Source organism: Camarhynchus parvulus, chromosome 3 (genome assembly GCF_901933205.1).
Source record: "Camarhynchus parvulus chromosome 3, STF_HiC, whole genome shotgun sequence".
Lineage (NCBI taxonomy): Eukaryota > Metazoa > Chordata > Aves > Passeriformes > Thraupidae > Camarhynchus > Camarhynchus parvulus.
This window is the reverse complement of record NC_044573.1, coordinates 77,994,353-78,138,089: the sequence shown is the minus strand read 5'-3', so window position 1 is coordinate 78,138,089 and position 143,737 is coordinate 77,994,353. Positions and strand designations below refer to the sequence as shown.

The 143,737-nt window shown below is 42.2% G+C and overlaps 2 protein-coding genes across 3 annotated transcripts; both read left to right on the top strand.

Annotated features, from left to right (window-relative positions):
- The first annotated feature begins 40,793 nt into the window (after positions 1 to 40,793).
- On the top strand, positions 40,794 to 85,614 carry TAF1B (TATA-box binding protein associated factor, RNA polymerase I subunit B). Its single transcript, XM_030946235.1, has 15 exons — positions 40,794 to 40,825; positions 41,595 to 41,693; positions 42,167 to 42,254; positions 44,017 to 44,114; positions 44,414 to 44,509; positions 45,117 to 45,249; positions 48,582 to 48,738; positions 54,920 to 55,019; positions 73,611 to 73,758; positions 75,794 to 75,971; positions 76,276 to 76,322; positions 79,072 to 79,162; positions 79,616 to 79,686; positions 81,600 to 81,825; positions 84,865 to 85,614. Exons 1-15 carry the CDS (start codon positions 40,808 to 40,810, stop codon positions 85,091 to 85,093), a joined length of 1,779 nt encoding a protein of 592 aa, XP_030802095.1. The 5' UTR covers positions 40,794 to 40,807; the 3' UTR covers positions 85,094 to 85,614.
- Positions 85,615 to 92,959: 7,345 nt separating this feature from the next.
- On the top strand, positions 92,960 to 134,038 carry GRHL1 (grainyhead like transcription factor 1). Of its 2 annotated transcripts, none has more exons than XM_030946442.1 (16): positions 92,960 to 93,067; positions 96,530 to 96,716; positions 99,666 to 99,736; positions 101,228 to 101,618; positions 102,376 to 102,452; positions 103,269 to 103,425; positions 103,878 to 103,989; positions 104,930 to 105,024; positions 117,210 to 117,368; positions 122,834 to 122,921; positions 125,106 to 125,245; positions 126,116 to 126,153; positions 126,253 to 126,341; positions 128,096 to 128,181; positions 129,757 to 129,821; positions 130,980 to 131,094. In XM_030946442.1, the coding sequence occupies exons 1-16, from the start codon at positions 93,048 to 93,050 to the stop codon at positions 131,092 to 131,094; spliced, it is 1,890 nt and encodes a 629-aa protein (XP_030802302.1). In that variant the 5' UTR covers positions 92,960 to 93,047. The 2 variants fall into 2 exon arrangements, with proteins under 2 accessions (XP_030802302.1, XP_030802301.1); XM_030946441.1 differs by lacking the exon at positions 92,960 to 93,067 and adding an exon at positions 93,461 to 93,573 and having other exon boundaries at positions 130,980 to 134,038.
- The last annotated feature ends 9,699 nt before the right edge of the window (positions 134,039 to 143,737 follow it).

Genomic DNA, 143,737 nt, shown 5'->3' with positions numbered 1-143,737 from the left:
AAAAGCTTATTTTGTTGCTAGAATTGACAAAACCAAAACCAAACCTAACCCCTCCACACTTGCACACTGATGGAAGAGAAGTAACTTAGTCCTGGCATGAGATATAACATACGAGGTGTTTCTGTTGTTAGAAACAGGCATCCACGCTGGGAATAAGCGGTGCAGACTGATAAAGCAGATCGCAGGTCAGCCGGGATGGCACGGCAGAGGGAGGATGGTTTCCATGGCGATGGAGAACAGCCGCGATGGGCGGGATCCTGTGCGGGCGGCAGGAGCGGCACCGCGCTCCCGCAGAAGGGCTTGGTTGCTTTGGAGACAGGTGCGTGCTTCGGGAAAAGGCACCTCCGAGGGAGTGGGACAGGGACAAAAGGGACTGCAGGACAGCGGCCGTGCCGTGGGCTAGCCAGGGGGTGAACAAATGAGGCGATACCAAACTGATGCATTTCCTCGTTACAAATTCTCTTTTGTTCTTAAAAACCGCAGCCGTGAGCACACAGTCTGGAAACAGCACACCTCTGGAGGCACAGCATCCAGCTGACAGTGGAGAGAGCAGCAAAGGTGTCTACAAATTAAACAGTAAATAAAAGCACATCTGGTGGGAGGAATAAAAATGACATTTCAGAGTGGATGTGCATCCCTCACTGCAGTCACCACTGCAGTGGATCTTAGCACATGAGCTGATCAAGGCCCCAGGAACTGCTTCTTGGTCTCCCACAGCACCAGGAGAGACCCACAGGAAGATACCAGCAGGGACATGGTTGGTGGGATGGTCTTTCTCCTCTTCCCTACAGTCCCAGGCTGGGAAGACACACGATTGAATATTCAACCTAGAGTTTTCCCCTCTAGCCAAAGAGAGTAACTTCACACGGTGGAAACCATTAAAGGTAAATACAATGACATAGCTCAGAAAGTGGAGGAGTCTTGCTTGGTGGGCAGCACATATACAGGTGATGTTTGGGTACGTGCTGGAACCATCTCTCTTGAAGAGGATGCTCTACTTTTCCCCCAACCTGTCCAAACCTGAAGACATCCTGCCTTGTCTTTGTTCCTGGCTGGGTTGAGACTAAAGAACAGACTTTGCCAGGTCCAGAGCTGTAAGACACACCTGAACCGCAGAGTATGAAGACTCACATTTATGGATCCTCTTATTAATGTCTGTATGGCCCTTGTGACAGCTTCAGGTGTTACGGTGTCCTCATGGCACTCACACAAAGTGACAACTCTTGCAGTTTGCAGAGGCACAGACATGGACAGGAGTGAGGAAGGAGGGCACCTCTGTGTTGGCACTGCCTGGCTGGCCATGGGTGCTGGGCTCACGTCAGGCTGGTGTGAGGGACAGAGTCAGGGGCTGCTCCCTGCCAGCGTGGGACAGGCTGGAGGACAACCTGAAGGCACCCAAGTGGAGCAGATCCTGAGCTGCCCCCGTGCTCCTCAGGGAAGCAGGAAGGGACTGTGGGAGCTGTTCTCTGCCCATTCCCAGGCAAGGAAGTACTGGCATCCATCAGCAGTGACAATGCCAACACTAATCCAGAGCTGTCCCATTTCACATTCATATCGTGTTGCACTCTACCACCATTAGCATCACGGCATTAGGGATAAATGAGTAACCTCAGCTCCTCTCCCAACCCACAGGCCTGAACAGCAAGACCAAAGATAAAGGATTATTAGCTACCACAATGGGACCAAAAGAAGTTCTTCATCCATACTGGAATATGGGATGTTGATCATTTATCTACACTGACCCATTAGTAGCAGGGCTTTTAGAAGCTGAAAATGGCTTTAAAAAGTAATTATATTTCGAGAATTACAACCACAAAGTTTATTGTGATCATGAGGATTTAATTCATATCCTTCCATATATTGACTAATATAATGTATTTTGCAAAGAGAATTGATAATTTCTTACTGGAAAAGTGGTTGCTTAATAGAAAAATGCAGATTTATATAGATTCTGGATTTAACAAATTTAAACAACTTAGTAAATTTTTGACCGGTTCCTTGTATATACAAAGTTATGCTCCTTTTTTTTTGCCCCCAGAATCATACCCTTTTGCTGCTCAACACCATTTTTATTGGAAAGGATTTATCAACTCTCCAATAGTGAGACTGAAATGGTGTGTTTGGTCCCCTCCCAGAGCTGCTTCTGGCCCTGCAAAGGACATGAACTTCACTGTGCCAGAGTGTCCTCCTTGCAGGTCCTTGTCCTGAAGAGTAACAAGAAATAAAATCTTTGAGAATGAAGGCAAATCCTAAATATGTCTCCTTTCCCATCATTTCAGCCACTTTCACTTCATTTTGGAGCCATTTTCTCAGCAAAATCCCCCCCAGATATGTTGTTGAAGATAGTGTATCTCTGTAAAGCTGCTAACCTTTGTTTTTCTCCTTCAGTTACATTGTGATGGAGAGGATTTTTACAGTAGCTAGGCCCTCTGTCTTGGCCATTTTCCTCGAAGTTTTTTATGTAGCCATTGCGAATGAGCCCTTTCTACAGCAAATTCTCTCAGGGAGCTGAAATGTAATCGGCTGTGTGTGATACAATCCAGGTGAATTTGTTACAGCATTTACAGGGCAACTTCTTGCCCAACCCCAACAAGAAGCTTCCTTGGAAAATAAGTGTCAAATAATATTACTCATGCCCCTGAAGAAGTATTCAAGGGGAAATTAAAGATAAATTCAGCGTTATGAACAGTCATGGCTATTAGTCATAAGTCGTCACTGTTTGGGAGTGAGAGTGACCCTGTTTCTGCTTTATTTTGTGTTTTGTGTTCACAACACCTTTCCATTCTCCCTTACAGAAGAGCATGGATTTTTAAACTGAGAATGTGTCTTTGATATTTCTGAATCTCAAGACTGAAGTTTTTTTAAACTTCAGTTTAAAACGGAATTTAATGCTGTACAACCCTGCCTAACTCTCATTGCAAATGACTTAAGCCATGCTTATTGTTGGGAGCTACAGGACATGGTCTGCAGGTGAAATACTGAGATCAGCCCTGGCTACATGCAATATAAACCCAGAGTTGGCCTTTTCTGGGGGTAGCACAGCAGTAGCAGCAAATAATTACACCAAAGGGATTCTCAATAAGAAGCAAACATTAAGTTTCAGGGTTTTACCCAAAGGAAGATACTTGTCATTGCACTGGAGTGGGAATAATTAAAGGCTATTTAAAAACTAATTTTCTCTGAGATTTATGGACGTTATTATCCATCAGAGCAAAATGTGCTTCATGAGCACCATAAACACATGCCTGAAGTCAACTGGAGACCATGAGCTATTTGTGGGAGAGTGCAAACACTTGAGACAGCTCCCGGGCAGCAAAAGGTTCCCCCTGGGAAAAAAAAAGAGAGATCCTCCTGCTGTGGGGCCCAGATAAACTCTCCTTCTCACTTCGAGGGTTCCTTGAAAGCCTCCCAGCCACACACTGACATCCATGCATCCCACTCTGCTCTTCTCCTCTGACATGTAACAGGGTCGCAGAATGAAGGGATTGATAAAAAGCTCCTTGTTCTGGCCCAGTAACAAGTGCATACTAGTTTAGAGCATGTTTCCTCTTGGCTATGCCAAAGTCTTCTAAAAAATGCACGTGCAGGCAGGTCATCCTATAAATCCTGTTTGCACCATGGATGGTTGGCTGAATTCAAATGTGCACGGCATATACATTGAGAAATGTTATATTCAAATGGAGAAAACTTTCTAGAAATATTATTATTCACCCCCTGCTATCAGATCATAGCAATCCAACAAGACCTGACTGCTTTGAATTATTATTCATGTACCATAGAATATGTATTTTTAAGTAGCATTGTAAATTAATGTTAGCAAAACATAATTTGTAATTTAAATGTAAATCAAAACTGACTAAGAATATAATTAAGCTTTGAATGCCTAGGTAGTATGTGCAGACTATTTTGTGGCAAGTTTCTAACTATGATTTTAAAGCATATTATTTGCCCAGAATACCTCAATGCATATTATCTGTATATGTGTGCTGTAAAAATGTAAATAATAATAATAAGACACTAGGTTACACACTGTAGAATTCTAGGTTGATATATTTATGTGAAACTGAAAACTGCTTCATGCAGAGTTTTAAGGGAGCAGTGCATGGAGGCTGACTCAGGAATGTTAAGAAGAAACAGTCCCCTCATAACTGGTGCTTCTGCTGCTTGAATTCAATATTTTAATAGAAGTAAAAACCACAATGTCTGCTATTTTATCAAACAACACAGTCATGTAGCTCTAAGTAGTACATATATTTATATTAATATTTGCTTCAGTGCAAGGCAATCGCAAGAGTATAGAGAACATATCTATCAGTCTATCCTCTTACTGAAATCACTGTGTGTTTGCATAAACATTTTGGCACTGGCCAAGCTGGTGGGCAGAGCTGTCACCACTTGCCTGGCCCACTGCCCCCTCAGCACAGGTATTTCCCCACTGATGCAACCCCCTCTAGGCTGTGCTGTAATGTTGGACCACAGGTATTAGTGAAATTATCTCAGCTGAAAAAAGACACAAACCCATCTAACTACACTAGCAGAGACAACTACCTGTGAGGTTGAAATGTAATTCAAATTTTAAAGTAATAAAAATATTTTCTTGCAGAAACAGGGGCTTTGTAGCAATAAGTAATTGTCAAGACTATCTGCTTGACCAATTCAGGGCATTATCTTTAAAACAAAGTTGAAGGTCTGATCAAAATGAAATAAATTAGTTGAAAAGGGCAGGACATATCTAAATTTTTTAAAACAGATGAGACTATTTAAAAATTACTTTCTTGATCTCTGCACTTGGGGCAGCTGTCAAATTGCTGCCATTCTCTTCCAGAAGGTGATGGCACTTCTTTGTTTGCTGTTGGCACAAGCACCCAGTAACTGGTGCTCCTGAGGGTGTCCAGCATTAAATGTCAGCTGTGCTGCCTCACACTGCCTTGGCATTGCTGTGCAAGGGTCTGGATCCCCAGGAGGCAGTGGCTGCTGGACTGCCTGCTCCTGAATATCAAAAACATTGATCTCTTCTTGTTCTTCAGTGGCCAACTATACAGATTTTGAAAGGAGAAGAGCACAAAGAGAAGGCACACAGGAAGGACGGGGAAAGGCTTTGAGGATCAAGTGTAGACTGCATGTGGCAGGTTGATCCCAGCTGGATGCCAGGTGCCCACCAAAGCTGCTCTATCACTGCCCTCCTCAGCTGGGCAGGAGGGCAAAAAGAAAACAAAAGTCTCATGAGTCAAGGGCAGGGAGAAATCACTTGCTAATGACTGCCATGGGCAAAAGACACTCCACTTGGGGAAATTAGTTTAATTTACTATCAATCAAATCAGAGCAGAGTAACAAGAAATGAAAGCAGGTCCTAAAAAACCTTCCCCTCTGCCCCCCACTTCTTTCTGGGCTCAGCTTTACTCCCTAACTCCCTCCTATCCTCCCCCCATGCTGCAGGGGGATGGGGAATGGGGGCTACAGTTAGTTCATCACACCTTGTCTCTGCTACTCCTTGTTCCTCAGGGGGAGGACTCCTCACTCTTCCCCTGCTCCAGCGTGGGGTCCAACCCTCTTTGACAGGCAGAAGTGAAATTATTACTGACAGCTAAAATTAAGATTTTAATAATTACCTGAGCTCTTCTTTGCTTAGACCCAGCAGGAGAACATCCTACGATGTGCAGTGTGTCAACCACTTATCTTGAAGTAAATGAAAGCTGAGGCTTTGCAGCATTGGAAATATGTTCAGTAACTTTCAGCATTAGGCTCAAGAGTATTTTTTTAGTATGAAGAGTTCAGCAGGAATTTCACCTTGTATGAGATGAGGACAGACAAATAGTATTCAGAGTGTAAATGATGTTAAAGACTGCCGAAATGGTAGAGGGGGCGAAGACAGAAAGGGAACAAAATATTATAGAAGATTAAGAGGTAAATTAAGATGATGGCTTCTCTCTTCCTACACATAGGTACTGATTTCACACCCTTTCAGAGTTTGTATTTCACTGCTCACAGAGCCTTTCAGCATCACTTTGATTGGTCTATTCAGCAGAGAAATGGTCGAACCTTTGCACATGGACAAGCCCTGAGTATGGCTCTTGTGTTCTGTAAGAGTTATCCAGGCACAATTTTGATTGTCTGATCCTTCATGTAAAGAAATCAACTCCTATTCCAAGGGAAATGCCATCTGCTTTGAGAATTACAAAACAATTCTTTTGTTAGGAAATTCAGATGCTGCAGGGGTGACCAAAGTTTGAGTGAGGATGTAGAGCCAAGGGATACTGCAGAGATGGTCTGCCATGTTGACTACCATTTCTTCTTGCTTGAGAAAGGGCTGTGAGGTGTCTCTAGACCAAGACCCATCTGCCACTTCATGGCACCTGCTTGTCTTGTCAGATATCCTGGCTGAACAGCCATCTAAGATCGTCTGCTTCTGTGAGCTGACCTGGTAATTTTGGAGTTATGAGCCTCAAACTTTAGTTTATTTCTGCAGTTGCTTCAAGAAAACTTTGCTTGGACTGATGTGGGATTTCCTAAAGATGTTCCCTAAACTCTGTGATTTTGCAGAATTAGTGTCTTGTGGAAAGGTGGGTTAGTTTTAGAGAGAGAGAGAGAGAGGGAGTGTGTGTGTGTGCGTGTGTATGTGTGTGTGTGTGTGTGTGTGTGTGTCTACTCCACGATGCTGCTTAAAACAGTAAAGCAAGTCACCCATCACTTCCCTAGCTGATCTAGAAACCTCCATGTACAGACTCCTCCCTGAGAGATGCCTGTCCCAGCTCTGTGCTACCCTCCTGGAAAAAGAGGTTTCCTCCTGTGTAGCCCAAACCTCTCCAATAGTGGGGGGGCAGCTGCCATGGCTTCAGGAAAGTTTAATGCCACTGGCCTCTCTGAGATGGATGTCTCTTGCCTGGTGTGCAATCTGCTCCAGCCATCATTGAGAAAGAGGAGTTCTCAGAATTGCAGAATGGGTTGGGTTTGAAGGGACCTTAAAGATCATCCAGTTCCCATCCCCTTGCCATAGGCAGGGATACCTTCCATGAGATCAGGTTGCTCAGAGCCCCATCTGGTCTGGCCTTGACCACTTCCAGGGATGAGGAACCTGTTGCAGTGCCTCATCATCCTCACAGGGAAGAATTTCCTCCTAATTTGTAACTTAAATCTACCCTCTTTCAGTTTAAAGGCATTCCCCCTCATCCTATCACTTCATGCCCTTGCAAACAGTCCCTCTACAGTTTTCTGTAGCCCTCTTTCAGGTAATGGAATATCACTCTGGAGCCTTCTCTTCCCCTGGCTGGACAGCCCCAGCTCTTTGGCCTGTCTTCATATGAAAGGTTCTCTGGCCCTCAGAGCATCCTTCTGGCCTCCTCTGGACTCCCTCCCAGAGGTCAATGTCCCTCTTATGCTGGGAATCCCACAGCTGGATCCAGTATGCCAGGTGGGGTCTTACAAGAGCGGAGTAGAGGGGGAGAATCACCTCCCCTGACCTGCGGGTTGACCCTCCTGCAAGATAACCCATCTGTGGCCCCTCATCACCTCATCAGGTACAAGGGGTCTTCTTCAAGTCTGCTGGTTATAAATTGCTTTCCCACAGGTTTCAACTCGTTGCAGCTCATCTTGTAATTTCTAAAAGGTTGTGGCTTTGTGATCTTCCCTGCTCAGAAAAACTGGTGATTAGTTACATTTCTCCAGATAACTCAGAATGTAGGTGGATGCTCATCCAAATAGGAGAGGGTATTGAAGAAAGGGTAGCTCACTATAAGCCTGAGTTTTGTTTTCAGTGAAAATTTTAAAGAAACCTACATAGTACACAGTATCTAAATCTAGAAGTCATGTATTTGAATGCATAAAGTGCTATTGTTTATATGCAGGAATGTTTATATGCAAATTCATCACCATAACAATCTCATCAGCTTATCTTAAACTCTTAATTTAGGCCTACATGCATTCAAATAGTTTGTTTTCCTGCTGAAACTATCCTCCACACTTTGCTACTCATAGTCCTCTCCCAGCCCTGACTTTTGAGCACTCAGCTTCCTGCAGGGAGTGGAAATGCTGTTGCTGCTTTTCTGTAGCTTCAAGAAACACAGCGGCTGAGAGGCACTGGCCACACCACTGACTCTGTCAGGTAACCCAGGCACATCCAGCTCATTGGCTGAGATCAGGAAAAAGCCGGCAAGCTTTCAGCTAACAGGGCATGAGCAAGGAGAGGAGAGAACACCAGAACACTTCAAATGCTTTTCCAACTAAAACTTCTTCTTCTTTCCCTTGGCGTGTGCTTGGTTATTTTGTTTTCCCCTTTCAAGTGTCACTGACTTGAGGAAGATGGGGGAGAGGCAGAAAGAACAATTTTTTTTCACCTCAGTGAAACATGTGACAAGAACTTTCCATCTCCATTCAATACAATCACCATGGTGCTGGTCCTTCCACAGCAAAAAAGGGTAGGGGGGTAATCCAAAGGTTTCCTCATACAGCAGACAGTGTCAGAACAAAACACACCTTCAGTGTACCTCCTGAAACTCTTCTAGAGAAGAATCCAGCCCTGGAAGGGAGAGAGGCAGTGTGCTGCAAGGCACTGTATCATATCTGTGCTTTATCACAGCCATTTATTTACTTATTTGGAGACAAGTAAAAAGGACTCATCCTAACAAAACAGGCACAAAGAAGGAAGAGGGGAGTACTTGGGATAAGTAAAATGACACTCAGCAACACCCACACACCTTTTTCTCTCTGATTCTGAGGGAATTAAACTGTAGATGCACTGAACTAGTTTGTAATTGAATTGTGTCTTGAGGGTGAAAGTGCTCTTGTGCATGGGCCCCTTCTCACAGAACATGGGCTGTAGGCTGGAGATCCTGGGCATCCACATATGTGGCTCTTCTGGCTTGCAGTGCACCAGCAAATTGGAGTATTTCAATTTTGTTAACTGGTTTCACCTGTGAATAGTATTTTTCTCCCTGGTAAGGTGACCTGTCTGACCCATCCAGTCTTTTCAAGTTTGAGCACCACCTGGTGCAGAAATACAAGGAGAAGAAAAAAGGCTGAATGGACAGGAAAAGCTATTAGCACACAGAGTTTTGGCACAGAAAAACATCTTCACTCAAGCACAGTATCTTCCTCCTCTCCATTACTGTGTCATCTTTTACAGCCTTATTTCTAATGAAGTCATGGTTTCTGCTCTTCAGCTGGCATGGGTTAGCAGATCCTCAGTGTGGTCAGATGCCCAGCAAAATCCAGCCTTGAACCCATTGCTTTGCTGAAATGTGCTCCAGTCAGACACACCAGGGATGAGAAGGTGGAACTGTAGGGTAACTGTTATCTGTGAGAGCTTCTCCATTTGGGGCCACTCTTCTGGCAAGGGGAAACTGCCCAGAGGGAAAACCAGCCACTCTACTACTTTATCAGTCATCTCTAGCTCAGTTTTTAAGTGCTAAAAGTGTTCTTGATGCAGTAGAAGAACACAAACTGAATTGTTCCACAAGCTACAGAGAGGAAAGAGAGAGGAGGAATCACAACTAATTAAGAAATGCAATTTATCCAAGTGGTGCACACAACAATCCCATGGAAGGAATGGTTCTCAGCAAGGTGTGAGTGAAGGCAGAGATGCCCCACAGCTCTCTGAAGGACTCTGGCCCTATTGCTCTTAGGCTGCAGTGGGAGAGGATTCATGTGGAGCATCTTGGGATGAGCTCAGTAAGAGTGGGCTGACATCAGATTGGATACTGTATAAACAAGATCAAAGACATCACAGTGTGGGGGATACAAAATCTTCAAGTTTTGTCTCTACTAGAATGACATTAGATACAAGATTTTATAATAAGTTGAGACAATTTGCATTTACTCTGTTTATACCAGTCATAAATAAATTGCTAACGAATATTTATAATATTATTGTATGGTTCATAATCATAAATAATAATTCACAAATACTGAAAACAATATTTCACAATGATCCCAAATCAGTTAACCTCTTTCATACACCATGTGAAAGAAGACTGAGTATTCCGTGGAAAACGGTGCACATTTTGGGAAACCTTTTTTGGTCTGTTCTGCTTCAACTCTAAGTGGTAGAAAAATAGTGAAAGGTGAAAATATTGAGGGGGAAGAGAATTTCTGCATCTAGAAAGAGACTGTGGTGCTTAGGCTCAGTTTGCCTAATAGCCAGAAGGAAGAGAGGGAGAGTTAAATAGATTTCAAAATTATGCTGATCAGAGAGAAAGGAAATTTCACATTGCTATCACTGAAGGCAATGTGAAGAAGCCAGGTGGTTTTCAAACAGACTGAAGCCACCAAACCCATTTTCTGCAAGTTTTATCCATAGTGGTGGTACTTTGTGAGCAAACTCATTTGGTTAATGATAACTGCACTTTTATTTCCCTTTTTCTTCTTCTTTTTGTTTTTAATCCCAAAGATGCTGTGAGGATAAGTATATTGAAATTCCAAACCCTGCACCAAGTCCCGAGCCCCTCTGGGAAATAACTCTATTTCATGCAGAGATTAGCACCTATGTGGCCACACAGACAGCTGGATTAAGAAACTAATACAACTGAAAGTTAAAACTAACAGATTTTGGCTGAAAGTTATTACTGTTTTAGCAGCTGCAGCCACAGTAGTTATAAAGCCATAAAGCTAATGGAAATATTAAATTCTTAATTATACCTTTTCTTAGAAGTTTGCAAATGGATATCTGATAACTTCACAGCAAATCATTAGGGCCCTGAGAAAGGTATTTAAATGGAACATCACATTGAGATGGGCACAGAACTGTGCTTAGAAGTACACATTGCTCAGGCTCCCTGAGGATGTTCCTGGTTTCTTTTTCCTCTCCAATTGCACAATATTAAATAGTCCCTAATCCTGCTGTGCATACAGTGTGCAATAATATACCTCCCTAACAAGCAGCATTTACAGTGCTTGACATCTTCAAAGGTCTCTACAAATCTTAGCTAATTAATCTGTTTCAACACCCCTGTGGGCTAAGCATAATTATCCTGAAGAAGCTGAAACAGAGAGGTTGAGTGAGTTCCTGCAGGCCACAGAAAAAACTGAGGGGCAGAGGAGGGCTGGGAGTGCTGCTGCTGGCGCACCCTGACCCCATGCCTCTCCTCCTCATGCCCTTACATGCCACAGACACTCAAATATGTGTAAGGGTGACAAAAAAAAAGAGCAAAATTCATACTGTTAAGGTTTCTATATGGCATTGATTTGGAGTGACCTGCCACTAATGATAGTTCTGTCTCCTGGAAGCAAGGTGACCCTAAAGTCCCACAAAGTCACACACTGCAGAAAGCACATCCCACTGCTCAATACCATCAGTAACATTGCACATGGGAAGCAGCAGATTATGGCTCAGAGTTAAAACCAGACTTAAAATCCAGTATCCTGATTCGGGTTTGGTGCATGAGTTTGCAGTATTAGATAAAGTGGGAGTCTATTTCCACAGCTTGCCAGGGGCAGTTTTGCAGCATCTCTCTTTGTGGAAGCTTGTCCATGACTCTACTGATATATATCTGTTGTGTTTATAAGAAACTGCTGTTTGATGATTTTAGCCCAAATTTTTTGATTAATGTAGATATAAAAATTCAAGATCATATTCTGTAGCACATGGCTTTTTGTTTTGATGAATTTCTTATTTTAGAAGAATAAGATATAAGATTTATTACCTGTATGTTTTTAACAGAATGTTTGGAATTTTCCAATCTGAATTATTTTATCTACATTTTCTCTTCATATTTATGTTTAAATAAATGCTTCAAAGAACTACTTTGCACTGAGATTTTTTCATAGCCATGAATGTATTTAGAGGGGCATTTCTGAACTGCCTGAAGCAGCCCTCCCTTTGCAGAAGGCAGATCTGCCCTGGTGACCTCAGCAATGCAGATGAGATCCACATGTCACAGCTCAAGCATGTTTTCAAGCCCGTGCTTATACATCATCCAGTACCCTGATTTTCAAGAGTGCTTCATGCCTTGCCATCAGAAAGTCAAGGGTGCTCAGCTCCCGCAGCAAATAAGCACAAAACTGTACAACAAAAGTGTAATTAGTGAATGAGTCATTAATTCTCATTATTCTGCAGCAGAATCAGAGCTGCTCCATCAGGGGGGAGCAGGTAGCTCTAACTGGCTGCTAGCAATGTAAAACACATCCATCACAGTCACTTCACTCCCTCGGGGCAGCATCAAGGAAAGAAAGATGAGGATGCTGGAGCAGATAAGCACTGTAAGACCCTCACTCTGCAAAGCACTGAAAATGGGCAGGTGGTCAGGCTGACCTCAGCAGGCAGGGAAAAAAGCCTTAGACACTCAGCATCAGCAAAATGACATTTTATAAACATAACCAGGCCTAAGGGGTAAAAAAACCCAAATTCTTTTAACTTATACATGTATAATCCCCTGCTGCCTTTTGGTTGTGACTGTGGTCCCACACCAGGCCCACAGTGTCATTATCCTGTGGGATTTTATGGAGTTGGTCCTCATCCACCAGGGTGAGGCGAGGCTAGCCCATGGATGGAACTCTGTGCCAACACCAGAACTTTTGCATATGGTTTCATAATCAGCTCTTTATTAATTCCTTCTTCAAGGTGCTTAGTTTAAAATAAAATGATTTTTTACTTTCCAGCCCAGCACATTGAATATCAGAAGGACAAGAGGTGGTTTTCTGCTAATGCCTGGCACTAAGAGCTGATCCAGCCAACATGCTGGCTCTGGGCATCTTCAAAGGCTTCAAAAATTTTTAGAAAATATTGTACCAAAATCACTCCTGTTGTTTAAGATACACACTGACTGTGGGAAATCAAATTAATCCCTGGGTTTACTTTGGCCCTGTCAGTGGATTAATTCCCGGAATTACTTTAAACTATTACCCCGCTTTCATTTTCTATTTGTAAAAAAAGATCAATAGGGGGAAAAATGATGCACAGATAAAGCAGACACAGAAGCAGAACTAAGAATAACCCAGTGAACTGCTCTGAGTGGACAGTATAAATATTCCTTTCAGGTTAAAAATATTTCTTTGAGGATACAGAGCCCTTAAACACCAGAATAGATTTCGGACAATGACACTTCCTCACAACCAAGGGAGTAACATGTTTTTGCCAGTAAAGGATATGCTTTGCTTTGCAAAGGAAACTCCTGTTGGCTAATTTCACCATGGAAACTCCAGGTCTGACTATAAAAAGACCACCTTATCTCCTGATAAATATCCTTATGCTGGGAATAGCAAAAAACTAAGAGCAACTGCTGTGAACCCCAAGCACAGGGGTGGCAGCTGATGTGGAGCAACCATGGGGACATCCTGGATTAGGCTGGTCCACCTGCAAACCAGCACTGAGCCCCAGACATCTCCAAGTCAGGATTAACCCCAGACTAAAACCAGCCTGAGTGTCCTTCTGCCCAAATCCCCCATCCCAAAAGCGGCTGATGCATTTCCCTTTCACTTTTGGGACAAACATGAATTGGCCAGATGTGGAAAAAGGCCCAGAGTTTTCAGCTTTGTCACAGACATCCTTTTCACAAAAATCCTTTCTTTAGGATTTTTTCCTTCTGGGAAGCTGAGGCCCCAGAAACAAAAGGTAAACAATATGTTATCTGCTTCTGTGGAATGCAGCAGGTCAGTTCTGGATTGGCCCAGATTGAGTGTTTGGAAATAATGGCCAATCCAGAACTGAGCTCTCTCGGACACAGTCCGAGAGAGCAAGGTTTGTTGATCATTCTTTACTTTCTATTCTTAGGTAGTTAGCAGCTTCTGGAAACTCTCCTTTTCTTTTCTTTTTAGTATAGTATAATAGATGTATATATCATAACATAATAAATCAAGCCTTCTGATCATGGAGCCCATCTCGTTTCTTCCTTCACCCCGAAAACCTTGTGACCAACCGACGACACAGCTTCACTGGGACCTCTGACCAAGAGGTTTCTCACGTTGCTCCCTTGGTCAGCTACTGTCTGAGGCTGCTTTGTGTGGGGTGGTGGCAGAGCAGTTGTGGGAGGGGATGAGCTGTGTGCTGGGGGAGCTCTGATTCCCTTGGATCCATTTGCAGAGACTGAGGTTTCTGTTTGCCTCTGGCACAGCTGCCTGCTTTGACAGAGACATTTTCAATTCCCCCAAAGGAGCAAATATAGAATTATATAACATAAATACTATAATATTAATCATAACACAATAATAACCAATAATACATACATACACACCATAAATTATCAAATACACTTGATGATGGTGGTTGAAGGGGACCAATGAGGTCACTAGAACTTACAGTGAATTCTTTTACAGATGCAGTGGCCTCCAGGTTTAATTATGAGCTCTGCCCTGCTGTCTCTGTGAGACTGAGCACTATTGAGGCCCTGTGGGTGACAGACTGATGGCTGATGGCTGAACACACAGCTAAAATGAGTATAGGTTAGGGAAAGGCTGGTGCAAATAATCAGAAAGCAGACAAGCTTGTTATAAGAGTAACAAAAATGATTTACCATTTTTCCTGTGTAATCACGACCACCAGTGACTTACAGCAACCAAAGGCAGTTTTACACAGGTTTTATCTTCTCTGCCAGTAGAGAATTTACATTGTAAATAGCCATGATTTTACATTCTATTGCACTAGATGCTGCCACAACATCTTTGAATGACCTGAACAGTGCCAGGATGACCAGCAGGGCTCCTTGGTCTCCACCACCCCTCAGTGAAAGAAGAGGCACCATTTAGGAAGAAGGAGCCCTGTAGCCCACAGTACTCTGCACTACTAAGCAGACAGATATATTGTACCTCTTGTTCTTATATTTCAGAAAATCCAGAAGAAAAGATGCATTTTTTTCTCTAAAATAAAAACCCCAAACAATCCCAAACCAAAGGAAAAAAAATTATTTGCAATGTTCAGGAGTGTTGAAAATTATTTTGGAAAGTCCTTTAGGCTAATTTTGTAAACCACAACAGAGCTACAGTGGTTAGAAACACACTTTCATCTTATTTATTTCCCTCCATCTTTAAATGCTGGGTTTGTTAGGGTAAGTTTCTCTTTCAGATCTGCTCAGCATGACATATACTTTCTTGGTTATGAAGTGTCTGGCCACACAAGTACAGACACAGACATGCCCAATGAGCTTATGAGCTTTCTGTCCCATATTAACATTGTGCCAAATTTGGCTTCACTTTTCTGCCAAGCTTTTCCCTTCCAGCAGTGCAAAAATCAACAGGGCTGATTTTCCCTACACCTGGGACTGAATTTTTCTGTGTGCCTGTAGCAAGACCAGTAAATTCATGTCAAAGTGAGGAGGGATGTGCTGGGCAGATGGAATGATACAGCTGTGCTTGACTGGGCTGAAGATCCCATGGGTCATCAGCATCTTTGAAAGCAGGTGAAACCCCACTTCATGCTGCTGTGGACTCTAATCTCAGCAGCCCCCTCTGTTGTGACCACCTCCAATGTCCCCTGTGCGTCCTCCTATGCCAGAGAAGTACAAGCAGGGACTTGTACACCTCTGAGGTCTCAGTCATTGTACTTTTTTGTGACAGAAAGCAGCCAGCAGGTTTAGAAACCTTTTCCCTCCTCTCCTGATCATCCTCCCAGCTTAGAGAACTGCTGGGAATTTCTCTTGGCCGCTGCCTGCAGCAGGGTGTGCGTGCCCCGGCTGCCTCTGTGCTGGCTGCAGAGACGAGCACCTCCAGAGGGAGCATTCGCCCCGTCTTACAGCACCATCCTCACAAGGGCAGCAATCCCCACTCACAGTTTTAGCTGGTGGAAAACTCCTGAAATGCTCTCACCAGAGCTTCTAAGTGCCAATGCTCTGGTTGACTTTTATTGGGGGTGAGAAATTGCTCTTTCCACATTGCCAGAAGGTAAAGCAGTCCAGAAGGGACTGTAGACACCTGGATGCATTTACAGGAGAGTGACAAGAGTCCAGTCCCTGCTCACCAGTGACAGATTTCTCACTGTATAACACATGTGGGGAGTTTTGAGCAGTAACTGAGTCCTGAGGCAGAGTGTGAAACGCCTGATATTCGGTTGTGTTGAGTAGGTGCTGAAGCACACACAGATTGAGAAGACTTTCAGGTCCAAGAGGCAAAGGAATCCCTCCACAGGAGGCACAGAGCTGCTCCACATAATTTCTTGGCATGTTGGGGTGACCTGCAGCTGGGTTGCAGATAACCAGAACCCTGAGAGGTACCAGCAGGAGGGCAGAGCAGTTCTGCCAGATGTGAAATGAGTTCCTCCTCAGCTGGCAGGAACTTGTTGTGTGCGGTGCTCACTTAGTCCCTCATACCAGTGACACACTGTTATGTTTACAACGATGCCTTACAGTGCTGTAAAACATGAACTTCAGCTTCTCACTTCAGATTGATTTATGTTCCAGGCATTTTGTGCTTTATGGCAAGTACATCAGGAAATTGTGATTCATCATTTTACTGTTTGGTCTCCAGTTGATATCTTATTTTTGTACCTTTATATAGGGGAAAAAAAGGAAGACAAGCCTGAGATTGAATTCTTCTGCAGCAGGTGAGCTGGAATTCTGCAATTGTCTTTGTAGCAAATTTCTTCTTTCAGCAAATTAAATAAAACTAGTGCAGTTGCAGGAGCATTCACTTCAAAAAGAGGAGAAAGTTCAATGTTATGCAGTAAATAATCTTTTGCTTTTAAATAATTGGGATCATATGTCCAAAAGAACAAAACACCCTGAAACTTTTATTGGTTTTCCCAAATTCATAAGGAAACTGTGCTATGCTTTAAAATGTAACAAGGAAAATATAATATTTTTGGACTGTTTTGTTTCAAAAAAAGAGGAAAGACTTAATAAAACCTGAAGACCTACAATTTTGGTGATACACAACTAGTTCTACATCACTGAACTCCTTGATTAAACAAGACAGACAGAAGATCCAAATTGTGTGGCATTTATATCTCTGCTCAACATTCACTCTTAAGGGATGTCTACAAAATGTGAGACCATGCTAACTGTCAAACAGATATGAAAAAAAGTGTAAAATCTTCTGGAAGTACACAGGCTAAAACTGAGTAATTGCAACCTTCTAGTCTTCCCCAGCTTTGTCCCTTCCCTGTTGTCCATCACTCTTTGGGTCAGGCCAGAAGTTACCCTGTGGTGGTTTCTCTGTCTGCTTGCTGAAGAACTGAATATTTCTGAATAGAAAAGCTTGCTGAGATGCAGGCCTGGGAATGTCAGATCTCTGGCTGCATTTATTTGCAAAGTAGCTAAAATGAACAAAGTAGTCAGATTCTGATGAATTCTTCTCCAACCCAACAAGAATTTTCAGGCTGGGTCCTGCAGCCCCCATCCAGGGTCCAAAAAAGATAAATCCAAACAGAAGATTTCACAAATAGTTTTCTTCTGGAGTAAGAAGTTGACTTCCTGCAAACTGAGGGTGATGGTGGCTGCTAAAGGTCTCATTTTGGACGGAAATTCTGGGGCAATGAGAGGCAGAGGAGCTGGGCAGCGAGTGTTCGGGGGACCTTGATTCCTTGTAGGAAGAGAGAGGGAGGAGGAGGGTGATTAGGGATACAAAGACCAGGTCCCCCAGGGTGAGGAGGGGAAGAAGGGAGCAACCAAAACCAAGGATGTCTCCAGGTACAGAGGAAAGAGGCAGAGCTGCAGGGCTGGGGTCTGTACGGTGAGCTCCAGCTCCCACAAGGGCAAAGGAGGAGTGGGAGCTCACGGGGCATCCCTGTCACTCAGAGCTTCTACTGAAAAGGACTTGGGGGCAATGGGGGCATCTTGCTTGCTGGCTTGCTTTCCTTTGGGACCCATCTCTTCCCTGTAAAAGACAGAACCACAAGGTGCTTTACTGGGCTCAGTGCTTGCTCAGGAATCCCTGGAACATTAATCCCCTCTTTGTCAGACCACATTTGCTAAGAGACTTCCATGTGAGAGATGGGCACCTGCACAGAGCAGCATCACATCTCTCATAAGAGCTCTGTGAAACTCCTCAGGAGAAATGCATTAAAACATCCCTGGGGTAGTGCCACAGAACTAATAGCACCCCCTCCCTTCTTTTTCCCATCATCTGCCCATCCACAAACCTTCCCTGATATTATGAAAAGAAGATAGGTCCTCTTTACAGTTTCTGATTAGGTTTTATCTTTTAATCGGAAGTAATATCCTTCTCCTAATAGAATCTGTTATTACAGCCTTGTTCAAAAATATCAACCCCAAAAATGTGCTATAGGAATTTCTATAGAAGTTCTGAGGCTTCTTCAATTAGTTTTTAAAGAAATCCTGAAGCTCTCGTAGAGTAGGCACTTCCAAAAATAACCATGATCTTGTAATTGAAAGTGACAAAGCTCATAGATGCTCATGAGACCCTCAGATCTGCCTCTACAAATGGTGTGATTTCAGGGAACTTGGGTGGAAGCAGGTAGGATAGTCCTTACAGCAGGGTAGGGGCAGGAAATATGTGACTTCCATTTTTACAGAAACTGGTTCTGATAACTTTGATAATCTTTTTAAATTCCATACTAATGCATCAGATAATATTGATTTCCCTGCAGATTTGACCACATGTCCACTACACAGACATGTAAGTAAATTATAACCTACTTTCCCATCAACTCTGCTTCTACTTAGATTACTTCCTTCTCACCCATGCTGCACACAATAATTTTCAAAACAAAGTGAATAAACTAGCATAAGCATTTAAGTGCATTTCCACTGATTCCCATACTTAAATTAAACATGCAAATGCAAACATTAAAAGGAATGACTTATTCATGTTCTTAGGCAAAGCATACATATTAAATTAATGTATGTGTATCAAAGAAGACACTAAGTGCTGACTCTTGGAAAGCCTCTGTAAGAAACTGTACTACAGACTGTTCATTTAATATTTTTTATTGCTTAATATGAAACTTAGAAAGACTGACTGTATTGATTCTATCTTAAATATTTGTCAATATTTTCTCATTTAGAGCAACCTCCTCATTTCCAAATATATATTTAATGAAGCATTATTATAGTCTTAACCATTTAAAGAGTCTGTTTCACATTAACATCTATACAAGGGAACAACTTTGCTGTAGCATGTCATATGGGAAGTTATCAGTAACACAAAGGAGCTAGATAGGATTGCATGTACAAAGCTTCACCAATACAGAAAAACATATTTTTATGAATGACAGAGATTAGTTTTAATTTTTACTTTTTCTTTGAATCTTGTTTTTATTTGTTGCTCTGGGGAAAATTCCATGTACGTGCATTTTTAGATCTCATTATGCCACAAGAGAAGACTGGGAGGGGAAATGTGTTTTTTTCTGAAGTTTTTTGTGATGTTTTTTGTGAAGTTACTTCTTTTGTCTGCCAAAGAGGTGAAGGCTTAAGTGATCTGCAGTTTAAGTCTCAGAGTTCCTAGTTCCTAGCAAGAAAAGGTAAAAGCTTTTCAAGCTTACAAAACCAACAAACAGCTCAAGGACAGAGCTGGAAAGGATGGTGTTGGCACATTAAATTACTGGAAAGCTTTCACAGGAGGAAAATTGTCTTCAGTGAACTGAACCGCTTTGTATGTGGAGAATTGAAGTGCCAAGGTTAAGGCTGGAACAGACTCAAGTTATCTCACCCAGGTTAATAGGTAGGAAACCCAAAATGGAGTAGAGTGAAGAAGAAGGAAAAACTAACATAGCTAAGATAGGAATCTGCAAAGCAAGGAGAAAAAACAAAGCTGTATTCACAAGATGGGTGGCCAGGTAAGCAAAAGGCAGTGGATCAACTTCACTCGCAAGGAAATTGAGAGAGGCTGGGGTGCAAGAGCTGATTGCTTGGACACTGTGCAATGAGCCCATGCAGTGAGGTGCAGGAGCCAGATCTTCTGGTGCAGGACCAGAAACCAGGCATTTACAACTGAATGGGACATTCCTTCTGGCTGGAGTAGAGTACTGACAGCAAGGCAGAACTCAGGTAGGGGTGACAGAAAAGCACTGTACATTACTGATGTGGTAGTGTGTGCAGGAGGAAAAGCATGATATAATAAAATTAATCAAGGTCTACTGGCTTCTTGAAAAGCACTATAAATCTTCATGTGACTACAGCAGTAGCATAGATCCACTAAACCCTCTAGATAAATTGTGACTGTGGTTATGGGACGGTGGAATAGTATTAGACAGTCAACAGAACTGTGGGAGACCTCCTGCTCCTGGAGATAGAGCAGAATGATATCAATAATAAAACTGAGACTACAGGTGATGACAGCTCCATGTTTCCTGATTCTGGACTGCTGGCAGACATTTTTAAAAACGTATTTCTTGAGGCAGTGCTAATTCAAACACAGTGAGGATGTTGTCAAAGAGGTGGCTGTAGAAAATAGCCCAGATCAAGCAGATCACAGCCCTTTCTGAACAGAAAGATAAAAACCCTGTGCTTTTCTGCCTTCTTGTGCTTGGCTTTTTTTAGTCTCAGAGGAGTGATGGAACTCTGAGACTTGGCTGCAAAAGAGATTCTTGAAGTCAAAGATATACAACTGTGTCTGCATTTCAGGAAGGAGAAAAAACTCATGAAAAACTCCAGACCCAACTGGTGACAATCCAACCAGAAAGGAATATGAGGAGCAGGCAAAGAGCTTACAAGAAATGGAAAAAAAGGGGCTGACTAACATGGAAAATTGTATCTTATAGGTCAGAAAGTGTGGGGATAAAGTGAGATCTGTCAAAAGCAGGGCTGTGTTACACCTTGCAAAGGAAATTAAAAACACGTTGTAAAATATTTTTTAGTCATATAAACAAATAGAGAGCAAAAAGAGGAATTTGAAGCTGTTAAGCTGTAAAAATTGGGGGTTGGGGTGAAAGATAACCTAAGTATGGGCCAAAAAATGAAATGAAAACTTTGCTTCAGTTTTTAGTCATCACAGTGACATGCCAAGATGGTGTGACTCAGGTGAATGAGAGAGCATCTGGAGCAAAAAAAAAATCTAAGGGCTAAATATTTTCAGACAAAGAAATCCCATCTCTATCCAAAGCCTTGACACAACTAACACAGGAACCTGCCCAAACTAGTAAATTGATATATTTCCTCAGGAACAGATGTTGGGAGAAAAACAAGAGTATCCTCTATACTTTAGAAAGCATGAAAAATTCTGATCTAGCTAAACACCAACTGTTATTTTCATTTCAGCAGCTGGCAGAGATAGACAAAAGAGTATAGGTTAGCACAGCTTAATCCAAGGTAGGTCTCTAACCTGCTCTATCTCTAATAAGCTTAATGGATTCTTAGCAGAGAAAATCCCCAATGTTTTTCTCATCCTAAGTAAAGTATTTCATATGATGTCGCCTTAGAAACAACTAAATTAGGAATATGTCAAAGGCAGGTGAAGAAATGGCTAATATGGAAGTAGGAGCTAAAAAAACTATTGGGGCAGAAGACAACCACTTAGGGTGCTACTAAAAAACTGATCTCGGAATCCACTATTTTTATTTATCAGTGAACTCAACAAAGACATGACAGTTGTCACTGACAAAGACAGAAGAATCAAAATACAGCTCAGAAAAACCAGAAGGATTTCAGGATTATAAGAATAAGTAAATGATGGAGTTTCAAGGACAGAGCCATGCAGTAATTTTTTTTTGGTTTTGGTTTTTTGGGGTTTTTTTGGTTGGTTGGTTGGTTGGTTTTTTGTTTTTTTGGTTGTTTTGGTTTTTTTGTTTTTTTGTTTTTTTGGTTTGTAGTTCTGCTGTAAGCTTGGAATTAATCTATTGGTCGGCAAGAAACTTTAATGGATTAGCTGACCACTGGTGCCTTTAAGCCAGGTAACTATGGTGAAGAAAAATGTAAACTTGGTGTTTTCAACCTTAGATTTCCCTAATAGCCAGTGACAAGAAATGAGACGCTGTGACTTCCTATTATAAAATGAGAATGGCCTGTGTATGGAACTTACTTAAATTTAGACTACAAAGTTTGAATGTCTAAAGTTAGATTAGATGAACATCCCTGAGAAATATTTGGCATGAAAGCCCTGCTTCATGCAGTATTTCATCCTGTGGGGTGTTGACTTTTTCTTGAAGCAATGCAGGGGAGGTAAGCAAGGCTATAAAAGCCAGACACCTAAGTTTCAATTATTTTTAAAGGATGGAGTGTCTCAACCCTGTCTTTGAGACACTTCTGCTGTCTGCCTTTTGAAACCAGTGGTGGTGGTGGTGATGGTGGTGGTGGTGGTGGTGGTGAGCTCAGCCCCAGCAAAGTGCTGCTGTGGGTGGGGACCCTCCTACAGGAACATTCCCTGGGTAAGAGTGATGGATTCGTGCCACAAACAGCAGCTGAATGCTCAGCAGAGACGTGGAGCCACACCACCAAGGTTTGGGGTCATGTTTCTATGCAGGTGGTGACCCCTATTGATGGCTGCATTGCAAAGATGAAGGTGCTGGACTTAGCTGAAGTCCAAGGAGGTGGGTCAGATACAAGCATAAATGCTCTCCATTTATTTTGTATCCTCTTTTCCTAGAGAAAACTATGGCAAGGAGGATATAAAGAGGAGGTGCTGCCAGCCTTCCTTATCCCCATGCAATGGGGCCCACTGGGTGTTGGGAGGTCAGTTTGGGTTGCATGAAAAATTGGAGTACATCACCCTCCTCTGCCATTAGCAAAGATTCTGGAACTTCGGAACAGAGGAAAGGTCTGGGCCCTACTGCAAAACAAAAAAATAAATTCGTTTCCAGGAGAAGGTTTATGGATGAGGAGGAAACACCCAGGATCCTCCAGTGGGGAGCAAGCATTTGGGACTGCAAGTCAGCCACAGCTACTAGACTGAGAAGACAGAAAAGCTGTTTGGCATATACCACAGAGACTTGGAAATAAAGTCATCCTGCACCAAATCCCCCTGGCACAGCCCAAATCCCTCCTGCAGATTGTTTAGGGAGAGCTTGGATCTCCACTGCGATGTTGTGGTTGTTCTCAGAGCACCTGCCCTCGTGATTAGGTGCTAAATTCTGCCTTGAGATCTCTCATCAGGCCAGCTACGACCAACAGGGGCAATTAAATGCTGCAGGAAAAGATAAGGATCGCTAATCAACTTGCAAATCGTCTAATCAAACCACGCTGTTCACATCCCACTGTTCCAGTGGATTTATAACTATAATTATCCTATTTTAATTTTTTCCCAATCAATTTTACATGAGTATTTATTTTTGTGCACTAAACATATTGTCCTCCATAGACTCAAGGAGTTTTTTATAGTCATGCTTCTTCAACAGCCACCTTGCGCGGCAACTCTTAACCTTGATGCATATATAGGCAGAGACAAAAAACATTTCTAGGGTATGGCTCTTTGCTAAACTGAAGCCTTTTTTTGGTGTGTGTATATATATGTCTTGCTTACATATATATTTACTTTTCATAAGGGATTTTGGGAAAAATCTGAATATTAGTAGATAATTTAGCTGCACTGTAAGATATGACAGATTAAAGGATATATTATAAAAGATTGCATGAATTTTTTTAGAATGCCTTGATTTTCAGAACAACTAAAACCCTCACATATTCAGTGGTTTAGTTAGATCCTGTGCAGGCCTTCCCTTTTCACATCAGCTAGACCTAATCTATTACATATTGCAAGAACAGTGTTAATGAGGAGACCATTGCCATATACTTAGGTTACCTAATATTTTATAGTTTTAAGGTTTTTAAAAGAACTTCTGGAAGAGTTCTTTATTTTTTCATGCAGAGCACCTCCAACAGCATTGCAGCAGTTGTCATGAGGTCTCTCTTGGACCTCTAAAAAATCTCTTTTGACCTAAGAATGTTGAAAAAAATTAAGGACCCTTTCCTTTTTTGTGTTCCCCAGGGCAGAATCCCTTCATGTCCCAGAGATGCCATTTCAGGTAGATCCTGCCAGGTGGGATAGTTAAAAATGGAGCTCCTTCCTTGTCACTTCTGCTCTCCAGCTGTGAGAGAATATTGGATATGCAGAGAAAGTGAGACAGGTATAGATTTGGGCCTCTGTGTCTGATAACTGGCTCTTATGCAGCGTGGTTTAATGACTTTTGATAGGATCTTGCAGATTCTATGAGCTGTTGAATCCTGGCATGAGTTTTCTTAGGTAAGCACTGAAATTCTTGGCAAGAAATTAAGAAGATTCAGTCAAAAATGGGATGGAAGCCAGTGAGCTTGTGAATTATCCTTGTAGGAAAATGTAGTCCTGTCCATTGTACTGAGCCAATGTGCTAAAGATAAAAATAGAATGAGAATTATTTCTACACTTACAGCTTGTCCAAAATAACATTAATGACAGAACATTTATCAGGCTTGCATTGTGTGTAAAGGCATGGAAAATTTTAGTTGTTCTAAGCATATAGGTTTGGAGCAAAGAAAGGGAACTATTTTCCACAGCTATAAATGAGTCTTCACCTTTATGGTGCACTATTCAACCTGCTCTGACAATTCCCCCCGTGAAAACCCTTGTATTTACCTAACAGCTTCAACACCCAGCTCAGGCTTTCTTCATTGCAATAAGGAAAGCAAGGGTCATCACTACAAATATTTCAAATTACAGAGCTTTAGTCAAAAGAAAATAAATCCCAAGTTTTAAATCAAGAAGCTTTTGTGACCATTTGTGTTTCCATATGCTAATACTGTACACTGGGCCAAAAACATCTTTACATCCCCAGTCTCAAAGCTGAAGAGGTAGCTGTAACACATCAAGCACAGCTCCATGTTGCTATTGGAATAAAAGCTTCACCAAGCTGCCAAAAATAAAAATAAAATGAACCCTCACTTTAAAATATATTTCTGTATTCCAAACGGTAGTTACAGATGACAAATAGCTGGCAAAGGCAGCAATTCATTCAATCAATAGATAAATTACCCAAATTTCAGCAGAAGCCTGGAGAATGCCATTATGGAAAAATAAAGCACAGTCACTGAGGCACCTCCTGCAGTCAATCACACCACACATTTAAGGCAATTCTGCTCTTCATGGGTTCAGGGAAAGTTGACTAGAAATAAAAAAAAAATATGTGGAAGACATACAAAACAGCAGCCTCTGCAAGCCAGATTTTAGGACTTGACTGAGGGTTAACCCAGATCAGTGCTTATGGAACAGAGTTTCATGGCTGGGCTCCTCTGCTGCAGCTTTACAAGCGGTAAATTCAGAAATACAAAATAAATGTGGAGACTGTGTAGCCCATAGCTCCCTATCTGACTGACGGCCAGCAGAGTTGCCTGCTCCATGGGATTTACCATGTCTGCATTCAGCTGCCAGAGGAAGCTGGATATATATGGGAGATAGGAGCAGGTAAACCTCCCCAAGGACCATGGCAACCGCCAGGACTGGCTGCCAGGGTGCTGGGCACACTTGTGCTGGCTGATTCACACCAAGCTCCCAGATAGATAATGGGATTTTTAAATCTGCTCAAACAGTAACACTACGTAGTCCTGAACAGATTTAAAAGTAATATTTCTTTCTCTCTTGCACTCTGCTTAGAAAGAGTCTTCCAAATTACCTAGTTTGGCAAAGTTTTTTTTCCCTAGAAGAATGATCACAGTCCCTCCTTGATGTTTGCCTCAAGAAAACTATGTGTAAACTGGAAACCATCAGAAATCCTTACACTTCCATACTCATAAAGCAAATCAATGTAATAATAAAAAGGGAAAATCTCAGACTGATAAAAACACTGGGAAGCCAAATATATTAAAGAAGTGGCTGCTTATAGTCCAACATTGAAAGAGCAGATACACACCCACAGTATTTAAAATGTTTGACAAATTATCTACAGTCACTGCAGTACAATCCAGATAAACCAATGATGTGTTTAATGGGACAGTGGCATGAAAGCAACATTGGAATTCAACTAAAGAAAATACTCAAAATTACAGTAGAGGATTGCATTTCCACTGATATTGATTCATCAGTGATTGGGATAGCTACCTGCACCCCAGCAGGCCCCTGAGCTATTTATATGCCAGAAAGCTGAATCCTTAGAAACACATAATTTGAAACCCCTGTTCCTACAGAAAGGTCTTTGTTAAGGACAAGCTATGAGATTTTCCAGAACGGGGATGTAAAGCTGTACATACACCTCAAGAGAATTCTAAAATGTTTTGTCAAGTGCAAGTAGCAAATTATCTGAGTACAACGAGATAAACAGGGTGTTCTGAAGACAGTGGCATCGCATCAGTTAGGAATTCAGCCTGGTTTTGTTATTTAGAAATATGGCAAATAATTGATTACCGTAACCATTTGCTTGGGGGCTCAATTAACAAACCTTTCTGCAGCTGTTTCTGCTAAATGTGGTTTATCAGTAGAATGTCAGCGGATATGAATGATGTAATTTAAAATCATTATATATTTAATGGCGTATTCAAGGATAAATTAAGTTGTATAATGCAATATATGTTACTGATGTGAATTGTTGATTTTTTACTAGGAGGCATCCAGATACATACATTTATTAGAAATGCAAGAATTTGTTTGTTTGATAGTTTAACTTCTGCAGAATAAAAAGCAGAATTATTATGAAAAGGCTTTGAAGAACATATTAATACTTTGTGATCTATTAGGTACAAAATTTCACCTGAAAAAAGTATATTTCTAAAAACATTATGCCATAAGCATCTTTATTTGCATTGCTTGGAAGTAACAGTGTCATTTGACATTGAAGAGTGTGTTGGGAGACCTCAGCTTGCATCTCCCTTGCCAGGTGCAGCTTCCATCTCCAGAAGAGGTTCACTTTGAGAATAACCCCCATGTTACAGCCCCCACAATGCCCTGGGATCTCTCTGAGGAGGTGACTCTAGCAGAAAGAAGGACATTGCCTTTGCCATTCCCATTGGCTAAGATGCTGGAAAGAATTTTGTCAAGACCTGGAAAGGAGCTGGACTCTGCTTTGAGCAGTCTGGTTCCCTTGCCATCCTTACTACCTGAACCCACCAAAGGCAGCTGTGAAGGGAAGAACTGAAGCTCTCCTCCTGATTCAAATCTTGCACATCTTCTCCAAATGCTGCTTCTGCTTATCTGCCTATATTCCCCTGCTGAATGCTAAAATCTTACCTTAATGAGACAGCATGATTTTTCCTACCTAATTCATTGTCTCACCATAATACAAAGGTGCTTGTCTGCAGACTGGATCCACGTGAGATGACACAGCTCCAACCAACAGTAAATGTAGGAGCTGCTGCAGGCACATGACTTAGTCTATCAGTATTTCAGAAGGATGTGTGTTTCTCCACAGTGCTAAAATGCAAAGGTTTCCCCATTGCTAATAGTCCTAGGGCTGCACCTTTTTTCCCAGCATGGAAAGAATAATTTATGCATTTTATATTGCTTGTGGCAGTGAAACTAGAAGCAGGTGCCCACATACAGACACTTCCCCACTGCTTCTCATTCTCTGAGTTATTTTTTATTTTTCTTATTTTTTATAAGGCAAGTTCTCTGATATCTATTAAGCTTTTGCTTCAAGAGTGCCACCAGCCCTCCCACAGCTGTTATTTATTAAGGACACAGAATACACTGGTTGTATTTACAGCTCTGATGGCCACCAGCCAGCCTTGCAGCTCCACTCCAGGGCTGGGCACAACTGCACGAGTTCTGCAAACCAGGGCTACATTTGAAAGCCTGAAAACTCCTTTGCACTGTTTGTATTTGTTTCACCATATTTATTGTTTCTAACTTGGCAACCAACCATGTAAATGTGTAGAATATCGACTTTATTGGCAGGCAATCTGTGTGAAACAAGGCAACATAATGATAACAGCCTCGCTGCAATGCAGCAGCCAGACCTAACTTCTGTCACAGCATAGAGAGCTCCCTAGCTGCTTTATTCCTGGGAAACACTGAGAATGGTTTAAAAGTGTCTACTGTGTATCCATACTGATGCTTTATAAACAGTAATATGAGAAGAAGAATTACCAGCGTAGGGAATGGGAAAGGGGAACAGTATTTCCTTGGGACAGGTTTGACAGCAGCTACTGCAGCAAGGGAAGGTGCATCAGCAATACCCTGTGCTGTAGCAAACCTCCACAGAATCTTCTAAGGATGCTTAGAAAAGGAAATGGGAACTCATATGAAAATCTTTTCCACTTTTTCGGGGAACTGCAAACTGTAGTAGTTTTTGAACTATCCATAGGCCCCACACTATATACATGAATGCATGCAATTATGGGAATATGGATATAGTGTTTCAGTGGCTCCTATCACTTTGGGAGTAAGGCAGATTTGTTTATCACACTGCTCACTTCAGGCATGTAACCCAAACATGATCCAAATTATTGAAATTAGCAGCTTTATTATAGATGTTCCTAATAAGCTGAAATTAGAGGACTGGAATGTACTTCCTGAGTGTGGGTGCTATTGGCACCAAGAGCCTACACAGTAGAAGCCCAAGTACAAGTGAATTTGGATAGAGCTATATCACAGAATATTAAAATGTCCTGAGTTGGAAGGGACCCCCAAGAGTCATTGAAGTCCAGCTCCTGGTCCTGCGAAGGACAAACCTAAGATTCCCACCACATGCCCAAGTGCATTGTCCAAATACTTCTTGAGCTCTGTTGGGCTTGGTGTTGTGACCACTTCCTTGGGGAGCCTGTTTCAGTGCCCTACCACCCTCTGGGTGAAAAACCTTTTCCTGATATCCAGCCTAAACCTCCCCTGACACAACTTCATGCTGCTAGTCATGTGAGATCCTAAATACACCTGACACCTCAGGTGGACAGCTGGACAGATGTCTTCTGCCCCAGCAGCTTCCATGCCAGAGCACTCACCGGCTCTTCCCCAGCACTGGGACACTGGTGGTGTCATCGTTGCTTCTCAGCCACCAAGAGCTTTTCCATTCAGCAGTACCTGAGTTTAGATAAGAGATAAGAGTAAGAAGGAAACTGCAAAGGGTTGTCAGCTGTTCTCAGAGGGTCCTACAGTGAAAATCCTCAGTTAAGATATTGCCTCCTTCAGGTGCTTCACTTTGTGGGTTTAGGGTTAAAAGGCTACTGATAAGACTGACTAGGAGACAAAAGGAGTTACCACTCTTGAGAAGGGCAGGGAAGGTGAATGGAAAAGAAGACCCAGCTTGTCATATACATTCTGTAAACAACAGTTTCCTGCCTGATTGCTGTGAACTGACCACAGTGACCACATCTCCAATGAACCTCATGCTCTCCTGATGATAAGCATCCCAGACAGAAAGAACGTGACATACCCTCAGGTTCAGCGACAATCAAATTGTGATTCATAAATTTAGAGTTACTTCAAAAAGAAGTAACAAACTTGATTTTTTCTAGAGCTTTCTGCCTCAGAAAAAGACTGAGAAACATATTCTGTTTTTTCTGGTTCTAGTGGGAATGTTCCTCATGATGCTATTCTGAGCTAGGATCAGAGAATGTTTAAACTATGTGTAAACCCATCCTCAAGACCTGCTTCTTAATACAAGACATTCCCTGAATGCGATGTTTGAGTGGAGAGCTGTGACAATTGCAGCTACATATTAAATATTGAGATATATAAATAGTTGATTTTACTTCTTTTCAGTCTCCTCATGTATTACTTTACCCTCCTTAATGATGAAGTCTTTGGAGCCCGGAGTGCATAGCAGCATTTGTATGGAAATCGCTGGGCAAACCCAGGGAGAAGCAATGCACTGGCACACCCCAGCAGCATCTCCCCAGCCACTGGGGAGTGCTCTGTATCAGCTGGTCAGCACCTGCCTAGGACACCCAGATCATTGACATCAGGGGGTGCTGTGAAGACCTGGATCATATTTTCCACCTTGGTTTTTTTCATAGCCAGAATCTGTATAAATTTTAGCTGTTCTTTCTCTTGGTGGTTACACCCTATCCAAGGAGTGATGGAGACATGAGGATGGAGAATTCAAACATGAGTGCAAGTCTCTGATCTGTTTGCCAGGTTGGAAGCTCTCTGCTACCCAGCAGAGAGCACTTTTTCCTCCACAAAGATAATTCTGGGCTAGACTGTTTTGTTTCCCTGTGTGCTACAGAGCCACTCCACCATGTATGCTCTCCGGTGTGGGTGGAGATAATCTCTGTGCCGTTGCCAGCACATTCTGAACTCTTTTGAAGCTAAGGGTCACATATGAGTACTTTCTGTCATTGTCAGCCCATGCTTCAAAGTTATTTCAGACTTGCTTTGTGAATGGATTATTTTAACATACTTTACTATATAATTTTGTTGAAAGGACCTTCCTGCAAGTTTACAAATAACAAAGCAAGCTAGTAAAGCATGTGTTGTTTTTTCTCATGGGTTTGAGAATGAATAAGTGTGGAAAGTGGGCAGATTTTCACTTCAGATGTTATTTCTGCACCAGTTTCGTGTATTCACCTTGCATATGCAGATCTTTTGTTTGACAGGAAAAAGGTTGCACTAGGCTGCAGTAGAGAATAAAACATAGACAATTTCTCACTACCCTGGCAAAGTTTGAGGTATCTCAAAGACCGTCACCCTGAAATTTCAAAGCTCATGTGCCAGGCCCTAAGTATCAGGGACCTATCTCTAATTTCTTTGGAGAAGATGATGGGGATTTTGAAGACCTTCTTGGGTGTAGATAGGGGAAAACTGTAGTAGCCCCACATTTGGAATGTAGTTGCTGATACAGAAGTTCTCACCCTATGTCTATTTCCCTTTCCCGTTCCCCTTCCATTTCCTTACCCCAGCACTGCCCCATATGCCCATCCAGCCCCAGGTGTGCTCCTTGGCCTGGTCAGGGAGACCACAAAACTCCAGCGAGGGGGGAAGAGAACACAGGCTCCCTTATTCCACCCTCCCAGGTCTGTGTTTGCACAGAAAGACAAGAAGGAAGACATTTAAAGGCAACCTGAAACAGATGGGCTCTTCCAACTGAGTTCCTCTACCTGGGAGGTTAACCCAGCTATGGCTCAGTGGGACTGACAGCCAGTGCAGCCTCCAGTATCCAGGCCAGCAGCACCACACAGCATATTAGGATTGCCCAATACTGTATGTCTTCACAGGAAAGTGAAAAAGATTGAAATGTATATGAGCTAGGGAAAACATTTTGACAACTTGACATGTTTACAATTTTGTGCAGACAGCTATTTCACCATGGAATAAAAAAAAAAAACATACTCCCACAAAAGCTTTTCTTACATTTTTTGTCACCATTTCCATTGTCCAGCAGAAGAAAATTTATGAAAAGGAGAAAAACATTTCCCTGTCACCATCCCCCAATTTACTTTTTCAAACTTTATGTATCTATTTTGGCCTCATCTCTCCTTCTCCCATTTTCCTGCCTCTCAAGACAGAAATGCAGATCAGATGGGGTTTCCCTTCCAGACTGAGCCTTGTAGAACTTCTCCCATTTCAAAGATCAGCTCTAGTCCCAGCTAAATGCTATGAGCTACAGGGAAAAAAACCCAACCAGCTAACAAATGTTGGCGAGACCACAAAATACAGATTGTGTCTGTAGGAGGAATATATTCCCATGCTGGGGAAATACTGAATTTTCACAACATTGAAGCAGATAATCTGGAGGAGGATGGAATTTTTTTCCCTAGCACTCCCTTATACAAATAAACACCGCTGAGAAAACAAACTTGTTTAGGTGAGAGAGGCTTGAATTAAACAGCGGTATCCATTTGTGGTCACCCAAAGCTGCTTCTATGCAGATTGCTTATCTGTGTTTACTGCTCTAAATTGCCTAAATGGTGTGAGCAATTCTGGGGATGGGTGGATGTTGTTTATGCAGTTGTTTAGGTTTGTTTGCCCTTGTCTTATGGACAGGGATAGACAAAAATAAGATTCCTGGTCTGACTTTGAGATCTCCTTTTTCTTCCTTTCTGATGATTGTGAAGGATATTTAGAGTACATTAGAATTTTAAAATCAGTAAATTATCCCTTCCCTATCTTGTGTATACTCTTGAATTAGCGTGTAGTGCCTTATGTGTGTGGCTAAAAAGTAGAAATAGAATAAAGATGGTGAAGGCACCAGTAATTTGGCCACGTGGCCTTTTTACCACACATTATATTCATGTAAGGAAGCAAACATCTCTTTAGCTACCATTGAAAAAAAATCCCTGAGTAAAATCAAAACCCAAATCCCAACTCCATGAGGCCACATGATTCTCCACACTACCTTCAGACTGTGAGCAGACCACTAAGCAAAGGTGACTCTATTACACAGAAATGTGCTGGATTTTTCTCTGGGCAAGGGTGGGATTCCCAGAGCACTCCCTATGTTGGGGATTTGCATCCCACCTTCCTGTTTTCAAAGTATCTTCTGAGTAAAACTCATTTAAAGAGGTACTTTAGGTAGGCAGCAAGGAATGGGGAAAGAGAATTATTTATTTTTTTAAAAGCTGTATAGCTGTACACTATTTTTTTTAAAGCTGTAAAACATTTTCTGTGTGCAGACTGAACCAAGAAGGGGAGGCTGTAAGGAAATTATTACTTAAAAGTTTTTCACCTGCCAGGAACAGAAAAGCAGGTATGAATAAATTAAAAAAAAAAAGTAAACAAATAACAAAGACATGGCAGGGAGTGAAATCCCTGATGCAATAATAAGCGATCGCTCCAGAATAACATGCTCCAGGATTATGGTTGATCTGACTAAGACAACTCGTGGTGTGCAGATCTACAGATCCATCTGCAAGTGGTGACAGTGATACTTCTGTTTCCCAAGGGTGAACTAAGGCTAAATACAATCTGGGATAACTGCTGCTGTATGCATTCATACACCTAACCTGGGTCAGTGTCCAAGTGGACATGATCAAAAATCCATTGAAATGGGTGAGAAAATTTCCACTGTCTTTTAACAAGTTTTGTGTGGGATCTTGAAGATTATACTGTAATGAAGAGCCAAACAGCTTTATGATTAAAACCAGAAAAACAACCACTGCAGGAATACAATCATACTTTTAATGGCATTAAAAGGCCACCAGATGGACAACTTTCAATCATAATTAAATTACTGTCTTCAAGTAGAAACAACACTGTTAAAAAAACATTAAGTTTTAAGATTAAACACAAAAAGCTGAAAATAACATGACTCATCCCTAGCTTTCTTCTTATTGCACAAAAGCTCTTAAAATTTGGCTTCAGCACTTTTCTCCTAATTATAATGCATGATCCCTTAGTCACTCTGAAATGCACCCGCTTAAGCTAAAAATTTCCTAGAACTGTACTGATAAAACAGGGCTGAAACACAATTTGCAGCACTCTAACAGGTCCTCACAGAGTCTCAGATGCATCCTGACTTTCCGCACTTTGATGTCCCCATCATATAATTAATAACTGAAACAAAGATGTGCCAAAATAGGTTTAGATTAGAAATCAGGAAGAAATTCTTTCCTGTGAGGGTGTTGAGACACTGGAACAGGTTGCTCAGAGAACCTGTGGATGCTGCATCACTAAAAGTGTTCAAGGCCAGGTTGGATGGGGCTCTGAGCAAACTGACCTAGTGAAAGGTGTCTCTGCCCATGGCAGGGGGTTGGAACTGGATGGCGTTTAAAGTCTGTTCCAACCCAAAGCATTCTGTGATTCCGTAATGATTCTATGATCCATCATTGAAGGAGCAAAGCTTTCCTCTGTGACCTTTCTGTGTATCTGCAGAAAAAAAGTTCTTTTAAGTATATTATGTAGTGGTGAGACAAAAAAAAGAACCATCACAGCTCTGTCCCTTAGTCATTAGGGTCTATTTTGTACCACCACCACAACAGATACCCCAATGCACTGGTGAGCTCAAAACAGCACTGAGTCTTGCTGAGACACAATATATCCTAGGTCCCTAGCATGCTGTAACTTATAGACTTGATTAAGTTTTGAATAGGGATGGTGACCTTTTCTTTCTTCAGAAGGAAAGGGACAGAAAAATAGATGGTGAGAAATAGAGGGCAAAAACCATTGGGGTAATGAGATTGTAAATCACAGCATAGCTGTGCCTCAACTTTACTATATATTTTTATTAATAGCACCCACTACTATGTTTTATAGCCTACCCTTTAAAAAAACAGTTCATGAATTGCAGGGGGTCCTATAAATTTAATTGCTTTTTTTTTAATATTGTAGTTAGAACAGAAAATGTATCTTTCTAAACTCTGCTCTTAAACTCCACGAACCTGCATATGTATTTACAATAAAAACTATCATAAAAGCTGTGTATTTTGGGTGGGGAATAGAAATTGAAAAACAATATTCTATTCTTTATTTTAAGGGTGTATTAAATACTATTCTTGGTTTAATTTTCTTCACAGAAAATTCACTTTGCCAGAACCATATCTAGTTTAGAACAGCATTTATCAAACATCCTTTGTAGCCTTGAACGTGCGTGTCGGTTTTGAAGAGTACAGCACCCTGGCTAGGGTGATCCTACTGGTTCTTCTGGATTCTCCTGAATGCTGCTATGTTCCCTTCTTGACAGAGACAACTTGAAAAGTGCAGACTTGAGACCAAAGCTTGGGAACATTCTGAAAATAGGGAATTGCATTCTACTTATTTCTATTTCTTCTAGATTTGGCTCCCCTTCACCTCTACTTATTATAATGTGGAATCATCCATCATAGTTTTTTTTGGAACAAACATTGAAAACCTGCTCCTACTGCTCCATGCATGCATGTACCATGGCCTCTTGGAAGCATGATGGAATGAAGTAGGACAGGAAAAGTTGCAGACTTTTTTGGAGATTTCCATAGTTTTGAAACCAGAAGTTGTTGACTCCTTGCCATAGCCTTGTGGTGTCTTTTTATGAATTTTCTCCTACTACCACGTGTCATCTTATAAGTGGTTACATTTAAATTACTGGGGAAAAATTAATCCAGTCTGAAGCAACCATTAATGATACCCATAGATATCTCGTGTTTACCAAAACAACATTTGAACAAAGGGGAAAACTGAACTCTAGTAAGCATAAAGGATATGCTAGGTTTGTCTGTTAAGACTTGGTCTAAAAAGAATGACCTCTCAGGTTGCTTTCACCTTCTGCTTGCTTTGTACTGTGCTTTGGGATATTAGTGACTGTTTAGCTAACAGAGATTTTGAAAGTAGTATCTGCTCTGAAATTTAACTTAACTTCAAGCTCTACTAGTGTGTAACTAACTTTAAAAGCTTCTGGAACCTAAAATTCACTCAGCAGAAAATGGGTAAAGCCTGTAGGACAGTTGTATCATGATTCAATAACCAGACTGATTATCAGTGGACTACCAACCATTTGCCTCAGCACTGGCTTCTCTAGCACCTGGAGAATGACTTGAGCATCAGAGTCCTGTTTTGTTTTGGTTTTGGGTGGTTTTTTGTTTTTTTTTTTTTTTTTTTTTTTTTTTTTTTGCTTGTTTGCTTTTGTTTTGTTTTGAGTTTCTTCAGATACTTAAGGTCTACTACTCAGAGTGACTTTTAAAAATTTGTCCTTACATAAAATACATTTTTAAGCTATCATCTAATGTGCTGAGGATAAAGTTGGTGCTGCATAAAGGTCTTGGAAAAGACCAAGAAGATTTGAAAAAAAAGCAAATACCTTTTTCTTTGGCAAGATCATGTGCTGGTATCCACATATTGGTACTGACAAGCAGCTCAGAGTCCATCATGAGGAGTGATGGGAAAGAAATGGTAAATGAAACATTTCACAGTCCCTGCAGCAGCCCCAGAGACTGAGAAGTAAAGACAGCTCTTTACTTCGGTGAAGAAATAAGTGTCATATAAGTTAGCCCATTCTTGTTACTTCTCTGGTTATGCAGTATTTGAGCTCTGGCAATCCTAATTCTCTATGTTAATAAATGACTGCAGAAGAAAATAAACCAGTGACAGAAATCTACATATAATGATTTCAAAACTTAGCAGCATTTTTGAGGGCTCAATTAATTATATGGTGAAAAATGCCCTGTGAGCAACACCCCACACACACCAAGGCTGTGTAGGTCATAGTGAGTACCTTACTTTGCTTCCCTGATTCTGCTGCTTTCTGCATTTTTCTGGCAGTTTTACATTCCTACCTGCCACTGCCCACAAATACATTTCTTTGTCACTCAGTCTTAGTCAGCAGAGGAGCTCTGTGATGCACTGTGCACTGAATATGCACAGACATGTGCATGGTGCATGTGTCCCAGACTGACAACCTCCAGGATCACACTGGATCTGAATTTCTAGCAGGAGTAGCTGGAGTAGCTGTTCCCAGCTATATTATTTGGAATCCCTTTGTGAATCCCAGCTCCACAAGGTGGCTCTCGATTCCTTTAAAAATACAACTGCTTTTGTGGATTAAATATATCCCAGAATGATCTTGAGAACAATCCTCATGGCTCTATGGATGCACAGTGCTACAGTGGGAGCCAAGATCCCCTTTAGTATGTGGCAGGTTTTTCTTTCAGTAAAGCTGAAAACTAGACAAAGTCTGACACTTCTGAAGTATTACAATTTGAAGGAAGGTTTCCTGTCAATTGCTCAATAAAATGTAGAAAACAAGAAAATAAAGGCATTATAGATGTCTTTGTGAAGTGGGACATTCAAATGCTCATTGCCTGCTCTGTTGCTGTGTGGCTTCTCTCCTACAAGTGTCCTTCCCCCACTCCATACCTCCGTAGGATCAGGTTAACACAGTCACCAGGTACTGAGGGGTGCAGTCTCTGAGAGCATGGACAGCAGGATGGCAGTGTGGTGCTCCTCAGGAAAGACATCTTGCCTTTGAAAGCCAGGACACACCAGGAGGTATTTCCTTGACTCCAGCCAGGACTTCAGCATCCCCAGGCTCCCAAATCCCTCTATGGCTGGCCATGTGCTAGCATGGCCTCCCTGAGTTATGCCTGCTGGAGCAGCTTGTCTGAATGTGAGGTCCTGCCCTGAGGTGTGTGTCCCCAAACCCCCTGGCTGGGTGACCACACAGCTGATCACCTGCTCTCTGTGGCAGGAGAGCCACAGCTGAACCTGGGCGGGACTGCGGCACCACGGTGTATCTCTGCCAGGTGGGCTGGGCTGCAGCACATGTGCAAAGAAAAGGCTGATGGTGTGAGCCCCAAACTTAGTGCCTAAGATTGATTCAGTTTGCCTCCCTCTTGGGTACAATATTGCTGCTTTTGGTAATCAAGAATTCAAATTCCTGTTGCTTACATCCTAGGAAAATGCTAAGAAAACCTGAGTAAACTTTGGGAAAAAAGATTATTTGCTTTCTGGTGATTTGTATGTTTAAGATCATATCTTCAGGTTTTCCACAACAGGGATGGAAATTTATTTAACTAATAAAATTTGAAAGCTGAAACTGTATAACAAACACTATTGCAAGGCAATGCTGGGTGTGTCTGAGCTGTAACGTTAAATTCCTTCTTCTTGTCGCTTCCTTCAAAGCTGTGCTGAGCTCAGCCCCTCCCTGGTTATCCTTCCCTGCCGAGCCTGCTGTAACCCCCACGCCTTGGTGCTGTTCCCACCTTTGTCCTTGCACAACTTGCTGCACCTTTGCCTCCACTGGTAGCCCAGCTTCTCCCCCAACCCCTTCTACAGCGTGGTCTCCAAAGATCAGTCAGAGTGAAGCCATCTGCTTCTTGTTCTCCTAATTTCTCTTTTGTTTTCTGTCTGCCTTTAAACACGTGTCCTTCCATGGAGAGATGGTGCAAAGATGAAATTTTGTGTGTTAATAACTGCATGCATTTTCTATAAACTTCAATCTGCTAGATCTGCCCTGTGTTCATGTGCACAATCTCTGGAGCACCTGAGGTTGCTGTTCTGCTTCAACTCTTTGTAGTAGATGTCTGACAATGGGTAAAGACTCTGGGGAGAATCTCTGCTACAGAAGTTTGTATCCTGGAGCCAGCACAATTTCATGAACAATAACCCAAAGGACAGGCCAAGGGACATGTCTTTCAGTCCAATATGTATTTCTTACATTTTCACATGCAGAAAGTCTGCAGTCAAGAACCAGAAATGTGATATCAGCAATGGAACTCAGTTCATTAAAAATTCAAATCAATGGAAACAACAGGACGTGTTATTTATCTAAGCCTTGAATCAATCTGACTACTATGCATAATGATCTTAATTAGAAAAGTAAGCCAAAGCAGGAAGACAGTCTGTCTCCTGGCTTTGAAATTATCATACCCCTATCAGTATGCTTGGGTAACTCGTAATTAGGGACAAAGGTTACACATAATTTTATATGCTGAAAAACCGGTTTTATACATGTCATTTCAAAAAATATTTAAGAAATACTTATAAGACTTGGTAACCCTATTATACTTTGATTTTTTTTTCTACCAGATTAGTAGTCTGCACTAATTAATTGATGGACTTCTGAAATACCAATAGAAACTCTGCATTTATAGGGAGCCTGGACACTATCAAGTAACTAGCAATATCACCATCACTCTTTGTAGAAGTTCCTTTACAAAATTTGGTACCTTTTCACATCTGTTCCACCTGCATGGAAAATGCAGCTCAGACTAGCAGTGTGGGCTGTCCAGCAGCAGAGAGGAAGGGCTTTCCTGTTCAAAAACTTTACTGGCATGCTGCACCAGTATGGCCACAATTATACCTAAACAGCTCCTTGTGCAGTCCCCCACATCTTTGTTCTTCTCTTGTTTATCTTCAACTACTGCTGTTAAATATGAAGTGATCAGGTTTTGACAAAATGACACTCCTGTGATTCCTTTAATATTTTATGGACCAACTGTAATTAGAAAGCAGAAGACCTAACTCTGAGGTCTTGCCTCATCAAAGCAGTCACTTCCACATTTTATTCAAACAAATTCTTCAATTTAATTAAATCCACTGAGCAGACCCACTGCCCGCTCACAGCATTGAGTCACACATAGCACTGCTCTCAGAAGGAGCAATGCCTTATCTTCTGCATTGGAACACACCTCTTCCTCTCTTATCACAGGTACAGATGTGATTTTTTTTTCAAGGTAGTATTTAATCTTAGAAATACATTAGAAAAAAGATCAAACCCTCTCTGTCACACAAAATGGCCTTGCTTTCCCAGAACAGTATTTCCACAAACAAAAAATATGGAAATTAAAAACACAAGTAGGATCTGTTTCATCAAAGTATTAGCTGCATTTCTGTGAGGTTGACAATCACCTTTTTAACATGGCAGGAATTACATGCGTAATTCTCTTTAATGGGTGTTACAAATGTTCAGCCCACACTGAAAAAAGATCACAGTTGGTATGAGTAATAACTTTTTTCTTAAACATAAACAGTTCCCCTCTAGCTCTCTACATATCCTCCAACATCAATGTAACCACAGCTGTCGAGGTAGCCTCACCTCTTTCTATGTATATTTTAACTTTAATTTTTTCCCATGCTTTCGCTTAGTGGACTTTTTTTTTTTTTAGGGCCTAAACCTGTTCTCCAATTTTGTGGGCAAATTCACTGCAATAACAGATCTTGGTGTTTAGACATCTTTAAATATTATTATTAGCATGCAAGAAATTAGAGACCTACATCAAGATCTGGAGGTTTGGGTGTTGTTTTTTAATTGAAAGTGGATTTCAAATTGTAGTTTCCCTCATTCAAGGATCTCCAAACACTCTTACATAGTTAAATGAGATTTGGTGGCCTTCTTTACAGGCAGCAGCAGCCCCCTTCCCAGAGCTTTGGTACAGCCTTGCTGGTCAGCAGCTGGGGCCACCGAGGCGATGCGAGGATGAGGATGCAGGAGTTCTGTGGAGAGGATGGCGATGGGCTGAGGCTCAGAGGGCACACATAGTCTTAAGCTGCACATGTAGTCATAGTCCTAAAATGTGCCAGGGGAGGTTTAGGTTGGACATCAGGAAGAATTTATTCACAGAAGTGGTGATTAGGCTTTGGAACGGGTTGTCCAGGGATGCGGCAGTGTCACCATCCCTGGAGGTCTCTAAGGAAGGACTGGACACGGCACTGAGTGCCATGGTCTAGTTGACATGGTGGTGGACTCGATGATCTCAGGAGGTCTTTTCCAACCCAACTGATTGTGTGATGGAAAGTACCCTCCAGTCCTTGGGACACCCCACATCCCCTTGAAGCTGCTGCGTCCCCTCCATGGCTGAAGCACAGAAGCCATGGAATCCACCATGTGGATATAGAGGATATTAAGGGGTGGGAAAGGATCCACTGATCACCGAGCCCCAGTCCCCCCTGCCATGGGCAGAGACACCTCCGCCAGACCAGGCTGCCCAGGGCCCCTCTGATGCCTTAAGTTTTAGCTTTCATATTATCCAGATTCTGTACTGCATTAGTGTGTAACTCTGAACTTCATATAAAGCATTAGCAAGTTTTCCTCACAGTTTAGTCAGACAAAATAATCCTTTTCCAGCCAAGAACCAAGGACACCATTGCAGCTTCGGGCCCAAAAAGTGTAAAAAACAGCAAATTGAGGAGAGCAAACTGGGAGGATGGGACTTCATAACCTGAAGCTGTAACTGGACAATTAACACCAACATGTAAATGGACCAAAACTTATAAAAGTGTGAAAACTCGTGATTTGGAGTCCATCTTGGGTGGAGCCATGGCCGGGCTCTCGTACTGCCCAGGGTGTATCCTTTGAAGGCCTTTTAGTAAATCCCTACTTTATTCCTTTACCACAGTCCAGCCTCTGTCCAGGGAGCCTCTCAAGGCATCAACCCAAGCCAGCCTTGAACACTTCCAAAGGTGCGGCATCCACAACCTCCCTGGACACCCTGCTGCAGTTTCTCACCGCCCTCACAGGAAAGAACTTCCTCCTCCTATCCAATGTCTCACACCTGGATCTATGTCCCCTCAGTGAGGCACGCAATGACCCCTCACAGGAAAGAATGTCCTCCTCCTATCCAATGTCTCACATCTGGATCTATGTCCCCTCAGTGAGGCACGCAATGGCCCCTTGGAGCTCCCGTGTCCCCTGGGCGCCACGCTGTGCCCCCGGGGCCCGCAGCGGCCCGGAACGCAATCGCCGGGGCCGCGGTTTCCAGGCGGGCCGCGGTGCCGCCCGGCGCGGTTGTCATGGTGCGTCCCCGGCGCGGCCGCCATGGATGAGGAGGACACGGTGGGGCTGCGGGGTTCGCAGGGCCGGGGGCGCTTCCCCGCCGGGCGGGCAGCGGCTGCGGGCGGCGGGAGGAGAGGGGGAAGGAGGAGGTTCCGGCGGGCGCTGCCTGCCCCGGCCCGGCCCGGTCCTGCCCTGCCCACAGCGGGGCCCGGAGGCGGCGGGCGAGGCCGTGCTCGGCCCCTCGGCGTTAGCCGGCGCTCGGTCCCGGGCGGGGATGTGGTGCCGGCCGGGGATGTGCCTCCGGCCGCCCCTCAGCCGGGCCTGGCGGAGCTGCCTCTCCCCAGCACGCACGTGGGCGTTTCTGGAAACCACTTTGTTTTAATCTGTCGGTTTCCCTCTTCTCTTCCCCTCTCCGGTTCCTCCGGGAAGCGCCGGCTCGTGCGAGCTTTCTCTCACCGCGTGTGTTTCTTTACAGTTCCAGAAATTTATTTTTCTTTTCGCCTCCCACTCGAGTTTGTGTCTTCTTTTTACTTTTGATGGGTGGCTTTATTGAAAGCCGCTCCACGTGTGTGCGAGGCGTGGATCACCATTCCTGTTGTTCTGACGCTCACACAGACGGGAGCCGGCGCTTCACAGCTACAATGACGTGTTCAGTTACCTGCGGCTGATGGCAAGCGCGATGATCACTTGTTACCAGCCAGAGCAAACACAAAGGGTGTAAATCCTCTCCTCTATAAATAATCTCAGAAGCTGTGCAGTAGCCTAGCAATAATTGCCATTTGTTTTACTTAAGCAATTGTGAAAGTCTTCTGGCTTTTCTTTCTTTCAGAGAGATTTTAATGAGCGCTGTGCTCAGTGTTCAGAAGTGAACTGGGGTCTCACTGATGGAGGCAGATTTTATTGTAGATCTTGCCACAACGTTACTGAGGTAAAAAGATGATTTGCTGCCTTGGAAAAGGTTTATTCTGATTGCTTCTTAACTTTATATAAGAAAATTACAGATTTTTCTTCTTGGCATTGAGGGCATTTCCTCATGCTTTAGCTGACACTGTTTAAAACTAATGTTCCTTGAAATCACAACATTTAGAATGAGCCATCCTGGCCTGCTGTGTTGCTGTAGCTGTGGTGTCAGTGTGCTCTCTAGGTGCCTTAGAAGTATTGTCTGGGTATTGCTGCCTTTTGTGCAGTCCAAATCTAGACCAACCCTGATGCATGTCACGTGTGTGTCCACGATAGTAATTGTCTATTTTTGAGATTTCTGAATCAAAAGTTCAGACTGTCTCATCTTCTGTTAGTTCAGGAAATTTGAGTGAATTCCTCCATTATGTTTTATGATGTGGCAATCTGTACAGGTTAAACCTGGCTCTTTTTTTTTTGCTAAGTTGTATTCCTCTTTTGCAGAGAACTAGAGAAGTTGTAAACACTGATTTTATTACTAATTCAAGAGTCCAAACAATCTCCAAAGGTTTAAAAAGGCAGGAAAAAACCGGTATGTATGAGTTTCTGTCTGTATTTTGCAAAAGGGTGGCTGTTCAGCCGCTGTTCACCTAGGCCATTATGTCTTTGGTGGAGAACAAAAGCAGATAGGCAGGAAAGACTGTAGGAGTGGGAACAAAATGCACCTCCCTGATGCTGCCACATCCTTCAGAGATCACATTTGGTGACTTCCTGAGCCACAAGTGACCTCTGGTGAGCCCAGAGGTGGGGGTTTTTTGATTGAATGGAGCTATGTGCTACTACTGCTTTGATTTCTGGAAGCAAATACTCACTGAAGCTACTGGAGGCATGCATTCAGATGTGGTGATCCTTTGTTCCTCCTCTGTGATGGCTATCACAAAACCAGAGAGGTTGTTTGTCTTGGCAGGTGAGGTGTGATGGTGGTCCAGCTCTCGCTGTCAGTTTGGCCTGTGTTACAGGCACTGGGCCCTGCAGCTTACACACAAACTGCATGGAAGAGGTTTCAGTCAGTTCCAGTAGCTGAACCAGTCTGCATCTTTCACCCAGAGTCCCTTTTTTACTTTTATGAATATTCAGAAGAACAGTGGTCATTACACAGGAGGATCTGGCCATAAGGATGTAGTGGTAAAGCTGCTGCTAGAGCTGTGTGTATATTCTGTGTTGGCTGGATACATCTCTTACTGTTGTGGCCACTTTCAGAAAACAAAACTGCATTAAAATGCCAAGTAAAGTGAGGGGTTATCTTTCTCTCTGATACGCTCATCTACCTTTGCTCTGTTGCAGAGGCAGTAGATTGCTACATTCCTTCAAAAAGAGCAATTGTGTGGACGTGAAGGGAGGTGTGAAAAGGACCCCTCCACTTTTCCTTATCCTGTATTGCTTCTAAAGTCTGGACCACTCATGCTTTTAATTTATCCTGTTGAGAAGGTCATTAGCCAGCCCCAGGCTTCTTAAGAAAAAAATCCTTATCTTCACAGTGCAGTCATGTTACACTGTATTCCATGAATGTTTGGGAGTAAGCTGTGTCTGTTAGCTCACTGGTTGGCAGTTAAGAGCAGCATCATTAAAGCAGGGCAGAAGCTTTGGGCACGTAACGTGTAAGATGGTGAGATGCAAGGTGTGTTTCAGAACCAAAGTAGTGAAGAACAGGTGTGGAAGGAATGGAAAGGGAGTTGAGAAATGCAGAGAAAATTTCTAAAACCAAAAGCCTGTAGAAAAGGTTAGTAGTGAATTTAGAGAGGTAAGGGTGAAAAGTAATTGCAATGCAGCCTTGAAGAAATAGTGAGTAGATTGGAGCAGGCCCACTCCCTGTGGAATTCATGTTGTGCTAGGATTTGTTAGAAGTTGGGATATTCTTTTATTTAAACATGTATGATTCTGTGGGAGAGAATGGTCAAGCACCAAAGTGGTATTGGTTGTTTTTTGCCTGACTCACTACTGTAATGTTCCAGTTTTCTGTGTCAGGGGTGGGAAAAGAATGTTCATATTTCATTTTTAATGGCAGGTTCTCAGTTATTTTTAAACTGGTAATTTAACAATGCTCTGCTCAATTACAAATGCCACACTAGACATTATAATGAATTATATTATTCTTGGGAAATGTGTGAAGTTCTTGTTCAGTAACTTTTCTTCTCGTTTAAGGCTGTGAAAGTGAATAAATGGAAGTTAATGGAGTGTTCAGTGTAGCTGGTTTGTGCACTAGGGTCTGAAATTACTAAATAGAGATATGGTGCATAAGGTTAAAGAAACCCAAAATAGTACAAACAAACATAGTCCCCCTTTTTTTTCCTTAGATGGAGGTTGTGAATGGTATATTTGTGAAGGCTTTCAGCTTGTACTCAAGAAACAAGTGGAAGCTCTAGAAGCATTAGGAGTATGTCCACAAATGAAGGTACGTAGATGTCATTGTGAGTTGTACACTCTGTGTGTGTGTGTGTTACAGAAAGTGGGATTTTTTAAAATATTTTAATTTTTGAAGTGAATCACACAAGTCCCTGTTTAAAATCATTGAGCATGTGAAATAAAAATTTGTTTCTCTGGTAATTTTAAAACATATTTTATAAATCACAGTTAGTAAAATTAGAGATGGAATATTATTCAGATTTCTGAGTTAGAAATTACACTCTGTTCTCTCAGCAATTAATGATCTTGTAAACATTGTACCATTTACCATCCATTTGTGTTTATCAGGATGAAATTCTGTACAATTTTTGGAGGCGTTACCTTCAGAAGAGCAAACAGGCATATTGCAAGAGACCAGCTGGAGAAACTGTCAAAGCATTATCAGTAAGTGAAAGCTCAAATTCCATAAGATGTTTGGTATCTTTTTAAAAGCAACAACAGAAATCTTCTTTGTTTAGGCGACGTATCTTGCTGGTAATAATGTCAACCCCCCTATGAAGGAGATAATATAAAAAGCCTTGCACATGTCCATGTTACTGGGTTTTGGAGTTTTTTGGAGTCTTATTTCAAGAGATGAATATTTCTGTGACTAATTGAAACTACTTATTTAAAAGTTTTGCTTTGTCTTGACATAGATAATCAGTAAATACAAATGACAATGCAAAATGTATCATCAGCTACCATACTTTCCTGCCTGCTCTCTTGAAGTTAAACATTTGATCAAGCTTTGATTCTGTGTGTTGCCAACTTTCTGGTCATTGTAGCAGATTAAAATGTAGTCACTAAAAGGTTTTTGATCATGAGAAATCCTTGAAAAATACTTCCTTTTTTTTTTTTTTGCCACTTACTGGTGATTCATTGAGTAAAAATGTGAACAGTTTGGGTTTTAACTTTTGGTGTTAATTTTGCATCTGTTACGCTTGACGTGGTTTGTTAAGATCAAAACTGTAACTAAGAGTAGCTAATACCAACATTTATTTACAAACCCCAGGTATGTGAGAGCAGTACTGATGTGGACAGTGATCCAGAGAGACCCAGCCTCCTGCACTTGCTGTCTCTCTCTGAAAGTGAGGGGGATCTGCAGACCGACTGCAGCTTTGCCTCATCAGTGAGCAAGGTCTCAGGTAGGAGCAGTGAGGTGAACTATCTGAAAACCAGTTTTTCTGTAATTTTCAAATATAAATAGATTTAAAGTGTATTTGTGTACAGTGAATTGGAGGAAGTTGTAAAGTTTTCAGTCTTGTGTGACACTGTACTACTTTATATTCTACCAGAAATTGAAGACTTCCTCCTCCAACCCCCACCCAAGGAGATAAAAGTTGAACAGTACCTGGAAATACAGGGGAAATGCAGGAGGAAGTTCTGGTTTATAGCAAGTTTGCTCCATGCCCCCTGTTGAGTGGGAAAAAAAATGCTGTTATATCTACCAAGCTAGATATTCACAAACACAGCAGCTTTGAACCATATTTAACCATTTTTTTAACTGTATTTAACCAATAGCAGAGCTGTCTGTCATGACTTTCATGTTAAAAAACATCTACTTGTTCGTTAAGGAGGTGGTTTTTTTCCTATCCCATAGATATATTTAGCTTTTTTAGTTTTTCTTTACATTATTTTGGTATTTCTGTATCTTTTGTCTCCGTAGTCTTTTTACTGCTTTCCCAATGACCCCTTCTATGAAGAATCATATTTTACCATTCCATCAGTTTCTCTTTTCTGCTCACAATAGCAGCAGGAAAATACCTACAGAATGGTGAACTTCTTCATTAGAATGTTGTAGAGAATTGAAGTGTTAGGTTCTGCTGGGCAAGTGTAATAGGAGACAATGCTGCAATGCCTGATACTGGAAATGCATTGCAAGGCATATTTGAAAGCTTTGGCTTGTGTTTTAAATTTATTATGGTTTTCTTTCTTGCTTTATTCTTTGATTACTTTTTCCTTCTTTATCTGTCTCTGTGTTTCTTATTCCCCTGTTTTGTACTGTCCTCCTTATGGCATGTTTCTGATCTTGTGTGATATTGCCGCTCTACCCTCAGAACAATGCAATCTTGTTTTTAAAAGCTTTTCTCTTTATTTTGTGAAGTCCCGAAGTGGTAATAGAATGAGAAATTTGATCAGCAGCAATTAGAAAAGTCCAGACAGAATTAGGGAGGGGGAAAGAAAGGTATAAAAATAGTGATGCAAATTTTTTAAAATATTATGCTAGAACCTTTCATCCTTATATATTAAAATATCAACATTTTGAGCATTTTGAGGTAAAGAGTCACTGTATGTTTGTGCATGTGTTATACAAATATAATACAAAAAGGAAAGAATTGAGTGAAGAATTTCTAGTGAAAGTATTCCCTTGAATTTTCTTTCCCTTTTTAATGTCTAGGGTAACTCCTTTCTTCCTCAGTACTTGTACCTTTTATAGGTCTGCTGCTTAAAGTTTTAGAACAGCAAGGTAGTCCTAAGTAGGCCATAATTTATTGTCTTGGTTAGTTGTTTCAGAGATTGAATTCAGTTTCCAGTAGACATCAATTTCACTAAAATCACTTGAAATTAGTTAAGAGTTCAGTGATACTTAAAGTAAATGTCAGTGAAAACAGACAAACATAGAAATAGTTTTGTCTATTGAAATTTAACATAAGTAAGTGTGTTCTAGTCTATTGTAAACTCTTGTGAAGATTTATAAATATTTTCTTTGGGGGTCATTTCTGCTGAGCTGTTATTGCTACCGACTAGAGACCTCAACACCCTTCTTTCCCTAAGAGGTTTGTCCAGATGGCATGTGGTTTTTTGGCTTTTTTTTTTTTTTTTTGTCATTTTCGTGTAGGGTTAATAGCAAATTCCACTGAGTATAGCACTGAGATAATGCTAGAGAAGCCTATAAAACTCTTAAATTATTAGCTGCGTAACTGTGTGTTGTCATGCCATGCATAAGCTGGAAGAAATAAAAGGAAATTGTGTGCCATCATTAAGGCCACAAATATAATGAGGATTATTTTAAATAAATTGAGTTGAATGTGAAATTAACAATGAAGCTTCAGTCACGAAGCTGCCTTTAAGCGCAAGTATCCATGTGAAAGGTGAAGCAGTTGACTCCAGGGATTAAACCGATGTTCCCGTGTTCCTGCCTTTGTTCCCTGACGCACCTATGCATGCTGGGACGCTCTGCTATGCGCCGGGCGTTCGGGCCGGCTCTGAGAGCCTGGGCCGGGGCCGTGCCGATCCTGTGCCGTTCCTGTGCCGATCCCGTGCCGTTCCTGTGCCGATCCCGTGCCGGGGCCGTGCCGTGCCCGCAGCCCCGGCTCCGGGGCCGGTAGGTGGCACCGCAGCCCGGCCTTGGAACGCGCTGTGCGCGGTGTCCCCGGCCTGCGGGCGCTGTGGCCCTGCCCCGCTGACCTTGCCACCTCGCAGGTGTGGCTGTCGCCCGCCCGCCCGCCCGCCCGCGGAGCTGCCGGGCTCTCGGAAGGTCCCGGTTGTTTCCAGCGGGCTCTTTGCCCTTGCCCTCCCAGCTGGGGAGCTGTGGATCCAGCTCTCGCCATTCCTGCCTGAACGGGTGAACAGTTTGTGGGGAAGTGAAGTGAGGACAATCCCTGCAGAGTCAATGCTGACATTTTGTGCCGGTGTGCTTTAAACACATTTTCGTTCGTCCTGGCTGGGTCATGGTGTAGGGAAGAGGGGCTTACAGATTTTTTTTTTTAATTTTTTTTATCCCCTTTTCCTGAACTCTCAGGTTTCGCTGCTGAAAAGGTTCCAAACTCATAAATCACTCTACTAAACAAAATTTTCTCTTTTCTTGGTTTCTCTTAGTTTTTAGTGATTCACCTGAGCAAGGAAGTAGAGAGGTTTGGGTGTTAATTTATTTGGGTTTTTTTTCACACCCTCTTCATAATTTCCTACATTCTTGTTCTAAAGTAATTTCTTTGACATTGAATTTATATACATTTTTTAAAAGAATACCTTTGTTTCCACAGTTTGAGATTATATATTCAGTGGACAGATGGATTCAGGGCAGACTTTTAACATCTGTAACATTTCTGCAATGTAAATAACTTTTTCATTCAAGTCCTGCCTGTGTTGAAGTTTAAAACTGTGTTTCAATCCCAAACTCAGAGGCATTGATTTAAGTACATCAGATTTTCCTTTGTTTCCTCACAGTCTCAAGTGGAAAACAGTGTTTCCAGCTCATAAGTACTACTAGTTATATGTTATATAGGAGTTAATGTCCTAGTCAAGTGGAATAGCACTTTGTGAAACAGGTTCTCTTCTCATATTGTGGTAGATTAATAAATTGGGGTTAAACTGTTTCATAGAAAAGCACACAAACAAGCAAAAAATTCAAAGTAATGATTTCAAAATGTTACTAGTTGCTGAACAAGTCTTGTATGTTCCTTTATCTGATTTTTGTACGCATGTTTCATGTATCTATCATATCAATTGCTTTTTTTTCTTTTAACAAAACCCGAAGAAAGCACCTCTGTGTACTCTGGATCAGTAGATGGCAGCTTGTATTTAATGAAGAACCAAAAGGAGAAACTGAGGATGACAATGCCAATGACACTTTCGTTTTGTTACTTGGCTTTACTCTGGGTGAGAGAGCCAATTACATTGTCCGAGCTCTTAAGGTATGAATAGTCCCTAGTGAAGAATTGTTGTTTTTATAAATAATAATAATTTTTTCCAAAGTAGATCTGTACTATTGCCCTCATATGAATTTGCTCAGTAATAGTGAGAAGTTCCTTATATTTAGTTGTCTTGTCCTTCCTTTGTCATAACCATTTGTGCAGCTGCTGTTGGAGGATATTGTCTGTAGATTGCAGTGAATTTCAAAGACCTGTAAGGAAGAAGGTTTTGAAGTTTGAGTTTATCCTTCTCCTTCAAAAATTCTTAAGACTTGCTGGAGGTGTGTATGGCCACACTTCTGTGATATTTGCTGTTGTCAGCATGTCAGAATTAAATGAGTAAACATTCTCCAGGACTTACATCAGTGTCATCATGCAGACAATACCAGCAGTATACAGTGATCTGAAATGCAGCAAAGTAACTTCATGCAGTGGAGTTGAAATTAATATAAGAAGATCATTTTGTCTTCATATCTTTGTATCTGTAATTACGAGAGTTCAGAATAATACCTTTTAATATGGTAGAAATAAATTGTTCTAATAATAGGGTTTGATGCTAAATGGAGACTGTCAGGCTACTGCTGACAATGCAGCTCCCTTCCCTCCCCTAGAACAAGGCCATGAACACTTTCCTTATGGACTTTACTTCAGGAATGAAAAATAATTCATCCACTCTTCTTGTTGGCAATAAATATTTTAAATCAGGCTGAAATAAGTTCAGGAATTCCTAGATTTTCCTTGGAAAACCTTTTGTATTCTGATACCATTTCTTAACAACTTTTGAAATGCTGGATATTTCTAAACAGATGATGAAAAAATATTAGTTGGCCAAAATATAAGGAATAGAAATCCTCAAGTAAATACACTGGCAAATCAAATTGAAAACTCAGACAAAATGAGGGAAAAAACGATTTAAAATTCAGTGCTGTAATTTTTATTTTTCAAATGTGTAACCTGTGAGTTAAAAGGCAAGGTACATTGAGTTAAAGTGTGTACACTGTCCCCCAGCTGTTGTGCTTACAACTGGTGCAGCTACTGGAAGTGTGATGAATGCAAGGGCCTTTTTCCCCCAGAGCCTGATGTTCCATTGTGGCCTCTCTCCTCTGGCATGCCAGGTTCCACCTGCATTTTTCTAGCTTTGTACAAGCTTTCCAAGAGGGATGGATATTCATGGATCTTTTTTGCAAGTACTTTCCAAAAGGGGAGTTTTTTATGTCTTGAAGTACAGTAGTTACTACTAGATAATCAATTGCTATGCAAAACAATTTAACCCTTTGATTTTACTTTAGGGGTGGCTGTTGCCTTCATTGATCAGAATTGCACAAACCATTGCATATTTGCATAACTGGATATGCTATTGCATAAAAGATGCTTGTAAAATTTTCATTAAAATGCTATAATATTCAGAATTCAAACCAATACCCTGCAATACAAAAGTATTTATTGAGTAGGTTAGGAAATAGTAGAACTCAAAAGTAGTGTTCAATAACAAGATTTTTACTGGCTACATTCTTCCTTAGGAAATTCTGTATGAGTCAGAACTACCATAACATACTCTGTAGTTTTGTTAATGATTAGCAAATAAATAATGTAAAACCTGTCTGATAATGTTTGTATATGGCAAAAATCCAGGTAATAAATTACAATTTCTGGGACAGAGCAACTGGTTAACACTAAAGAATTATTAGTTACCCCATTCTGTTTGGAGAGAAAAATTAATAATTAAATATATATTCTTTGGTTATTGTATCTTGGAAACTGTCTCTGGAAGCATTGTTGGCTCATACCAGGCAAAGACATCTTCACGTGTTTCTGTCTTAGTACAATGGTGTGGTTGGAAGAAAACCCAACCAAACAACAACTGTTGAAGTCAGCTGTCAAGAGGGAAGATAGATAGTTTTGTTTGCATATGAATGGTAAATTATTGTATTTGGCCACATTAAAAATTGGAGATTGCAGAAAATGTCCTGGAAAAAGAACCTGGAGACTATCCTTTGGACTAATATCCTTAAGAGATGAGCACACTTGAATGGATTTAGAGAAAACATGAAAGCAGTAAAAAGGTTGGAAAAGGATTTTAAAAATCAAGTAGCAAATATAGCACAGAAAGGCATAATCTAAAACTATCAATTGGAAATTGAAATAAGATTATTTGAATGAGAATATATAATGTAATTAGATAAAATTTATCTGTGTAAGATTGTGTAAATCGCAATGATTCAGTAACTTTAGATGCACTGAACATATGAACTGGATTAAGTACAGAAAGTGAAGTTTAAAAGAATGTTATTTGTATTGCAAAGTTTTACCATGATATGATAGTTATATAAGACTGTAATTATGTTATCATGCTTCCCTCCCTACCCTAAAGGTCTTTGCCTTTCAACAAGTTTGATGAAGAAGTAGAAAGAATTTTAAATTACATGAACTACCATAAAATACTTGTTTTCTGACTTCTGAATATTTAAGTTTAAAAAATCAGACAATGTTCACATTTTTGCATGCATTAAGATACAAAATAACGACAGACTGAAGATGAAAACTATGCAGAGAAAGCATTAAGTATTCAGCATTACCTTTTAAGTCATTGTAGGCAAATTGTTTTATTTAAACCAGCTGAATTAGAGTTCTGTTTAAAGTTCTGCCTTGTTTTTTCCTCAGTTTGGTTTTCTCTCTGTACCCTGCAGTCAGCTGACTACCACTCCTCCCTTGTGATACATGCTTAGGCACTACGGTCGGGCAATCTGCCAGCTTTTAAAGGATTTACAACACCAAAAATATACTCCTCCTTGCTACTTGACACACTTAGCAGAAAAACACTACAATTACCTCCTCTGACAGGAACATTTTGGTTTAAAAATAACACTTTCAACAGCATTCTGCTCATGTCTGTGCCACACATTAAATCCTTTTCCATTGCAAACAGTCTTACAATATTCCATATTATGTATATTATTCATCTAAATAATAAAATAGTTGGGTTTTGGAAAAAGTTTCAAGAGGCTAGGCTTTTGAGATTCTGAGAAATAATGCCTTTCATATGAGGTTATACCTAGTTGTGCTGGCAAGACTAAACTTATAATCAGTTTGTGGCATTACTGTGGCTTTAACAAATGCATCACTTCCTTCTAGCATGCTGAGGACTGAGGATTTTTTTCATACTTGGGCCTTATTAATGTATGTTGCTGCTGTAATTAAAAGAACGTGGACTCTGTACTGCATCTGCCAGCCAAGTTTTCAAGCGCCCTCCCTGATAGAACATAGTCCTACAGGTGTTTTGACCATCTGTCTGTTAAATGAAAGGTTTGGAGGAACAGCAGACAAAAGAAACTGTTCTGAAGTGCTATTCCAAATCTGGACTTCTGAATGAAGTGTTAAAACTTGCATCATCAGCACATTCTATTCACAACAGGGTATTTGTGCTGTATTTTTAGTGTAAAAACAACTTTTAACCTGAGAGGAGAGAGCATTCTTTTTTTTCTGGAGGCAATAATTTTAAGCTAGAAAAGATATTACTTTTAAACAGTTGCAGTGCTTTCACTTGGTACAACCAAATTAGTGAAATTAAAAAAAAAATTTGGTGGACACTGCTTGTCTCTTGCAGTGTAAGGATGGGGTTCCAGCATCAGTTTAAGCTGCTCCAAGTTTCTGGTGCTGTGATCTTGCATGAACATTCCTGTTCTTTCTCTTGCCATGGATACTAGCATTCATGTGGTTTATGGTTTATTAGGTGAAAGAAGTAGATCTAGAGAAGATAAATTTTGTAAAAGAAGGGTTCACTGGGCGTTTTAGTGCAGTTAGTGTGCTTCACTGCTGTCCCTTTCTGCCTTGTGCTGGCAGTATTGTTCCTGCAGTCATCTGTTGGAGTGAAACCCTGAAGAGACTAATTCCAGTCTGATGCTCTGGGAAATCACACAGGTGCTTTTGTCAGCAGGGAGGAGTGTGCGGCAGGGAACTGAAGGAGGGTGGGATTCCCATTTCAGAAGCAGCAAGCTGTGAGGGTGGTTTGGCTACATCACCACCACGCCACACCCGAAACAAGGTCCTGATTCTGTGCTCTTCTAGCTGCTGCTCTGCTGGCTCAGGCGTTTGCTGCTCTCAGTGCCTTGGTTCCAGGCCTTCGTATCTGACAGCCAATGGTGTGACTGTGCATTAGCGTGTGTCAGCCAAAGCTTATCATCAGCTGAGCCAGTAATGCATCACTGCTGCTGAAAGGGGAGGGTCCTGCTTCCCTCTACTCCTGCCTGTGTCATGCACCCCCTTCCCTCCGGCAACTGTTTCATTTGCCGAGCCATCTGTGAGCCTCTCCGCAATTTGTTAGATGATGAAAGAAGCCTTGCTGGCAATAGGGTAACGGGGTTTTCTGCTGCTGTTGTGATTTACATTTGGGGAAGAGATGAGCCACAGCAGCTCATGGCTGGTTCACAAGGAGGGAGGTCCTGCTGGTTGTGTTGAGCTTTTAGTTTGGCTCAATCAACTCTGTGAGACCATACCTGAAGCTTATGTTCCTCAGTGTAGTGGATGACTAAAAGGAGCTAAGGAACAGATGTGCCAGCTGCTCAGCGGGTCAGGCAGGGTGGCAAGGACCAGCAATGGGGGCTGCTTTGGAGAGCAACCTCATGGGAGCCCAGCACACATCTCCACTTGGGGGGGAAATGCTGTTTCTGCTGGTTCAAGAAAGCTACTGAAATGTCATTAGCAAAATGATCATTACACCATTTAATTAGAAAGGACTGTGCACCACCTGATACTTCTTCACTTTAATGAGCAGAGCTTTGGAACAAAGGCTGTTGGGCAATATGAGTTTTCATATTGCAGTTATTTTTCAGGAATCATTATAAATTATTCTAACTGAGACAGTTTTCAATCATTAAATGCACTTTTTATTTTAATCCTGGGTTTAACTAATTTTTTTCAACTAAACTGAACAAAAAAGTAGACTGTAACTGTAAACTTTGCAGTAACTAGCTTTTAAACAGAATTTTAGTCAACTTCAATAGATACACACTACATAACATGGAACAAATAGTGATGAGGCACGGAACAGGGAGATAGCTGGTGAGCTTGTGAGTTGCTGTAGGCTCAGAAGGGACGTTAAATATTTGTAGATCAAGAAGTTTCTAATCTATGTAGCAAGATCAGAGAGATAACACTCATCAGCAGGGGAGAAAATTGTTTTCAGTCCTGATATTAGAGTCTTCTCTGTTTGTAATGTTAATTTATTCAGGTTTAATGTACTCTTTTAACAAAATTGATTTGGAGAAACGGAGATGGGAAGGCATTTCTAGCTTAGTCCTATGGGAGACTACTAGTGTGCCTTAGTGTGGAATGGGTGTGTTGCCTTGTGAGGATATGTGCTTGTTCAGTGCTTGCTTGTCCTGTTGTGGATGTCTGCTAAGATGCTGGATAAGAGGAGGGGTTTGGTGTAGTGGTGGCTTTTTATTGGTATGTGTTGTTAAGTCTCATCTTTTACATATATATATATGTGTGTGTGTGTGTGTGTGTGTGTGTATGTGTGTGTTTTCAAGAAAAATATCAAATAATACTGACAACCACTTGCCAAAACCAGTTTTTAACAACAAAGGTGCATTATTTGTGTGCAAATAAGAAATAAACCATTTTTATTTATTAGTATACAAAACAATTTCTATTCATCCCTCAGTAATCCTGTTTTTGAAAAGTATCATAGAAATGGAAGAAATGTGGCTTCAGTTCTATGTATCTGCTCATCATTCTGTGATTTTCTTCCCTATCATGTTACCTGATTTCAAACTCCTCCAGCAGAAAGTCTGTGTTTTAAAACTAAAATTTACTTAAAGCTTGAGAATTTTGAAAAAAAAATATCATGCCGTTCAAAGGATGCTTAAAGCAGTTCAAGAAATGCAGTAGTTGAAGAATGTGCAGAACAAACTCCCTGTAAGCTTGTTGATTGTATGCTTACTGCCATAATGTTATCATTTGTCAGTCACATCTCAGCTTGAACTTAAAAGCCTGTTGAATGATTGAACTGGTTTTTGTTCTGTGCAGATTTCCAATGTGTAACTTCAGGTCGAATTGCTTAGGTAGCATAATACTGATGTTATTTCAAATCAGAAGTGATTTGTATATTAATTTTATAATAAACATATGAATTAGTTCCCTTATATATTATTTTGATTTGGTCTTTATTTTTTTTTTAATGCAGGTTTGTTGTTGAAGGGCATATTCCATACATGAATGTTTTCCAGCATTTTCCAGAGAAAATGAAGTTATGTGGACTTGATCTTAAGATCTTTTGTGTAGAGGTAATTTTTTTCTTAAAGAAAAAGTTAAAAAAAACTGTAACCAAAACCTAGTTATTTAGTGGTATTTTAATTATTTTGGTCACTGTACTAATAAATTTATTAAATCTATTGTTTTGTAATAGGGTTCATGTTTCACAGTATTGAAGCCTGGCAGAAACTAGTGCACTCTGTGACTTGGAGTGCTTTAATCTTTAACCAGTCTTATTAAACTGATTACTTAAGTTAGAATGAGATCAATAAGTACTTGTGGAGAAAAGGGTATTCAGAACTGCTCTCAAAACACTCAGAAACAGGATTTAGCTTCAAGTGTAATGGCCATATATTATCCCTTTTGGTACTTATTTGAAATAGTTATTGAATTTTTTTGCAATTCTATATTCTTTTAATAAAATATTGTTTAGATGCTATCCCTTATTCTGTTCCTTGCTGTACTGATTGAAATATATCAAACCTAAAATCTACATAAGGGAATACAGCTCTTCTAGGAACTGAATAGTAATGGATAGTCTTGAGTGAAATTTAATTTCCCTTATTATGATTCTTATGTATTGTGGTAACAATTGCCCAATGACATTTCTGTTGCAGATAAAAATTTATTATGGGTTTTTGAAGTGTGTAAATAAAATCTTAGCTTTTAAGAACAGAAAGCAGCAATTCTGCCAAGCCCTCACTGATGATGTTGCAAGTAACATTAACATTCTCCATTATGTAGCTTATATTCAGCAAGTCACGAGTTGTTCAGGGGTTGTGCCTTCTCAGAAGTTTTAGCATTTTTGGTTTTGTGTTACTGCTTTCCTGTCTGGATAAATGAGAATTATGACCTCAACTTGTAAAAATCAGGAGATAAATTTAATATAAAAGCTTTTGATTTCTTTGTCTTAAAAATTTCCTTATGAGAAAATATGTTAGGTTGAAATATGAGTATAAACTTGGTTTTAAGTCTTTGTCCTTCTTTGCCTCCCTCTTCTGCATGAGTTTTTGTTTTGTGAATTGCAACTGTAAAGCTTGTAGCATACCTGCAAGTGGGAGAACTGGTTTACCAAGAGGAGATGAGTTTCCTTTGGAGGATCCTACTGTTTCCTTTTAGGATAGGGCTGCTCCCTTCACTCCCAAAGCATTAGTAGATATGCACACTAACCAGTTAATCTCTTAACTGTGTTTTCACTGAGATATATAGGTGTAGTTCTGTAAGCTTACTGTACCATTTCTTTTCCAGCCACTCCATTATTATTGTGGCTTCCTCTTTTTAGAAATACCTGTTCCTTACTCTACCTTCACTGTTACTTTAGTAAGGCATCTTCAGTTGTATTTCATTTTAATGTTTTTTTACTACCTCATGAGACTGATAATTGCAAAATCGTTACTAGCTCTTTCTTACATCTCATGTTTCTCACCGCAGCACTGAGATTACCAATGTCTTACTGTGTCTAGTTTTGGCATCTGAGTTTTGAGAGATTCAAGAGATGAGGTTATTGTCCTGGAGCAGGAAATGAGATTGTGTAATACTCCATTCTGAAAATACAGCTTACATTCTTTTCTGCTTTGCTCTGTATTGAATATTTTGTAGACAATTATCTTAAAAACCTTTATGATATTATCGCTGTTACAATCGGACATGTAAGTTGCTCTCATGCCATTATTTGTTGTACTTCAAGTCTGGTGAATATAAGCTGCAAACATTCTGCTAAAACTGAACTTTATTTAAAATACCTGCCACAAAGGTATGGTTGTATCTGAACACTTCTGTCCAGAGGTCTGGGAACTCTGGGCATGACTGTCTCATAAAAAGAGCCTCCAGCTCTCTGTACTATCTCTAATCGTGATGTATAACTGTTAGACAGGTGTCAGGGCCTAGCTGGAGATAAGTACTACTCAAAAGTGTTGTCTGAAGGATAAAAGTAGAAGATAGAAGTATAGAAGATTTTTAAGAAAAAATGAGTTATCTTCCATATGTATTTATCTTTCCATTGTTCCAAGTCAATTTTCTAAGCTTTTACTTTATTAGTCATCTTATTATCCCTTCCTCTATTAAATCATGTATATATTAGAAATTAGCCCTTGGAAAATAGGATTTACCTAAAGGTACAATGAGAGGGTTAACAGGACAAACAACAGCAGCAGCAAGATGCTCCTGTTCTGTTCAGAAGTTCTAACTTCCCAGTACAAGGAAGGAAAAGCAAAATTTCCTTTTTCTAAAACAAGTATTCTTATTCCATTTGATTAAAATCTTTTTGTATGTATGGAGGAAGAATAAGATATATAAGTGTTTGGTTTTGTTCTGTGCAGGAGGTGAAGGGTTTTTTTCTTGTATTTGCAAATTAACTACAGTAGATCTCTGCTCATCCTAAGGCTTGTGCCAGTACCCAATACACCTTTCATAAGTGTAGTCATCTTTTCTGCTTTAGGTGGAAGTCACCTTTGTTCCCTTTTTCATGCACATAGGATATCTAGAATTTTAGGATATCTGTTTCTTTTAAAACCCATTAGTATAGGAGTTAAAATGTGTTTGTAAATTATTAGTAGTATATATAAAGTTCACTGGATAATTTGTTTTCAGCTTGTATTATTTTATTGATATAATCTGTCCTCCAGCTGCACACAAATTACCTTTTTTATTTCTGCATGAAGTAGGGATACATCTTTAAGATAACACATCCTCCACTTTGCTTTTAGGGATTTATCTTGATCCTTATACAAAATTGATTAAAGCATCCCTTTTGCCTTGAACTGTCAACAAGTTGTCTTTGCCATAGGTCTGTCTTGCCATGCATTTTTGACTTGGGATTGTATACCAAATTATCTTTCAAGTATTATTTTCTTGGGCTTAAAAGTTGGTTGTGCTTTCCTGCCTCAAATTTACCTTTAGCTCTCATTACATTTATAAAACACACTATTTTTCTATGTATTTTACCTTTAATGCATTGTCAGTGGAGTTTTTTTTAATCTCCAAAAGTAATGCTTTGATTCTCACGTTCTTCATGCACACACAAATTTAAATATATGTGTATATATAGGTAAGCAGGTCACTCCCATGGATGTTGGGCAACATGATTTACTAAAGTACTGAAGATAACAGCACGTCACTTTGGAGTATGTGCTGTGTGCAGCAGGATAGGTGTAGTCTCATAAGCATCTTTCAGATCCTGTTGTGCTGAAGAGCTTTGGAAGTGATTGTCTCTGGATGCACAAGTATCTGGACTTGGCAAGGAGCATGATGTGTGACCTCAGAGAAGTTCTCTCAATCTCTTCTCCAAATTTAAAAGAAAACTTTAGGAAGAAATGAGTTAAGAATCTCTTTTTTTTCCCCCCCAGTGATGGGGGGGAGCCTGGAGAAAGTTGAGCTTGGTGGGTTAGTTGAATTCTGTTCAGACCTGTCTACCACCTTGTCCCTGAAGACAAAAGGAATGGGTATTTCCTGAATTATCCTTGCTACTTCTTCTTCTCCCCTGGGCTGTGGTCATGGAATGACTTCTCTCTATAAGCCTCCTTTCTCCATTTCCCCTTCCCTTTCTCTTAGGTGGAAGTAGCTGCACAATTCTAAATCCACGTGTTTTACAAGGACACTGAATGTTTTAGTGTTGACAGTGTTGAAACACCTTGCTGCCTAGGAATCTGTATCTTAAAAATACTTCCTTTTTTTTGTTCTGTAATTCAATTCCATCCTCTCTTTTTTCATGTTTTTGTTTGTTGTTTTGTATAATCCAAAGTATTGCTGCCTGTAACAAGGAATGTACTTACTTAAAAAGATTTGACCTTGCCAGCATGATAAAATTACCATCTATGCTACTTTTTGATTGTCTTAGTATAGCTTTTTTTTTGTTTCTTTTTACACATTCAGCTTCCAACTTAGATTAACAGAAGCACTGTTTAGTTTGAATTCTGCTCTAATTTGCCTATTTCCATCCCTGGATGTCTTGATTCTTACATGACTCCTAGTGTTACTCCTCAGAATTTTCCATGATACAGAAACACTTTCCAAACTTCCAGCTGAGAGTGATGTTAGCATTCTTCCTTACCTTTGCCTGTAGAAAATTCTTGAATGCATCCTGGTAAAGCAGCAGAAATATACTCTGCTAGTCGTAAATCACTGTTGTGGACAAGAGAGATGAATCATGAAACTCAAAATCACATGCCATGATTTTTTTCCCTTTTATCCCACCTAACTGGAAAGCTTATTGTTCTTACCTTCTTGCTGATACCTTGTTTCTTTCAGGTTTAATGGCTTATCATTCTACATTAAAATTATGTTTCTTTCTGTGCTGGATTAGGCCAATAGCCCTGGGCAGCTCAGTTATGTTCAGTTAAATAAGGACTTTTAATTAATGCTCCATTATGAACTGATGTTGGCTTTGGTGGAAAATTGGACAGTTTGAAAACAAATGTTTGTGCTCTATGATTCATCCAAGGCTTTCCTTTCCCTAAAGGTGTCCTGTGATAGGTGTTGAAGTAGATGTTATAATATATTTATAAAGTAGACTGGAAGTCTTCAGCTCTTTTGAGAATATGCCAGTTGAGTGTGAAGGGTTTTGTTCTGTATGATGCTTTGGCTTTATTTTATTTGTGTTGGAGGAGTACATACCTTGTTGTTATGCATTTACACACACACCCTCCCTAGCTTGGATTAGTAAATTTCTTTCCTCTTTTATTTAGGAGTGAAAGGTTTCCCTGAAGAATGTGAGAGATGATCATTCTTCTCTATTCTACCTGGAAACTTTCCAACTCTTTTTTTTCTTCTTGTACAGTATTCTATAGTTTGTATTTTCTTTTTGTTCTTCTCTTCCATTTTTTAAAATGTTGCTTGGTTTTATTCTTGGCAGCGCTTTGGTATCCATGTTTCTCTAGCACTAATCCCTCTGTCACGCATTTTTCTGTGTCAGCTTCAGTCTCACTTCTAATGATGATATAAGAGATCTGATTTCTGAGATGAATTTGCCAGGCTGTTCCTTTGCTAGCAAATCAAGCATGCTTCTGTTTTGCAGCTTTGTTCTTCATGATGCTCTTTCCTGCAGAGCAGCTCTTGAGTTTTGATTAAAGTATGAGTTGCATTCTTCCAGTGAGACTTAGTGGTAATTTTGATTTGGTTCCCCTTTAACTTTACTGTGAAAAAGGAAGAAGGTTTTTCAGATCAGCTTCTTATGGGAGCTGGAGCTTCAGTCCACTATCTCCTCTCCTCTCCTGACCTTACAAAGGTTGCTTGATTGACAGGATATTTTTAGCTTCTGTTTTTCCCATTGCCATAGTATTAATTTGTTCAGGATCCATGCCAAGCTAATCATTCTACAGTTCCTGAATCTCCCCTTTTACATTTTTTTAAATATTGCATATTAAAGTGGAGAGCCCTTTGATGTTTAGAATTTCTTAAGATTATTTAAAAAACAACATTTGTTTTTCAGAGAACTCCTCAGTTATTTCCTTGAAGCTTCTTGTGTGTAAATTATCTGGGCCTCTCCTTTGTAAAATACTCCATTTTATCAGATAGTGGTTTACTTTTTTGCAGACATAATTTTTCTCTTCCTTACATGTGATTTTAATGCAATGGATTCATATTCTTTTTCTAGTTATAGCACAGTCTTGCTTTTCTTCCTATTTAATGACTTACCTATTTACCTGTGGCATTGAAATTCAAGATTTTTGGGTTGTTTGGGTTTTAAGTTTCCCTGCTGCTTACAACATAACCACCTTTACATTGTGTTTCATTGCAGAATATCTGTAGTTTCTTGTCTCCTTTTTTTATCTAGGACATTGTCTCTGAGCACTGCAGTCATATGCCTCCCCTTGCTTCAAAAAGGGGGATCATTTTTTGGTGGTTTTCCCTTTATCCAATTATCCCAGAATAAAAACAGGAATATGGCAGATCTGTCTGGGAATGTAGTGACCTACCAGGACTGTATTTGGAAAGATCTACTTGAGGACAAGTTTTAAACTCAGGACTTGTATCCTTGTGCACTACTACCCAGTGTGCGACTTGTCTTCCACATTAAAAATGACATGTAGTGTTAATCATTTATGTTACAATATGATTATATGTTCCAGAGTTTTACTGCTGCAGATGGGTTAAAGATATGGAGCCTCACATTTGTAACCTTTCTCTCATTCTCTTCATTACAGGCAATATTATAATCAGAATATGGTTGTTAATACTTGTACCATATAAACACTTTGAACCTTGTGACTGTCCAACAACTCAGTAGCTCAGTAAAGCTGCTTTGAATGACATGGAGATGTGCCACAAAAATGTATGTGAATCAATTCAGCTTTGTTCAAGCATAGTAAAAGCCATTTTGTTTTGTAAATTTAGCTGAAAAGTTTAAGTAATTTAAGACGCCTCCTGATTTTGATTTCCCTGTGAATGTTGGGGGCAGAAGAACTGTCAGGTAGAGCCTGGAGGAAAACATAAAAAAGGAGGGTTTCTCATGGATTAAGGAAAGACAGTTGCGCTGTGATTTAACCTGCCATATACAGCCAAAAGCAAGAATTGGTTAGTTCTTAGCTTTTGAGCATAATGGCTCAATTTTAGAAAGAATTTGGCATTCAATCCCCAGTAATTTCTAATAATCTCTGCCAGGTTGTTACAAAGTGTGAGGGGGTTCTTGTAAAATATGCTGCTGGGATTGGTTGAATAATTTATCTTCTGACCGGAAGTAGCATCAGTGTTATGGGTTTATTGAAAACTAATTTTTTGAATTTACAGTACCTAATAACACAAGGAAGCTATCACTCCTGTATCTAAGTGTATTGCTTGGTTTATTCACATTGGAAACATTTGTTTGCATTTTGGTTTAGATACCTTGAGCTGCTTTTGTTTTGTTTCCTGCAGTGAGAAGCATATCACAGATATTTTACTGTGTTTGAAGTGTATAAACTTAGATAGGATCTTCCCCGGGAAGCTTTGAAAAGTAGCTGCTCTCTCGCTGACTGAGAGTATTTTCATTAGGTCACATAAATGTAGATAGCAAGGAAGGTAGAGATTAGCAGAGGGACTGTTATTAGAGTACTGATACTTCTCTCTTGTTGCCTACACTCATCTTTTCTGGAGGTCTGTGCAAGTTTGCAAAGCTTCAAAACAAAGCCTAAGGACTTTTTCCATCATTCTTTTCAAATCGAAAGACCTAATAATCTTCTCACATAATAAAAGATCGCTGGTGACCCTCATTGCACCACAGGGAAGAATGAGTTCTATCCTTGAACCATGAAGTGCTCAGGGAAAAGCAGAGGGGATGGTTCTACTTAGACATCTGTAGAGTGCTCTGCTCATAGGTCAAGGCATAAATTCATATGAAACTGTAATATTGACCACTGAAGATCCTTGGAAATCTCACCATGACTGTTTTTAGCATCACTAAAAATAGAGGTACTTGTCTTGTTCTTCAGGCCAATGTGTCCCTTCAGTTTTCTCCTGTAATTCCTTGATTTGTACCCTAAATTGAATGGAATGTCGCTGAGTGCTTTCTTACAGCAAATGATAGTTCATTCTTTGTGAATGTTTTATATCAAAGATGCTATTTATGGTACTGTAATTTCATCAACTTAAAAGCAAAGGATTAGAATTTGCTTCATTACAGAGTTTGAGTATGTGAATAGAAGTTCATAAACTTGTGACTATTTCATAAATGCTGGTGTTTCTTTAGTTGTGGGTGTGGATTTAGTCTCCTAATTGTAGTACTCTTCTAGGAGGGACAGGTGAAGTGAATCACTGTTCTAAGGCTTTATGTTTCTTGTCCCATTGTCTAAGGAGTGAAATTCTCTGTATACTTTTGTATTGTGAATATTGTGTGAGGACATTGTACTGAAATTGTTATTGTGGAAATGATTTATAATGTTTGGTGACTGTTTTAGTGTTGCTTATTTGGCAGATGATAACAATGCTATGCTAGTAGCAAGTTAAATAATTTTCTAGTCTGAACATGGTTTTTTAAATAAAATGGTCTGCTGACCATTTTTGATGAGTAAACCATGTAGGAAAAAGTAAAATGTGTATTGCTGATATATGCAAAGATTACTTACACAGGCAGAAGGAATTTTTAAAGAAGAATGATAATTTTGAAAAAAAAAATCCAGTGTAAACAAAGGTATTACCTGCAAGTTCCTTAGTTTTCATCATTCTGTTAAGTCTTTGTTTTTTCACTTTTCCTCTCTTTTTTTTTTTTCCTTAATAAAATTCCGGATTCTGTGTGAGCAGTTTGGAACAAGTCAAATATTCCCATTGTTGCATCTACTGAGATATATAATCTTGTAGCTTCATAGTTAGGAGAATACAGATGGAGAAATACTGCTTGAAATTTCTCAGACTTCATTCTTGTCCAACGGCTAACTTGAATATCTTTATTCTAGGTGGAAAAAAATAGTATTAAGTAAAGAAAAAATGGCTTGCAGTGTTCTCTGAAAGCTGGTGTTATCAATGCTGCTATGTTCAGGTAGCAGCCTTAGTTTAAATACCTGTGTGATTTTAATGATACAGGTTTCTGTAATCCCTTTATGATGCAGTTTTTGAACACGCAGTTGTTTTAGACCAGCTACGTTAGAGTTATTTTCTAATAACTCCTGACATCTAATGAAGAATGGAGATGAAAAAATTTTATGTTAATGTATGAATCTATAATATACTGTATCTTAAATACTATACAGAGATTCGATTGAGCTTTTGCTTTTCTTACCCTTCCTTTTGTTGCAGAAGAACTGAGGTACAGAGTCACAACAAGCATTATCAAACAGAGACAACTTTCTTACATGAAACAAATAATATTATCTACTTATCTTTCAACCTAAAGAAGAGGTGACTAAGAGGAAGATGTGGTGATAGTTTGTAGAACATGTTCAGGAGGCAATTGTTTAATGTCTCTTCCAATTCAAGGACTGGGAGGTGTCAGCAGAGGTTGCTGGTTTACAGGTTCAGAATCAAACAGCAGCAGATGTGGCTTCGTACGTTTTGTGGGTAACTGATGAAACTCCTTGCCTTAAATGATGCTCTGGATGTTAAAAGGGCCAGATGCTGACTGTACAAATGTCATGGAGGAGTAGAAATCTGGAACAAAAGAATAGTGAGATCTCACTGCTGAGTCAGCCACAAAAGGTACAAAGCTGGACAGATGTTTGGTAGTGTTGTGGCTTGCTTGATTCTTACATTTCTCCCTGCACATTTTGCTTGCTCGCTTCTGGGTGCAAGGCTAAATAGATTGTTTTGATTGATGTGGTACAGTCACTTTTTTTTTTTGTTCTGGGGTTTCAGTTAGGCTTTCAGTTTGTGGGTTTTGTGTTCTGGGGAGACTTTTTTAAAGATCGTAAAACTTCATTTTTCATTAACTAGTTATCTTAGAACAACTCTTTTAAAGTCATAGTTCAAGCCTTTAAGTTAAGTGAACTAAATATGGTCTGATAAAGTTTCACATTTAGAGATCTCATGGTGTTTCTTATTCAACTTGAAAAATGTTGAGGAATGATAAAATGGTAAAAGTATACAAAATCATTGCATAAAAGGGGTATGTCTACCCTACACCAAAGAATTCTAAGCAGTAAATATGACACAGTTTTCTTAAGCAAAACTTTTCTATTTGAAAAATAGCTTGTATTTTTCTAGTGACCTTTTGATTTGTTTTGATGGAGGAACTGTAAAGGAATTGCTTGTTTAGTAACTCACAATGTAAAATTCCTTACTGTTGAGTAGTAGTGATGATCCCAATGCCAGGAAGAAGCAGGAACACTTGCAAGAAGCCTGGCCTAGAAATGTAGCAAGAAGAGAAACATGAAAAGCCATGTAAGAATAAATTCTAGGTCATGGGGGAGCTCCTGGGCTGACAGGGACTGCAGCTCAAGGGGTTTTGCACTTTACCTTTAATATTTTTAAACAGTCTTCAGTTCTGTGCAGTCCTCTTTTGGCCCTAACAGCAAGTACAGGTCCTGATTTGTGAACAGATAAAGTTAATACTCTATCTTCTTTTCATTTCTTTAAATGCTGATTAAAGTTTTACGATTGAGCATATGAAATTTAGGAATTACTGAAGAGAACATGCATTTAGCTGAGACTGTATAAATGCTCTAGGGTGTAGTCATTACAATTTCATCTCATATTGTTTCTAAACCAAGATAGCGTCTGAGTTCAGCATGCAGGAAGTAGGGAGCTGCTTGGAATCTTTTCCTTTTTCTCATTTAATATGGAGTTCAAGCCTGCATTAGTACAAGCCATATGAAACCAACTCAGTTGCAGAATATTTGGTCCTTTCTCCTCCTGATCATTCCCTCTGGTCACAAGATTGCTGCTGGGCTGGGCTCTCAGGGCTGCTGTTGTGCTGCTCTGTCCCAAGGTGGAAAACTGGGACAAAGACACCTGCCTGAGGGAGTGGGGTGGTTTTGTGCCACAATCATGAAGAAACCTGAAGATTTTCCAAAAGCTGTAAAACTGTGCCTGTATTTTTTTTTCCACACTGGCTTTTTGAAAGGACTTTGTATCCCTTAATAATCTGCTACTGGCTAAAGCATGTGTCTTCAAGTCATCACACAGCTCTTAGGAAACTGCTGACATATGGGTTGTCTAACACTAAGTTTTGGTGGATTGCATATATATATATATATATTTTAGTTTGGGTCTGATTCAGATAGAGTAATTCCTGACTAAATCTGTTCATGAACTCATAAATGCAGGTCAAAATATTTGCTGTTTTCTCCTGGAGAGTTTGGACTGAAAAGCTTATCCATCAGACTGACTTTTAGACATGTTCCTCTGTTTGCTGAAGTCTTCCTCTCAAAATATTCCCAGTCTAATGTGTAAGAGCCTCTTTTCCTGACTAAAATTTGAATGACCTTAATTGCCATATGATTTTTTATTTCTTGTTTTCAGTGGTAACTATATAAAGAATTCAAATTCAAGCAGAAGGTGTTCATACTTATTTATTTTAAAAAATCTTTTGAGCGGGATAAAATTCTGTCTATACAAATTCTGCTAATCGGCTATGCTGCACTTACTTTCCCAAACAAGGAGGGATTCCTGCTTTGGTCTGCTGGTGTTTTGAGATACCTTGTAATCGTAAGGTTTTTTTGGGGTGGGTGTGTATCCATCAGAGGGGCCTTTTTCTCTGCCTAACTCTGTATTTTTTGTGCATTTTAGCCGGTGCATGCAGTACTTGTTCAGGGTAGAAAGTAGTGCGGAATGAAAAGAAGCAAGGGTGAGGCTTTTATTTGAAAGAAAAAAAGCTGAGGAGGAAGTTCACTGCTGAAAGGGTTATTGTAATCAAGTTTATCATGAGAGCTTGCTGTTGTGTAACAGAAACTCTAGCTTGTCCATACCTGTCTTTAAGCATTACTTAATGAAGAAAGAAAACAAACCTACCAAAGTATTTATGAAATTCAATAAAATTTGTTTCCAAACTCTTAGATTTCAATACATTATGACAGTTCAGTTCCTAATTGGAGTCCTCTATGTGTTTTTAGAAATACTACATTTTTTAGAAAAGTGATACTTGACAGAGTTTGCTTGTGAGCATGAACAAGGTAATGCTCAAGCACGTGTCTCTCGTGGTTTAATAATATTGAAACTCATTTATTCAAAAACCACTTTAACCAGAAATCATGTAATGAAAAATATGTCTTCCTCTGAAAGTAGCCAATTAAAAAGCCTGTTAGGCAGCCAAATTTTTTTTTCCCTAGTAAAGGAGTACATTTGTAATAGATGTTCAGATGGCTTTTTTCTTTGTATGTAGGTTGCTGGCTCATCCTCGTGCCATCTTGAATTCTTCAGTAGAGAAGAACTGCCTGGATCAGTTTAACAGAGTCTAATACCCTAGCACCTTTTTTTTTTCTCTCAAAAAGGCATAAACTTTGTTTATTGAGTCATTTTCTAAAATTAATCTTTTTGCTATGTAAAGGCCCTTCTCACTTGCTCTACAGCAATGACCAGGAATAATTTGGGATTTTAGGATGTAGTAGTTGTTGCATCTGAAACAGTTATTAAAAGGAGAAAGGAAGTGAGAGCCTGCCAGTGTGATTTCTGTGATTTTCAGAAAGTATCCTGACTTTTTTTTTCATCCCTTCTGCCCGTTTGTTACCTGATGGATAACTTGGGCAACCTGTCTGCCTCTCAGGTGAACAAATTGATTTCCTTTTGTTTCTTCCTTCTGCTTGATAGGAGGCTTGTAAAGGAGCAGCTTTATTGTGTGCTTGATCTCTTTGTCTTTTCTAATGGAAGAAGTTTCACGAAATGCATATTTCTTTGCAGTTACCTAAATGGAGTTACAGCAGTTTCACCTGTCTTCTTCTTGTCATTTGATTCCCTTTTTATAATTCCAGGCACACCCTCTCACTGTTACATCAGCATCTGTATGTGATTCATGGATATCGGGATTTGGAGAAATCTATCCACTCATTTAAATGCTATCCACTCATTTTAAATACTAATTTGGGTGTAAATTGCACAGTTAATATAGTCCATGTAAAAATGAGTGCACCGAGTCAGATGTGGGGCTCCTGGAGTCTGTTCTCCTGTTTCAGATGTGACTGAGGAAAGGAGGCAGGAGCAGGGTGCAGGGGTTCCTCCCTGCCCACTTTCACACTCATCAGCAAATCACAAGCCTAGGGTGTTTCTATACAGCAGTGGTGACAGTGCTGACTATGCCATGGAATCTCAAGATGGTTTGGGTTTGAGTTGGAAGGGACCTTTAAAGAGTCTCTTCAAATATTGCCTGTCTTTTCTGTATACCTTTTGCTCTGACAAAGAAGGCTTTCCTGAAAAGACTGCTCAGAATCTAACCATGTTACAAAGTTGCCTACATTAAGTTTTTTCCAGCTAGATTAAATGGCAAAAAAAAGTTTCAGTATTTCCTATTTTTTCAAAGTTTGTATTCATCGTAATACACAGTGTTAAAGTACCTTTAATTTGTGTTTGATGGCTATTACATTCATTTATAGCTGTTCCAAGTGTGATGGTGGTTGTGTCTGAGAGGTAGATAGAGGTCAGGCAAGGGGGAAAACTAATGTTGTTTTAAAATAAATTGGCAGTATTTGTTGGTGTAGGTTTATATGGGAGGTAACTAGATTAGTAGTACTGTAAGAATATACAAAAACCATGAAAAATAGAATTTGTGACCATGTTACTGATCTAGTATGTAATGATTGGTCTACAAGGTAATTTCATTCAGTTTTAAATACTAATTTGAGTGTAAATTTCACAGTTAATACAGTTATTGTTTCTACTGTCAAGTCTTTTATGCAATCTGCATGCACTGTGGCTGCTGTCATCCCACATCAGGCTCATGCTGCAGATGACCAGATATATCTGAACCAGTTGAGCAGCAGAAGCAAAGTAAGGTGAGCCAGGTGCCATAGAGAACTTGACTGCTCTGCTCATTATTGGTACCTGATTTTACCTTAGGTAAATGTAAAGCCAGCTCAGGTTCCTGGGAATGTTTGTTTCAATCCAGGCAGCATTCAAAGATCTTTATACACACTAGGGCAGCCATTTGGTTTATTATTTTTGCAATAAATATATTTTATTTTATGAGCATGCCCTGCTTTACACAAGGATTGAAGCAGAATTCTGGATTGTGTTGCAAAAACCCATTCCTCAACCCTCATAACTTATTTTCCAAACCTACAAGTTAAATGGCTTTATTAATCCATTTCCTGGTAAGTTTAGTACACTCTTTTGCAAACTCAGTCTGAGTTGAATTTGTCATCTTAAAAATGATGAAGCCTTGCATATCCAACTCTAAACATTAGAAGATTCCCTAAGATTTACAAAAAGCTGATAATGAAAAAATGAGTCAGATCTTATTAGGTTCCAGTATTAAATGATCATTAAAGAAATCCCTTGGGAAAAATGTCTAGTGTGGAATATAAGCAGCAGAAAGTAGGTAGAAATTCAGAGAATTGTGCAGGCATGGGGAAAAAAGGGTCCCAGGATGGAAATTCACAGGTAGAAGGATAAGGAAGGGAATTGTGCTGCAAAAAAAGTACTGAACAGGAAAGAAAGATGAAAGGGAAAAATATAAAATGAAGAATTTAGAATAACTGTATAATTATTTATTTTCAGAAATAATAGAACATTATCATTATAACATAAGCTGAGTTGTGAATATTGTGAATATGTAAGTAATGGGATATTGTCCTGACACGGGTGAAGGAATTGGCTTACACAGTTATCCAAGAAGAGAGTCAGTCAGACCACATTTAAAACAAGAAACTATGGAGCCTGCAAATTGTTCTAGAAAGCCAGCCAGTGCATACTGTTTTCTGCTTGTTGATCAGCAATATTCTGATATTGTCCAAACAAGTAGGAGAGGCTGCAATCTTGGCTTACTCAAAACAATTACCTGTTACTTGATCTGATTATCATGCTAATAGTTTGGCTCCTCTGCTCCTGAAAACCAGTTTGTTGTTTTCTAATACAGGTGAAAAATGCCATGTAACTTTGAAAGATAAAGGCAACTGATTTAAATAGTTTAATGAATAGTTATCATTATGAAAATCTTGTTATAGACACTTTTTCACTGACTCAATGATGTGTATTTTGTTCTCCTGTGCTCAGGGGGGCAGGGGAAAGTACTCTTAAGTAGTACTAATCTTCTATACTGCTTTCTGGAGTGACCTTATTTGTCACATGTGGGAATAAGAGACAAATATTTTAAAAGCAAAGCTTAAGAAAAGGTCTTGGCAACCTCTGTAGCCCATCTGGACAAGTTACAGACTCTGTCAGCGTTGTTGATCAGTCTTGGAGGAATCCCAGCTTGCGAAACACCTGAAAAGGCTAGCAGGTGGAATAGCTTTAAAAGGGTTTTTTGTCAGTCTTCCTGGAATTATTAGGTGCCCTTAAGGGTTTGTAACTTGAGTTTTATATGTGGTTTTTATTGTGTTTCCCAGGTTCCCAAAACAAGGTGAGAGCTTAGTAACTTCATGTGGTGATGGACAGGGGAGTTGTCCTAATATATACCACAGAAATACATCTTGAATTTTTAAATTTATGATTGGATAAGTGAAAGTTGTACTTGGAGGGTGTGTGGCATGTGATCTAACACTGTCCTCTATTGTCCAAGTACTCCTCCCTTGGGGTTTAATCATGGGTTGCTGGAGGCAGAGTTTTTTAACTGAAGGAGGGAGGCCCTGGCTCTGGATCTTGCTTTCCTAGTGGATTTGCTGGTTGACTTCCAGGGTAACTTGTTTTATCAGGTTCTTTTTTTTTTTTTTTTAATAGAGATACATAGCTGGGTAGAAGGTGGTAATTTTTATTAATTTTGAGGCTGCTTGTTTACAGCATCTTTCTTTGCCTTAATATTGTCTCAAAATTTGCTGTTTTGGTTCTGTGGAATTTGGAAGTTCTTTCTCTTTTAACGCTCCCAATATGTTTGAAATTTGGCAGAATAAACGATTTTTTGTGTGAACTCACAGCTCTTTCAGAGTTAAACAGAGTATGAACAGGGCATACAGTGACTGGTGAAAACAGCCAGTGCTTGGTTATTGCAGAAACCCTTCAGTGTCCTTAGCCCTGACCTTTCAGCCCTGTGCTGTGTCCCAGGCAGGTGTGACCTTGTGCTGGATGCAGCTGTGCTTGCAGCTCCCAGTTCCAGAGGTGACTGTGCTGCTGGAAGCAGGGGTTCAGTTCAGCCTCCCCATCGTGGCACAATGCTGGGACTACTACAGGGAATGTTTTTGAGTTTAGGCTTTAAACCCTGGGAAACAGCAGTTGATTTGGTTGATCTTTATCTTCTGTTAGGATGCACAGTCCAAGTGTGTTCAGATCTCTTATGAACATACATCAACAAAGAACAGTTTTTGTCTCTTAACACTGTTCTAAAAATAATCCAAGTGGTAGCTCTCAGTCTTAATTTTTATTTGTAGTTTTTATACCACTTGTTTGCCTTCAGAAAAAAAAGCACTGGTTGTCATTGCAAAGCTAAGCATTCTCGTCATTGCAAAGCTAAGCATTCTCGAGCCATTTTGAAAAAGAACCAAATTGCCTTCTGTAAATTGCAAACAAAAGCTTTGAACCAAAAGCAGATATTGGGCAGAGGGAAGGTTTGATTGACCAATACCTAGGATGGGAAAGCTGTCTCCTTGCCCTGGTACAAGGAGGGAAGCTCAGGTGAAAGGTGATAAAGGTGTCTATTGGAGTCCTCCAGTTAAGATCTATATTCCTTAAAGTAGCTCAGTGTCAGATTAGACTTTGGATAACTCTGTTGGTAATAGTTTGATGTTTGAGAATGGGAATGCTTCAAATGACTAAATTCCCAGTGTCTTCATTTATTTTCACCTGTGATATATTATTAAGAAGCTACTAATTCAACTGCTTTTCATTAGGGGAAAGCATATTTCCTTGCTATCTAATTATGAATAGTATTCATGTAATGTTTTTATTTGAATTATGTGGGACTTTAATTTTTCTCCCAGTACACTCAAGAGAAGTTACATATGATTCAGGTTTTGTTCCAAGATGAGTTTGGTATTCAATTTAGCACTGCTTTTTAGAAGGAATGGGAAGTACTGTGAGCCTGGTCTTCTGCAGAGCTCTGGTAGTGCAAGTTTTTCTTGTTTCTCAAGATAGTCCTGGAGCAGTCTAAGCCAATTTTAACACTGTTTAGAAACTATAATGAACATGATACAACTTCCTAACTGTTACAAAAAGTTACATGTGTAATAGTAGGTGACAGTAGAATTATTCATTTGCCTAAGCATGTGTTCATGCAAGTCTGAACTGCAATCTGTGGGGAGATCATTTAAAAAGAGACAGTGTAATGTTGGTAATCACTCAAAACAAAATTTGAGCATTGGCTACAGAGCTTATATTAAAATAAATGAAGGCAAATTATTGAATAAAACTACATTAGGTCACATCATGTCTTGTTGTAAACACAGTTACTCTGTTTGTAATCTGAATCAAAAAAAAGAGCAGAAGCCTGCATTCACTCTTCTTCAGTAAAGTTTTGAAGCTGTGCACAAAATGTAAAGCCCTGCTAAGTTTCTTTTAAAGGAAGGTTCCATATGTACAAATTGACTTTATAAAATATGAATACATGATAAAGTGCTCTGCTGAATTAGAAAAATCCCTGGCTAAGGCAGAAGAATCATTGCTTTTTATACATTTAAAATGGTAAAGTAGCCTGGGCAACTGAAATTGTTGCTTTTAGAGGTAAATTCAGGTAATCATTTTAACTACAGAAAATTAAGAATATTTAGTGAAACAGCTCAGGTATTGTGAAATGAGGGTCAAACCTTAGATCCATACTTATGCAAACTCCATGTCCTGCTGAGTTCATTATGAATAAACATGTCAAAATCTTGCTGTAATTTATATTCTCCTATAGCAACAAACCTCAGTACAAATTGTGAGAACTTTCTCATGCACCCAATGGTTTCAAAAAGAGAATTTCAGATTTATAGTCACTAATAAATATGCAAATATGGAATTTTTTTTTAATTAAATAACATGAAAGATTCTGTGGAAGGGTTCTAGAGGATGTGGGCCTGGTGCTGAATGGGAATATGGTCACAAAGACCAAGGAGAAGGCTGAAGTGATGCTTGCGGGTTTTTTTGCCTCAGTTTTTAAGAACCAGTTTAGGAAATATGTGAATGAAGTGGACATATGAAGGTTCATGAGCTGTGATGAGGTGCTGCACAAGTGTTGAGGCAACTGGCTGGTGTCCCTGCAAGGTCACTGTCACTAAGATTTGAGCAGTTCTGGTGACTGTACAAGTCCTCAAGGGAGGCAGGGCATCCTTCCTCTCTACCTGGCACTTGTGAGATGCATCAGGAGTGCTGGGTGCTGCTCTGGGCTCCCCAGTAGAAGGGAGGCATGAATGCAGTGGAGAGAGTCCAGTAAAGGGATCTCGAGATGGGGGAGTGGGGCCTGACAAATGAGGGGAGCTGAGAGCACTGTGACTGTTCATCCTGGAGCTGGAGCATATTCAGGGCAGGTATGATGTGGCACCTGCAGGAGGCTGCAGAGGAGGAAAACCAGATCCTCCGTAGTGCTATCCAGTGACTGGATGAGAAGAAAAGGGCACAAATTGAAATACAAGAAATTCCATTTAGGTGTAAGGGGAAACAAAATCTTTTTTCCTTTGTACATTGGAGTTGGTGAAACACTGTAGCAGATTTCTCACAACCCTTGGAAGCTGCCATCTGTGGAGGTGTTCAGTATCTGACTGGATGTGGTCCTGGGCAGCCTGGTTGAACTGACCTAAGCAGGGGCTTGGACCCAGTGGTCTCAAGCAGTCCCTGCCAGCCTCCACCTTCTGTGCTTCTCTGACCTCTTAGCTCTTTAGACAGTTCACCTTCAGTTGCATCTCTATTGGTTTTTTCCCAAAGCTCTTAGTTTTGGTGCATCTGGATGCATAATGAGCATTTCACAAGAAAGATGGTGAGGTGGTGGGAAATCTAAAGCAACTTTCTGGTTTTTTCCTTTTGTATTTCATGGGATTTAAAACTAGCAGTTTGTCTTTGCAGTACTGTAATCTGACTCCATTCTTACATGTGTGTTTACTCAGTGTGCTAAAAGAATCTGTATGGATAATCCTGTATTAAACAATTCAGAATTTAACATCAATAATTTTAAATAGTTAACAAATATAGTAATAGAGCAAATGTATAACCCCTCCAATCCTGTCTTGCAGTCGTGGCCTGTATATGAAGAAGTATTCAACAAAATGCATGAACTTGCAGCGTTTTTAGACCTGCCTCGTTTTCCAGATATAACAGAAAGCTGCTTTCTTCATCCAGACATGCTGTGCATGAAGTACTTGATGGAAGCTAATTTACCTGGTAAATATTTTCCCTAGCCTGAACTGATAAAATTTTTTTGTGGTTTATTAAACTCTAGCAAAAAGGCTTAAATTACTACTTCAAAGTGCCTGCTCTTTTCCTTCTAATTTATTCCCATTTCAGTTTGAACTGAAAGATATTCTTTCTATAGAAAGCACCTTCCTCAAACATTTAGAGTACATGTTATGGGCCCAGATATGCAGGGGCACTCTGATGTTGGCTCTGTAAGGCTGTGGAGTGGATACTTCATTTTAAATCTTTCAGTATCCATGTGAACTAAGAGGCACCTGTTGAATTCATGTGATGTATTAACCTCAGCTAAATGATTCATGTAGTTGGGACCTGGTTGCTTAGCTCTGAAATTCTCATATGTAGTAATGGATGTATATTTTTTAACAAAGACTATATTTTGTGTATTATATAATATTGTATATTACTATTTATTTTAATATTAATTGATGGTGTGTTACAGATCAGCTTCTGTCTCACTTGATTTACATTTTAGTTCTGAAATGATATATAAGTATTGACTTTTTTTGACTGTCCTACAATGAAGTCTTGAATATTGACTTGTCAAGAAAGACCAGTATGTCCTAGTATGTGAACTCTCTGTTAGGTTACCATATTTTCTGTCAAATACCATTGTGACTGAAGATGAGTTACACAGACAAGTAGCCTGTAAATTTCTTTCTCAAAACATTCCAACAGTTCATAGTAGGGGAGGGAGTTATTGTGTTATTTTGCAGTTAGTTACAATGAATAAAAGTGTTTGGCTTTTCTATTTAGTCACAATTGAATGGAGAGATGATAACCAAAAGGTTTAGGGCTAAAATTCTGGAGTGGTAATTCTGATTTTGTAGTTTTACGCCAGTGTTGTGATCCTATAGAGGATTGCATTATTTTACAGATTGTGAAGTATCAATTGAATCAAAAAAAGGCTGCAAATTTGTTATTTTCAGATCTTTTACAGAGAAATGCAAAACTAAGTACTCTTTGAAAGTTACTGCAAAAGAGGAATATATCGCCCTTTTCCGTGCAACTTAGATTTTTATCATGTATAAGCATTTTTTTAAAAATTGAAAAGTGCTGCTGCTGTTGTCTAACAACTCCTAAAAAAAGGCAATGAATTGGAGGTGTTAAAGAACACTAAATACCAACTAAGAGACTATTTTATATATCTGAAATAAAACTAAATATGCTTCTAGTATTTATAAGAAAATTTAGTTTCCACTTTTTTTCTAACTTTTACTGTTATGTGCGAGAGGATTGAAAACAGGTTCCTACTGAACTCTTCGTAAGCAGCAAGAGGGTATAAATACAGCTGGATTAAAGTTGTACTTAGTCATACATTGCTAACCTTTGTGGAATCTGATGGTGATGTAATCAACTCCTGTATTTCTTGCTGAACAGGAAAGGTGAGAAATTTGGGGATTTGTATCTGTGAAAAATAAGCAGAGTAATAAGAGCCTGTATAGATAGGCTGCTGTGTACCTTGTGGGGCTGCAGCTGGATCTCCCTGGCACAGCTTCTGCTGGGGGAGCAGCAGTGCTGCCCTGCCACCACCAAACTGCTCTCCATGCACAACCAGCTGCTTTACAGCCAGCCCTGCTCCTCCTCTGTGCAGGGCTGATTCCTGCCAGGGCTGTTCAGTCAACAGGCAGGAAAAAAGTTTGTGACAAGTTTTTTGCTTTTGGACTTTTTTTTTTGAAAATATATTTATGTGGATTTGCAATAGGCTTTCCTGCAAGAATATTCAGGATGATCTCACTATATTATTCAAGTAACATCAAAGCACTATTAAATATGTGACTTTTTTATTCTCCATATGAATATATAATAGGTCACAAGTGTTTTCCATGTAAGCACAGTGAAGGTTGCCTAGTATTTTTAAAAATACTCCTCAGCCTGAAAAATACAGCTGTCAAATGGTCCTAAAAGACCTAAGCAGTGTTTTCCTCAAATGCCCATCATGTTTGCCCTGTAAAAATATTTCTAGCTTGTCTTAACATTTTATATTTTTATTTATGTTAATCAGATGAATTGCATAATTGGACTTGTCGAGTGGTGAAAAAGATTGGTATTGGAGAAGTGGATTTCCTGACTCTAATGCCTGGAAATAAGTCAACAAGAAAAGTGAAATATGATGTTCTTGCTGCAGCAGTTATTGTAGTTGTGCTCAAATTATTGTTTTTATTAGATGATCACTATGAATGGTAAGTGTACAGACAAATCTGTAGCAACCCTCAAATTTCAAATAGTGCAAATGCTTGTCTCCGATTGTTCTTTCTTTAGAGTTAAATTTATACTACTGGAATTTCACTTATCTTCAGTAGCTTAAACCATACACTTGAAGGCATTTTAGACATGGAATATTAATTATTTTTAAAATTCATTGGGTTGTATCTGATATTTGGAATAAAATTAGGATGACATTTTTGTCTGTTGTATTTGAACTTCATGTGAAAAGTGCAGTATTTGGATCTACAAAACAGCCTGATTTTTAAAATTTTTTTACAGGTTACTTTCAGAGTTTGCTGAAGAAAGAAATAAAAATAACACAGAAGGTATATAAATATTCTGGTAGAAGTGGTGTTATGATTTGTAAGCGAAACTGTTTTGCAATCAGGGTTAGAAAGACTTTTCTTATTGATCATGAAATTGTGGTTTTGTCATTCATTAAGGGGGAATTTTATTCAGAGAAAAGAGTAGATCCTGTTCATGTAAAATGGCCTCAGTGTACCTGCACAATTCTTTTTGTTTGGGATAGAGGAGTTTGGTACACATTTTGCTGGGTGCCTCTCTACTTCTGCTTGTGCATGTTTGCCTCTTGGTTTAGAGTTTTATGTGTGGTAGGTGGAGATGAATGGATACGCCGTGAAAAGGGAGCACACTTTGATCGTAAATAGCAGATACTTACTAGGGGCATTAAACCACATTTATGATAAAATCCAAACTTGTTTAGTCTTGTTAAATAAAATGTCTTAGTGTGTAACATATTTCAGATGTAATCTAGTTTCTTAGTCCAAATAATCCTGAGAGAGTGTGGAAAAGCTAGCAGCAATTAAGATGGAGAAGATAATGGTGTGAACATGGTTCTTTGAGGGCAGAAAGACCAAATCAAAGATTAGAAATCTTCAGGAAGATGTTCCATGGCCTGATCCAAATCACAGTTGAAGATAAGATCCAAGATGTGTTGCAGTTTATCTGTAAGGCCTTTTATCCAGTTTTGGGTCATTCTGACCCCTCTGATGCTTTGTTTAAAATCTAGGTCCATAATAAAATTACAGTGTTAGTCATGTGTGAGCTCAATTACTGCTCTAACTAGAGGCATCCCTGTTAACTAAAACTGGTAATTTTCACATTAAGGTGGATACACAAACTTATGGTGGATTTTTTATTTTCCTTTTTACTTCCCTTGAAAACTTCAAGTACATGATAGTGGCAGGAGTGGGGAGTTGTGCAACTGCTTTACAAGCTGAGGCTCATTAATATCTTAATGGGGTTTCTCCCTTATTAACAAGTCTCATTGCCCTTGGGAATTAACAGCTCATTCTTTGCCCACTTTTTTACTTTAAAATCTGCTGGTGCAAATGATCCATGTGCTGTGTTTTGTTGTCCCTGTGCTTAAGATGTCGGGGTGATGGTGAGCAGCTGCACAGAGGAGTTGATGTGAGAATTTCTGTTAGATGACTGATCAGTGCCAGAGCTCAAAACTGCCTCTGGCATTTTCCCAAAGTTCGAGTGCTTAAATGAATAATGGTTAATACCGAGTTTTAAAGATTCAATTTATGTTGACTCGACTCTCAACTTAACTATCCATTCTCTAGTCATTTTTTTTTAATTAAAAATAGTATTTCAGCTCCTACATTTCTTCAAATCACCCTGGAAGCAGTACAATAGATAGTTATAGTTACCTACTGTGTGTGTTCTGTGAACTGCACACATCCACAATATGGGTTTTGTTCAAATAAAAGGTGATTGAGATATATATAGATGTATATGTATGTGTGTATCAGAGCTGTGTATTTTCCAGTCAGCTCAGCTACATGAATGTCAGACCAGCAGTACTGGCCAGGTAAAGGGTTATTACAGTGTAGCATCACGTCTCTGACAATGGGTTTGCATGTGACAGATGTTAATAATTCATACAAAGTTTAACACCAATTTCTACCACCTCCCACACTGCTCTCCCAGCAATTTAGAAGTATTTACTTAAACCTCAGGGTTTAAGGAGTTGATAAAAGAAGTTGTATCCAGACCTTTGAATTTCAAGGACTGCTGAGGGGTCTTTGTTCCTTTCATGCGTCTCTTGCTTTTTGAGACCATCTATGATTTTAGAATCTAGACATTCTGAGGCAGGATAATACAAACAGCAGAAATGCAAATAATACAAAAGGTACATAAGTTTGATTGTAAGAACAGTGTATGCACCTTCAGGAGAGTTTGAACAGCTGGCTGGCAAAGCTGAGCATGACGCAAGCATCGCATGCAGTGCAGCTCGGGCCATGGGGAAATGCAAAGTCTGGTTCATTCACAATGCAGATATTCCACCCACAGGGATAAGAGTTGATTATTTTTAAATATATAAGTCTATACCATATTTCTTTTTTGAATTCTTATACTTCCTGTACCCAGTTGGTCTGCTTCAGTCTTGTGCCTCTTCGGAGGATCAGTGATAAAGGTGCTGCTAAATGTCCTATGTCTTCATGTTTTTTCGTGTGCTGGTAAATACTTGTTCACATATCAACAAGTGAAATTCCTGTGCTCCAAACCATGAGAGGCTGATATGAAGTGAAGACCATTGTCTAGTTTATCTTTCCAACCCTGTAAAATTTCATAGGCAGTGGGATAGACAGTGGGGAGCTGGTGAAACTATGTGAAATTTTGCATCTGATCTTCTTTAGATTTTATTTGTTTAAACTTAAGCTTGATGCATAGTTTCATTAATCCCTTGAATTCAACTTTGAAACAGTTGAAGGCCACTCCATACAGTGGAGAACTAGTTGATTTGGTAGAGAGGAGGTAGTTTCTAGGCTTACCTTTCCAGAAAAGAGGGAAAAGGTTTGACTTGTGCTAAATCAATGAAACCTAAGATATGGGGCTTCTTTGCACTTCCTATGACATGCTGTTCTTTCACTCCATTTCTGTGTTTCTCTTTCTTACAGAATTATTAGATCAACTATCTTTTCTTTAAGCGTATAGCATTCGGGTTAGTTTGTATACAGGTGCAAGATGCAGGGTCTAACTGCCTGGAGACCTTCTCTGTCATTTCTTTCATTTCTTCCCAAACTAAAATGTGTATGTTTTATTCAGGAGGCCCATATTTTGAGTTCAAGAAGTGGTATGAGGTGGTAAAACATTCCTTGGATGTGGAGCAAAAGAAACTGGATGAAGAAAAAGCCAAGTAAGAGGTTTATAAGTACTTCTTTTTTAAGGTAGACAGTTCTGTGTGAACTCCTGATCCCTACAGAAATAAAAAAAAGTTAGAAATTTGTTCCACATATCCATTCACCAAGCTTGAGTGAATAGAATGACTAAATCACTGTTTTAATTTTCTATTTATACTCATAAGCTTTATCCAGGTTATTTATTAAATGCTCACTTACTGTGAAAAATAGCTTATACAGCTGAACAATTAACTGATTACAGTAGATCTAGGCTAACATGCCTTGGTTTGCCTGCTCAGAAAAAGATTTCCTTTATATGTTGGAGGGGCAGTGGCTCTTAATAGCACTAAACATTAGATTATTTTGATTTTAATTTAAAACTTTAGCAGTATTTGTAATAAGTCATTATTCATTTATTCATTTGGTCTAGCTTTCTTTTTGTTAACAATTCTTATGTCTCTTACTGGTAGGTATCTTTGGAGATGTGAAAAGCCATTGTTTTATTCAGTCAAGAATAAATCTAAAGTTCTAAAGAGAAGACGTGAGTAAACTTTGCTTCTTTTCAGCAACACAGAAATCTGCTCCAACTTTTCCCATGATAGATCTTCAGCTGTGACTGATAACATTAACATCTTGAAATATTTTGTCTCCTCTCTTTCATCTCTGGGTACAATTAATGTAGTACTGTTTTACAACCCGTGGCTGGAATTTTTCAAACATGCACAGCTGAAACTGCCTTTGCCAGTCTTCCCAACACCCTACTGAGCCATGTCTCAAAATGAGTACTCTTGTCCTCATCTTCTCTAGTTTGCCTTTATATCACTGTTCCTCGTGAGTTGTCGGTCTTCTGTAGCTTTCCTGTCTGTTTCCTCCTTCAGTTTCTTGAATGCTTTGGTATGAATATCCCAGTATGTCCTTTAGTAGATCTTGCATGTCCCTCTTCTCTCCCATTCCTTGCAATCCTCTGCAGAAAGCAAGGAAGGCTTTACTTGCATAGCCAGCAGCATGTGGTCAGAATGCAGGTACAGCTGCTGAATTTTAGTAGCTCTGGAAGTACTTGTGAGAAGTTTCTGGGGTTTGTGTTGACATAAAAGCAAAGAAACAAAACCACAAAACCCCAGTTGTCTGCAGAAATAAGGAAAAGCAGAATTTTTTTCAGCCAAATTAGATCTGGAGTTCTTCATTCTACATTTTAGGTTATCCAGAAAGCAGCAGGTATTTGGAAAGAGATATTAAGTATGGCAAGTGGTATTTTTCCTTTTATATGTTCTTTCAGTTTCTGGAAGTGACTGGTTCAGGGACTTCTAAAGAAGTTGTATAATCCTATTTGGTTTGAATTACACATGTTGGATTTCTCCTTCAAGAATGCAGTGGGGTTTTTTTCAAGTACTTACTCTTCAAAATCGTGTTGGGGTGATCCTGCAGTCATGTCAAGTTCCATGGAAAACCATGTTTAGATGTATTCATTTGAAGCTGATTATTTACTCAGATGCCCTTTAATTCCTGTATTTATAGGATAAAAGATTCCTCTTCTGGCTCTGCTTCTCTTGGAGCTAGAAAAGGACCACTTAGATTACAGAGCTTTATCATAATGTTGTGAGCAGGAATATCACATAATTGCAACTGGGCAGGATTAATTTTAAAACAAATGTACCATAATAGAGACAGTGCTCTAGGACACTTATGTGCCAGGTACAGATTTTCAGAAACCTTCCTAAACCTTTGATTTTGATCATAGATTTTAGTGTAATCTTGAAAGATAAACTTCCCAGTACTTGGATTATTTTAGGAGGTTTTTTTCTGTGGGCTTTTTTTTTTAATTTCAATACATGAATGAGTTAATTTAAATACAGCTCATAAAAAGAAGTTAAAGCTCCAACAATGTTTTTTAACCTGCTTTTTATCCTAGAGAAACAAGGCATAGGCAGTCATACAGTGTGGGCTGATCTATCATGATACCTTCTTTCCCTTCTCAGCCTCAATAACTTAGGAAAGCTTGTCGTTCATCCACCAGCAGCAGGCAAACATGGACTGGGGTTTTTTTGTTGTTGGGGTTTTTTATCAGTTGAAATTTGCACCATGAAAAGCTTAACCTTCAATCCGTGTATGTATGAATGTGCTTTCTATCAGCATAAAAATCCTGGCAGTATCAAATGGATTTTACAGGTTTTACCTGCAGCAATGTTTTAGAGTGCCCCACTACTAATATCATTAGGTATAAAAGACATGGCATTTTGAATTACGTTTCAAAATGTTTCACTAAAAGCTGCAAAGAGGGTGGCAGAGATAACCTAGAGACTTCCAGGATTTCTCAGTCTTTCATGCTGAGGTAAAAAAAAAAAAAAAAAAGTAAAAAGCACAAATACCACATTTTCTTCTTGTATTAGTCACCTCTAAACAGTATTATGGTATTTAGTACTTTTACATTTGTTTCTTTTGTTTCTCTTTGCACAGAAATGGTTGTGAACTTACAAAATCAGTTTGGCAAGCTGTCTGGTTCAGTGCAACGTGCTGAAAAGCCAAATCCATCAAGTTTTCAGTTAAGTTGGTCTGAAGAAAACACAGATGGGAGTTGTTTTCACGGGCATAGCCTGAAGGGAGTTTTGCAAGAAAAAAGGGGTTTACTGACAGCCATGAACCCTGACTATTGGCTGTGTACAGTTAAACTATGTAATGAGAAGTAAGTATTCACATTTTTGCTAAATACATTTCAGAAAGTTCTCCTGAAAGTAAAGTCCTGTACATATATTTTTGCAAATGACAAATACAGGGTGTGTGCACAGCTATGTGTTCACATACAGTTACAGTCATTTCTGGAAAGGGGTGTGTGAGGAGTGGATAGTCTTGGACTGTGAGTAGACGAACTGTAACATGAAGAGTGATCAAAATGACCTTATGAGAAGGCAGGAGATGAGACAAAATCAACAACTAGAGTCACATGGCAAGAGTAGCAGCTAGTGCAAATACTCACTTCATTTCTTTACAGTGTTTTATAAAAATATTTGTGGTGCAGCTCTCCAGAGAATGGAAAAATAGTCCCATTCCTCTCCTCCCTGGCCTCTAAAAAAGCACAGAAAATTAATTTTCTAAATCACTATACTGATTTTTTGATGGCCTTAATCACAATGACTTCTGGATCATATACCAGACTTTGGTTCTGCTGTTGGTTGTATTATGAAACCCTAATCCAGAAGAGGAGTGTACTAGTGGAATATCAGTGAAGAAGATCAACTCTGTAGCTGGCTTGGAGTCTCCTGAATTTCTCATGTATGCTATTGGAAGGTGTTTTTTTTTGAAAGAAGATTAGGTTATATTCATGTGAAATGAGTTACGTTCATTTGTCTGCTGAGTAACATATGAAATCTTTATCTGGTATATAATTTGAAATGATATTCAGAGATCAATACCCCCTATGCAGTCTTAGTGATACGGTCCTGATTTTAAAGCATTCCATTCCCTTTGAGAATAGCTGGGTTTTACGAGTATGCTGTTTTTTCTGTCCTTCAGTGGATTTATTTGCTTATCTTTATTTTCCTTTTCACGTTACTTTTCACATACCCACAGTGACATAAATGGGTTGGAATAATGTAAGCACAGTGTTACATTACAAGAGGTTTGGTTATATGGATTCATTCTTTTGTATGAATAAGAACTTTTTTTTTTTAAGGGAGTAGAGGTAATAATCCTTTTACCACAGATTTGCGTAAATCTTATGTACACATTGAATGAGTAGATATTTTGGTGTATGCTTGTGTGAATAATCTTCCATGCAAAGTCTGTTTTTAAACCTACATTTTCATATGTAATATATTAAAATGTTAATGGCAAACTGTCCTAGCCTTCATGAAACAAGATTTGAATTTAAATTCTTACCGGTTAAATTTCCCATTATATCATTTGCAATGCAAGTATTTAAGTATACGTCTGACACTTACTTAACATTGGAAAACAACATGTACTCCCTCAGATATGAGGGTTTATCCTCTGTGTATGTAGAATAGAACTAAAAAAAAAAATCTTACAAATTCTCTTTATTTAAAAATCAGCATGGCCTAACAGGACTGCTATAATGCTTTATTCCTGGGACTAAAGTATAATTACAGTGTGAGCAAAGCTGAGATCAGTCAAATCATTGGTGAAATGCTTTTATGTTTTATCTTAAAACTTTGTTTTAAACTGGATTCTAAACTGATTTGCTGTTCTATTTATTATTTTCTATTTTTCTATTTATTATATTTTATCTAAACTATTTGCTATTACACTAAGTCTTTAGGTGGCAGGAGTTGTACTCAGTGTTCATAAATGTCTTTTCTAAGCTGAAGGACTGTATAATTCTATACGTGATGAGGTACTACAGTGTATGAAAAATGTTGTAATGCTTTTGGGGAGTGTCAGGTAGGACAGAGGATGGGATGTATGGCATGAGAGACCTAGTTGCAGGTTTCCAATGTGCCAGACTTTGGGAGGCTTTGAACAGACTGTGCTCCCTGAAGTGCAGCTTGCCTAGCACTCAGGACGGGTCTGGCTGTTCCTCCAGTTTGAGGTAAAATGGAAATGTTTGCTGGGCCAGAGGGAGCAAGCAAATGACTTTATAGTCTAGTAATTAGCACACTTACCTGTAAATTGGGACAGACAGATCCCAGTCGTTGTTCTGGTGAATATTTAAGACAGCTGCTCTGAATCAGACACAGGGAACATTTAAACTGCTTCTCCACATCCCAAGGCAGTACTAGTAAGTTAGAAGATGTATAGGGTTTATAGGTGAATATGGCACCTGAACCCCCATATCAATGTACAGTGTTTTTATTTAAACATTGAAACTTAGTAGTATTTTAAACTAAATTTGAGCCTTATCCAGTTTGGTGTTTTTCCAATCTAAGTTGGTGAACTTAATGTTTACAGAGCTATCTCTGCAGCTCGTCCTCTGTGTCATCTTTTGTTCGGTCTGAAACTTGTTACTAGCAAGTCTGGTCTGCTATTTTCATTATATACTTCATCAATAAAATCACCTCATCAGTTTCAATAACATTTTGACCGCAAAAGCTACAAAATAATGAAGCAGAAGGCTGCTACGGCACTAATTACTTGCTGTTGACCTCATCAGTGTTTGCTCGAGTGTTGCCTATGTTACTCTTTTACTCCATTGACTTAATTTAGCTTTTCTCTCTTGTTTCTAGACATGTAGTTTGTATTTAGCACACAAAGGCAATGGACAATAAATGAATGGGTTATTATCCCATGACATAGTGTCAGGAAGATGAGAGGGGAACCCTGTGGAGAGAGAACAGAGTAGAGAGCCTAAGGTGTCTGAATTGGATAGTCTTAGAAATTTAAAAGATAGGGTGAGGTAGTCATTTTAATACTTTGCTACATTTGCTAAAAGCTGGAAGAACAAACAGTGATTCCATTTAGTCCTGAAAGGCAAAAAACATATTCTTTACCTGGCTGAGTAAGATCCAGATTCATAGTGCAAGAAGCTATAGTGGCTTTCTCTTCTTAGGGTGTTTGCACCAGCTCTGAAGATATCTTGGTTCAGTCCTATACTTCATGGTTTTCCAGGAGTCGATCACAGGAATAAACACTGTAAACTAGAATTGTGATTTATGCTGTTGGTAAAGTGTAAAGTTTGTCTCTAATTACAGTTTAATATATAAATGCTAGCTAAATACTGAATGCACTTGTAATTCAGGGCTGTTGTTTTCTCCCCATTTCTTTTCAGATTGTGTGGTCATCTGGCTCATTACAGAGAAGTGGAGTTTCCCCAGAGTTACCATTTTGTGTTAGGGTTGTTCTCTTTTCTTCTGAGGATTCAACCCTCTTATATCCATGACGAGGTGTGTATGATAGAACACAGACTTTTTAATAAAAAACTCTGTAAAAAACTAAAATACAACACAGTGCTAAGGAAGTCAAAAAGGCCTAAAACCTCCAGTATTAAACCCATGTAAATTAGTTGGTTGGATCCCAAACCATGGTATTACATCTGAACTTCCACTGATTCTTTTGTCTCATGGACATTTTTTGTACAGATAGGAATGCTGAGATCTACTACTGTACTTCAGTTTTAGTGTCATTTTATCTATAATTTAAGTCACCGTTACTGGGAAAGGAAACTGCCAAGGAAACTGTTAATGACCATTTATTTCATTAATTTGCATCAGAGCCAACAGGAAGCTGTGAAATTACCATTTTTTGGGGCATAATTGTACATATTTTGAGTGTACTGGACATGACATTAGCATCTAATTACATTGTGATATTTTGCAATTAAAATACCTATTTTTTTACCTACCATTTTATGACAGTAAATATATTTCTAGAAAATAATGTTTATTTTGTTTTTAAATACTATGTTAACAAATAAAAGAAGCAGTTGTTTAATGTTGTCATTGCAGTGAGTTTTTTCTTTATTATTTCTAGACAGCATTCCAGTTGTTCTGGAACAACTCTGGCACTGTTTTCTACATTTCCTTGCATACTGTATATTTCCCAGTCTCTTGTTGTGCCTGAGACTCTCATTTAGGTTAACACCTTTCAGGTCCAAGTTCCACTTCAGGCTTCACAGATTTTGCAGATACTTTTGTACCTAGTATAAAATCTGATCCTAACTGCCGGGTCCTCCTGTCATTCTTCTTTTGCAAGTCTACTGTTAAAGTCTTGAATTTCTTCTGACCACTTTATAATACTCATCTTCAGCAGCTTGTGCCCTGGCCATTCCACCAGTTTCTCATGCTGGATCTTATTTATGCACCGTGTTTTTATACTGTCCCAGACGACCTGTAAATGAAGTTGGGTGCTGCCACTACATGAAAGACACCATAACAATATAGATACATATGTTGAACCTAGATGCTGTGTAGATACCCAGATGAATAATGCTGCTTTCAGCTGAATGAAATTAAAGCCATCATTTCCAACCATCAGTACAGAGTACAGAATTTACCAAATCTGTTTGATCAAAACCAACAACTATTTCTTAACATCATTATAATTAAGAAAAATGGTGCCTGCAGACTTGACAAAGAGTAATGACTTCCTCCCTGAGCAAGGGCTTCAGTGAGATGTAATCTGGGAGGGTAATCAGTTCAGCGAGTAGATTGCAAAGGGTTTAAACCATGAAGTTGTTTAAAAATTGGGAACAGGTGAATGGTGGGAGAGGTGATGTGCCCTACCTGTCTGGAGCAAGTGATAAAGTATTTCACATACAAGCGGGGCAGACAGGACTATTAAAAGTAAGTTTTAATAGTTACATGGAAATACTGGCAAACCAGGCGGCTTTGCTGGCTCAGTAGAGGCAAGGAGGTAATATGGTGTCCTGATTTGGGGTGACGCAAAAGGCAGAGTTTGGGTAAAAATTTTTGCTTTTTCAGGTATTTTAATTAGTTATTGCAGCACAGGGATTTAAAGCAATGGTCCTATAAAGTGACTAACAGGCAGATGAGAAGGCATAGTTTTAGCCATACAGCACTAAACTGTGCTTGATGTGGGAAGAGGAAAGAGACTGAATTATTACTTGATTGTATGTGTTAAGAGATTTCGTAAGTGGGCACAGGGTAGTATGTCTAAATCTATTGCCATGCTGTGCTAGATACCTCAGACTTCTGGCGAGGTGTGTCTGAACTGGTGTTTACATTAGTGAACTTGGAACATACCAGGTTAAATCGCCTCTTGTATCTGTGTTTGTGTTTTAAAATTAGCCATTACCTATTATGTTTGACTTCACCTGAGTGAATTACTAATATTTGTATGTATTTGGTAAAGTTAGTGTTTGTACTTTACTAGATGAGTATTTGTATCAGTTAAAAATCTACAGAAGTGTAATACACATTGTCACTCTTTTCAGCAGTGCTGGCTCAAATGACCAAAAGCGTCTCATTCTTTTGACTGTAATATCTGTTAAAGTTTTGAATTACCTATCTAAAAGACACCTCAGTATACATAAAGGATTAATTTAATTCAGAAGTCTTTATTTGAAGGACTTGCGTACTTAATTATAGGTAGAGCTTTCTTCTAAAACTACTGTAGCAGTAGAATCTGAGCTTCACAAATTAAAAATACTGTGCTCATTGTTACAAACATAAGAAAGCTCCTTTAGATGTTAGGCTAAATTAAGGCTGTACTTTAATAAACTGGCATAAAGCTTGCAGTTAATCATCAAGAGCCGTGTGCCTTCTGGACACATAGGCTAAGAGTCAGATTTAAAATAAAGGGTGTGCCCCAAAAATGCTTTTTGCTCGTTCTATGCAGTTTAATCAATCAACACTTGTGTTGGAGTAATGGTGTTTAAGAAGCTGACAAGGCCCAGGAGAGCTCAGCTACTTCACCCAGGATCAGGCACTCCTGGGCCAGCTGCTCGGAGCGCAGTGAGCAGCAGCCGGAGGCGGGGCGGACAGACAGCTGCGGGCATCGCCGCAGGGCAGGGTGTCTGCGCAGCACAGCACTTCCAGTCGCCTCTCTTCGGCTTGGAAATTACAGCTCCTTTCTGTAACTAGTTGCTGAAAGTGTCCAGGTAAAGCTCAGCTACTTTTTTTTGTACTTAATCCCGTGTAAATTTTGAGTAAAAGAGGCTCCCCTTGTTTAGTTTCTTACTCTAAAATTTGAATGACAGTTCTTAAGTATATAGATAAAGGCAAATGGGGGTTTTAGAATAAACTTTTTAAACAGTATATACTGAGAAGACTTAATTAATTATTAACTTAGACAATAGCAAATCAGTTATTCTAAGATCTTTATGTGCCTTCTAAAGTGAATTTTCACTTTTTCCTACTTTATGTCTTAGGGGGGAACAAAAGTGTGTTTAAATGGGCAAAAGTAACCTGGCTTTATGAATTCTACTAAATGCAAGCTTTCTGTTGTTTTGCTGGAGAAATACAACAAATGTTTCATTTTCTTTTGAGAGGCACAGCCTTCAGCAGAATTGGTATTTTACCCTTAGCAGTTTTTCACTACATCAGTGTGTCTGTGTTCTCAGTACGAACTTAATCTCAGTCAAATACATTTTTCTTTTCAAAGTGTTGCCGTTGTCCAGACAGGAAGAGGAGGTTTTTGACTTACACAGAGTGAAGGGCCTGAACCTGATTTAAGCAGAGAATGAGAATCGGCAAAGCCCAATGCCTGTAAGCAATGCTAGTCTAATTTATTTGCCATAGTGTATTGCATAGGCTTCACTGCAATTTCATCTTTTCTAACCCATTTTTAGCACAACCCCTGACACAATCGTGTAGAAGATTTAAGAAAATTTCATACAGTATTGCAGGCAAGGCAATGAGTATCTTGCTTTCTCATAATGTCTTGGAAATCTCAAAAGTCCCTTCCTCAAATGGCTTTTCTCCTGTTTTGGACAAATAAGACTTTTGCTTGTTCTGAATAAAAAAATTCAGGCTATTGTAATAAGTTGTCAAGAGGATAGTCTTACAGGGCTGCGAGGAAAAGAGCCAGGACCCACAGGGCCTTTGGGACAGGTAAAGTCTGGATATGTTAAATCCCCACATAAATCCCCAAAGGTGTCTGCCCCCATCTGCCCTTTCCCCACGTCAGGTTGCGTAAATTATTCTTCACAGGTGGAGAAAAGTCAGGATGACTCTGTGTAATGAATCTTCTATTTTGATCCCAAATTGAACGGGCTTCCCAGCACATATGGTTGTAGATATTTCCTGGCTGAGCATGTTTGTGTGTGGGTTGGTTACAGCAGCGTCTCTCGCTGCATTTGTCCTTGTGCTAAATGCAGGATGCTTTCCAGCATCTCCTCCACAGTTACTGGTCCTGTAGCTCCTTATGTGTGAAGCTCTTTGTTCCTGGCCAGGTTAGATGAGGGAGAGCATAAAGGAGATGCCAAGATGTGGAAACAGGCATATGTGAAAGATCTTTCACTGCTCCTTTTGCTAGGATGCTGCTGAAATGGTGAACAAGAGTAAGGATTACCAGGAAGCTGTGTCCTCATGTGAGGTTACTGCTGCCCTTGTACAACTGCTCATGGCAGCATTTCCGGAGCCAGAACACGCCTCCCCTGCCCTCAGCATCTACATTCTGCCTTCAGCAGTACATCAGGTGTTTTAGAACAAAATACAAGCACTTGCCTCTGGTACTCTCATACGGCTGCTCTCTGTTATAGGAGTACTTTCTGTCAGCTCACAGACCATCCCATTGTCCCAGCAGTGGCTTTGCTCACCAGCTGCAGACCCTGCCATAGCTTTGTGACAGTGTCACCAAGCGTGTTCAGTGCCTGTGCTGCGATCCTGGGGTGCTTCTGCCATGCTGTGTTGATATAAAATTGTAGCAAACAGTTGTTTCCTGAACTGAGACCCGGGGCATTCGTAACTCCCAACTGGGCAGCTGCGTGGCTTCTGTGCTGTGGAGCAGAGTGGGTTGGGCAGGGAACAGTGGGCAGCAGAGGAGCTGCACCCACTGTCCTCTCACAACACCAGTGTGGGCCCGTGTGGCAGGACCCATGGGCACAGCAGTCAGCCCCAGAGGGAGCACAATATCGACCAAAGGTGATAAGTGCTCAGTGAAACTGATGATGTGCTAAAGATTTTATCGTCAATAAAATTTTAGGTTTTAGGCTGACTTTTTGTAATATATAGGCTGCTGCAAAATTGGTGAATTTGTATTGTAGTAAATTCAGAGTGTCCTCAGTCTGGCTGATGGAACTACATCTCTTTACCCTGAGTAGTTTGTAACTACTTGAACTACTTGACTTGTAACTAATTTTAACAAGATTTACATTATCTTTAGGGATAAATACAGAATCAAAAGGGAAATCTTTAAGGAATGTTTGCAAGATTGCATATAGGGATATGACTGAAGTGGAAAGCAAACTGTTTCTTTGTTTGATATTTCACATATTGTGCTTTCATTTATTTTATACCTTGTTTCCATCTCTTTCTTACAAGGCATTTCCAACTTCCTTTTCCACTGTCACTGGTCTATTTCTTTCCCTTGTGCCTTCTTTCACCTCAGTTTTACGTTTCCACTGAGTTTGTGGAAACTCTCTTTGGGCTCTTCTTTTTTTTTTCTTTGTTTTGTTTTCTTTTGTTTTGTTTTGGTTTTAATCTCGTTAATGTCTTCAGGCTTATTCTGCAAGGGTCAGTGATCAGCTTTGGGCTCACTTTTCCAGGTCTATCCTTAGCAACTACAGGCCTGTTGGCAGAGAAGGAAAGCTTGCCTGGTGTGCTGTGTAATGGAAAGCATAGGAGCTTCCTTGCTCTTTACATCCAGCTCTGCAGCCCAGCTGTTGTATCTTAGGGTTTCAGATTAAGCAAAAAATATCTTGTTTTGACTCCCTACTGTGTTTTGTGAAATCAAAAGTACTGCCACAAACCTGATGCAACTTGTTTATTACACAGGTGTGAATGACCAGAGCATATAGATGATAATTATCAGGTATGAGATTTTAAACTCATATTTGTTAGGTAAGTCATAACAGTAGCTAATTGTTGTCCAGAATAAATCCCAGTTTCTCTACACAGCAATGTCAAAAGACAGACTGGGAAGAGGGGCAAGCATGATGGGACAGTGCTCAACCTGATGGGTGCCAGTGAGTGTGGTGGGGTTCCTTCTGTGTTTTGAGTGGGATTCATTTAAAAGGAAACAAATGTGTGAAGAGGGGAAGGAGAATGCTGAAGGAAGGACTGAGGCAGAGGGAGAGGTTAAGGGAAGGGCATGAGAGGTGGAAGAGAGCGGTGAATTTGAGGTGAAAGGGCTGAGAGAAGGAAGAAGTTGGAGGAAAGGCCAGTCAAACCGGGCAAGGGAAGTCCTGCCAGAGCACTGCCCCACCAGGCTGGCATGGCTTTATGCCCCAGCCAAAGCTCTGCTAAATCCCTTTGTGCTACTTGCCTGATTTTACTTGGTGGTGATGCAACCCAGCTAGTGACATCACATAAATACACCTACAAGTGGTGTTGCAGAGTCTAGATTGTGACCGGCAGATTAGTCAGAGGTGTCACAATCCAGTGTTTATATCATTGTCTCCTGAATGTGGAAGCGATTGCTATGGTGATAACTAAGTTTTCATCAGTGGATCAGGCTGTTAAGAAAAGGCATCCCTTTTGCAGAGACAAACAGCTTTGAGTTATTTGGAATAAAGTCATGGTAAACTCAAATTAAATAGAAATATCAAGTGTGGCACATTACTAAATTTTAGCAGTTGCGGTGCAATATAAACACGTGACTGAACTCCAGCAAGTCCTGCATCTGGGTCACCTATGGCTACAGGGCAGTATTAGATTTTATTGTTAATGAAAAGTGTGCCCCTGTGCCAAAAAGCAGCTGTTGTGTCTGCACATCCCAGAATTTTATGAACAGAAGCAGGGAGCATGAGGAGTGAATGGCGCCCGAGAAAGTCAGCAGTCCTTCCCAGTACTTGCGATTTTGAGCTGCTTTTGTAATTTGTATCGGAAACAAAGCAAGTTATACTTGTTTGAAAAAATGTAACTTTCCAACCTCTTAATCAGATGACTGTATTTTTTTCTTACGCGAGATCAGATAAGAAATTTCTTCTATGTAATCTTGAATTACATTTTAAAGATGGGTTCAAAATATAGAATAGTTTTTATTGCATGTCATAAAGAGCAATTTACATCAGTTCATTTCACTTTGTAGAGCGAGATCCTACTTCAGTATTGGTATTTATCTTTTGCTATCCTCATGGCAGTGTTTGCAGATCCAAACAAAGCATTTTGTTTTTAGAACACTAACTGTAATCCAGTCAGAGGATATTAAGCAACTTCCAGGATTAGACCCTTAGTTAAAGTTTGTCTTCAGTTTCATATTTCCTTTGGTTAGTTGGTTGAATTGTTCTTCTATAATTTTGCATTGGAGTAAATCCTGTACAAATAGGGAAGAGATTTTGACCTAGAAGAAGAGACCTCTTATTAGTGAGCATACTTTTAAATTACAGTAGCTATCTGAAGCATCTTGACATATGATAGATAGTGCTGTTGCTATATGGGTTTGATTCAACTTGTTACTTAGACAAGCAACCTCCCACCCCTATTTCTCAAGGAGAAACTCGAGATCTGATTTAACTTCATGCATGCCAGTTTGAATAAATCTGCTGTTTGTGATGCTGCCGTTGGTGTTACACTGGAGCATTTTGATGCAGTTTCAGCACTGACCACATTGTAAGTGTCCCTTGTTCCCCAAACCCGGCATCATCTGACAGGCAACGAATAACACATGGATCTGTTGCCCTTTAGCAGCTGGTGCCGTGCTTGTGCAAATTCACAGCATCAATTAGGTTGGAAAAGATATCTGAGATCATCGAGTCCAACCTATGACCAAACACCATCCTGTCAGCTAGACCAGAGCACTCAGTGCCACATCCTGTCTTTCCTTAAAAACCGCCGGGACAAGGAGGCCACCACCTCCCGGGGCACCCCATTTCGATGTCTAATCGCTCCTTCTGCGAAGAAATTCCTCCTAATGTCCAACGTAAACCTTCCGTGGCACAGGTTAAGACTATAGCAAAGACAATTCGTATGATTGTGGCGAGTTTAGATTTTCCTACAAGTGGGTGTAGTCCATGAAAAAGAAATAAAGTTACATGGGAGGAGAGAGAATGAGAAGGGAATGCCATTTTTAGAGCGGGAGGGATACCCGGCTGCTCCCGGCCGGTCCCCTCGCTCGCTCGGGGCTCTGTCCCGCCGCCGCCGCCTCGGCCCGCGGAGCCCTCACACCCCCGGCCCCGCCCCCCGAGCGCGTCCGACCAATGGGGATTCTGCGGCTCCGCCCCTCGGGCCGCGGCAGCCAATGGGAGGCACGGCGCGGCGCGCGTCCACCTGCGGCTGCGGGAGCACCTGAGCGGGCGAGAGGAGCCGACAAAACCCGTCGGAGCGGCGGGTGCGCGGCGCTGCTCCTCCCGACCCGCCCGGCCAGTCCTGCCGCCCGCTGCCTCCGCCAGACATGACACAGGACTACGACAAGTGAGTGAGCCGGGCGGGGGAAGTAGTACCGCGTCCGGTCCGACCGGTGCTGCCGCCCCGCCGGGGGGCTGCGGCGAGAGGGGCTCGCCGCCCGGGGGCCGGGCCGGAGCAGCCGCTCTCGCGGGTCCGCCCCCCTCGCTCCTCTCTCTCGGGGCAGTACCCGGAGGCTGCGGCGGGGCGGTGCGAACGGCGGGGGGAGCGGGGGCTGAGCCCCGGGGGGGAGCCGGCGGCGCGGCGGGGCGACCCCGGCGGCCACCCCGCCCCGCGGGGCGAGCGCCGGGGCAGGGCCGGCTTTGAAACCCGACACTCGCAGCGAGGCGTGGGGCCGCCCCCCGCCCCGCCGGGCCGCGCCTTAAATGCGGGTGGCGGCGGCGGCGGCCGCGCCGTCGGGAGGAGCTGCCGGGCCGAGGGAGCCGGGCTGAGCCCCCGCGCCGCTGCCCGGCGGCCGCAGCCGCCCCCATGGATTTCTACGAGGCGCATCCCTCTGGCAAGGTGGACTTCGGCAGGTAAGGGCGGCTCTCGGCCAGCTCGGCTGCGGCGACCCCGGAGTAGCCGAAGTTGGGCCCTGAAAGAGTTAAACTGAGCTCCAGGTGTTTGTATTCTGTTAACTCCGTGGTGTTGAATACGTGACGTCGCCTTCAAGCGGATCCCAGGCTGTGTTTACGGACTCGGGTCTCTTGCTGCACTTGTCACCGTGTCCATCTGCTGACAGTGGCCGTGGACACCTGAGTACCAGAAAATAGGGTGGCTCTGAAGTGATTTGCTTTCAAGAACCGATTTAAAAATTTCTATACTTTGAATGATTGGTGACTCAAATGCGCTCCTTTCCTAGGGAATGTGTAGGATTTTAAACCCAACTTTTTGTTTCAACGTGCTACTTTCTAGGAAGAGTACTCCAATGCAGCAGCTCATTTAAGTCATGTCTCTGACTAGGATTTTTCATGGGTGTTTTTATTTCCAGTGACGCTTAGTAGACGGGGTTGTAGCAGTTTGGGTACATGCACTTTGCTTTTCTGGCACACCAGTGATAGAAATCCTGGGTGCTGCCTCAGCGTCAGAGGTGAGCTCTGTGCAGGAGCGGGCACAGCATGGCTGTGCTGCTCTGGGCGTCAGGGTAAGAGGGACAGGACGGCTGGTCCTGGAGCAGTGAAGGAAGGAAGAATTATTTCTGTGGTCTGAACACAGAACATCCCAGGCTGGGGAAGCCTCGCAGGCAAATAGTGTCTGCTTTTTGTAGTATTCTTCTGCTTCCACTGTGGTCAACATTGGGAAATTATTAGAACTGCTGTATGAAGCTTAATTTTCTCCCTCTGCTGGACTTCTACTGCTGTGTGAGCAGATCAGCATGCCAGTTATCTTTTAAAACTTAGGAAAAAAAAATATGTGTTTGCCTTCTCTTATCAATATGTTCTCATTTTCCTGAAAGAAGCTCTGGTTCTCCTGAAGTAGGGAGTTCCTGCCAAACACTGTGCTTTTCTTGATAATTCTACAGATAACTTTTTCTGTGCTTTTTTAGGTGGGTGGGTTGCCTTTAGGGCACTGTGCATTGAATTTCGGTGTTTCAATGACAAAGAAATCACACAAAAATACTTAGGTCTTGCATTCGCTAGGCTTCTGGTTAGTTGAGGCTTTCATTCTCAGTATTTTTGGTTTTCTGATGATTTTCCCTTCCCATGTGAGTATCGTGTTGCTGGAGGGAATCAGCGTAGCGTTTTTGTGAGTTCAGCAAGGCTGACTTAGCCCTTCAGCTTGGTGGGGATGGCTCAAGGGAACTGCACCCAGGTTATTTCAGTTGCCTTTTCCTCTGCGAGTTTTCCCATTTGCTATGGATATTTGAGGATTCCTTTATATTATGAACAGGAGCTTGTACCACATCCCTAAAGAAAATTCTACTTTGTCTTCTGTGGGTCATCTCACTTGAATGGAAAGTAGCTGTCCCCTGCGCTCGGGTGTCTGTGTCAGTGTGTGCACAAATACGTATGAAGACCTAAAGAAAGGGCTTGGTGCAAGAACTTGTCTCTTTTGTCATTTTTGTTTGCTCTTCTTTCAACTACATAATACTGATTTATAGCCACAAAGTGCTCTTACAAGTCCTGGAAACTCCCACTTGCTTTCAGTGCCTTTAGCTCAGCCAAGCTGTCCGATGGCTCGGCAGGGTGACTTGTGTAACTGATAAAGCGTCGAATGCATAATTTGCTTTGCAATCTTTTTGGTAGAAGGTGGTGATAAATGTAGGATACTGCTAAGCTGATTATAGTGATTAGAATATTTCACAACTTTCTATTTCACAACTTTTTGTATTTGTAGTATATTTCAGTCTCTGAATGTATCTGGGTAAATAGATGAAAAGGATTCCCTACTAGGAAAAGGATATGAAGGTGGTGGCGGTTTTTTGTGGGGTTAGTTGTTTTTAAATAACTACTTTTCTATTTTAGCTATGGCCAATTCACTAAAAATTTCAAGTTTGGGATTATTAAGGAAAGTAAAAAAGCCTCTCCTTCCCCCCCAGCCCATTTGCAGTAAAATAATGTTAAACTTGCACTGGAAAGAAAACTGAACTGGTTTAAAAGTCAGATTTAAAAATTAGCTTGAGCTGACTTAAAAGATGATGCATGTTTTACCAACAGAACCAAAAAAAATATTGTCTAGGCTGGCAGGACAACATTTTCTACGCATCTTGCTTTTGTCTGTGGACAGAATGTCCAAGTCATTTTGGAGTTTGTTCGTTCCCAGCAATCTCCAAATGTTCAGAATAAATATAATTTTTTATATCTATACTATAGCACAAAGGGAATAACTAATCTTTTTGCTTTTTCTTCACTCATCTAAGTGTGCTTTAAACTAGTGTACTGGATTATTTCAACAGTAACTGGGCAGTAAGTTGTTTTTTTTCCCTCCTTGTCAGAAAAAAACACTGCAAATTGATTTGAACTCCTCCTTACCAATTTCTCTATGTCATCTGTAACTTATCAGTAGCTTCTAGGTGGTGTTTTCAGATCTATTCTGAGAGTGAAGACACTTGAAAGCACTGGAGAAAAGAGATGTTTCGTTAATGCACGTTTTCTAATTCCACATGACAACTGGATCAGGTTTTACCCTGGTGGTTTTACATGGGATGTGCTGGAGGCTTTGTAGGTGGTTGGCCAGAAAGTGTGTATGTAGCTCTTTCTGGGTTGGATTCAGAGCATGAGCAGGTCAGTTGTGGTCTTACATGGCTTTGTCTTTTTGTAAAGGCTGGTGTAATCCATCTGAGTTTGGTCAAATTAATCCTGATTTACTCTGAGCATGAGTGAGATCAGAATTAAGTTTCTGGGGTTTTTGTGTTGACTAATCCTTGCAGTACACTGAATCAGAATATGAACCACATGAAACTGGGGCAGCTAATTTTGAAGAACTGTTGGAATGTTTTTCATGTGTTCTAACAATTGGCTTTTTTTATTTCTTCTTTTTTTATGATTCAAGTAAAAGACCCGTGTTGGTTCTTCAGAATGACTCTCTCTACTCTCAGAGACGTCCTTACACCAATGAAGATGAGGCCTGGAAAACTTTTCTTGAAAATCCCCTCACAGCAGCTACCAAAGCTATGATGAGCATCAATGGGGATGAAGACAGTGCAGCTGCCCTTGGACTGCTCTATGATTACTACAAGGTAGATTGGCCTGGGTTTGCTCTGGTAGCCAGCAGAGCTCGTGTTCCACCTGTGGAAAAGGTGTCATTTGCTAGAGGATTTTACAGAAGCTGTGAACAGATCACAGCAACTTTAAACAGTGTGGGTTTTAAACTGAAAAATCCTGTGTCTCTCTTTCTGTGAATTTGTTTTATTTTTAGCTCTGTAAAATAAGATCCCCTAGATCTTGATGTAAAAGTTAAGTAGCACTTTGCTACTTTGCAACTTGAGTAGCACTTTTTCTGTTGACCTCGCGTTCTGCAAGAGGCAGTGTGTTATAGAAATAGTCATAAAGAGTGACACTTTAGGACCATATCCCTGCCTGAATATAAATATACATGGAGAAAGAAACTCCTTTTGCTCACATGATCCCTATTCTGGTGGACCTTTGGCTTTTGCTGGGGCTTTGTTGTGTTACTTTAGGCTCAGCTGATACTAAGATACAGTTACAGGATTTTGGTGGTGTGTGGGGCTGAAGTGTCCCCCTGAAAGAGTTGCTGTCTGCATCCCTCTAACCCTCGGTGAGCTTCAGCTGCTGTAATCTGTTAATCCTTTGATAGCAGTGATTGTCTTGCCCAGTGTTCATGGTCTTCTTGGAGACCTGTGCCTACCTAGGTGCTCACAGCTGAACTGAGCAGTCAGAGAACATTCTGGTCTGCATGGGGTGCATTTTGCTGAGCTTGTTTCCCGAATACCAAAAGTATAAGCTAGGGTAGTTATCTCTAGCCAGGGCAGTGGGGACCAGCAGGCATTTCCAGGCAGGGAGGGGTCCTGCTTGTGTTGGGACGCCTGTGTTATGGTGGCCTAGCTCACCGGGTGGAGATGCCTGTTTTTCCTTTGCTGAGCGTGCAGGAAGGCCAGGAGGCTGACTTGGTTCTCCTGCCTGGCACTTTGGCTTGTGTCTTTTAACAGTGGTGTCTGCAGTTGCCAGCTTCAGTTATGTTCTTCAAGCATTAGGAGAGATTGCCTGGTGCAGGCAAAACCCTTGCCTGCCCTTTTAAGAGTTGGATATGTCTTACATACCGAAATATTCTTGTAATGCTTAATGTGGAGATTAACACTCCACACACACATGACGAAATGCCACAGACTCACTGATGTGGATGTTATGCAGCTAGTTTTGTGAGAAAACTGCCTTTCTGCTTTGTGCTTGTGCTTACTATGCTTTTGGAAAAAAACCCCAAACAACAACATGCTTTCACCAGAACAATTTTAATCCACAAGATCAATTTTGATTTCTAAACCTGTAGATTACAAAAAGAATGTTGATGTTGATCCTTCATGCTCAGCAAAGCAGAAGGGATTTGCTGTACATTAATGCCTAATTCAGGGTTTCTTCTTATGTTTGGGTATCAGTGGGTGTACAGAAAAAATTGATGGAAGAACAGGTAGGCTGAACACTTGGGTAAAGCAGAATGGCTGGAGGTTGAAAGATTTATTGAGGGCTGCTATGGAGTAATGTTATAGAGGGATGATGTCGAGGCATTTCTAACATGCCCCCTCTGCATATTAAAGGCAGATGATGAGATCACCTTCCTATAAAAAAAAACAAAACAATAAAACCAAAAAACTTTTGTTTCCTTCCATTTAACTACTGATCTTGCTCAACTGTGGTTATTAAGGCCTTATAGGAAACAAATTTTGGATAGAAATTCTTTCAGGAGTGGTGGCCAAATGCAGATTGGAAAACTCTTAGTTTTTGGTGACTAGTTAGTGCTGGTCTCCCAGCAGTCTCCATCTAGAGGTTCTCCAAATTTTGCTGGGTTACTGTGGGAAATCAAACAGTTCTGGTGTTTCTGGGGATTCCAGGTGTAAGAATGAGGACATAGTTTTCAGTCGGGGCTGTGTAGAGAAGAACTCTGTTGGTGCCGGTGTGCCCTCAGCCTTCGCCTTTGTGCTGAAGTGGTTCCCCACCCCACAAATGGAGGCAGGATCTGAACAGGCTTTGGTGAAGGAGCGTGGTGGGAGTTCACTGCTCTGTACGTACACCAGAAGATGTTTGCTTTGCTCGTTCAGGAGGCATGATGAGGGTGACAAAAGTCCTAGGCCTTACGTGTGGGTTGGCAGGAGAGCTTGTGTGGACTTGCAGTGTGGCTGAGGGGACCTGAGCACCACAGGCTTTTGCCAGCAGCTGCAAGAGCTGTTTGGGTTGCTGGAGTGCTGGTTATGTGCTCCATGCAAGGAACTGAGCCACCCCAGCTCCAAGAGTTCACCTTCTCCTGTGTGCCTTGCCCTTGCAGTGCAGCCAGGAAAGTGGCACGTGTGTGGGCAAGGTGACATGTTTGATTGATGTTGTGTTTTCAGGGCAAATCCTGTATGTGGCATAAAATAAAATAAGCAATACTGAACTGTTTTAAATCCAGAATGCTGGTTACATTTTGTTTATAAAAGGTTTAATATAGTTTTGACCAGTGTGTTTTGTGTGGCCATACACAAATATGAGCTGTAGTGTCTCAATATGTTTATTGGACATGGTGCTCCCCAAATTCCCTGATCATAGAGGAGAAAGAAGAGCCTCAACTGGTCTTAGAGGGCATGACCTAGAGAGCACATGTCTTTGGGGAAGTGGCTGTGGAACAGCATCCTTTCACAAGGTTTGAGCTCATCCAGCAAGCTGAACTCTGCCAACCTGCAGAGGAGAGAACCTGCACTGCCAGCAAACCTTGGGAAATCTCTTGGTCCTGCTCACCCCAGGACTGTGCTCCAGCCATGGATGGATCGTTTTCTGCACTGGTGTTCTCACCACCTGGTGCTGGCAAGAGCTCAGGCCTGACACAGGTGACTGAGTTGGCTACATAGGGATCTGTGGGGCATCTCCTGGGGCTGGCCTGGCATCTAAAGCAAGGTTTCTTTAATTTGACCAAATTTTAAGGAGCTAATTTTTTTGTATGGGAGGAAGAATTGAATTATAGTATGTCTTAAATTTCTCAGGTTCCAAGGGAGAGGAGATCTTCAACAGCCAAGCCTGAGGTAGAACATCCTGAACAAGACCATAGCAAAAGGTATTATTTTTTATTATTGCTTCTCTATTTCCTCCATTGCCTCCTCGACCATCAAAGCTGCTGAAGGAAAGTAACTTGCTGCAGTGTGGAGAGAAATTGTTAGCTTTTACTTTGTGCCTCTGTGTTGCCTCAGGAACAGGATGGGGATTGAACCATGGTGTGATGAGCTGAGGCTCAAACTGCTGCTCAATGCCAGCTATCTGCTTTTGGTGTGCTGGTGTCATATAGTCAGCCTAGCAAAAGCTGCTCTCTAACATTAGGTGTGGGCACCCCCCCTGGCTGCAGTCACTGGTGACGCTTTCCATTTTTCTTGCAGTTACTTCAGTTGCTCTCTGCTGATTTTTGTTTTCAGGTGCCAGCAGCATTGCTGTGTCATGCCTGGGCCAGTTGGGAAGCTCTTCAGAGTGCTTGTGATTTGGTTTTGTATTGTCTGGGGACTTCCTTTGTATCCTCTGGAACTTCTGTCTGGCTTCCCCTACCTGCCTTCCCTCTCTTGTGCCTCCCAAGCATATTCTACTGATTAGGTGAATATAACAAATGGGAGGTTCACTCAGGCCAGTTTCCACTCCTACCGTCCTCTTCCTTTGGACAGACTAGAATGCTTTAAGGACCTGAGGTGAGGTTTTGTGGTCTGGCTGAGCTGATTGAGTGACTTGTTGTCGAGAAGAGCAGGCTGGTTCCCAGCCCTGTGTTCCCACTGCTCCTCTTGAACCAGATTGGTTCTCACACTGATCCATCACCAAACAGGGAAAGAAAAGCTGGCTAGTTTTCTGCCAGCCAGGCAAGCTGAACTGGCTCACCAAGGAGGCAGGGGAAATGTCTGAATTGGTGTAAAGGAAGGGGGCAGGACCAATTGGTGGGGAGGGAGAAAGAGAGGGCAGGCTGACTTAGTGGTTACTACCTATGAGGTCAGCTCAGCCACAGATCTCAGTGCTGTCCTGGCAGAAATGAGTGTGGTGAGGTGGAGAGTGGCAAGTTATGCAAACCACTCCCAGGAGTCTTGGTGCAAACCACTCCCAGGAGTCTTGGTGCGGATTTTCTTGGGGGGTTGTGCATGAAACGAGGGGTGTAATTTCCCTATTAGTGCTTCCCGGGTGGTGCACAGTCCTGGGGCAGAGGAGCAGCAGCCTTGCTGTCAATCCTTCTCCCTCTGCCAAAGAGCAGCTTTGTGGAGCCTGTGTGTGCCAGTGTGTGGTGGGAAGTGCTTAGTTTTGGTCTGTTGTTTTCCAGGCAGTGAGGATCTGGGCTGTTAACCCTCACCCTTTGCTCCAGGGTAATTACTCTCCAAGGTGGGATGATTAACAGTGGGAGATGAGTTGTGGGGTTTTTTAATGAGTTTCTCCGTTTTTCAGGTTAGGATTGAACTGTTCTGCACAAGCAGGAGAGTTTGTGTCAGCTGTCCTTGTCCAAAAGCTTAAAGCTTTTCTAGCTCTTGTTTAATGAGAAAATAAGCTGTATAATTTATGCCTGATTTCTTTTTGCCCTTTTAAGGAACAGCATCCCAAACGTGACAGAGCAGTCGCTCATTTCTGCTGGAGAAAACAGGGTCCAGGTTCTGAAAAATGTGCCTTTCAATATTGTACTTCCACACACCCCCCAGATGGGCATGGACAAGCGAGGCCACCTCACGACCCCTGACACGACGGTGACGGTTTCCATTGCCACGATGCCCACGCACTCCATCAAGACGGAGACGCAGGCGCACGGCTTTGCTGTGGGCATCCCGCCCAGCGTGTACCACCCTGAGCCGCCCGAGCGCGTGGTGGTCTTCGACAGGAACCTCAACCCCGACCAGTTCAGTTCCAACACACAGCCCCAGAACTCCCAGAGGCGAACACCAGACTCCACCTTCTCGGAGACTTTCAAGGAGGGTGTGCAAGAGGTACCAGGAGAGGCAGCTGCTCTGTGTGTCTGTCTGTCTTGATCTGGATGGAGAGATCCACTTCCATGTTTAACTGTTCTTGTTACATGACAGAAATCTGTCCAGTGGCTTAGAAATAGAAGGCTTTTCCAGAAAAGTGCATAATTAAAACTTAGTAAATAAAACCTTCACAACATGCAGTCATTATCAAAAGCGAATGACTAATCTGACTAGTGACAGAGGCTTTGGCTTGCAGAGTGTGGAAATAGTTATCTTGATCCATAGAGCCAGGTTTTGCAAGAGTTCAGCACTCTGTGGTGCCTTTGCAGGTACCAAAGTGAAGTGACTGTATGTAAGCTTCCTTACTGCCAGTTTCTAGGTGTGGTGTGTGTCCATAGAAAACAGTTGGATTATGTAGGGCCCTTGAGTGAGAAAATCGGTGGGTTTTGTTTTATAATACCAACTGAAAATAGCAGCATAACCATGTTTTGATTTTTAAGCCAAACCTCCAAGAGCTGTGTAGCTATACCCTTTGAGATTTGGGAAGGCATTAAAATTTTGCCTTAAGGTGACTTGGAAGGCTTACGAGATGTTGTGCTTAGTTGACACCCAAAAGTTTTGGATTAAAACACTATTCAAGTGTCCTGTTTGTTGAAACAAAAAATCAGTTGTTATCTGGTGAACAATTTGCCTGACAGAAGTTCTGTGGTAAGGAGTATCTATTTAGTATTGACTTTTCTTTTTGCTGCAGTGTTAATTGTTGTTTTGTCTGCTGCAGGTTTTCTTTCCTACTGAACTGAATCTCCGAATGGCCAACATGAATTCAGAAGATTATGTTTTTGACAGCATTTCTGGGTAATGATTTAAGGCTTCCATTTGCCCATATCCTCCTATTCTCTTAGTTGTCCATGAGCAAGCAGTACAACTCATTCCAATTTGCACCAAGTCACTGTTGGATTTTGAGGGGGCCTGTGGATCTCAAACCCACAATTATGTCTGCTTTTTTGAATTTCACAGTTGAAAATTGTAGCTGTAAAGATACAATTGTATCTTTAAAGAAAACAAATACTTTAAAGAAAACTACCTGGAGGTCTGGAAATACCACCCATCTTCAGTTATGGTCCTTGCACCAAATCTATGTCCCATGGGAAGGGGCAGTACTGTCTGGGAGTGATCTGGGAGTTTGCTTCCATCTGTGTCCCCCCTCCCTGGTGTGCTTGTCTTGCTCTCAGTCTGCTGGAAATCTGCCCCAAAAACAGGAGAAATAAAACTCACCTGAACTCCAGAGGAAGGGAGCAACTTGTTTGATAGTTGCAGTTGACCAAGAGGGTGATGGCCACTGAGTAGCTTATTAGCTTGTGAATTTAATTAACTTGCTCATAGATACTTTTCTGTTGGTTGAGGGCAGTTTGCTGCTCTCAGCCTGAATAGGGACCTTCCAGTCTTGACTGCTGATGTGTCTTAGGATTTAGCTTGCCAAGAACTTCTCTTAAATTTCATTCATGAAGGAAATGGTTGAAGAAGGGGCTCATCCTGTTTTCCAACTTCTTTGCCTGTTGATGGCTTAATGAGTCAGCTAACGACTTTGGAATTTCTCCAAATTAAATGTGGAACATTTAATCAGCTTTCCAGGAAAATGCCTTAGCAATCACTACCCTCTTCACTCTATAGGAATAACTTTGAATACACTCTGGAAGCCTCCAAGTCCCTCCGACAGAAGCCTGGGGACAGCACAATGACTTACCTGAATAAAGGTCAATTTTACCCAATCACGCTGAAAGAAGTCAGCAGCACTGAAGGAATCCACCACCCCATCAGTAAAGTCCGAGTGAGTGGCAGCACTTGTGGTTTCTTGGGAAGGAGGGTGTGCACCATGGTAACCTTAAAGTGCAGCAATCTCGACCAGAGCATCAGCACAAAGGCCAGCTTAGCTGTGCTCTTACGTCAGTGTTCGTTCCCTTTGCTGTCCACCTACTGCCAGGCCAACCCAGCCTGGCTCACACTGTTAAGTGGTGTCAGCACTTGTGTAAAGGTGATGCAACACCTGGAATGAGCTCCTTGAATTCTGGTTAGGAGAGCAGTTCTGCTCATCTCTGTTTATGACCCAGAAAGTGCTGTTGTCTACCTTCCTGTTTGGCAGCGGTGCTCCAGGTATACTGTAGTGCCTCAAGTGGAAAAACTTAGAGCTCCAAACCAAATGTACTTTCTGGCCTTTTCTCTATTTCTCTTTCATGTTTTTGTTTGGTTTTTTTTTTTTAATCTTTCCCTCTCTCCTTTCAGAGTGTCATTATGGTTGTGTTTGCTGAAGACAAAACAAGGGAAGATCAGCTCAGGCACTGGAAATACTGGCACTCAAGACAGCACACAGCCAAACAAAGATGCATTGACATAGGTAAGGAGCACTCTCATTGCTGATGTCAAACTTAAGACCTAATTCCTTGGCAAGGTTCCGTTTTCTGCCAAAGCTTTGTTATTTTAAGGAACTTCTGGATCCCTCTCTGCCCTCCACAGTTTGCTGAAAGCCCAGAGATGGTTTGTGATTGGAGCTAATGCTGTAGTTTTTAGAACTCATTAAAGAGGCTGGTTTTTTTGAGGATTTTGATTGGCGGGTTTTGTATTGGGAAATCCAACAGTCCCCTCCAGACAACAGGTTTTCTTAGAATATCCTGGTGCTTGTAGCTAAGTCACAGCTTGTAGTCCCAGTGGCTGTCCTAAATATTGCGTTTCTTCAAAGGACAAGATCCTTGTAGGAATACCTCAAGACTAACGATCCTCCTTCCCACAGCTTTGCTCACAACTCATCTTTGGTACATTTAAAAAAAGAAAACACTGCAAATTTCCACTTGCCTCCAGACAAGGCTGGGGCTGGCTGGGTTCCAGCCTTCTCTGGCTGAAGGCTGGGCTGTACTCCTGGTCCCTTCCTTCTGTGAATCAAAGCAGGGATTAATCACTTGGCACTTAAAGCAGACGCGCATGCAAATCTTTGTTATTGAAGGAGTTTTATTGAGAGCTTATGTCCTTGCCATACAGGGTAGAGTTTCCCGCACATAGCACAGAACACCTCATATTTGGGATCTGCCTTTGTCACTGGAGTTTCTCGTTGAGAATTTTTGCAAGTCCCATTTTGCTCCTTCCTTCTGTTTGTTGAGGGCTTTTTTTGTGTGTGAGAACCATTTCCAGCGTCTTTAAAAATCCATTCCTAAGGTATAATTCAGCTTTTTTTTGCCCCCCAAGGGGCTGCTGAAGAGTTACAGTTTCTGGCTGTTTCATGGGATTTAGGACACGGGTAATATCTCCTCTTCCTCTCTCTCATGAACCCCTCTGTCTAACAGCTGACTACAAGGAGAGCTTCAACACTATCAGCAACATTGAGGAGATCGCCTACAATGCCATATCCTTCACCTGGGACATCAACGAGGAAGCAAAGGTATGTGACCACGATTGTATTTCCTGTCCTTTGAGCAGATTCAGGGGCTGGGGGAAGGGAAGGGTGTGTGGCCTACCTGGTGATTAGCGTGTAACAAGTTTGTTTACGCTCTTACATTAGGCAAAACCTTCTGGCTATTTCTTAAGAGGGTTTGCATGTGCAACTGGGAGAGCTTTGCAACTGCTTTAGGGTTCTTGGCAGAAGTGGCTGCCTGAGAGACAAGTACTGACAGAAGGAAGCACGGAGGGAGCGTTTCGGAGCAGATGAGGTGTGAGGGAGCGGAGCCGGGCCTGGCACCGAGCATGGCCTCCCGGGGAGGTGGGGGGCTGGGGCTCCAGCCGTGGCCTTGCCTTCCACCAGAGAGGGAGCAGCTGTGGCATGCATTGCTTAAACCGCAGATCCCAACACCCAGTGACCTATTCCAAAGTAGAACAGCCTCCTGGTGAACTCTGGTTTGATCTTTCCTCAGAACTGTGGGTGCTTTTGTAGGTGTGTAGGTACAGGAAGCCTCCCTGGCTAGCAGCTAACTGCAGCTGTTTGAGCCACTCTGGCTGCTGGAAAAACCTTGTGTATCTTCCACGTTCAAGGAAGCAGGTCAAAGCACGGAGCCAGCTCAGTTCTAAAGGCATTTCTCACTGGTTAGCTGCTGGAGTCAAAGTGAAGGAATTTTCTTTTGAGAATTTCATTACTGCCTGGGTTTTCTTTAAAAATTGGAAGTGGTTTCCGTTCATTTTTGGCGACTGGCTGTTTCCTTGGCAGTACTAGTAACTGGTACCAGCAAGCAGTCCCAGTAGTCACCAGCATCATGGGGAAAAACTCTGATGGCTGCAGGGTGCCATGTCTAGGGAGAGCCTGGCTTGGGGGGAATGTGGGAACTCTCAGCAAAGCACACAGCTCCTTCTCTGGAGCTGTGTGTGCTCCTGCTCTGCAGGAGGAGCAAGGGCTGCTGTCACTGCACAGAGCTTGCTGTCACCACAAACTGTGCGCTATCCTGCACAAGGGCTGTGGAGAAAATGTTGTACGGAGACTGCTGTTAGGTTTCAGCTCTGTGGGAAAAGTTTGGGATGTTTAGCAGACAGCAGTGAGGAGCTCTGTGTGTGCTGCTGCTGAAAGTGCTGCTTTGCAATGTGTGGGACGTTACTTTTGGGGCTGGTGTTGGGTGCCAGGGTTCCCTTTTCACCAGATTTGGCTTCAGTCAGATTGAGAGGGCTGGCAGGGAGGGCCTTATCTGCTGAAGGATGCTAAAAGGCTAGAGGATGCTAAAAGGCTGACATGATTTCTAAAACATGAAGCACTTCACTTTGTGAACAAACAGAAGAGCTGTCAAAAGGAGTCACTAAGTATTATCTTGCTGCCATAGCCAGTCAAACATTTAACAAACCCAGGGAGTCGGTGTCTAGGAGGTATGCAAAGGCTTAGGATTTGCAAACAGGGGTGGATCATGCAGACAGAACAATGCAAGTCCTCAAGGAGCTGGAAGCACTTTCTGCAGCTGCCTCTCTGCTGACTGAGCCACTCTGCTGCAGTAGGGACGGGCCATTAACTCAGGAGCAGGGCTTACAGCTGGTGCTGAGAGCTTTGTGGCTGCCCCAAGGAAAGCTGTCCCTTCCTACCAGGTGGCTATTGCTGAGTTACTCTGCAGTCCCCTGAATGAATAGTTTCAGTCTATAATGAAATTGCCAATAGCATCTTGAAAAGATCTAAGGACCCTCATGGTGATATTTCACCTCAGGGCTGAGCTTCATGGCATGAAGTGGTGTGGGGAGCTGTGAGACAGACCTTTTTAGTTACAGAGGCAAATTTGCCTCCAGATTCACAGTCTTAGTGTGTGAGATCCATATACTGAGAGTCCTGGTTTATATGAACTTTCAGAGAGGACTGTTGATACCAAATGTGCAAGCCTTGACTCTTGGGATCAGAATCATATTAAGACAAAAATACCCTCGACTTCAGTATTTAAAGAATTGGCATTTTTAGCAAGGGCTCCATGTTCTTAAGTGTCTGTTTAACTTCATTTTTCCCTGAGTGGATGTGTTTTGTCAGTGACTGAATTTCTCACCAGAAGAGAGCTGCAGTTCTTTCTCTACTTCTGTGATCTTATCAGGAGATGTCTGAGCCAATTTCAACAATTTTTATTGCATAGTTCATTTACCTTGTATGCTCTTGCTCTCTCTTTTCCTTTCCCTCCCTTCCCCCCAACCCCTGAGAGCAGTCTTAAAGTATATGAAGAAAGCAAGGAATAGATAGAGCTGAGTTTCTGATGTTACAGAAATTCCTTCACAGTAATAAATACAGTGTTTATATTTAATAATAGCAGAAGTGCTGCATAGACAGTATGTTTAACCAGCCAGCAAGCCTTGATCATTAGAAATTTGCTTCCTGAGCCCTGGAGTTTCCTGGACCAGAGCCAGGTGATTCTTCTGGGCTTGCTGCTCCTCCCGTTTCCCTCTTGCTTTTGCTTCCAGTTTGCTGTGGAAATGATTTGATGCTATGCAGCCATGTCAAATGGGAGGTGATGAGGCTCTGTGTCTGGGCTCTCTGATGTAGTTACTCATTTGGACATGCAGGGTGTGTGTCAGATTTAAGGCAGAAATAGCATATTATCACAAGGAGTTGCCCTTAGCAGCTCTGGGACCATGTACTTACCTTCTTGTTGGGATGCACAGGAATATTGCACCTCTGCTAGTGTGTGTTCCAGGAGGGTGTCACCTGCCTGAGAGTGCTTTACCAGTGCCCTTGGGGCACTAAGGGGGTTTAGTAAACTGCACCTTTCTGGTGAAGAAATGCTCTTTTCATACAAGTCATGTGCTCCTTCTGTAGAAAGGAGTTTCTCAGTTGCATTGTGCTGGGAGAGCAGAGAGCAAGGCCCGGGCTCTGGTTGCTGGACACATTGGACAGCCTGGCTCTGCACAGCTGGAATTGTCCCACAGCTGCCTGCATTGTTGTGCTGTTAGTGAGCCCTTGGGTGTAGAAACCAGGGGTATTTCATGCAAGACAGACACTGCCCACTCTGGGACCAGACCGTGTCCATGGATTTCAGAGCAAATGTGCTTCTCTCTGGCAGCTCCTCTCTGCCCTCTTCTGTTGTTCTGGGCCATCACAGGAGCTGCTGGAAGCAGCTGCTTCACAGCAGAGGCTGGTTTAAGTATTTTGTGACCTTTGCAAGAGTGCGTTCAAGCTGGAAAAGGGCCCAGCATCCAAAGCCTCCTTGCTCTGAGACAGTGAAGGGAACGAGGGCTGGGGAGGAAGGCCAGACTTCGAAAGAGGCAACCTGCCCTGAAGGGATACTGTTGAGATTTGAAGGAGAGTGAGATCAGGATTAGAAAGATTGTCAGGAGACACTGCAGAGTGGGGAAGCAGTGATTCAGGTGGGCTTTCAGATGTCTGTGTTAGAGACAAGGTCTGATCCCATCACCTGCCAGAGCAGGGCAAGGGAATAGTTGAATGAGGAGACAGTCATGCTTTGTGAACAGAAAAGGGAAGAGGGAAAATCAGTTGATGAACTGGTGGGTTGTTGAATGGGGTATTTAAGAAAGCCAATGTAGCTCCTCAATCGGGAGCCGTCCTACTGGAGTGGAAGCATGATCCGATGAGTCTGATGAGGTGTGTAGCTGAGTTACCCTGAGGCTTGTGGAGACTTCAAACAGTTTCCCACCCCATGATGGATGTCTGCCGTGGGTAGACAGTCAAGGTGGGGTTCTGCTCCTGCAGTGAAGCTTTTGGATGTCTGAACACAAGCTCGTCAGCTCTTGCGTCGATGACTTCATTAGGGTGTCTAGAGCTGGGATGTAGCTTTCTCTAGAGGTGTCTGTCCCTTCTTGTTGACTGAGCCAGCTTGGCTGTCTTTGAAATGTGGGATGTTAGAAGTAGGGAATAGGAATCCCTGCAGCCCTTTTTGTGTCTTTGTCCCCCATGTCACTCAGAATAAATGGTTGTAGTTTCAGGTAATGAGTTTTTGAGGCTGGGATCCATCTCTTCCCAGGTCTGTACACCATGCCAGGCTCTCCTTTTCTTGGCTGGAACCCAGTAAAGGTCTTGTAGTGAAGATTGCCACTACGTCTGCAGTTAAATGCACATTTCATACTGCCCTTCCTAATGTTGGCTGTTGTCCTGTTATCTCTGCTATGTTACCCGTTAGGCTGCAAAGCAAATTCTGTCCCTTAACTCTGGCCTGGGGACATGGCCTGCTCTCAGGTCAGTGGCACTTGAACAATCTGGACAGATTGGTTTCCCCAGGGTTAACTGGCTTTGCTGGATCCTGCTTTGCTCAAATCCTGTCTGAGCTCTTGCCCTGTGGAGCAGGAGGGTTGGGGCCTCTTGTCTGAACAGGGTGAATTGTTGTCTGCACAGTGACTGCAAGAGCCTCCTGCCTGTTTCTGGAGCTCTGACGGGGCAGGGATCCTGCCTTTGTGCTGGGGCACCCCTTCTGTGCTTCCCAAGGGGCCCCTCCTGAAAAGCAGCATTGCTTCCAGCAGCTCCCAGAGAAGGGCCCCCTTGGAGGTCTTTGGTCTGGCTTGCTATAGGCTGGGTAATGGGACTGTAGCCAAAAATGATGTCATTGCACATTAAGGGTTCTATTGTCCTCCTACTCCTTCCCTCCCAAAAAAAAAGTCATTGTAAGCCAGATGCTGTGTGAAAAGACTCCTACTAAAAGGGAATACATGGAGAGAGTGTAACAGGCATTTTGAGCTCAAGAACATCATGTCAGAGGTTTTTGCTGCTTTTCACCAAAGGGAAGATGCTGTAGTGTCTCTTAATTGATGCCCTCAATGACATAGCAATTAAACAGTATTTTTCATTACTTTTTTTTTTGGTCCAAGAAGAGTGGAATGATCCTAATATTATGGTAATTTGCATCTAACTTGGGATAGCCTTTTGAAATAGAAATTTAGGCAATAAGGGTGGTCTTCTTGGCAGATCCTCCCATGTGTTGGCAAAATTATTTTGTTTAGAGGAATTCAGTTTTTGGAGAGCGTGGATCTCTTGCTATAACTTGAAGTGAGACTGGGTGGTACACTACTGATTTCTTTTAAGAGCTTATTCTAGCATAATCCTGCCTTGGTGTTCACTATAGGAAGAATTTAAACTTTTTTGATTGATGAATATTGCATCCATTTATATGGATGCCATTGTAATGAAGCAGCAGTCATATGCCTCATTAAAGAAGGTGTGGGCCACCTTCAGCAGCATTGAGGAGGTACAGGTTTGACTAGTTGGAAATGAAACTATGAAATGTGATGAGTCAAACATACTTAAAGGAAAGAGATTGGTGTGAAGCCAAGGCTGCAGACCACAAATACTTTGAGGCAGGTACACAGAGCCTTTGGAGCAGTGACATAGGAAAGTCATAGCAATATTGCTTACCTGCCTCTTAATGCTGACGTCTCCCTGCTCTGTCCTGGGTTTTCTGGAAAACAAGCATATGCTGCCCTTGATTTTAAGCACTGCCAACCAGAAGCAAGTTTTCAACCCAGTATTTTACCCGAACTTTGTGTCCCAAGCCTCTGCCATTGTCTGGCCTTCCAAGTAGGAGCTCACAGGGTGTTTCCCAAAGCTGAAAGGAAAATGTCTTGACATTAGCTTTTCTACAGAGAAAACTAGGAGGAAATTTTGTTTTTCTTTTCCCTTTCCTCTATTACTTTTTTACCTGATGGCAACCCTTTCTTTTCAGTCATTTTTGTGCATTTATAGACTTAATTCTCTGTTTTGTGTTTTGTTTTTGTGTTTCAGCTTTTGACGTTGTTTTTGGAGACTTGTGTTGTTGTTGTTGATGTGGGGAGGTGTGTTGGGGTTTTTTGGTGGGGTTTTTTTTTTGTTGTTTATTTGTTGTTTGGTTTTTTCAACACCTTGTCACTGTTTTTACCAAACTGCTGTTTTTACTTTCTTTCCAACCAACCTAACAAAACCCGGCCCAGCAGCTTTATCTTATCAAAGCATGGGGTGGGAGGAGGCATCAGTAGGACTGGGAACCATTATCCCCATGTTTCCCAGGTGTTGTGAGCAGAGACATTCCTGTATTTCCTTGCCTCAGAACAGGTTGGAATAACAATCAGCATTGCTCTTTGTGAGCAGGAATATGTATTTTCCTTTCATTACCATTCCTTTTTGTTTTAATGGTGGAGTAAACTTGCTAGGAGGATGTTCTTTATCTGGAGGTGGATTGTATTTCCCACTTGTCATTCCTTGACATGGTGTGGGACCCATGATGGCCTCCGTGTAAGTCACCCAAACTGGGAGTGGTAGGTTTGAATGCAAACTCACTGTCTGGGCTGCAAGCAGGATGGTGCTGGGTCTGCCTGGCAGAGCTGGAGCGGATGCAGCCCTATCACCCATCTGCCAGGCAAGCCTTTTTTGGAGCATCCGATCCCAAAGGCAGGAGGTGGCTCAGGAGCCCACAGGTGCATGAATTGCCCAATTTTTTTATCTCTTTCCTGGCTCACCTCCTGCTGATGCAAAACCTGTGGTGCGTGTGGGAGGTGAAGAAACGAATGTGAGAGCAGTAAGATTAGCCACCTCTCAGGTGATCTTACCAAAGTGTGGGTTTGGGTTTTTTTTCTTTTAAATACAGAAGAGTCTTCCCAGAGCTGCTTTCTTAGGACATGCCTTTGTGGATGTGTGCAGGCAGACCTGTGCTTGCCCTGCCTGCACTCGAAGCTGCTTGGCTCTCACCCAGAGCCAATCTTGGAAGCCACGTAGCTACATTAGCACAAGGTAGTGCCCAGGTTGACAGCTCTGCCTCTCAGAAGGGCTTGGAACTCTGCTGGTGTACTTCATAAGGCTTTTGGACAGGAGATGTTTTCCATCCAACCAGCTTGCAGCATAGAGGAAACATATGGGGACAAATATTTAGAAAATACTCTGGGGTTTTTTTTTCTCTTTGCTGTTTATATTTGTCTAAGCCTTTAGAGAAACCATATGATTGCAGCTATCAGCATTGAAATGATAAATGTTGAGCTTCTGGTTAATTTTTCTTTATGGGAGTGGGATACACTGCCTTTCTGTCAGGAAAATGGTCTCTAGATTCCAGATCCACTAGAATCCCTTTGCCTACTGTATTTTGGCCATAACATTGAAACTATTTGGCCAAAGCCAAGAAAAGCAGCTGCATTCCCTGGAAAGAAGCTCATTGCAGTTTAACCTGTCTCTGGTTGTTGTGTTGTAGGCTCCAAACTCTGTATTTCTGTACAAACACAGTCATCCAAGATCAAAAACATCCTGACAATTTTAAGCTGAATAGACTGACTATAACATAGCCTGGAATGTCTCCTATGAAGACAGGCTGAAGAGTTGGGGTTGTACAGCCTGAAGAGATGGCTCTGGAGAGACCTTAGAACACCTTCCAGGACGAAAAGGAGGCCTAAAAGAATGCTGGAGGGGGATTTTTTACAGGGGCTTACAGTGATACAGAGCAAGGGTGAATGGCTTCAAACTGACAGATTCAGATTAGGTATTAGGAGGAAATTCTTCACTGTGAGGGGTGCTAAGCCACTGTAACAGGCTGCCCAGAGAAGCTGTGGATGCCTTGTTCCTGGAAGTGTTTAAGGCCAGGCTGGATGGGATTTTGAGCTTTCTGGTCTGGTGAAATGTGTCCCTGCCCATAACATGGGGGCTGGACTAGACAATCTTTAAGGTCACTTCCAACCCAAACTGTTCTGTGGTTAAAATGAGAGGCTTTGGTGTACTAGTGTGAGAAAAGAGCTAAGGTTTTTATTTGAATTCTCAATAAAGAAAGAAATATCTAGTGGACTTGGATTGTTGAGTAATGTCTTAATCCTTTGGACACAGAAATATATAGGTTCATAAATAGGAGGAGATAATACCATTTATCTGCCTTCTCTTGAAATGAAATAAATGTAGAGCAAGGTGATCAGCCTGGAAAAGTCCTGAGTCTGCCTGTGTAGGTCCCTATCCAGAAGGATGTACAGGACTTTGCAGGACAGTGCTACCTGTGCCTGTGTTTGCTCTGACTGGTCAGAGTTCATGGTGTGCTAACACAAGTTGCTCCCCATTGCCTGTGGCAGCCCCAGCTGCCATGGGTGAGAACCTACACTGCTCCTTTCCAGCTGGGCAGATGAGCGGGCACAAAATGACATTTCATCTAAAGCTGCTGCATATGTAGCCTTTGGACTCACCAGAACTGCTAGTGCTTTTTGTGTGACAGAAGAGTACGGCGTCCAAGATAAACTGAGGAGAAGAGATCTGGGTATGCAAGCCTTCATTTAAAAAAGGCATCTTTCATCTCGCTGACTGAGAGGTTCCTGCAGCGCTTTGATTGCCCTTTAATTATGTCTGTTTTTCCTGGTTTGTTTGAAAGGCAGATCTTGTAAGAAAAAGGTGCTGTGTGGAAAGAACTTGGCTGTCTCTGCTGCCCTTCCTTGAGGGCACACGGCAGAGCTGTCGGATTAATTTTTTTTCTGCATTATTAAAATGGAAGATTGTTTCTCGTGGATTTGAATGTAGGCACGGTGTGTTCCTCCCACCTTAGGTGAGGAGGGGCATGAGAGGTCGGATGGTTAAAGCAGACAGAGAAGTCATGAGGTCTGACTTCTTCCCACGCTAACTTCCAGCATGATTCCAGAGGAGGTGCTTTAATCCTTCTGCCTTCAGTCTTTTGTTGTGTGCAGCTGGGCTGCCCCAAAGGCTGCAGGAAACCCAGCATGGTGTTGGAGAAAGGAGGCTCTAGAGCGCTGGGGTGAATGCCAGGTGTGGGAGGTTAGCAGCTTGTAGCAGCTCACAGTTTTCATGCTGTTTGATTTTATCTGATATGCCTCTATTGTGAAGCCATTTGCCTCAACGAGTATCTCAGCTTTTTTAAAAGGGGTTAGAAAAAGCGTGGAAAAAATCAACAGAAAAAAAAAGGGAATAAAGCCTGCCTTGGGTTAGAGAGAAAAGCCTGGCTATGTGATAGCCTAGATATATGTAGTCAAATATAGACTAGAGGCTCAACTGCCAAGCAAGCAAAATAACTCAAGAGCAGGTTTCTAATCCCTTTACAAATCTCAGTTTTAAAGAAAATCAGCGTAACTTTTGAGGGCTTGACTCATGTGTAAGTGCCCAGGCTTGACAGTGCTCTATTTTTAAGTGCTGTCTTTATGTTGAATCTTGAGAGGTGAGATGAAAACTTTTTTTAAACAACAAATCTTAATATAGCTGAGAATGCGGAACTGCCCTTAGAAAAATAGGTTGGACACGTGAAAAGGAATCTTGCTCAGCAGGCTGAAGACGCAGAGCAACTTCTGTGGTTACGTTTTTCTTTCTTCTGGCAATTTTGGGGTGGGGATATAGCTGATGCAGTCACTTGGCCTTACATTTCATTTCTAATGTAAGTCAAATATTCCTGTACATTAAGAACCTGGCTGAAACTGTCTTAGCCCAAACTGGGAAAAGCTGTTTGCTAAAATTCTGTTTTGTGAAGCTTGAGGCAACCTGAAGTTGCTCAAAAATAGGAGTTACGGGGTGGGTAGGGAGAAGTAGATGCTCCTTTTGAGCTGAAATGGTTTAGTACAAACAGGAGAAGACAGGCTGGCTCTCTGTTGCTTCAGAGACATGATTAGGTTTTAGTTGTCATCTCCTGCCTAGAGTGCTGAAGATTTAAATGGCATGAAAATGAAGTCAGCTGCTTAAAGCCAAAGCTAATCAAATGAGGAGACTCTGAAGTAGGAGGATAATCTTTGACATCTGACAGGCAGTCCTAAATTCCCATGGGATACCTGTGCAGCTCTGCTGTAGTAACATGTGTCTGTTGTGCTGAGACCAACTCTTCTACCTTCAGCCCAGTGGACTTTGTGTGGCTGGTAAGCCGTAAAAACTGAAAACATGAACTTGAAGTCTCAGAAGAGAAGTGACACGATGTGCTAGAGAACTGCTGTTGCTGCACACTGAATCTTCTGGTGTCCAGTGGTGTGAAACTCATTTGAAGGATTTAATAGAAATTTTGAGATGGTGGTGGACCTGCTGATGTGGCTGCTTGGGCATGTTTTTCTTAAAGATTGTAGTCATTTTTTAATACAGAAATGAGTTGAGTGAATATTCAGTATAGGTAAATTTAAAATTAAAATTTAAAATGTAAAAATATGCAAACACCCAGAGTTGAGGGTCTTTTAAAAAACAAAACCCCTGCTCAGGGAATGCAATTATTCAGGGTGTGCATACATCTGATTACCAAACTCCTAAGCTGATGAGAGCAGCTCTTCAAACTCCTTGAAGCTTTCCCCCGGGCTGTACCAGCACTGCAGGCAAAATGTCCTCGTGAAGGCAAAGGTAGCAAGAAGGGAAGTGGGGTGGATAAAAGCAGGCAAAGCCATCCTTTGGATTAGTCTGGGAAAAACTGCAAACAACTTCTTTTAAAATAATTTTCCTGACTGCGATTTGTGATGTATATAATGCCTTCACAAAAAGTTGTCTTGGAACAGCGTGGGTTTGGGATGCTGGGGCACAGCTGGAGCAGGCGTTGAGCACCAGCTCCCCTGGCATCCTGCACATGTTCCTGGCTTCAGTCCCCACAGAGGCAGCAGTGTGGGTCAGGGGCTGGGGCTCTGCTGACGTGCTGTGCTGGCCTGGGTTGGGTGGGTGGTGTTTCACTCATTCCATGTCCCTTGGCACAGTAGGCCTTGCTGGGGAATTGGGAGCTGGAATCTCTGGGATGGTGTGTGCACAGGAAAGAAGAGGGGGGCTACTTGCAGAGCAACTGTGCTGCCCTCTCAGCGCACAGGGGCTGCAGGAAGCAGCATGTGAATCCCCAGTATTCAGACAGGTTATTGCAAGAGAAGTCCCTCACCTGCACTGTTTTTCCTCCTTGCCCCAGCTTTTTATACAGCTTTATTATACATGGCAGGGAAAAATCAGTGGTTGTAAACTATCAGCAGGTCAGGGTTTTACATTTCCATTTCCCATCATTGTTAAAACTGGTAAAGGATGTTTCAGAACCCGTGCAAAGAGGACGTTGAGAAGCAGCCCTTAGCAAAGCCAGAGCCTGTAGCTTTCCCAAGCCTGTGTGAGCCTCTGCAGCTCCGGGAGGTGGCACCAGCTCGCTGCTCTGATGGTGCTGGTGGAAGCACCACCTAAGTGAGCATCGGGGGCTGGGATGGTGCTCCTGCAAAATCTCTGGGAAGGTGCTTCTGGCTCCCAAGGCTTTGATTATTTTTTTTAAAGCAGTGAGTTCCCAGCCTTTATTCTTCAGGCAGAGAGGAGAGAAGCTGTTGCAGGTCTTGGCGGCTTGTAAATTCCTGGTAATTAATCCTCGCAGCTTCTGAGATGTGCCAGTAATAGGCATTGTGCCTGTAGAAAAGCCTGCCACGCTGCAAGCCCATTATCTAGATACAAAGTACTCTGGTCTATCTGCTCATATCCACTTAAGGATATTTCTTTATTCTGTTAAGCAGCATTGGACTTGTTCTCTGGTTGTGTGTGATTTGTGTTTTTGAGAGGGTTTTTTTGTTGTTTCTTCAAGCAGTTATGAAAATGAAATTAGATATGTTCCTACGTGTAATTAATTTTCCCTGTAATTTTTTGTAATAATGGAAATGTTTCTCTTACCCTTTCCAGATGAATGTTAACAGAGTATTGAAGGTCTTACTAAGGAATATTCAAAGTAGTGTTCAACTTAGTGTGAAGCCCAGAAACCTTCACCAGAATAATGGTGTTATTTCTGTGTTTAAAGATTACATATTGCCTAATATTTTTTTAAAAGTTTTTAATAGCCTTTTGAAAAAAGCCTCAACCAAGTACTTTAAAGTATAAACTGTGCTCATGTCAAACTCATGGAAAGATGTAACTTACCCAGAGTAACATGGATTTTTTGGAACATGGTGGCATTCTTACCAAGATGCTAATAAACACTGAGCAGTGAGGATTGATTGTAGGAGCATCCCTTTTGCTAAAAGTTTGGTGGTGACATTTGAGAGTTCTTGGGTGGAAAGATGGGTGGAGTCTTCCTAAAGTTTGGAGGATGTGTTGAAATCTGTTTTGGACAAAGTGGCTTTGTCCCCTCCAGTGGCTTATGTAAAGACTTAAGAATGTTATATTGCTTCTTGGGGATTTTACCTGGTGTCTCAGAAGAAAGAAGGTGCTACTGTAGTGGCAAGGACCAGCATTTGAGCCTCAGCACTCCCCAAGTGTCCCTTGCTCAGTGGTCAGCCAGGAGTCCGTGTGTCACTACTGACAGCTGCTGCTTTCCTCCTCTGCAGGTTTTCATTTCTGTCAACTGCCTCAGCACAGATTTTTCCTCTCAGAAGGGAGTGAAAGGCCTGCCCCTGAATCTTCAGATTGACACTTACAGCTACAATAACAGGAGTAACAAACCTGTCCACAGAGCCTACTGCCAAATTAAAGTCTTCTGCGACAAGGTAAGGTTGAATCAATGTGCCAGTGACTGTTTTGGAAACGCTGCTCCACAGCTTAGCAGCTTTTTTTTTTTTCCTTTCCCTAATTGTGTCACTTGCTATTTTGACTCACTGAGAAGTCCTGTCTGTGTTTAAAACATTTCAACCCCTTCTACTTGGCCCATACATGTTATGATGACCTCAATTAAATATGCTGCTCTCAAAATGCTGGAGTGCTTAGTGTTCCTGCACATTGACTTTAGAGAAAGGTCAGTCAATGGCATACTGACACTGGGAAGAGCCTTCAGCAGGAGAAATCATTGCCATTGACTGGAGCAAGGGCAGACTTGTCTTTTTGCCCAAGTTCTGTTGTGTTGGTCCTTTTAAATTTCTTCATGTTTTTCTACTGCATTTATTACAAAAAGCCCCAAACCAATAACTTGAAGAGCTTGTGAACAAAAGATGTACCACTGTGAGATACAGCAGCATAAAAAAGCCCATTTGTAAGCTGGATGGGTGCTGTAATTTGACTGCTCTGCCTAACTAATTTAGCACCCAGAATTAATGCCTATCCCAAAGCCAGTATTCAACAGAAGCTATGAAAGAAACAGCAGAAGCTGAGTTAAGTGAAAGCTTAACTGAGTTTGCAAAGAAATGCAATTTCCCAATTTTCATAACCTATTCCTGCCTGAGCAGTCTTTTGAATGTCCAGGGCAAGTAATGTGTAATGTTATTGTTTCCAGAGTGACCGAGATTGTTCTAGGCCATGATAAATGCTTCCTGGACTTCCCCAGTCCTTTTGATTGCTGTGAACCATGTTGACTTCCTATTTTGCTGATATCCTGCTTGATTTGGGCCTCTTACTCTTTGCATCCAGACTCCATCTTCACAGGGCAGACTCAGGTGACAGCTCAAATGCCTCTTGGTGCAGCTGCAGGGCTGAGGCAGGTCTGTCACCCCCCTCTCTGGTCCTGTGCTGGCTTTTCCAGACCACTGTGTGGTCTTGCCTGGTGCTCCCCAGGACGGTGACACAAAGATTCATCTCATGCACCATTGTTCTGTCACCCCTTACCTCCCAAAATATCCAGAGCCTCTGCGCTGTGCCCCTGTCGTAGCATCCCATTAACTCACCCTGCCATGTTCTGTTGTCCATCTGTAGGCTTTTAAATGGGTCCCTCTGCATTCCTCACAGCTGGGAAAGCTGCCTGTGGCTGCTCCTGTTGTGATACTTTCTGCAGAGAATTTACAGGGACTTAGCAAAGGCTCTCCAGAGCCATCTTAAAGACTTGCCAGTAAGTCAGCCTGAGAGGCTTGGGTCTCATGAGATTTCTTCAGGCCTTTATTTTTCCTTTTTCTGTTTTCTTTTTCTTGTTTCAAGATGAGACTGAAGCATCTGTGTCACCTAATGTTTTTTCACCAGAGTAATCTGGGAGTCCTGTGTGCTATCAATCTTTTTTCTCTACAATACAGAGAAGACAGGCTTGATACAGGGTGGGGGAGATCTTTTACTCCTGAATTGTCCAATCAATTACTGACACAATGCTAAAATGACTGACAGGCTTGTGCCACTGCTAATAAGACAAATTGGTTAATAAAAAGGCAGGTATGTAGCCAGCATATAGACTCCAATGCCTTCCTTCAAGCTATGGAAGAAATTTCAGCAAATCTCATAATATAGTAATGCCAGTGCATCTTTTATTTCCCTTTGGGACTTTGACTTACTCTCCTGATTTATTCCTCCAGATACTTTGCAAATTTTACTTGAATTAAAAGGGAGGAAGAAAGAAGAAAGGAAGGAGAAATGTAAATCAAGATCAGAACAGGATAATAAAATACAAAACTGAATCTTAAAGTACCTTCCTTTCACCCTTCCCTTCTTTTCAGGCTCAACTTCACTACCTGATTCTCTCCCTTGTCCCCTGCAGCAGTGCAGGGAAATGGGGGCTATGGTCAGTTCTTCACATATCTCTGATGCTCCTTCCTCCTCAGGGGGAGGACTGAGCACTCTTCCCTGGCTTCAGTGTGGGGTGCCTCCCATGGGAGACAGTTTCCACAAACTTCTCCAACATGAGCCCTTCCCACAGGCTCTTCACAAACAGCTTCAGCATGGGTCCCTTCCATGGGATGCAGTTCTTCAGGAACAGGCTGCCTCCTGTGTTGGTGCCCCACAGGGCCACAAGTTGTGCCTGCAAACCTTGCTCCAGCATGGGCTCCTTTCTCCATGGGGCCACAGGTCCTCCCAGAACTCTGCCCCAGCACAGACTTCCCACAGAATTACAGCCTCCTTTGGGTATGCCACTGTTCTGGTCTGGGGTCCTGCACAGGCTGCAGGTGGATCTCTGCTCCCCCATGGACCTCCATGGGCTGCAGGGGCACAGCTCCCTCACCATGGGCTGCAGGGGAATCTGCTCCAGTGCCTGGCTTCCCTCTTCTGCACTGACCTTGGCATCTGCACAGCTGTTTCTTTAGTATATTCTCACTTTGCTCCTGGCTGTTGCTGCAGAACATTTTTTCTCTTTCTTAAATACATAAGCCCAGAGGCACTAGCACCATTGCAGATGGGCCTTGGCCATGCTAAGCTGACTGACATTGGCTCTGTTGGGCATAGGGAAGCTGCTTTTCGGAATAAACGTTCCCTCAGAGAATCCATGCCTGTAGCCCTGCCTGCTATCATATCATACACAAACCCCATGTCCTCATGGACCCCAATGCTGGCTGCTGGCTTCAGGCTCCTGAAAGAGCATTGGCCTTTCAGAAGGAGCACCTGTTTTCTGCCCTGTATTGAAATGTATGTAATCAACCAGCTGCTTTTGAATGTTTATAGGACCATTGTTACTACAATATCCATCCCTGAATGTGGTTGTCCTCATGTGACCACTCTTACCTGTAGAAATTCTGTTACCCATGTTTTCTTCATGGAGGGCCAAGCCTGAAGTGTGGAGGTCTGTTGGAAGAAAACACAAACCAGCAGAATATGATGAAGTTGTGGCCACCTAACACAGATGTCTCCTCTATTCCTTTGTCAAGGCTGTGCTTGCAGTGCCTGGGATGTTTGGTTTTCATCTACTCCTCTGTGGTTCCAGGACAATATGGGTATAATGGTGTCATCCTGTAGAATGTTATGGCACCAGCTTCCTTCAGGCTTGGCCCAGCAATATTTGGGCTGAGCAGGGATGAGGCTGACCTGTCCAGAGGAAGAAGACCTCCTCTATTCTGAATGGAACCTCATCTGTGCATCCACATGAGAAGAATTAAATACAGGGTTTCACTGTTTCACTGACTAGAGCTCATGTTGCCCTCTGGGCTCTGCTGTTTCTCTGGTAGCGAGGGGCAGTGCTGTGGGAAGGCTTTCATGGGATGATAGGAACAAATGAGTGGGATGCTGTTGGAAGGAAAGAGTGGGTGCAAGGCTGCTGGAGCATTGATGTCCATTGAATGGGCAGCAGCATGGAGCTGCTCTTTCACTTGAGTGATCACAGAATGGTTTGGGTTGCAAAGCACCTTTAAAGGTCATCTAATCTAGATCTCTGCCATGGTCAGGGATACATTCCATCAGGCCAGCTTACTCAAAGCCTCATCCAACCTGGCCTTGAACACTTCCAGGGATGGGGCATCCACAGCTTCTCTGACCAACCTGTTCCAGTGGCTTGCCACCCTCATCAGAAAAAAACCTTCTCCTTATATCCAGTATAAAATTGTCCTCTTTCAGTTTGAAACCACTGTTCCCTGAGCTCTGCTGGCAGGGCACAAAAGCCTGTTATCAAGACACAACTTTTTTTTTTTTTTTTTAATGTGGATTTTGAGATGTATTTACCTGGGCCTCAGTAGCCTGCATCAAGTTGACTTTCAAGCAGGGAATGGGAGGGCGGAGGTTTTCTCAGAATGTGTGCTCATATTGAATCAGCATGTTCTCCACAAGGAAGCAGATGCTGTTCTGTAGCAGAGTGTTTGAGTAGCACAACCTTATTATTTCCACACAAAAGGTAAAAATCAGATGTGGAACCTAATCTAATCTTCCTGCTCTCAAGCTGAGATGTTGTGACTGCACTGGACACAGAGGGGTTCAGGTCCAGCTGTGCTGAGGTTTAGGTGGGATGTTTTCACTGTAGTGGGCTATATCAGCTTTATTGGGTCAAGCAAAGCTGGCAATGCCTGTCTCTTCCTGTGTATTTTTTTCTCTCTTTCACTGCAGCTGCCTGAAGCTGCTTTTTTCCCCTTCATTGGGTGGAAGAAAAGACAATATGTGTTAATGTGTGTCAAATATCTTGGCTAATTTTCCTTTTTATTGCTGGTGCAGATAAGCCCAGTGCTATCAGCAGGCATAGGCAGCCTGACATCTATAGAGCATTGATTTACTGGAAAGTGAGGAGGGCTGTTCTCATTCTCCCATGCACCGTTAGGCACAGATTGCCACCCCATGGCCACAGGAGTTTTGACACCTCATTTGCTGTAGCTAATCAAGTCTTCCTCTGGTACCGTGCAAGGATGTGGGTGTGTTTTGGCAGCTTTGAAGGAGAGGGAATGAGAAATCATGGCTTGGTGTGGCCAGGTGACTGTTCCCTTTTGCCCTGCTTTGCCCCAAGGAGGGCATTGGGAGACAGCTAGAACTTGTGTATACCAGTTTTGGTGACCAGGTGGTAGCACAAGGACTGAGTGTTGGGGATCTCCTGTGGGCTTAGCACTTCATGCAGCTGGCAATGTGACATCCCTGACTTAACCCGCAGTCACATGTGAGGTCTGGGCAGAGCTGGAGGAATGAACACTATTCCAAAGCTTCTTTCTTCCTTTTCTTTCTCTGTCATAGCTGTCTGCATATTGCAGAAAACATGGCAATATGGCACTCTTCCCTCTGCTGCTTGGTTTGGAAGGCCAGGAACAGTGCAGGCGTGAACCCAGTTAGGGAACCTGTGGATTCCACCGTGGCCTGGCCCTGATAAAAAGAGAAGAAATAATCCCTGCTTTAAAGCAGTGCATGTCTGCAGCTTGAGCTCAGTGGAGGCTGGTGCAACTGCTGCAGGCTCTGTGTGAAATGTGCAGGAGGTATCTTGCACTTGGTGATCCAAATGTGGTGTGACTTTAATGACAATCAAGGGATCTCCTGAACTGGGGCGACCTGCAATTCTTTATTGTGTTAAACCCTTCAACTATACTTTTATCTAATGCTTTACACAATCCTTATAGATGTGGGTATCTTTTGTCACCATATCTCAATCTGACTTGAAAGAAAAGCAAATGTTTGCATCTTGAATATGGTTGTTGGATTTCATTAGATGATAGGACTTAGAAATAAGCAGATCTCAAAGTTGACACACTCTGGCAAACCTGCAGCTTGGGTACTGTGGAACTGACCTCCACAAACATAGCTCTGGAAGAACTGGTGTTCCTGCCTCTGCAACTGAAAAAAACCTAAAAAATTAAAAATATCTTTCTCTCTTCCCCCCCTTCTTCTTCACTCACCCATTGGTTTCCCTTAATCTCTTGTCTGACAGGGAGCAGAGAGAAAGATCAGGGATGAAGAGCGAAAGCAAAGCAAAAGAAAAGGGAAGTGCACTGATCCCAGCTCTCAGTTGAATGCCTGTAAGTAGAACTTATTCCATCAGTATTTTAAATATTGGATTTCATTTTGGCTACAGATAGCTTGTGCAGTAGAACTCTCAAGTTAATTTTTATCCTGTATGGACCAGTGCTTGTTTTAAGCAGTTCCTTATGGAACAGTCATTGTGTTTTGCAACACACAGGGTCGTTTAGGGTTTCATTCTGTATAGTTCTTCCTGTCCAAGACAGGGTCCTGCTGTGTATTCAGGATGGGTTGTAGCAGTTGAAGTGGTGAGGTGAGGGTGGCATTTTGGGCTAGAGACCCTCCCAGTCCGGGTGGCAGTGAGAATGATCAGTTCCAAATATTTTCAGCTTGATTCTAAACTTAGCTTAGCTTACATTGAAAACGTGTTTGCAACTCGTCAGCAAGGCTGTGGTAGCCTTGAGGCTGAGCCTCCAGCGTCTCAGCCCTATGCTCACTCTTCTGGAGCAAAGTGGTCCTTAGCAAGTCATTTCAAAGTTTCTGCATGCGTGAAGTATGTGGAGACTTCAGCATCGTAGTACCTAAAGGATGAGGAGTTTCTTCCTGCTGAGCATCTTGCTTTAGCTGCTGCAGCTGGCAGGTGCTGTGTTTGGATGAGTGGTTATTCAGCAGCAGAGCTGCTTAGAGGAAGATGTGTCTCCCTGTTGCTGCTTGGCACGGGGCAGGCGTGTGCTCCCACTCGCTGTGCTGCTGACAGCCCGACTGGTTCAGCCAGCGCGCCTCCAGCTCGCCGGGCAGGATTTTCCTGACACAGCAGGTACAGGCTGCTGGAGCAGCTTCAGAACATAGTGCTGAAGGGAACCCATTTGCTCAAGGGAAGCTGTGGAAAGGGCTGGGTTTTTGGTTTCTTTTGAGGCACATCACAAGAGGCAGGTTTAGCACACTGTTAGTGTTTCGCAAATGCAGCAGCCCCAGCGGCTCCCAGAAGGTTACTGCGTGCAACCCTTGGCATCCTGGCTGGAAAGGAAAGGCAGCTTCAAGTACACATTTCCCAGGATCTCATGATTTGACAAATCTGCTTTCCAATGTTAATTTTCCAGGCTTGGGCTTAGCCCGATGTGATCGTTATTTTCCTGGAAAGTAGGATCTTTGGCTTTTAAGTTCTTATGTGGGAAGTTTTTGATTCCTTGAAGCCGTAAGCTGTTATACTCACCTCCAGGATCACAAATGCCATGTGTACATGAACTCTTCAACAGCAGAAATAGTTGGTGGCTTTTGGGCAAATTGTTTTTTACAGAAATTGAGAAATCTTTTAAAAAATCCATTTTGTGAGGAGAAAATAGTGTATTTTCTAATGAGGACATGAGAAATAGTTTTGTTTGCAGTTGGTTTGACCTCAGATGGATATTGTTTCCACTTGGTAAAATAAAGTCTTCAGCTGTGATAGTTTGACATTAATATGTCTGAAATGTGGTTTAAGGCACCTTCTGCCTCACTTTCTCCTCAGAGGGTCTTTGTGGATGAAGTCTGTCCTCTTTGTGGGTTGTGTCACATCACCTGGTACATTGTGAGAGCCAAAGGGCTCTGTGGGAGACACATCCTGGTGATCCTGGGGGAATGGACTAGGGGCTGGCACCCTGAGGTGACCAGGATGAACAATGGGAGGAAATAGAATGTGAAACTTGGAAGTGTGGAATCCAAATGTTTAAATATAACAACTTGCACAAACCAGTGTTTGTACTAGCTCTGTGGTGCTGACAGCTACTGTGGTGCTGTCTCTTTAAGACACTCCCAATTGGGAACACACAAGTTGTCCCTTTTCTTCTTTGTATCCTCCTGGCATAGGAACACCAGCGAGCTTTTGAGGGACTGGAGAGGGAGAAGGTGGGGCAGGGACTGATTTTTGCCCTCTGTTTGGATGGATGACTTGGTCCATAGAAGACCTCAGTTCCTCTCTTGGGCTAATGCCACATTATTGTCCATCCCAATTAATATCTAAACAAAGTGGAGCCACTCAGTTGGAGAGGTGGAGAAAGCTTTGACTGCTCTGAGAAACAAACCCTCAGGGCCCAGGCCCTCAGCTGAGAGGGAGACAACCAAAGTCCCAACTCCTTTACCACAGGAGCTTTTTGCTTTGACCCTGACTGCAGAATACCCTTGTTCAGCAGTGTATGTACCTTTTAGATGATGTAGGGCCCCATCAGGGCCTTCAGTATCCTCGATCCTGATCTTTGTTTCCACAGTTTCTGATGTCAAAGTGCCCATGCTCCCCTCACACAAACGTACTGACATCACCATCTTCAAGCCCTTCATGGACCTCGACACTCAGCCTGTCCTGTTCATCCCTGATGTTCACTTTGCAAACCTGCAGCGTGGGGCTCACGTGAGTAAAGCTCATGGTTGTGGGGATGAGGAGGCTCTGAGATGTTTTTGCAAAAGGCCTGGGATATGCTGTGTGTGTCTATGTACATAGGCAATGTCAGACTGGATCAGTGCTGTAATCAAATACAGGCTGAGTCTCATGTGGGCAAGACATGTTCCTCAAGATACATTGGCTGAAGTTAACTTTCTTTCTCCATCAAATTATTTTCCTATCAAGTCCAGTTTTTGTGAACCTGGAAGGATTTTTTCCATTGCATGAACTGCAGGGTGGTTTTCTCTTGTAGCATCCCTTGGGATCCTGGTGTGCTGTGGTACAGCACAGACTCCTCCAGATTCTGCTGCAGGGTGAAAATCCACCCTGTGGAATTGACATGTGTGTCAGCTCTGTGATCCACTGCCAGTGCCCTGCCTCAGTGTTCCTGGAAAGTTCCAGCTTACAAGAAACAGGAAGGGAAAAAATTAGCATGCAGCCAGGTTTCAAAATCTTGAACTTTGCTGTGCCACGAGTTCTGCCATGCTCTAACATAATCTAAACCTTACTTTTTAAGAGCATTGCCTGAACTCCTAGCAAAGGATGGGGAATAAACGTGTATCCATAAGGCTGACATTCCTGCATGTTTTTCTACAAAGGCCCTAGTGCTGAGTTTTGTCAGAAGATTCTACACCAGTCCAGGGAGAAAGCTGCTTAGCTTCTTTTTGTAACTGTCTCTCATTTGAGATCCTTTATTACTTTTTATGAAAAAAGGTAAAGATGATGTTTACTGGCTTTTGGAGCCAAAGTGTCATTTCATTTAGCATTGAAAGGTTATAAGAGAAAATTAGTTCTAGTTCTGGATGAAATATTCACAAAATCTCCCCTTTGATTTTAAAGGTCCTTCCTGTTGCTTCAGAAGAACTAGAGGGTGAAAGGTAAGAGCTGCCCTTCAACCTCCTGACACCTTGCCCTCAGACAGAGGGATAAGTCCCTGTAATTGTACCACTGCTAACTTTTTGCCTTGTCAATGACAGCTCCAACCTGAAGAGAGGAGCTTATATTGGTGAAGAGGACTTTATTGCTTCTCCAAATAAGATGGTCAGAGTAGAAGAGCCAAAAAGAGGTATTTTTTTCTTTCAGAGACTGAATTTTTGCAGTATTTATACATCATGATAGAGAGAGGCATCTGAGGTTAAAGAATTTTTTAATTCATATTGATGTATACTTCAAACTGATTTTTCTGGCTTTGAGTAGTGACAGTTCATGTATAAAGATATGGTTCAGCTCTGCAAATATTTTATATTGTGAGAATTTCTGGGGGTTCTGCCGACTCAGACAGTAATGGACTCTGAACCTATAAGGAAAGAATCAAGATGAAGTGAGCAGCTTACCAGTATCCCTATGGACTGGGGCAGAGAGTTCATCATGTAATCTGCTACAAAATACTGGGGGAGTCTCCTCCAGGACTTCAAGCAGTGAACACCAGGAACTGGTTCTGGGTGTAAAACTGTTGCATCTTTTATGGTGCCAGGAAATTGGATGTTCACCTCTGAAAGCCAAGCTAAGAGAATATTCAGCTGATTTTTAACTGGGTTTCAGTCTTTGCAATTCCATGTTGCTGTGGCGTTGTGGAAGGAGATGAGAGGTCCCTTTGGGGTGTTGGAGGTGGTGCCTGATTGATGATAGTTGTGTTTGGAAGGACCACAACAAAGCTTGAAGTATTAAGCCTGTGAAGAAGCAAATGCTAAGTCTAGCAAGTCTCATAATGGGGCTGCATTTCTGCAGTCTGGGTAAACTTGTAAGGAAGGATGTATTTTATAGAAGGAAATCAGACTTCTTATTTTTTCATGTTGCTGTATGCCATAAAACAAGCCCCATGAGGTTCTCTCTCCTTTGGCTGACTCTCATCTGACATGTGCTGTAACTGAGTATATGTGTCCTGTCTTCCATTTTCAAATCTACAATCCTCCCTTTTTAAAGCTGCCTTTAACAGGCAAATTGGGAAATGCATCAAGGTGCTGTGCTGTCCTGAGTTCACCTTGTTCCATTAGAAATGCCAGTAATTGTTGCATGTTGCAGGTGTGTCAAAGCTGTGCCTGATGAACCCTTGTAAACAATCCAGGCTGCAATACCTGGTCATTAGAAGATGGATTAAAGACAGCAAAGCTGTTAAAGTCCAAGCTTTCTTGCTCTCCTGGCTAATTCCTCAGCCTTAATGCAGTTTTTAATGAGGCTGATGTTGCATGCAGTGAGTCTGTCCTAGCTTGAGAACGCAAGGGATGCTCACCTAATTGGGGTTCCTCTCTTTCATTCCCCTCCTAGAGGAGACCAAGCCTGCACTATATGTCAGCACTGGTGTAAGAGTATTACTGAAACACAGCAAGGGGCACAAAGAAAGATGAGACAGCATAGGAAGAGCACAGAACTGTACAAATAAATTATTTAAAAATTAGGGGCTGGCCAGGATGGCTTCACCTGCTGTGATAACATCTGTCAAATCATTTGATTGTGGAAAGTCTTATGGCAAATGACTGTAAGATATGGAGGAACCCAAGAGTTTCAAAGATTTGTGTTTTGTGTTCCTCCTTTATTTGTTTCAAATATGACCTTTTTTTCCTAATAATAGAATAAAGAAAATACAGAGGTATTTTGACAATAAAGATGCTTGAGCATACAGTGGCTTTATGTGCAAGAAGTAAGTTTTGAGCTAACCTAGCAGTGTGTTTGTGCTACAGTCTTAAATGTACATTGAATGTATGTATGTTTGTTTGTTCATAAGGTCCTCAGTGGATGTTCCTGTGTGCTTAGCCACTGTGGGATACAGATTTTTCCTGAGGAGTAATTGCACAGTTAATTCCTCTCTAAATTGCTTTCCAGTGTTGCTGTATGTCCGAAAAGAGTCAGAGGAGGTCTTTGATGCACTGATGTTGAAGACACCATCTCTGAAAGGCCTCATGGAAGCTGTAAGTAATGAGGTTATTTTGTAGTCCTTGAGAAGAAGCCCTGGCTACCCAGTCCTTACACACTGGCCAGTCACAGGTGTCAGACTTGCAGTCACAGCTTGTGTCCACACATTTCTGCTCTTCTGGATAAGAAGAATAAGGAAGATTTCCTTTCAATAATATGCAAATGAATGCAAATAATGCTTTAATTTATTGTTAAGGGAATTCAGGAAGCTTGTCTTTTAAGTACACATCTGTGGGATCTGGGTGTAAGACACCTTCCTGAAGATCCAGGTCTGTCAAACTGGATGATTGGCTGTTCCTCTTGTCAGAGAGGGTACTTTTGCTAGGAGATGGATGATTTTCAGAATGTGTTTGGTGGCTTGGGTTTGTTTCGGCCTTTCAAAACCCCATTTGGGGCCCTCCACTGCCCTTTCACAAGCTGGTAATGCAGAGCTGCAAGTCCCAGCTTCTGTGTGTTGCTGAACACTTTTATATATATCTGTGCACACATGTGTGAAATTGCTCTCTGCTGCTTGACTTCCAAAATAGCCTTCCACTAGCCCTGCTGCTGCAGAGCAAGGGAAGTACAGAGCTTAAGTCCAGGGAATGGTGTAATATTTGGCATGAGCTCAGAACTGGCACTTGTCTGTCTCTCTCTGTGACTAATGCCTCTGCTCAGGGAACAGGGGCTTTGGGGATGTGCAGACAGGTCTGGCCATTAACTTTTGGTTGTAGAGATAGTTGTGTAACCAGAATCTCTGTCTCTTCCTGGCTGTGAGGCTTTGCCAGCTGGAGAGTGGGGGCTCATGGAGAGAGAGATTGAAGGCTGTGAAGTCCTCCCTTACCCCATGGTCCTGAAGTGAAGCTGCACCTCCATTGTTTCACTCAGACTTCTTAAAGCAAGGAACCAAGTGCTCACAGCTGTAGCTTGGGAGAAACTCCCTGTACATTTGCATGTCAAAGCAGTGTCTTGGTGTGGTACTTACTGTGGTGTGATAGAGCAGTGTGCCAGAGTAAACCAGGCTTGGGTGTCTGACCTCACAACTTTCTGGAGGTTGTGCAGTGAAGTGTCGTGGTCAGTGGCTGTGGCTCTACACTGGTGTCTCCCTGCTGGGGAAGGAGAATGTTTCTGATCACCTCATGCCTTAGCAGCAGAGGTCCTCTCTCTGTTGCTGTTTTCTTCTTTCAGCCACTGTCGTGACTAGTTTTCACTTGATCCCTCTGAAACTAAATTTAAAAATGGTTTTCAGTATGCCAAGAGAACAGAGAGCCAAGAGAGAATGAGAGTCACAGTGTGGAGTGGGCTTTTAGTGGGTGGGCTTTTGAGTGTAGAGGCAGGAGGTTGCTGTATGAGAAGTATCCAGATTCAAACGTGATTAAATTTTTTGTACAGAAGTTAGCTAAATGCAGAGAAGGGGTTCTAATCTGTACATTTACACTATAGTTTGGGATTTAGTGTTGCCTTTATAGGGCAGAGCAGTTGTCCTCATTTGCAGGCTTTTTGTTGTGGTTGTTCCTTTCTGTAAAATAGGAAGCGAAAAACAATGACAGCAGTCTCCTTGCTTCACCAATCATTGCTTTCTTTTGTTCTAGATATCCGACAAGTATGATGTTCCTTTTGATAAAATAGGAAAAATCTTCAAAAAATGTAAAAAAGGGTGAGTATGTACCTGTGCAGTAACTGCCTAAGAATATGAACGAACACCTTTTTCAAACTTGTAGGCAGATCTGCTGTATAATTCCTCCAAGCACTGCAGATATGTGAATGCCATTTGCTGTTGTGTGTGTGTGCACACAAGTACACACAACATCATCTACAGAGCTGAAGACTATAGGAAGACCCTATAGAAACATGTAGTCTGGCTTCCAGGGTAAATACAAGTCACTGAACCTCTCTGAGCTAAATGTTATTTGAACCAGAGTTGATCATGTCAGAGGAAGAAGAGTTCAGTTTGTTAAAAGACTCCCAGTGATGAAGAACCTCCTTCAACCCATATTAAACTGTTCCCAGTGGTGACTGGGCTTACTATATCTGCATTTGGCAGATACAATTACTGAACCCTAGTTGTATTTTTGTGGGCTAAATTGAAGTGAACTTAGCTGTGAAGTGTCTGTTTCTCCCAGAGGCCTTACTTAATCTTCTTATTTTGTAGCATAAGTAATTGAGCTTCTGAACATTGTCTGCTTTTGTTGTATCTTTTAATTTCTCAGTCATTTCCTTGGATTGTCTATAAGTGGTTGTCAATTTGGTGTCTCAGCCCCTTCTCCTTCTAGCCAGAAAATTACACCCTTCCAGGGTTGTGCTTTCATAGCAGAATTAGCCCACCAGAACAGCTGCAAAAAGCTTAAAATCTGTGATTTCTAAACCACTGCTAAGCACAGGTTTGTGTGTGTGTGTGTGCACACAAACACATAGGGATTGACCTTTCTGGCAAATGAAAGAAGTGGCCAAGCATGGGTGGTTTCTTCCCTGCAAGCTCTGGAGGGTTTTGTGCTGATGGTTTATAACTGACAAGCAAACCCATTCAGAGCCCCAGGTGCCTGCAGCTTCAGAAGGATTCTGCTGGTTCCAAGATCTCTCTCCCTCCCTGGTCCAGAAGCCAGATTTAATCCTTCCATTCAGATCCTGAGAAGTGTGGCTGCCAGCCTTGATGGCAGGGTTGGGTCAGAACAGCCAGATCTGCTATGGGAAGCAATGAGTCAGAGAGGGATGAGCAGGATCTTGTGTTACCCTTGGATAGTCCAGGCTTTTTTAGGTTTGAGAGTGCCTTTGGTATTTAGAACTGTAAGATACCTGATCTGTTTTGTTTTTCCAGAATTCTGGTCAACATGGATGATAACATTGTGAAACACTATTCTAATGAAGATACCTTCCAGCTGCAGATTGAAGAGGTTGGAGGATCTTACAAGCTGACTTTGACTGAGATCTAAGATCACAGATCACTGTGGATTTTAAACAAAGGTCTCAAGTGAACATTTTCCCATAATTCAGCATGTTGGGCAAAACACTAATCACCTCCAGAAGAAAGCCAGATGTTTGACTTGTTCTGGGGAGCAGAGCAGTGGTTTTGCTTAATACATTAGTGTTTTTGTTCTTGCTCATGATCTTATTTGCACTTGAAATGGGCAAGCAAAGATTGACAATTAAGTGGAGCGCATGTATATATTTTTACTAGTGTATAAACCACTAGTAGCTATGGGAGGGGAATCTCCTGTAAGGTGGCCTTTTAGACTGGTGATGTCTTATTTATCTTTTTAGTAACCATGTTTGAGCCTGTTATCAGCTAATACCATTTTACTGGACTGTTTTCTGCTAGGGAGAGCTGCAAAACTACTGATTGATATTAGTAGGAGTTGCATGCAGGTTGGAGAAAAGTCTATAATGTTTACTTGTGACCAGGGCAGACTGTTGAAATCACTTGTGTCATTTGGGGGGAATGTAAAACTGCCTTTCTTATGAAGAACTCGCCTTAGTAACTGTGTGAACTCTCATCAGATGAAGCTATATTGTATATAAGTGCAATATATTTTTGAAGGTTTGTAAATGTGTACATATAAGCAATATATAATATATATAAAATATGGTGTTCTGTATATACCGTGAATATATGCAATGAAGCCCATCTAAAAGGATGCCATATACAGAGAAATCATATTTAACATAGATATTTAACAATGGACAAACCCTTATCATGCACCAAAGGTGAGCACACGTTTGTACATTCATAGAAGGCACAAGAGACCTGCTTGTTAAACATGGAGCTTCCTGTGTAGAAGGAAAAAGATACCAGCTCTCTCCTAAATCCTCATGCACAGGCAGGTGATGGAAGTCCTAGTTTCTGTCATGAACTGCCACTAAGTCCTGAAACAGCTGGGTACTGCTGTCCTGGGAGGTGATTTGGGCTGAGTCTGACAGCTGGTTCACAGGAGGAGCTGGACAGATGCAGTTCTCTTGCAGTCTCGTGTTTGAGGGTCAGGAAGAAGGTCTCCTCAAGGGTGGGTTTTTTCTTTAGCAGTGTACTTAAGGCTCAGCTGGATGCTGCTTGCACCAGCAGCTCAGGCTGGATGAATCCATGGGCTAGAGGAGCCAGCTTTCAAGGCCTAGCATGTCAACAACTGGAAATGCACAGGCAAGGCTTTTGAGAGAGGAAGGTGCCAAAATGGCTCAGCAGGCCAAGTGTTAGCAGGGAGTAGGGCCTCCAAGTAGGTTATGCCTTCCTGGTGTCTGTACATACCACGGACCTGCTGCTGAGCTGGAGAGACCCAGTGGGCACAGCAGGCATCCTGAGCCCCAGCTGGGAGTGCCAGACATCCCCAGAGAGTACTGCCCTGTGCTATTTACTCATTGTGTGCGTGTGCTTATGAAGGAAAGGCACTCTGGTTAATAGCAAGTGAAAGACGAGCACTTAAAGGGCAGCACTAAAGCAAAGACCTCAGTTACATAGTGAGCAGATGAACTTGAGTGCCAGGTCAGGCTTTAGTTAGGGATCTGGGTATTGAAAGAGGTTTGTAACATTTTCAGACAGTACAAAGCTGCACATACCTCACCTAGGACATGAAGGTCAACCTGGAAAGACTGGAGAAATAGTCCAGAAAAGTAGCATATGATTTTACTTAATAATTAATGATTCTACTTAATGGTTAACAAATTGTAACCTACTATTGCTTAGCTCTGTCATGGTGCTGTTTGGAAGAGGAAGGCAAATGCCACGTTGAGTTGATCAACAGGAGCATGACCTGAAGAAATAGGAGACCTCCCCCCTTTGGCTCTGCTCGGCACTGCCGAGGTCTCCACTGGAGCACGGACCACGTGGTCCTTTGGCCAAAGCTCATGGCTTCTGAGGAGGAAGGCCTGCATGGTCTGGCTGGTGAGGGGTCATGTTCAGATGGGATGATTGATGGGAGCAGCCTCCTGACCCATGGACATGTCCTCCCTATCCATGGCAAGCACAGGGAGTAGTGGTGTAAATCACAGAATTTCAGGCTGGGTGTTGAGGCAGTTTTCTCTAGTGAGAAGAGCGGGTTGCCCATAGAGGCAGTGGTCATCAAAGGTCTTTGGCATCAAAGGTCTTCAGAGCCAGGCTGAGCAAAGGTATCCTTGGACTGTCACAGGTGTAATTGATTCTCCCTTGGTGGTGAGTCCAGGTGACGACTTGAAGTCCCTCCCCACATTCTTTTTTAATGATTTATATAAAATACAGTATTTTGGAATTTGTATTTTGATCAATCCTGAGCTGGTTCATTCCATTCCCCCTTCTATTCCCCCCTCCTTCCTTTTCCTCTTTTGTTGATGGGCCCCAACAGAGGGTTGGTGATGCTCTGGGCACTGCAAGCTCCCCCCAGCAAACTCACACAGGTGCATCTGTGGCTGTGGGCTCAGGCTGAAGGGGAGAGGCTGATGTGCAGCACGATGCTGAAGAGACTTGGCCAACAGCTGCCACCCCTTACAGGAATGCACCTCTGGCACAGCAGCCATGGGAGCCGTGCCCAGCCAGCACCAGCCTCCTGCTCGGGCTTCCCTTCAGCAGCCATGGGAATCCTTCTCCTATGGCAAGGGAATTTTTAAAAAAAAACTGATATATAGAATACATATATATATTTACACATTTTTATTGAAAGTGGAAGTTTTATTATGGAAACTTGGTCTAGGGTCAGGGAAGTAGATTTAGAATCTCCATAGAGGTAAGATTGACATGAATGTTATTTCTTTTTACTGCTTAATGAAGTATGTGAACTAAATCTGACGATTGTTTTCCACTATAAGATATTCTGGGACACGGGTCTTATAACAGTAGCAGCAATGTCATGTATGTTTTATGAAACTGATTTTTTTTTTGTTTTGCCTGCTGTTTTTTAATTGAAAATGTATTTTAAACCAAGCTATTAAATTTTATATGTTCATTTCTAATGATGAGTCTTCTATATAACAAATGCATCTGCTCTTATCCCTTCAATTTTCCTCTGACGTGGAACCTATAAAACCCTCATGATTGTTTCCTGGTTTCTCCTTGCAAAAGAAAATAATCCCAGTGCCAGCCTTGCTGTTGGTATTCACACCTAAGAAATGGCCAGCTCCATTCTCATTCCCTGCTTTATATTCCAGCTGATGTCATTCACTTCAGTGTGTGGGGAAGCTGCAGCATTTGCTTCCATAGGACCTTTTCCTTTGGCAGGAGAGCAGAACATCCATGGGTAAGTTCAGGTGTGTAGGGGGACCACTAGTGAAGCTGTGGGCATTGACTTGCCCAAGCTGAAAACAAAATTCATGCTAACATCTCCAGGATAATTCTAGTGCCATGGTATCTGGAGTGGTGTTCACCTCCTCTTTTTCACTCTCAGAAAATGTCTCAACAAGCTTTTGCTGTAGCTGGCTCCCAGCCTCTGCAGCAGTTGCTGTCCTGGGGCAGCTCCTGTGCCAGCATCTTCCCAATCACCAGGCTTGTGTCAGCATGCTGGGGCTGGGTGGGGAGCAGCGTGGGTGGCGGAACATTTCTGGGCTAGGAAAAGGCCAGGAAAACTTCTGCTTATTTCCTTATTTGTTTGTAGTTCTTGTGCAGGCTCTGCTCACAGGGTTTGCCCCAGGTGCAGGAAGATGCTGCAGTGTGCCATGACTGGGGGATGCACCAGTGCTGGGGGGTGCCCTGTGTCATCTCCACCTGGGCCTGTGCTTGCTGGAAGACTGGGCAGGGTTCTGCCCCCATACCACACAGTTGGTGTGTGGCCATCTCACAGCAAACCTCAGCATGATATGGAATCTGCTGCAGTGCTGGCTGAGAAACAGCTGCTCCCCCTCTGATGTGTGTGTGTGTGTATGTCTGTGCCAGCACTCCCTCCTCCTCCTGACACCCCTCAGCCTTTTTCTGTTCAAGTGAATTTAGAGGAATTGAGGGTGAACCTCCAAAGATGCAGCTCTGAGCTCCCACGGTAGGGAGCCTTACGAGGAACTCAGTGCTTTTTCCTGGGGCATGACTTGGGGCTCTAATAGTGAAAATATTTAGTTAGGCTTTTAAGATCTGACCTCTTTTTGTATGGGAAAGCTGAATTCTGCATTAGCCTCCAGCTTCTTGACGGATCTTTGTCAAACAAGACAAAGAGCATGTGCAAGAGCATGGAGCTTTGATGCTCCTCTATTTGGTTTGTATTTTAGATCACTGGAGCCATTATTGCAATTAAATTATTAAATATTAGACAATATTTAGATTGATCTGATATATGAGTTCTCGGAACTTGTTTAGCTGCTTGTCCTTGGACTATCCTGACATACCACTGGAAACATTTGCATAGTTCACAATGCTGCAGAAGGAATATTTGGCTTTTTTCCCCCTTGGCTAGTGTCAGTAGCTGCTGTGGTTGGGGTGGTTGTGGGGTTTTTGGCACATCCTGCAGGTTGCTATTCCCACGGGGCAGTGCTGCCCTGCCCCATCCATCTGTGTCCCTGTGCATGCAGCTCTGGGTGGCTGGTGTGCCCTCTGGCTCAAGCAGGATTTATTTTGTCATGCCTCCAGCACAGCCACCCTGCAGGCTGCAGATGTATGTGCCAATGGCAGCTGGTGACCAGTGCCAATAGCACTGAATTGGTGTGTCCCTGCTGCAGAACTGGTCACCTCGGGTGGCATCCTGAGCCTAGAGCTGGCCTGCAGCTCACTCACCACCACTGCAGTCTGGGAAGCATGCAGCAGGCAGAGGAAAGCCTGGCAGCAGCTCTGATGAGTGGGAACACAGTGTTTGGGTGTCTTGGGGATTTGATAGCTGGAGGAGAGAGAGCCCTGGGCTCAGGGATTACAGCAGTGAGGGATGGTGCAGCATGCCGTGCTGGTGGCTGCTGCCACCAGGCTGAAAAAGACAGTGGGAATTGTAGTGAAATTTGGAGAGGGTGAAGTGACATAGGGAAAAGCAAATGGAGTCCTGTGGTTCCTCAGCACCAGGGAAATCAAGTCCCTTAATTCCTCAGTGTCCAGCAGCACAGGAGAGCTGGATGGAGCCCCAGCCAGGCAGTACTGGCCCTGCCAACCTGTTCAATCTACTCTTCCAAATTCTGAGCTTGCTGGTTTGGGTTGAGCAGAGCACTGTCCTGCTGCCACTGCCCAGGAGTTTGGATTGAGCTAACCTGCCTGCTCCAGCCATCAGAACATGCCCAGACAGAGCCCACTCCTGGCCTGGAGAGACAGGCCTGGAGCAGCTGCTGTCTGCAGGGACACTGGGAGCACTGCTGAGCCCTGCTCAGGGGGTGATGGGTGTCTGGGAGAGGGCACAGGAGTGCAGGGATTGGCACTGGCTCTGCCAGGCAGCGGTGCCAGTGGCATAGGGAGGGGCTGTTGCCAGTGCTTGGTTTGATGGTGCTTCTAATCTTGTCATGATAAGTCTTGCTTGATTTTTTTCCTAAATAATTAGGTGAGCTATTAATAAGTAAATAAAGGAAAAGTGATCACACAGTGGTCAGCTTTGCATGTTGTGTTCTCACAGCTTCTCACTTGAAATGCTCTGAGCCTGTCAGCCAGTGCTGACCAAGCATTTTTGGGGAGCAGCAGTGCTGGGTCCCCCATCTTGTGGATATCCTAAAGGGCCCTAAACCAGCCCCTGCCCTCCCACTTGCCTCTGCTTTGTGTGCTTAAAAAAGAGCCCAGGCTGCAGGCAAAGAGGCTGGTCAAGACTTGCTGTCTACAAAGCCTCAGGTCGGGGTAATGCCTGAGACAAAAGGAGTTACAAAATCAGAGATGGCAAGCTAAAAACCAATCCATTGCTGCCTGAATCGCCCCCTGCTGTGCTACATGGCTGTTCCCAAATGAGAGGGCACCTCCTGGCAGCCCTGTCCAGAGCTTTGCCTGCAAGTGACCCCCAGCCCAGCCTTGGGGGCCAGCTGAGCTCTGCCTGTGGGGCTGCTGCAATGCCTTGCGCTGCCCAGCCTCAGCAGGGGTGAGGGTTTTGGTGAGAGAAGGGCCCAAATCCACCTCCTCTCTGTAGAGGCACAGCTTGTCCCTGCTCCTCTGTACATGCTGCAGGGCAAGAGACCACAACGCTGCCCCATGAATGGCCAGCAGCACCCCCAAGACCCCATTCTGACTTCCACTGGGTTTTCCACAGGAAAATTTTGAGCCCTCCTCCAGGACTGAAAAGAAAATTTGAAAGATACCTCAAGAGAAAGAAAAATCAAGATGATGATTTTTGACTCTAAATCATGCTGCTTTTTTTTTCATTAGGTCCATCTTTCAGCTCCTAAGTGCTGGGAGTTAATGATGCTCTTCAACACCATCAAATTGTGCAATATTTAATTTCTTGGAGGAATTTCCCCCCATCACCCTGCTTTGAAAACCCTCTCTCTCTGATCCTCAAGGTTTTTTTCACGCTGCATTACATCTACACATTTCCCTGCTGTTATTTTGCTCTAAAGGTACATCTTGAGGCTTTTATGAACCATATTTGAGCTCCCTGATGACAGCACTCGAGCAGATGTAATCCAGTGTGACAGAGCGTGTGAATGCCATAAAGTGCAGGCAGAAATGTGGCCAGCAGGGACCTGGCTGGCTGCAGCAGCACTGGGATTTCATGCCTTGATGAAGGGAGGAGGAGGACTTGACTTGAGCTGGGGCAAAACCAAGCTGCCAACCAGGCAAATCTGTGTTTGGCCCAAACAGTCAGGCTAAGGTATTCAGGCAGGGAATTCACAGCTCAGCTTGCTTGGGTCAGTCGCTCAGGAGACAAGGAGGGGTGGTGTTTGTGGAGCACAAGGAGCTGCAGCCAGGGCTCAGCTTGACTGAAAGGTGGAAGTTACTGGGTGTGTGGGGAAGGTTTTGGGGTAAAAGCAATGTTTCTCCCCATTTCAGGGCCTTTCCCATCCAGCAGAACTGTGACTGTGAATGTTCAGCCTCAGACTGCTCTTCCCAGGTCACTGCATGGTTGGGGTTGAAAGTGTTGTCTGGGGGCACCTGGTCCTACTCTTGTGCTCAAGCAGGGCTACCCCCAGTCAGCTGCCCAGCACCCTGTCCAGAGGGCTTTTCAATATCCCCAGGGACAGAGGCTCCACAGAATTCTGGGCAACTCATTCCTGGGTCACCCTCGCAGTAAAATATTTCCTAATGTTCTGAAACTCCTCCTGTGTTTGGGATTGTGCCTTTTGTCTTGTGCTGGCTCTTCTGGAGGAAATAATAGCAAGAGATCAGAGATGAAGTGGTGATTTGGGACTGCTTCAGGTGAGCTGCAGCCATGGGGAAGAGAAGTGCAGCAGCCCAGAGTGGGGTGTGCAGCTGGGGACATCCCTGGACAACATCCACCCCTTGGAAAAGCACTGCAAGACGTGGTGCCTGCTCAGTTCTCTGCTCTGCTGGCACTGTGGAAGGATGGCCAAGGGGAAAGAAACTGAGTGCAAACAGTGTTGCCTGCATCAGGAAAGGAAAGTAGCACAGAAGAGCTGTAGCACAGAATTGGAACCTGGGTTTATTTCACATTAGTCATCTTGTTGTGCCTCCTAACATCCTGAAGCAGTGCAGCAGTGAAGGGGAAGTGCACACCCAAGGCTGATGTAAGGATTTACCCATGCTGGGAAAAAAATAAGGACTCCTTGTCCTTTTTAAGTAAATAGTGTAAAACTAAGTGGGAAAGTGCTTTTGAAGGGAGATATTAGGATCTCCACTGCACAAGGGGAGTTTCAGCGAGTATGTCCAGGCAAGCACTAGTTATGAGAAAAAGCATCAAGCTGGCTGGATACTTGATCCAAACAACAGGCAGGGTCTGTTCTGCAGCTGAGAGAGTGAATGGAGCTGACTGAGTCATGTATGACTAGCAGTGCTGCCAAGGAAGTATCACAACAACAGGAATTGCAGTTTTCCAGTTCTTCAGCTGGGGCAGGGATGGGATGTGGCCATTGCTGGGGTGAGATACCTCCCTTCAGACATCAGAAGAGGGATTTAAACTATTAAACAACTCAATTGCCACTGACCTTTCCTCCCAAAACAGCTTGGAAGGTGGCTTTTTAATTTTTTTTTTAACTATTAATGGAAAATGTATTTTTCAGCAGTAAAATCCTATACTTAACTGTGTCTTCAATACATAGTTAACTCAGCATTTTATGCAGGAGGTTGTTCAGGGTATAAAATCATTGATGGCATAGTTTGAGTGCAAGCACTGGGGGGGAAATTACCCTTACAAGCAATCTCCTCAGCTCATGCCCTCCTTTGCTTTGGCTGTCATTTACCAGGGATGTGTCCTTGTCTCTGGATTTGGTGTCTGTCCTGCCAGCTGCAGCTTTTCCCTGCCCCCCCAGCATTTGGCATTGTGACGCCCAATGAGACAAACGTGGCATTGGAGAGGGAAACAGAAACCCTGTGCCCATGAGGGAGCAGGGGCTGGCTCAGCTGGAGGTGTCTGTGAGAGCTCAGCTGTTCTGCCCACTGGGAGTGTCTGGGAGGCAAAGGAAGGTGTCAGTGAGCAGGATGCAGACCCTGCAACCAGGAGCAGAGATGGGAGTGGGCACAGCACAGCCCAAGGAAACTGCAAGAAGGTGATGGTGTAGCCAGAGTGGTTGGTGAGGAGTTTATTTATAAACCTGCTGATGGGTTAGCAAGCACATCCCCACCACCACCCAGAGCCCTCCCTGGGCTTGGCACCATTCTGTACTTGGTGCTGCACAACGCTTGGGTGCCCGTGGACAATGTCCCAGGGGAGATGCCAGTGTTGGTACTGGGGAGCATTGCCAATGCCAGGCTACTGCTGCCCCTGTGGTACCAATCCCCCCCTAGGAACGATGTCCAGTGGTCCAGAAGTCAGACTCTGGTCACACTGGATGTCCTCCAGCACCTGAGGGCTGCTTGAAAACACTGCAGGGCTGTTGACTCAGGATGAAACATGTGTGCATATAGGCTTGATACCTGCCCCAGCAAGTCCTGAGATGACCAAAAGAGGGGAATGTCCATCAGCACTGCTAATGCTTTAATATACTGTGTGTCAGAAATATGTGTAGGCTTAGCTAACAGTAATGCTGAGGTCAAGGGGACAGTGAAAACAATGAAGACATCCTCTTAAGCAATAAGAACAATAAAATAAATAAATAGCATGTAATTTTAATTTTTGCTGGTTTTTGAATCCATCTCCTGGTGCCACTAAAATAAGATCAGGGCACAAATAGCAGCAGCAGTAGAAAACCCAGATGGTGCACTCAAGCAAGCAGATGGTGCACTAGTATGTCACACTTATCACTGTCACTTCTTTATTTCTATTACAGTGGACCTGTGGACAGTCCACACCTGTAATCAGTATTTGTGGATTGGATTCTTTTAGTTCAGGGAACACTATGTTTCACATACTCATAACAAATCTGTTTGAGAGGTGATTTCTCCCTGCAGTACTGCCAGGGCTCACAAAGTCTTTGATGCAGTTAATATTTTTTTGGTGTAGAAACATATTTTTGGGAGTGAAGAAAAAAAATGGCTGCGTGTGTTTACTCTATCAGCACACTGGGTCTAAAACAGAGCAGGAAACAGTTTTTGTGGCTCTTCTCTTAAAGCCTTTCCCTTTGTTGTAACCCAGCTATGTTTCCTTACGCTGTGCTGGCTGTGTCCCCACTCCTTGGATGCTTACCCATGCACCAGAAGCTCAATCTGCTTCTGAAAGTGAACACCAAAGATGCAGGCGAGGAAGAATTTGACTTTTGACTCAGAGCAGCTGGGGCCGTGGTTTGTCCTGGCTTAGGGCGAGGGCTGCTGTCTGTCCCGGGCTGTCCCTGCTGGCAGACACGTAGGCGGACAGCGGGGTTCGCTGCGCCATCCGATACCCGGCACAAACGAGATGTCCCCTCGGGCAGCTGCCACACGCAGCGGGACAGAGCGGGGGACAGACAGCACGTCTGCGCTGCCCTTGGCTCCGAGGCCCTGCCCCGCGCTGCCCTCGGCTCCGCCGGCAGCGTGTCCCTGTCCCGGCAGCGTGTCCCTGTCCCCGCAGCGTGTTCCTGTCCTGGGAGCGTGTCCGTGTCCCCACAGCGTGTCCCCGCCCCGGCAGTGTATCCCTGTCCCTGTCCCCGCAGCCCGAGCCCGGCGGGACCCGCGGGCTCCACAGCAAAGAGGCAGCCCTGACACACATTCGGTGTCAGCCAGTCTTGGTAAAAGCCCCTGGATTTATCATCACTTTTACATTCCAAAATTATTCTACCAAGAAACATTCCTTGTTGGTCTGCCTGCTTTCTTTTATTCTCTTTTTCTTCCCATCTCTATTCTTCAGAGTTATCCCTTGTATCCCTTTCCCCCACTATTTCTCAGAGATACCCTGTGTATAACTCAACTCTGACCATAAATACCTTCTGTATCTCTGCTGTTCCCCTGGGTGAATCCCTCTGGTCCTTGTCCTGCTCCTGCCCTTGGCCAGGGGCTGCTGCAGTTTCCATCAGCTGGTGACAGACAGCACCTGGCAGAGCTCCCCCCTGGTGGGGCATTTCTTCTCTGCCTGCTGCTGCCTGCCCAGCAAGTGTGGCTTGGGACAATCTGGGGCTGTGGCAGCTCTGACTGCTCTGTCCTTCACAAGAGAGGAGGGAGAGGGGACAGAGATGCATCCTCATGTCTCACCACATGCATCCTATCACAGTCTTTCACTTCTTCCCATGTATCTTCTCACGGCCCCTGCACAGGAGCACTGATTGTAGTTATCTATATTTATTTAGACAGATATCTATATTTATTTAGCCATTTGCTAGGCTCTGTGTGTTTGCTACAGTAGCCTGCTGCTGTATGCAGCCAGATCAGATGCTGCTGCCAAGACGCAGTAACTGTAGAGCTGCACCCCAGACAACTGCTTTGGTCTATTTTTAACTACTGGTAAATATTAGGAAAACTGTCTGAGCCCATAATATTCTCCATTCAGTCTCTCTTGAATGGTTTATGGCATAATTAGCTACAAAAAGGGAATGGGGGAGAGCTACCGGCATGACCTTTTGTTGTTTTCAGTCTCCAGTATTAATTATTTTCCCTGCTACTCACACAGGATGTTTGATTCTTTCTTGTCATCCCAGCCAAAAGGATAAGATAACCAGAGCAGAGCCTTCTCAACCCTGCACTGCAGCCACTTACATCTGCTCCTTCCTACCTCGGAACAAAGGCATTGTGTATCTCCAACAAAGACAGCTTTTCTCTGAAGTGTTTGCCAGGGATCTGAGTTAAACAGCCCTTTATAAAATCACACAGTCCCCGGAGAGCCCCATCCAGAGGATACCACAGCAGCAGCAGCACTGCAGGGAGGGGGGCTGGTGCAGGATGGCCCTGCTGGGAGGGACAGTCACCTTGCCACAGCCAGGCATCCTGCACTCACTGACGTGGGCAGGCTGCTCTGAGCTCTATGGAATAGAGTACTGAGGATACCTGGGCTTTGTTCCAGGTTACTACCTGCAAGGAGGGAAACTGCAGCCAGCACGGATCATCCCAAGGATCTCACCTGTGTGTTGCTCAGGAAGCTGTGCTGCTGGGTGAAACCCACGGGGAAATCAGTGGGTGTAGGCACAAGTATAAAGAAGCAGGATAATGTTAACTGCTTTATCATTCACCTTGATGCAGCTTTGGGAAGGGAAAGAAAGCAGGGAGAAGTAGGAGTTGGGAGAGAGGGAGAAGCTCTAAAGCTGCCAGGGCTGGGGGCTCAGGCTCTGGGGGTTCAGACCCCTGACATTCGATGTGAGGATGAAGGTGCTCCTTCCTCATCTAACACTGCCTCAGCTGGCAGCAGCAAAGGCAAACTAGGTGACTTTGGTAAGAGTTCCATGGATTTGTTTTAAAATCTTGAGTTGCCGTTTTTAGCTCAGCAAGGAGAACATATTCAAGCACATTTTCCCTCTAGCACAAGTTGGAGTACAGACCTGTAACATCACTTCTTTTAACTGGTCTTGCATCCACAAGCTGTAGCGAGGACTCCTGGGGATCCTGGAACATGTGGGCAGAGTCTGTGGTGTGTGACATGGGAAACACCCTGCTGGGAGTCAGAGTGGAGAAATGATTCCACTCTACTTCCCTGTGACTGCTTCTTCCCTGGCGAGGTGCTGTGCTGCCTTCAGATGCTCTGACTCAATGAAAAGTCTCTGCTGTCAATGACTAAGGCTGTGCGAGTGAGTGCTTTGAGCAGGAGCTGCCTGTGTTACAACAAGCAGCAAGGAGAAAAACACAAGTCACTTCCCAACGACAGCAGAACTGGAAAGCATGCAAAATAGAACAGTATTTTCCTAGTTTTACAATTCCCTAAAGGTTTTTCTTGGAAAGGATCCATGCAATTGAGAGGCACTAACCCTGTGTCCCCACTGTGCCACCTCAACTGTGCTTTTTAGTCACTGATGGCATTTTCACAAACTTTTTCCATTCTCTGTCACACAACTGATTCCCTTTTGTGAACAAAACTCTTCAATGTTAGAACTCAATTTGCAGTTTGAATTATCAGCATTTTCCTTCCCGTCCCACAGCAGAGGCCAGGGCTCCAGCACAGCAAGTCTCATGCAAATACAGAGAGAAAGCTGCTGGAAATCCATGCACTGCACAGAGAGCTGGCCAGGGAGATCCCTTCCGCTTCTTGTTTGGTGGGCTGGGATGGGCCAGTGCTGGGAAAGCTGAAATGTGCA

What these genes read in the sequence shown, in the direction of transcription:
- TAF1B (XM_030946235.1), top strand. An exon ending in ACATTGTCCGAGCTCTTAAG is followed by an intron (nt 48,739 to 54,919) that starts GTATGAATAGTC and finishes TTTTTAATGCAG; the next exon opens with GTTTGTTGTTGAAGGGCATA. An exon ending in GTTAAACTATGTAATGAGAA is followed by an intron (nt 81,826 to 84,864) that starts GTAAGTATTCAC and finishes ATTTCTTTTCAG; the next exon opens with ATTGTGTGGTCATCTGGCTC.
- GRHL1 (XM_030946441.1), top strand. Translation starts at nt 93,527, where the DNA reads ATGGATTTCTACGAGGCGCATCCCTCTGGCAAGGTGGACTTCGGCAG. An exon ending in TCAAGGAGGGTGTGCAAGAG is followed by an intron (nt 101,619 to 102,375) that starts GTACCAGGAGAG and finishes TGTCTGCTGCAG; the next exon opens with GTTTTCTTTCCTACTGAACT. An exon ending in ACATCAACGAGGAAGCAAAG is followed by an intron (nt 105,025 to 117,209) that starts GTATGTGACCAC and finishes CCTCCTCTGCAG; the next exon opens with GTTTTCATTTCTGTCAACTG.